General features: G+C 47.1%; 2 protein-coding genes across 3 annotated transcripts in view; one reads left to right on the top strand and one right to left on the bottom strand.

Annotated features, from left to right (window-relative positions):
• Positions 1–15,104: 15,104 nt before the first annotated feature.
• Positions 15,105–119,693, top strand: LOC135827456 (uncharacterized). 2 transcript variants are annotated; one of them, XM_065339948.1, is made up of 24 exons: positions 15,105–15,311; positions 18,430–18,503; positions 23,165–23,191; positions 24,540–24,554; positions 26,804–27,115; positions 29,032–29,325; positions 30,329–30,607; positions 40,574–40,876; positions 42,661–42,936; positions 44,594–44,911; positions 45,129–45,422; positions 46,252–46,485; positions 59,516–59,818; positions 62,794–63,090; positions 89,551–89,628; positions 93,044–93,328; positions 94,260–94,436; positions 107,413–107,487; positions 108,416–108,610; positions 108,937–109,167; positions 111,515–111,787; positions 112,865–113,149; positions 114,315–114,605; positions 119,317–119,693. In XM_065339948.1, exons 2-24 carry the CDS (start codon positions 18,443–18,445, stop codon positions 119,322–119,324), a joined length of 4,911 nt encoding a protein of 1,636 aa, XP_065196020.1. In that variant the 5' UTR covers positions 15,105–15,311; positions 18,430–18,442; the 3' UTR covers positions 119,325–119,693. The 2 variants fall into 2 exon arrangements, with proteins under 2 accessions (XP_065196020.1, XP_065196021.1); XM_065339949.1 differs by lacking the exons at positions 15,105–15,311; positions 18,430–18,503; positions 23,165–23,191; ... (2 more) ...; positions 29,032–29,325; positions 30,329–30,607 and adding an exon at positions 35,175–35,448.
• A 12,718-nt stretch (positions 119,694–132,411) lies between these two features.
• Positions 132,412–144,179, bottom strand: part of LOC135827460 (aldehyde dehydrogenase, mitochondrial-like) — a 14,694-nt gene continuing 2,926 nt past the window's right edge. The window contains exons 3-15 of the mRNA XM_065339953.1: positions 143,581–143,721; positions 142,421–142,497; positions 141,088–141,137; positions 140,781–140,842; positions 140,234–140,362; positions 139,621–139,734; positions 136,279–136,381; positions 135,727–135,911; positions 135,210–135,374; positions 134,534–134,691; positions 134,126–134,200; positions 133,700–133,739; positions 132,412–133,036 (exon numbers count right to left, since the gene is read on the bottom strand). Of these exons, the coding sequence (XP_065196025.1) occupies positions 133,004–133,036; positions 133,700–133,739; positions 134,126–134,200; positions 134,534–134,691; positions 135,210–135,374; positions 135,727–135,911; positions 136,279–136,381; positions 139,621–139,734; positions 140,234–140,362; positions 140,781–140,842; positions 141,088–141,137; positions 142,421–142,497; positions 143,581–143,721 (1,332 nt within the window). The 3' untranslated portion in view covers positions 132,412–133,003. The remainder of the gene's footprint in view (positions 133,037–133,699; positions 133,740–134,125; positions 134,201–134,533; positions 134,692–135,209; positions 135,375–135,726; positions 135,912–136,278; positions 136,382–139,620; positions 139,735–140,233; positions 140,363–140,780; positions 140,843–141,087; positions 141,138–142,420; positions 142,498–143,580; positions 143,722–144,179) is intronic.

A 144,179-nucleotide genomic window follows, 5' to 3' on the forward strand; every position in this document is an offset into this window, starting at 1 on the left:
CATGCCGTTGGTCGCAAATACCAGAGGGGTGAATGTGCCCCGATCGATCTGATTCACTCGCTCTGCGTAATGCCGCTTTTTTTCCCGCTCATTGCGCTCCAATTGGCTCATGGCTTTTTCACGAGACAGCAAGGTGGCCCTGGGATGCGTTACCCGGATATCGAAGAAGGCCTCCTGCTGCCGCGTCCAAAAGCCACGAGCCCTGACGTCAAGCCGCGCTTCCTGGGATCGGTTAGATGTTGACCATGCCAATGTCTCACCACCAAATGGGAGAAGGTTGGGCTCGATTGCCACATCGGGACTTACACTTCTGAGTAGCTCAGCGATGAGATCACGTATCTCATTATGCCTTGCGGTGGGATAGCCACCACAAGGGCACACCATGGCATGGTCAGTCGACAAGTTAGCTCCGCATACACAGTTCGTTGGAAGACCATCAAGCGGTAGACCGTACCGAAGCGCCACAGCATCTCGAAAATCTGATTTGTTAAGTGTTGTGCCATGGGCGGACCTTGGTTCAACAGTCAGCCAGGAGGACACGCCCTTCTCACCAGCTATCTCCACCAAGAATCGCTGGTCTGGCGTCAGGTGATCATGTACTGTGGCCAGGATCTCTGTGTCCCTAGCGTCTCTCTTCTTCTTGCCTTCTCTTAAACGCTGGCGAGTCTCCATCACAGCCTCGCTAACGCTAGCATCGCGTGACGGAATTTCCATTGAAGCTGACGGTGGCCGGTGCGGAAGCCATGATGAGGTGAGAGACTCATCAGCGGTTTCATTGTTGACTGTGTGACGCGGCGGACGCAGTGAGAGCCAAATCTCTGACGCATCACCTCCATCCACAGAACGAACATCACCGCGCTCCCGGTCAGCAGAGACAATATCCACCGACCCAGAATTCAGCGGCATAGCTTCCACGTTGTTGATGTTAGTTACTGAGTTCCGCTCCACTGCCTCTCCGGACGATTCCTCATCCGCCAATTCGACCTCGGCCAACTCCTCAGCTGCATCTGGCCGGCTCGCAGCCGTTCGCGTGCTATCGGCAGCAAGCTGTGGCACGGCTGCCTCAATTATTGGGCGCACGGCTTCGGTACACTGCGAATACTCACCCTCACATAATGGTGCAACTGGGGGGATGCCTAGCCCGCCACGGCGGCATGGAAGTCCCATAAGCTGACGAAGGGGATCGTCACTGCTTAGAGACACACCAGCAATGGCAGGCAGCAGGGAATTATTGATTGCATCATCCAATCTAGTAAATAGGTCGGGAGAGCAATTTACGGCCCGAAGGCAATAACGCCAGCGCGAAATAATGCTGCGCACAAGCACAGTATATGCAGCATGTGGCTGAGTAGTGGCGAGTTCGGAAAGGTGCTCGACTTGGCGAACCCACTTATCAACCTTGCCCGATACAAATGTGTGCAGGAATCTCTCAGACCCAAGGGCGCCACCAAGATAAATGCAACCATCCGTAACAATTCTCACCCCAGTCCCAGCGAATAATTCCTGCGCTGCGTGCTCGAGAGATGGCTTCACGAGAAGAACTGTCTTCTCAGGATTGGGGTGGTACCCATAGTCGGGTCCCAGCTGCAATAACTTAGACCAGTAATGGGATGCGGCTTGAAGGGTGCCAGCAGCGGAATCATCATCAGCGTACCACAGCTGGGTGGTGTTTGGACATTCGTGTGAAAGTTTGTTTATGAGAGGCATAACAGCAACAGCGTAAATGGCCATCGCAAGGGGGTCACCCTGGCACGTCCCCTCACGGGAAAGAAGTTCGCCCCCACCCGCTACGAAGAGGCGGCATGGCGCGCCATACGTGTTCTTGAACACCTGACCTAAAGCAGGACAGAGAGCGGGAACATTGTGCAGGGCAGCATTCCTATTTAGAGAATTGAATGCATTAGATGCATCTATTAGCAGCACGGCTTCGGTTTCAGGAAGACCAAAAACCCCTGCCATTGCCTGAACGGCAGCCTCGCAAGCAGCTGGCATGCCAACGCAAAGTTGGCGCGGGGCAGTCGCAGCTCTGACGTCGCTTTCGATCACCTTCATTATCGCTCGCCCTATAATCCTCCTAAACACCTCCCCAACAGCTATGGGTCTAACACCTGGGGATTTATCAAGGGGGATCAGGCGAGCGGCAGTGAATGCATCCATGAAACTCGGCTCGATATTCGCAGTACACAATACGCGTGCCGAATCCGCCAATGCAGTGCAAAGTCGGTTGGAAGCTGGGCCGAAGCACGTTAGCATCCTGGTCCAGGCCTCCGAGTCTAGTCCGGACGGACCAGCGGCGCCCTTCATGGACCTGCTCACAAACTTGATGAGGCTTGGCGTGATGCGCTCGAAGAGTATTGGGTTCACCCGCTGTGAGTCGGTCGGCGCCACCAATGAGCCAGGAACCGCCGGTGAGGGAGACGGGTGCTTGTCATGCAGCACCTCACGCACAGTCTTTTCACCACCGGCCGAGTCCTCCATCCCGAGCACTGAGCCAGGTGAGTCATCACCTACCATCCTCGCTGCAGAGTGAACCTTCCCTGCGAATACTCGTCGACTGAAGGTTGTATCGTTCACTGTATCAGGCAGTTTCTGGCGACGCTTCCCAGCGGGTAGGTGTCCTTGAATACACCTGGCTTCGTCCAGGATGTCCTCAAGCCTGCCACATGACCACGATTTCATACGTCGCGTGATGTGGGTTGCATTCTCAGCAGCCCGGGACTCCGGGTGAGGTCGCTGTAATAGTAGCTGGCACGCAACCGTTACCGCTGTCCAAGAGATGGGACGAAGTGGCGAGTCAGCGGCAAACGCTGATATTAAGCGGGCCAATTCTACTACTACTACTACTACTACTACTACTACTACTACTACTACTACTACTACTACTACTACTACTACTACTACTACTACTACTACTACTACTACTACTACTACTACTACTACTACTACTACTACTACTACTACTACTACTACTACTACTACTACTACTACTACTACTACTACTACTACTACTACTACTACTACTACTACTACTACTACTACTACTACTACTACTACTACTACTACTACTACTACTACTACTACTACTACTACTACTACTACTACTACTACTACTACTACTACTACTACTACTACTACTACTACTACTACTACTACTACTACTACTACTACTACTACTACTACTACTACTACTACTACTACTACTACTACTACTACTACTACTACTACTACTACTACTACTACTACTACTACTACTACTACTACTACTACTACTACTACTACTACTACTACTACTACTACTACTACTACTACTACTACTACTACTACTACTACTACTACTACTACTACTACTACTACTACTACTACTACTACTACTACTACTACTACTACTACTACTACTACTACTACTACTACTACTACTACTACTACTACTACTACTACTACTACTACTACTACTACTACTACTACTACTACTACTACTACTACTACTACTACTACTACTACTACTACTACTACTACTACTACTACTACTACTACTACTACTACTACTACTACTACTACTACTACTACTACTACTACTACTACTACTACTACTACTACTACTACTACTACTACTACTACTACTACTACTACTACTACTACTACTACTACTACTACTACTACTACTACTACTACTACTACTACTACTACTACTACTACTACTACTACTACTACTACTACTACTACTACTACTACTACTACTACTACTACTACTACTACTACTACTACTACTACTACTACTACTACTACTACTACTACTACTACTACTACTACTACTACTACTACTACTACTACTACTACTACTACTACTACTACTACTACTACTACTACTACTACTACTACTACTACTACTACTACTACTACTACTACTACTACTACTACTACTACTACTACTACTACTACTACTACTACTACTACTACTACTACTACTACTACTACTACTACTACTACTACTACTACTACTACTACTACTACTACTACTACTACTACTACTACTACTACTACTACTACTACTACTACTACTACTACTACTACTACTACTACTACTACTACTACTACTACTACTACTACTACTACTACTACTACTACTACTACTACTACTACTACTACTACTACTACTACTACTACTACTACTACTACTACTACTACTACTACTACTACTACTACTACTACTACTACTACTACTACTACTACTACTACTACTACTACTACTACTACTACTACTACTACTACTACTACTACTACTACTACTACTACTACTACTACTACTACTACTACTACTACTACTACTACTACTACTACTACTACTACTACTACTACTACTACTACTACTACTACTACTACTACTACTACTACTACTACTACTACTACTACTACTACTACTACTACTACTACTACTACTACTACTACTACTACTACTACTACTACTACTACTACTACTACTACTACTACTACTACTACTACTACTACTACTACTACTACTACTACTACTACTACTACTACTACTACTACTACTACTACTACTACTACTACTACTACTACTACTACTACTACTACTACTACTACTACTACTACTACTACTACTACTACTACTACTACTACTACTACTACTACTACTACTACTACTACTACTACTACTACTACTACTACTACTACTACTACTACTACTACTACTACTACTACTACTACTACTACTACTACTACTACTACTACTACTACTACTACTACTACTACTACTACTACTACTACTACTACTACTACTACTACTACTACTACTACTACTACTACTACTACTACTACTACTACTACTACTACTACTACTACTACTACTACTACTACTACTACTACTACTACTACTACTACTACTACTACTACTACTACTACTACTACTACTACTACTACTACTACTACTACTACTACTACTACTACTACTACTACTACTACTACTACTACTACTACTACTACTACTACTACTACTACTACTACTACTACTACTACTACTACTACTACTACTACTACTACTACTACTACTACTACTACTACTACTACTACTACTACTACTACTACTACTACTACTACTACTACTACTACTACTACTACTACTACTACTACTACTACTACTACTACTACTACTACTACTACTACTACTACTACTACTACTACTACTACTACTACTACTACTACTACTACTACTACTACTACTACTACTACTACTACTACTACTACTACTACTACTACTACTACTACTACTACTACTACTACTACTACTACTACTACTACTACTACTACTACTACTACTACTACTACTACTACTACTACTACTACTACTACTACTACTACTACTACTACTACTACTACTACTACTACTACTACTACTACTACTACTACTACTACTACTACTACTACTACTACTACTACTACTACTACTACTACTACTACTACTACTACTACTACTACTACTACTACTACTACTACTACTACTACTACTACTACTACTACTACTACTACTACTACTACTACTACTACTACTACTACTACTACTACTACTACTACTACTACTACTACTACTACTACTACTACTACTACTACTACTACTACTACTACTACTACTACTACTACTACTACTACTACTACTACTACTACTACTACTACTACTACTACTACTACTACTACTACTACTACTACTACTACTACTACTACTACTACTACTACTACTACTACTACTACTACTACTACTACTACTACTACTACTACTACTACTACTACTACTACTACTACTACTACTACTACTACTACTACTACTACTACTACTACTACTACTACTACTACTACTACTACTACTACTACTACTACTACTACTACTACTACTACTACTACTACTACTACTACTACTACTACTACTACTACTACTACTACTACTACTACTACTACTACTACTACTACTACTACTACTACTACTACTACTACTACTACTACTACTACTACTACTACTACTACTACTACTACTACTACTACTACTACTACTACTACTACTACTACTACTACTACTACTACTACTACTACTACTACTACTACTACTACTACTACTACTACTACTACTACTACTACTACTACTACTACTACTACTACTACTACTACTACTACTACTACTACTACTACTACTACTACTACTACTACTACTACTACTACTACTACTACTACTACTACTACTACTACTACTACTACTACTACTACTACTACTACTACTACTACTACTACTACTACTACTACTACTACTACTACTACTACTACTACTACTACTACTACTACTACTACTACTACTACTACTACTACTACTACTACTACTACTACTACTACTACTACTACTACTACTACTACTACTACTACTACTACTACTACTACTACTACTACTACTACTACTACTACTACTACTACTACTACTACTACTACTACTACTACTACTACTACTACTACTACTACTACTACTACTACTACTACTACTACTACTACTACTACTACTACTACTACTACTACTACTACTACTACTACTACTACTACTACTACTACTACTACTACTACTACTACTACTACTACTACTACTACTACTACTACTACTACTACTACTACTACTACTACTACTACTACTACTACTACTACTACTACTACTACTACTACTACTACTACTACTACTACTACTACTACTACTACTACTACTACTACTACTACTACTACTACTACTACTACTACTACTACTACTACTACTACTACTACTACTACTACTACTACTACTACTACTACTACTACTACTACTACTACTACTACTACTTGACACAATCTTTATTAGGAAACTTGAAATGGAGATGTGAAACACAAATACAGCCATGTAGATGGAGCAGCAATGCAATACAATGTCCAAAAACTCAAGAATTCATTATCATGGGGCAATGTTGGGCAAATGTCTGTCAGGTACTATCACGCTCAGGCTGCCCGCAACCTGCACATCGTCGTGAAATTCATCCTGTTGCGGCGGTATGACGATCTTGAACCACGCAAACAGGTGACTGCCCATCGCATAAGGCAGACTGACAGCTTACAACGGAGCTGACCCATGATAACCGATACGTGTAGGTCGACGTTCTTCTCAGCAATCAGGCATGCCAGTGTCTTCAGTGCCATTGAACATTCTCTGCCAATCATGCCCGAGGTAGAAAAAACTAGCGGTGTAAACGTACCTCTGTCAACTGCTGTCACCCGCTCTCCGTACTGGCGCTTCTTCATCCGTTCATGCGTTCGGAGCTGGCTGATGACTTCCTGACGCGACAGCAAGCTTGCCTTTGGGTGTGTAACCCGGATGTCGAAAAAGGCATCTTGCTGTCTCGTCCAGAAGCCACAAGCCCGGATGTCCAGGCGGGCACCTGCCGAGCGGTTGGCTGTCCTCCCTTGGAGCCGCTCACCATCATATGGTAGTAGAGGCGGTTCTACCTCCACATCCCGGACCGCCTCACGCATCACGTCAGCCAACAAGTCCCGGATCTCATTGTGGCGTGCCATGGGGTAGCCCCCTGCCGGACACATCATCGCATGGTCTATTGTGTTTGCAGCACCACATACACAAGTCAGGGGGAGTCCGTCAGGCTGCAGGCCGTAGCGGATGCAGAACGCATCTCGGAAATCCGATTTGTTCAGCACCATCTGCATTTGGGACGATGGTTCCGCCGTTACCCAAGATGATACGCCCTTTTCCGCGGCATTCTCCACCAACAGCGCCTGTGTTGCTGTCAAGTCCGGGCGCAATTCGCTAACGAGACCCGTGGCTTGGGCAGCTTTCTCTCTGCGAATACGCCCGGCCTCCTGCCGGCTGAGGGCTATTGCCTCGTTCAGCTGGTCTGTTTGAGTAGTTTCGTACTACTACTACTACTACTACTACTACTACTACTACTACTACTACTACTACTACTACTACTACTACTACTACTACTACTACTACTACTACTACTACTACTACTACTACTACTACTACTACTACTACTACTACTACTACTACTACTACTACTACTACTACTACTACTACTACTACTACTACTACTACTACTACTACTACTACTACTACTACTACTACTACTACTACTACTACTACTACTACTACTACTACTACTACTACTACTACTACTACTACTACTACTACTACTACTACTACTACTACTACTACTACTACTACTACTACTACTACTACTACTACTACTACTACTACTACTACTACTACTACTACTACTACTACTACTACTACTACTACTACTACTACTACTACTACTACTACTACTACTACTACTACTACTACTACTACTACTACTACTACTACTACTACTACTACTACTACTACTACTACTACTACTACTACTACTACTACTACTACTACTACTACTACTACTACTACTACTACTACTACTACTACTACTACTACTACTACTACTACTACTACTACTACTACTACTACTACTACTACTACTACTACTACTACTACTACTACTACTACTACTACTACTACTACTACTACTACTACTACTACTACTACTACTACTACTACTACTACTACTACTACTACTACTACTACTACTACTACTACTACTACTACTACTACTACTACTACTACTACTACTACTACTACTACTACTACTACTACTACTACTACTACTACTACTACTACTACTACTACTACTACTACTACTACTACTACTACTACTACTACTACTACTACTACTACTACTACTACTACTACTACTACTACTACTACTACTACTACTACTACTACTACTACTACTACTACTACTACTACTACTACTACTACTACTACTACTACTACTACTACTACTACTACTACTACTACTACTACTACTACTACTACTACTACTACTACTACTACTACTACTACTACTACTACTACTACTACTACTACTACTACTACTACTACTACTACTACTACTACTACTACTACTACTACTACTACTACTACTACTACTACTACTACTACTACTACTACTACTACTACTACTACTACTACTACTACTACTACTACTACTACTACTACTACTACTACTACTACTACTACTACTACTACTACTACTACTACTACTACTACTACTACTACTACTACTACTACTACTACTACTACTACTACTACTACTACTACTACTACTACTACTACTACTACTACTACTACTACTACTACTACTACTACTACTACTACTACTACTACTACTACTACTACTACTACTACTACTACTACTACTACTACTACTACTACTACTACTACTACTACTACTACTACTACTACTACTACTACTACTACTACTACTACTACTACTACTACTACTACTACTACTACTACTACTACTACTACTACTACTACTACTACTACTACTACTACTACTACTACTACTACTACTACTACTACTACTACTACTACTACTACTACTACTACTACTACTACTACTACTACTACTACTACTACTACTACTACTACTACTACTACTACTACTACTACTACTACTACTACTACTACTACTACTACTACTACTACTACTACTACTACTACTACTACTACTACTACTACTACTACTACTACTACTACTACTACTACTACTACTACTACTACTACTACTACTACTACTACTACTACTACTACTACTACTACTACTACTACTACTACTACTACTACTACTACTACTACTACTACTACTACTACTACTACTACTACTACTACTACTACTACTACTACTACTACTACTACTACTACTACTACTACTACTACTACTACTACTACTACTACTACTACTACTACTACTACTACTACTACTACTACTACTACTACTACTACTACTACTACTACTACTACTACTACTACTACTACTACTACTACTACTACTACTACTACTACTACTACTACTACTACTACTACTACTACTACTACTACTACTACTACTACTACTACTACTACTACTACTACTACTACTACTACTACTACTACTACTACTACTACTACTACTACTACTACTACTACTACTACTACTACTACTACTACTACTACTACTACTACTACTACTACTACTACTACTACTACTACTACTACTACTACTACTACTACTACTACTACTACTACTACTACTACTACTACTACTACTACTACTACTACTACTACTACTACTACTACTACTACTACTACTACTACTACTACTACTACTACTACTACTACTACTACTACTACTACTACTACTACTACTACTACTACTACTACTACTACTACTACTACTACTACTACTACTACTACTACTACTACTACTACTACTACTACTACTACTACTACTACTACTACTACTACTACTACTACTACTACTACTACTACTACTACTACTACTACTACTACTACTACTACTACTACTACTACTACTACTACTACTACTACTACTACTACTACTACTACTACTACTACTACTACTACTACTACTACTACTACTACTACTACTACTACTACTACTACTACTACTACTACTACTACTACTACTACTACTACTACTACTACTACTACTACTACTACTACTACTACTACTACTACTACTACTACTACTACTACTACTACTACTACTACTACTACTACTACTACTACTACTACTACTACTACTACTACTACTACTACTACTACTACTACTACTACTACTACTACTACTACTACTACTACTACTACTACTACTACTACTACTACTACTACTACTACTACTACTACTACTACTACTACTACTACTACTACTACTACTACTACTACTACTACTACTACTACTACTACTACTACTACTACTACTACTACTACTACTACTACTACTACTACTACTACTACTACTACTACTACTACTACTACTACTACTACTACTACTACTACTACTACTACTACTACTACTACTACTACTACTACTACTACTACTACTACTACTACTACTACTACTTCAGGCAAAGGGGCAATTGAGGTGTTGTTCAGTTGAAGGCTGACGTCAGGGGTCAAAGGTGTGAACTTCGACCTGAAGATTATGAACTGAGTCTTGTCAGGATTGAGGCAGAGACCTCGTGCAGCCAGGATATCACGAACAATGGTAATATCCTCAGCGAGATCGAGTGTGAGTTGGTTTAGGTCCTTGCCAGCTTTGTAGAGGGAAACATCATCTGCGTATTGCCGTGCCTTGCAGTGCTTTGTTGCCGAGGGAAGATTACGAACTGATAAATTGAACAAAGAGGGCCCAAGGACGGAGCCTTGCGGCACACCTCTGTTTCCTGCAAATGTGTCCCCCTGAGCTGTCTTCGTGACGGCACGCTGTTCCCGGTTCTGCAGCTGTACCTCCCACGCCAATGTCTGCCAATTCTTGTAGGAGCATGCCATGGTTTACCGAGTCAAATGCCTTGGACATGTCCAGGAATGCGGCAACAACAAAGTGTCCCTGATCAAGGGATGTGTGCCAGTCATTCACTACACACGCCAGTAGGTCTTCACAGGAGTGGTGCTTGCGGTACGCAAATTGCTCCGGGGGGAGTAGTGGTGTCGCATTCGGAGCAGTGTAGATGTGATCCATGAGTTGTTCATGTGCCAGTGTCTCCAGAAGCTTAGCCATCTGGGGCAACAGTGATATCGGCCTGTAGTTGCTAGCAATGGACTTGTCACCTCTCTTGTAGATGGGACGTGCATGTGCAAATTTGTAGCATTCGGGAAACTCACCGGTGGAGAGTGAGGACGAGAAGAGCCGTGCAAGTGGTGCTGATATTTGCTCTCCAAGTATCTTGTAGATGGTGGGAGGGATCAACTCAGGACCTGTGGCCTTGCGGTTGTCAAGACGTCGTAGGAGAGCCAGGACGTCATCGGCTGTCACAGCGGTAAACTCCGAGAAAGAGTGTTGAGTCAGTGGCCCATGTGAAATTGTGAGAGGGATTTGTGAGTTGGGTGAAAGATCTGTAATGACCTTGGCAAACGTAGTTGTGATATCGTGCAGACTTGCAGCAGGATTTTGCGAGATCTTCTTCCTTCCAAGTAAAGTGTTGAGAATGAACCACTGGGCACGTGGGTTGCGTCGATGGTCATGCACGTGGGTTGCGTCGATGGTCATGCAGTTGTTGCTGGAATAACGCAGAGCGCTTTTCTTAGTAAGCAATTTACATTGACGTCTAAGGCCTCTGAAGTTCTGGACAAGACGTGCACAGTCTGGGTGTTTGGTCATGGCACGGTGAGCACGTTTTCTTCGGGAAAGCAGTTGACGGAGTTCATCATCGACCCAGGGTTGCGGCATCTGTTTCCTGGTAGCACGTACTTGTACCAACGGGCAGTATTGGTCTAGTGAAGAAGTGATCTTGTCCTGCAAGCTCTGGAGATCATCGTTGTGAGTTTCAACTTTGTAGATTGACCATTTGTTGAGCTACACTTGTCTGGAATTCACAAATAGGTAACGTAGACCCGGGTGCTCGAATCAGAAACGATTTGACAGGTGTGAAATTTCTCATCTGTAAATCTCAACATTGTCAGAATATACTTTTGGAGAGGCGATGGAACAGGGAAGGGAGTCTGGCTTGACTCACCCAGCAGGAATTCAGAACCTCGGTGCGCTACAACACAAGCTACAGTACGCAGTAAAATGGTCGTATTTCCTTCGGATTTTTTATTTGAAAATTGGGTGCTCGAATCAGAAACAGCAAACTCGTCAGATCGTCTCCGATTCAAGCACACGGGTCTACCATCGTCTACGCTTGGTGTGGCAGTTGAGGGCAGGTAGTAGTAACTTACTACTTCGTTTTTGAGAGCAAGATGGTCAGTGGAGCCGCAGATTCAGCAGGTCTTTGGCAGCACCGTACAGGAGACCCACATCCTCGAATCAAGGACCCAGCAAAAAGTGGGTCGTGAGTATTTCAAAAACCGTTTACCGGGCAGCGCTGAAATTTGGCATACTAGTACCGTTAGCAGGCTGTATGTTGATGGTATTTGTGAAAACTAAACGAAATCGGAACAAGTTTAGGTACAATTTCAGGGTGTTTCTGTTTTGGTACCCTGTGTCTCATTCGAGCACCCGGGTCTACGAATGGGTGGTTTGCGAGTGTAGAAGTGATGTTTGGAGCGTACGATTGGTAGGAGGAGGTGCATAGTTGTACAGTTACAAGTTGGTGGTCGGACACGTCGCACGGTTCTACTGAGCAGGTATGGAGATAGAGGTCGGTGTGTGCTTGACTATTAGGTGAGATGTATTGCAGTGTATTCGGTACCAGGACAAAATAAAATTTAAAAAAAAGTCTAGAGTGGATTGGCTGGAAAGTCTCGTTGGTGTATTGACTATGTTACGGAGGCCTAGATCATGACAATATGTTTCCAGATGGTGGTTTGAATTCTTTATTCTCACGATGGCACCATCGCCAATAAGAGATAAATTGATGAGAAGGTGAGATTGTGGGTTAAACAGTTGGAAAGTGATTTACATCACTTTGAACTTTACAAGTATGGGAGAGGGTGAGTGCTGCAGGAGCAGATTGAGTTAATCAGCAGTGAGCAGATTTCGTGTTTGAAAGCAGGTCGGGAGGAGACGTCACGAATGCTAGCAGGGAGGGCATTGTAGTATTCTAGGGACTTGTACAGTGGGGAGTCTTTACAGGGATCGGTTCTGGAGGGTGGGAGGTGCCAAGTGCGTGCGTGTCGAAGGCTGTACTGGGCCGTAACTTGAGCGGGGGTGTTGAGCAAGCGTATGTGTTGTGGGGCATATTGGTATTTTATGGAGTGAGCAAGAAGGGTGAGCTTCACTTTGCGGCGAGAGAACATTGTCGGCCATTTGAGCCGATGGAGCAGTGTTGAATGATCCAGAGGAGTGTAAAGGGGGAGACGGAGGCAGATTCTGGCCGCCTTGCGCTGGATTCGCTCAAGACGGTCAAGGGCTGCGATTGAGAGCGGGGTGACAGCAATGCATGCATATTCAATTATAGGCAGGATATACGTTTTGTAAATGAGAGAGAGTGATTTAGTGTGTAGAGTTGATTTGAGCCTAAAGAGAATATTAAAAGATTTGTGGTGATGTGGATGTTGACTGTCTTGTACATTGATATTGAAATCACCAACGACAATGAGAGTAGACTTTGGTGGTGAAGACTGAAGTGTGTCATCTGTCATTTCGGTGAGCTTCTGCCAGAAATTGACTGTCTGTGCAGGAGCGCGATATGCACAGATGACTGTCAGTGGATGTTGTGGTAGGGAAATGTGGACAGACAGCGCTTCAGTGTCATGGGTAAGACTAATCATTCTGCTCTTGAATTCGTCACGAACATAAAATGCATACTCCTCCGCCTTTCTTGCATGATCGGTCTAAGCGATGGAGGTCATATCTTATGGATTACGCTTGCCGCAGAGGGGCTGAGGGCTAGACCCACAGCTACAGGACACTTCAGATCCTGCCTCACTAGACCTTGTCTTTTAAAAGATTGCATTCAGTTTTGGCGGGGACAATGCCGCCGACACACGACCAGCAAAATCCTTAACTGTCTTTGACGCCATCACAAATGCAATCGATCAAGCAATCTTCGAAAAGCGTTTTTGGAGAAGGTCGCTTCGTGAAAAGCATTCGTTCACACCAAAGGCCGTACGTGCCAGGCACATGGAAACATGTCATTGTTGGCAGATTCTTCAATTTCTTGTTTACGTTCCACAAAGATATAACAGGCCTACTTGTCCGGAATGTCAAGGCTGCACGTGATTTGCGGCCCATATTTAGGGCCACATCGCCGAGACTATCCGGAACTGGACTCCTTTAGCTGCACCCGGCTTTCTCAACACACAAAATATATTGGGCCCGCAAGTCCGCCAATCGTACCCCGTCAGAAATACGAAATCCTTATTGGCCCTGTGCACTAACTCGTAGTACAGCTAGCAGAGCTGGTTTTGTAATTCCAGAATGCAGGCCTGCCATGCTCGGCCAGACTGTCGACGCCGGTCGCCAAATCGGAACTTTCCTGTCCGCGAAGTCCGCCAGTGGTGCCGGCAGAGGCGCCTACTATACCACACCGCCAGCCTCCTCTTTGTCGACGATAACACCTCCTGCTTGGACCACAACACTAGTAGGCGGCAAGCATTCATTTTCCAACCTCTGTCGTGTTGCATTGATCAAGTTACCGTTACTGTCCCAGAATACGTAAATCGGAGGAGAGCTGTCGCAGAATACGTATATCGGGGGAGAGCTGTCGCAGAATACGTATCTGCCGAGCCATATCTGCAGGTGAGTGATACATAAGGATGTCCGTTCCTAGACCTATCTCCTGTGTAAGACTCCTGTAAGTGCACTCGTAAGATCTTAAACATTTATTTAAAGTTGCGAATATGTTCCTCGAGTAGTGCTTATGTTTTACTCTTTAAAAATGTGGGCGCTGGGGGTGGGGGCGCCGATAAGTTTGGCGCAGTATGACTCTTTGAGGTGTTGTTTTTTTGGAATGGCGTCGATACAGACAAGTATCAGCTCTTGTTACTCTATTTAAACTTATACATATATCTCCAGAACACCTCCAACATTTTCACCTTTCACTGTCTTCAAGTCCAAGAAGACCAAACAAACTTAACATCAATGATCACGGTGTGCGTTTTTCTTCCCTCTTTTCCAACAAAGCTGCAATGCTATGGAATTGCCCTCCGCCTTCTCTTACCTCTATAACCAGCCTCCCCGAATTCAAGCATTCTCTCTATCAGCATTTTCGCCGATATATCCATTACACTGACGGTATCCCAACTCCTTAATTACCAGATTTTGTATGCCTCGATCTATTTCCTTAGCCTATCCTCGATCAACTGCTCCCTCTACATAAAGTTGCCATTTCATTCTTCTTGCAGGAGATCCCCTCGACAGGCCCAAAGCCTTAGGGAAACCCTTAAATATAATAAATACAAAAAATACATGAAATTTCTGCCATTTTTCAGTAAGAAAGCTTCTTGTAGAAGTGTGTCTTCCCTCGATTTTGAATCTTATCTATGCAGTCGACTATGCAGTCGACAATTTTGTGCATTTTGCAGTTGCAGAAGTATAGCACAGATTTGTGTGTATTCTGCATCGTGGTTCAAAAATGGAATATGTAGTCCGTGAATAAATCTGGAAACACACACACATAATTGAAGAAGGGCTGAGGCTTCCTCCAGAATGCGATACATTGCCCAATAGTATAAACTAGGGGTTACCGCAGTGATCACGGACTGAAACATATAAAAAACTATCTCTGTGAAATTCGGGTGGGATTTTGTGAATTTGATCGTAACGTAGATAAACGCAATACATAATATGTCAACTAACAAACAAACCAGTGAATAAGAAAAGAAAAGAAAAAGGACCAAGGAGCAACAAGTTATGCTATAATGTCCACTAACACCACCAGTTCCTAAAAAATCAGCTCATGCGACGAACAAAAAACATACATGAGAGGTTGTCTGGAAATATCGACCTTCGGGGATCCCCGTGTTTTGCGAGAAGATCAAGAACAAAATCAAGATAAGAAAAGTATTGGAAGGAGATCGCAGTCACTTGCCCTCAGGTGTCGGGCTAGAAGTGAGTCAAGTCTTGATTGTGTTTGAACAAGATAACACCAACACATTGCAGTGTGGACCAATGATCGTCTTACAGGCAACGAAGGGGGACCAGCAACAGTGAAAGCGGCGAAGAGTAGTTCGTCAGGGTGCGCACAGCACGTTGTCGACCTTGGCACCCTAGGCTAACAAGAAGTAACCTATTGCCTTCCCTGACGGGACACGGGAGTGTAATAGCAGTTCAGACTTATAAAAACATCTGTTTTCATGTTTTGAGGTGGAGGTGAGAATATACAGTTTGAAGTTGGCGGACAAAGTATCTACCACTAAACGAGCGAGGCACCACAGTGGGCTTGGTGACGGCTTGGAATAATCGCACTGTAGAAAGATTATTATTGTGGATTCCATTTGTCGGGCATGTTTGCTCTCAGTTTTGTTTCGTGCGTAATACGACTACGACTTTCCTGGACTCGGTCGCATGGGGGAAAATAAATGTAGGACTCGGTAGCCCAGCGATCCTCTATCATGTGATCATTGCTCTATATATGGTCAAATTGTTCAGAGACCACTATGCATGGTCACTCTATATGTGGTCAGTTGCAATTTGTCTTGTCTATATATGGTCACAAACATATGGCATGCAGCATACACATAATTATACACGTACATATGACAGTGGAAGTTCCGTATCGGAAAGGACTGGGAAGAAGTGGAGAGTTTAGGTATAAAACGGAGCATATTCATTCCATAACGTTCCGGAGATGACCAAAAAGGATTCATTTCATGTGTAGCTTGTCCGTGAATCCATATTTAGCCACATTTCAAATGTGGATAAATATGGATTTTGGACGTAGCATTCATTTTGTCCTAAAGGTGCCTCTACACCTATCGATAACAATAAGCTCGAAATCTGTATCGCACAAATATGGCGCTTTCTCTTCAAGGGGTCCTTCGAGCCGAATCTAGGGTGTGCTTGATTATTTATGATTATTCATCCTTTGGATGAGCACATGTTCAAGCACTCGGCTGGTCAAGGGTAGCAGGCAGAAGACGGGTGCGATGCAGAGTATGGATGCTGGTTCGGTCACAGGAGCATCACACACAGTACCGTCACTACGGTATTGACCGTACCACCTTTTGCTCCAGATACCCCGTGTATCAATAAAATACGCCCGTCTCGAGTCTAAATTTCCAATATTTTCGGCTCAGCCACCACTCCCCCACGAGTAAATTGTACTTCTGATGGCTGACCATACCACACTAAAATACCTTCCGACGCCCTTGGGTCATCTCACCTGCAAAGAGAAGAGAAGTTGCGAATTCAAATAAATACAAACAACAACAGCTAGTACAAGTACGGGGAAGGAGAAGCTCTGGAAGCAATGGCAGCCTAGCATGGCGAAGGCCTAAGTTGCATGCACAGAAGGCAGCCTAGCCTGGCGAAGGCCTAAGTTGCATGCACAGAAGACTGTCGCTGGGATTTGTCCACCCCCATTTATAGTTTCTGTTCAATATACCAGAACTCTATCATAGCCTTTGTCTCTTGTATCTGCCTCTTCTATCTCCTTTCCTGCTGCTTTCGTGACATGGCATGAGTTTATCTACTTCTGAAGTAGCTGTTCTGCTGCATAGAGTATAATTAGATATACTGTGTTGCTCAATAAAATCTGGTTGCATTAGTCCAGTTTGCGCCTTGCACCATTTCACAGCCCGCTGTTGGCAGGTGCAGGGCTACGCAATGCCCCACTGCATACTGGGTGACTTGATCAGTTTTCATTGAGCACCACTGTACATGTATTGTATTGTGTGTTGCTGTTTGTGACTTGCAGATTATCAAGCAAGATGGCCCGGCAACTTGGGTTGAAGGTACCCATCATCCTGATGATCATGTCCTTTCGTTATGGTGAGTTCAGTTTGGCTGTGCTTTGCAAGCGTTGGTGGGTTCCTGGTACATTGAAATCACGGCAGAATGACGATTATCGGAACAACTATGTGAATAATCAATATTCCGAAATTCCAGTTTCCATTGAATTGATTGGACGAAAGTGATTTTTTGCTTATACCTCCCCCCTCCCCCTCCCCCTCCCCCTCCCCCATCGAAAATCCCATTCAAGCGGTGCGCTATATGTTTTCCAACTTGTTGGATCGATAGAGTCATATTTATGAGCTAGAGTGTGTCTAGTTTGTGTGGAACTACCGAGGCCATGAAGGAATAGAGGAACACGAGGAAATGGACATGCCTTGTGTGATTACTTCCTTATCCGAATATTCCCATAATCCGAACCTTTTGAGACAGCCCAGAGGAGGCGTCAGTTAAACACACTGTCACTTAGCTTGAGCAGGCTGACGTTTGAAGACAACATTCAGCAGGCTGTGCTGGCATGATGACCATAATCTTTTTTATTTATATTTTTTTATTGTTATTTTTACTAGAGCCACGTAAAACCGTCACGTGTGAGCCATGAATAAGGGGAGTGGTGGCGTGGTCTGGGATGCTCTGCCGACCTTGGGTCTCGGCTTCATCACAACCAGGCGCGCCAATAGCAGATCTAGCTATGAACATAAGCCACTACCACCCTAGACATAACTCTCAAAGTTTCGTCAGTTTTTTTCATTTTCAACTCCAACTAGACTAGTTTTTAAAACAATCAGGCTATTCTGCACTCAAAATCTGAATCCAATTCTCGGCAATCGGGTTGATCGGCAACATGATGATTTTCGCGCCAGAGGTGAAGGATCTTGTAGCAATGTGCTGTTGGTTTTCTGAGCTGCAGTGCGGTGAGAATTCCGTGTCAGTCTGCTCATTGCGTATGCTTTGTAAAAGAATAATAATTATAATTCGGATACTGAGCCAGTAATACATGTAAAAAAGAGAAGAAAACACATGAAAATGGGTATGTAGTTGCTGCATACGCCTCATCCCTCTGGCAATTTCAACTCTCCAGTGCTCAGGATACTACCTTTGAACGGCCTACAGGAAAGAGTGGCACGTGTGATCCTGCGGCAGTATGGCGTGTACTCTCCTCAAACGGAGCCGAAAGCCTCTCTTTTCGTGCACCTCCAGTGGCCCAGCCTCGCATGGCGAGGACACATTCAGTGTCTTGTTGAGCTCCACCACCTCATCAATAGCCAGATGACGACCCTGGAGGACCTAGGCTACACGGTTTCAAACAGTGCTAGGCGCCCCCAACATCTACTCCCGCCTCCTAGAGCCAGCACACACACCCGTGCCACATTTCTCTTTGTCACCACTGCCACATGGAACTCCCTCCCGGCTGCCATTCGTACTGTATCCAGCCCCAAATGTTTTACCGCTCTTGTCCGCACACACTTTGCTATCACCCGTCATGAGCCCTCTGGTTTCATTCCACGTAGAGTAGCGATGTCATAGAGCACTGTGTTATATTTCTACCACCCCGCATCATTCTATTTCCTATTTTTACTTTCTCCTCAGCTTCTTGTTCATAAGCTGTTGACGGAGACTCTCTCGATGTAGGCTAAGGCCTGTGGAGAATTCATAAATACAAATACAAAATACAAATACAAACTCGACGAGGAGACAATAATTTTAATATGGCAAAAAGTAGGACGAGCTGAAGCGACATGTGGACTACTTTATTAACAATGTAAGCGATGGAGACGATGCAAGAAACAACCTAAAGGGTAAGGAAAAATACATGTAAGAAGAAAAAGGGCAATGGAAAAAAAAAGATGATTCGAACAAGTTTTCGTACAACACTCTTCAGGAATCACCGTTGTACTAAAGAACAAAATGAGAACAAAGGAAATAATATAGCAATCAAGGTAGGGTGACACGATACAATGACAGCACTAGAATATCGAGGTGCGATTTCTCACAAAAGTGTGCATCGCTGATGCAACCTATTTGGATTCCAGCGACGTAATGCAACTTGTCAAGGAGGTGAACGAGAATGAAGTCTCTCGAGTTGATCGTGTGCGTGTACGACGTAGTACCAAGGCCGTTCAACTCCGTGCCGTTGCAACAAGAGTAACGCGGATTCGTGTGCGAGTTGGTACGATCGACATCGGCGACGATGGATTCATCTCCAAATTACCCGAGTCGACTGTTGACACGATGGCGGTGCAAAGGAGGTCGTCGACTGACAGTTCCATTGCTGACTGGGTGGAACCATTGGTGCACATCAGAGCGTCCGACAACTCCACCTCGTACTGCGTGTCACGGAAGAGATCATGGGTGAATCCATCCTCACACGTATTCGAAGAGTAAACTTTGTGGTCTCTCATCCAATACCAGCTTGATGAAATCAGGACAACAAGAACTGAATTGTACTACCTTTCTCCTCCACTCCATTGCGATATTCACTGTTCGTTCCATTATTCTTTGTAATGACATGTATCGTATCTATCAAGAACTGACCTTTCTGACGTGTGTGCGAGCAGGACCATTTTTGAAAAATTGCATGGGGAGGTGGGGTAGGTCACGGAAAAAACTTCATGATAAACACCATATTCAACATTCTACATTTTATACCCACTCCCATCCGGGGCAAGGTGGCCCAAAAAAGTGAGATTCAAACCCACATGTGCACAACACATATTTTCAATAATACCCCATTTTTTGGGGTCAGGGCACCCCTGGCACATATTTTTATCCGCAAAAAAACCGGGCCAAAAATAATTTTCACCGCAAAAATGGGGTACTATTAGTACCCCATTTTTCAATAATACCCCATTTTTTGGGACCCGGGCGCCCCCTGTCCCAGAACCCCCTGTCCCAGAACCCGCTGTCCCAGAACCCGCTCGTTGCCTACTACCTCGCTGTCCCGTCTATCTATGTTTGCCATGGAAGGGGCAGGAATCGATCAAAGTGTGTCACGCAGTCAAGTCTATCGTCCGTCGTACTTATTATGCAGTACATTTTGTGCCAGTCTTCACAACAATGCGTGCGTTCACGGTGCGGAAGGACGTCCTACCAACCCTCCACCTCAGTCATGTTATCTACAACTTCGAATGCCGACATTGTGCTAGTCGGTATGTTGGTAGGACTGTTCAGCACCTGAACGCACGTATCAAACAACACACTCCACTTCACATCCTTCCACCCAGTGCGCAATCTGAGAGGCCCAAACGCGGGAGGCCTAGGAAAAACCCATCACCTAGACGGCAGGATAGTTCCCTGCCGCTGTCTGCCGCTCCCCCTCTGACATCTGTGTTGGACGGGCTGGAGCTTGGCAGCTCTTTGGAGGTGCGTGCGGAACCGCCACTGGTGCAGCCCTCGGGTGTGCCTAAGTCTGTGCCTCTGGGTGCTTTGCATGGGGCTGTGCCTCGAGTGGTGACAGCACCTCTGCCTCCCCCTGACCCTCCTCCTTCGAGGTCTGTGTTGGTGGGGAGCACCCGCGGCGGTCGATTTGTCCCACCGGAACCAGAGCTGGATTCAACAGAAAGACCAACAACCATGGCTGCAACAACAACACCAGCTTCACATCCAACAACAACACCAGGTTCACATCCAACAACAACAACAACTAATCCACAAAACAAAGCAGCAAATGACAGACCACGGAGATCTACAGCAGATTACAACCGGACCTATGAATTCACGGTAAAAATACAAAGGAAACAATCAGAAAGGACGACGACTGACGTGAAGGCAACGGCATTCAGGGTTGGCGTGGGTGGTGAAGGTGAGACGCAGGACGATGCAAGTGAGGAGGAGAGTCAAACCGCGGTGGATGACGGGGCAGGTTCTGATTCGGACAGTGAGGGAGAAGGTGAGCTGAGTGAGGGTGAGAGGGAGTGTGAGGGTGTGCGCGTGAGTCGAGATTGTGTGCGTCCGTCTCGTAATAACAAGTCTTCAGTATACAATCATTTGGTTTCTAGTACTGACTGTTGTCGTACTTATTCTGATTCCTGTTTTTCTGTTTTGTGCCGTGCTCGTCATGGTTATCTTTTGCAGTTACAAGTTTTGGAAGCTGTTTGTCAGCGCATTCATAAGCCGAATTTGTGTGTCCAGAAAGATAGTGTTATTACCCTAAAATTGTTCAAATAATGTTCTGTTGTGTAGTGTGGCAACGTTGTTGCCACTTGTGCCTAAATGTGTTTTGTCACCTTCTTGTTTATTATTGTTATTATTATCATTCGTTCTCACTTTTTTGTTTTTTGTTGCTGATACACACTTGTCACGCTTAGTTCTTACTTGTATACCCTTGTTTTCTGCACACTTTTGTGAGAAATCGCACCTCGATATTCTAGTGCTGTCATTGTATCGTGTCACCCTACCTTGATTGCTATATTATTTCCTTTGTTCTCATTTTGTTCTTTAGTACAACGGTGATTCCTGAAGAGTGTTGTACGAAAACTTGTTCGAATCATCTTTTTTTTTTCCATTGCCCTTTTTCTTCTTACATGTATTTTTCCTTACCCTTTAGGTTGTTTCTTGCATCGTCTCCATCGCTTACATTGTTAATAAAGTAGTCCACATGTCGCTTCAGCTCGTCCTACTTATTGCCATAACAAATACAAACCTTATTATTTACTAAACGTGCATTGTGTGTGCATTGTGTGCTCTTCTGTGTTGTTCAGCATTTGCGGACAGGACAGTTACAAAACGTAAGTGAATATAGTCTTACATACACTCAAATGGTTCTGTTCACACCGCTTGTTCTTTTCCCATATTTGGCCTATTTAAGCGAACTGTTTCCTCGCACGTTGCATTTGAGTGAACTAATTTTCTGTAGCACAACCAGTGCATAGCCCTACTGGTGGAAAAATCGTATTTCAGGTTATTCCATACCTGATATTATTTTAATTTTATTTTCATTATTGTATTGGTTTGGTGAGACTCCCATGATAGGTATCCATTTACCTCTGGAGAATCCGTAAATAAACAAACTGAACTGAGCTGAACTGATATCAAACTAGCAGTAATGGCCAATATCATGATTCAATGGCCTGGAGACCAAGGAAAGTTTCGGGTCTTTTGAGTTCTCTACTGTAAGCAATGAGCACTCCTTTATTTTGCAATGCTGTTCAATGAAATCCGAGCGTGTGGATCCAGTTCGTGCTCTGCGCCATTTCACACCCCTGTGTTTGTAGATCTAGGTATGTGTAGCGGCCAGTGTGGCATTGACTTGCGTTATTGGATTTCATTGAACAGCACAATATGTTTGTCAAATGGAAGGTTGTACAGGCTTTTCACAATTTATTTTATATTTTATTTTTATCACATTGCACATACCTACGGAAGAAGGGGAGACAAAACGAGGACGAAACAAAAAAGATAACAATGGGTGTGTAGGCGCTACATGAGCTGCGCTGGTGAGATGCAGTGGACTCCCCCGACCAAGGGTCTCGGGATCGGCGTACACAGCAAGCACCATGGGAGAGGGGGGGGGGGCGAGAGGAATAGCGGAGAGAGAGAGAGAGAGAGAGAGAGAGAGAGAGAGAGAGAGAGAGAGAGAGAGAGAGAGAGAGAGAGTGAGAGAGAGTAGAGAGAGAGAGAGAAAGTGAGAGAGAGAGAGACAGAGAGAGACAGAGAGAGGGAGAGAGAGTGCACAAGAAAGAAGAGAGAGAGAGAGAGAGAGAGAGAGAAAGAGAAAGATGTTCGCTGATTTCTCAGTGGCAGCCATGATCCAGTCATGTGTCAAGCTAGGCATAAAGCATGAACTCAAACACGACTAGCTAACTTTGTCTAATTAGTCAATGTCTGTGACAACCAAAAATCAAGTGGCATGGCCTAGTTTCCAGTATCCCTCCAATGTGGAATGTTCTACAGGCATAACTGACAGAGTGGATGAAAGAGGTCCACCAAGGGATTGAAAAAGGGATTGGAAAGGCCAATGTTTGAGTGATATCGGAATTTGGCCGTGCCTATCCAATCATAATAGTTATGTATGGTTGTTATAGACAAGGTTCGATTCACTAAATTCTGTTTTTTTGTGGTCTTGTTTTGGTGCAGAGTCGCTTTTTGCATGTAAGTTACTGTATGTTTGTTCCCATCTTGTTTTTGATTCTTTCCTGGCCAATGTAATTAGGCTGTGAGAGGCTGTGCGCATGTGTGCATATAATGCTGGATCAGTACTATTGGGTCCGGCTTGCCAAGGAGAAAAACAAGCTTCCCCACAAGTAAATAACATACACATTGCGAAATCCACTCACATACCGACTCACCTGTTAACCTATCCTGAATACCGACCCGGAGCTAGCTCATGGAAGGCGGTACCACCCCAGACCTGCCACACTGCCGATCATTACCCTGAGCCGGAACACAAACAATATTACTTTATCATTTTGGTCATCTTTTGTATTTTCATGACATGATTGTATCGGTTTATTAATATTGCCCGTACAAGAGGCTGCGCAAGTCTGAAAAAAAATTATTACCCTATGTCCAATGCCAGTATATTGGGAGGATGGGCCTTTAGCTCTATATGCTACATCGGATCAGGTTACTTTGTTAGGTACATATATATAGACAGCACCATAGTCCTCACTGGACAGCAAGAACACTGAAGGAGGGAGATGGGGGGGGGGGGGGCTCTAGCAAAGGGGTGTACGAGGATAGCTATAAGCCCGACGTGCCTGTGGCACCGGCCCTGAAATACGTTCCACTGCAGACAGCTACCTTTTAATCGCTCTAAGGCCACACCAAGTTCATTCTATGTTTCGGGTCGGACATTTTCTGGAAAACGCACGCGGGCGAGCGGAAAAAACAAAAACAGAGGAAAACAAAACTCCATTCTATGTGTACTGAGCCATGTTGACATAGAATAGCACTACTAAACTGTCACTAATATCCAAAATGACAACAAGTCGCCACAGGACAGCTGGCAGACTGGGCTGGAGCGATACAATAACAAATTTCATGGATGGCTCCTACTGCACTTTGACATGAGACGAGTGGAATTCCGCTCCATCTATTATCAAGGTTTCGAAAAGGTACGCGCGCCGTAACGAGAAACATAGAAAATAACTTGGTGTGGCCTAATACTGTCATAAAATGATAGTTGGTCTTGCTCTCGTTTGCTCTTGCCTGTATGTCACCTGAAGAAATGGCAGGGGGTAAGGGGTGGCCTAAGGCCCTCTAGAGTGGTGTGAGTTGCCAGTATGATGCAAGCCAGATATTGATTGATCTTAGAAGGATAGATTTACCATCACTGTGGATAAGAGTCATACTGTAGCTCAGTTGGTCAGAGCATTGCTCACAAATAGCAAGGTCCCTGGTTCGAGTTCCGGGTGGTGTGAACAATAATTTTTCTTCCTTTCGTAACTGGCTGGAAAGTGTTGAGTTTCGGAGAGCAGAAAAAACTAAAGAGCAGTACGAGGCAAGTAGCCTCCAATTTCCTAAGAAAATAAAACCTGGTGTAAGCGACCTCTCTTAACGACCCTCTTTCCATACACACACACTGTGGGACCTGGTTTTAAAGACCACCTGGCTTTAATGACCGCTTTTGCTTGCACCGTGGGGTGGCCGCTTAATTACACCAGGTCCGTTTTTCTCCGAAAAAAATTCTTCCCAAATTCTTCCAAATTTGAAAGAGCATCGAAAGGTTTGGCGAATTGTTAAACTACTATGTTGTTTGGACAAGGAGGACAAATTCCATCTGCCAGTGGAGAGGGCTCAACACCATAATGTGGGGCACTATTACACACAAAAGGCAGTCGCCTGACGATTGTATTGAGCAAGCAACCCTGAGTTGTGACAAATATGTAAACCTCCGTTATGCCTTTTGTGTGTTGTCTGCACATGCACCTAGAGGTCGGGGTCGAAAATGAATTTTACTCACTTTACGTTTTAGAAAAGAAAAAGGATCAAGGAACTAAAAAGTAAACGTGGGGAGGCTTCCTGCAGTTTCATAAACAGCCCACACGCTCTGTTCCATAACCACTGCAAAGAAATGATTCAACTCATTTCACAATAATTATTACAACTTTTCGGCAAATTGCCTTCACCAGGTTCACAAGGAAGTAAAAGTTACACTCTAATTGCCACTGACACCACCAGTCACTTGACTGGCAGCCAGTTAGTTGTAGAACGTCAGTACCGTCGGGCAGTGTCGTGCAATGTTATCGCATGAGCTGATTGTCAAGGAACTGGTGCTGTTAGTGGCCATTATAGCATAACGTGTAGTTCCTTGGTCCTTTTTCTTTACTATAAATTAATCATTGGCTTTCCAGTCGAGTATATACTCACTTTACTAATCTTCTTTTCTGTTGGTACAGTCGATACATATTGTCAGTCGCCAACTTCTAATAGGTGGAACAAGGTGATGGTATTCAACCAACCTCGAGAGATGTTGCTTGGCCAGGCCATCATGCATTGTGCTAGAATCAACAAACGACTGACGGATTCCTATGATTGCAGGGATACTTGGCGGAATACCTACAACGCCAGGGCTTACTGGATGAGACCGAAATCAACTTCGAAGTTCTTTGATAGCAACAATATCGATTGGTATAAAATGCTGACTCCTAAACGAGCAGTTGTGTGCGAAGGCGATCTTGAAACGCCCGAGCCAGAGACTCTGAAATCAGGTTTGTTTCCTTGCCCATTGTCAGTTTCGATCAAATTTCCAGTTAAACAAACCCATGATAGAACATAGTATTCGCTAATTTGGCACACGTGGTCCGCGTCATCAATATTGTCGCTTTTTTTTCGACAATTTGAACTTAGGCTTTGGACAACAAAACGTGCACTTGAGGTGATACAACTTTGTACGATTGAAGTAAGGTATAGAATGACAGCTAGCCATGAGGAATGTATTGTCCAGGGAAGAGTTCATAATGTTTTTGGTCCTGCTCGACGCTACTCTCGGCGCTGGTGACACATAGTTTTGCCCGGGATTGAGTCTCTCGCTTTCGCAAGCTCATCTCTCTTCCTCTTCGCTGCCTAGCTATTTTCTAACGGGAAATGGATCGTAATGGTCGCCTACTCTATAAGACTTTCCGTAGGCAGCACGACTACCTGTGTGGTTCAAATCAGTCGCAAGAATTTAGTTTGAGCAATGATACGTGAAGTGCTTGTAGATCTCCACGATGCGCTGGATACTCAGAGCGTTGTGCTGTAGATGAAGGAGCTGCGATCTCAGCTTGGCGAGCGATCCCCGACGTAAACGATCTCGGCCTTTTTGCAAAATGAAACTGATTCAGAGTAGCCGATTATTTTCTTGTGGGTCGCGCTGTTCCTGCCTGTGGGCTGTGACAAGAAGTTCTATTTTTGATGCAGTGTGGTATCAATCAGAATCACCCACCCGTCGCTCTCGAAATCCCCTCGAAATCTAGCTAGGACCTTCAATCACTTTTAAGCTAGCTTACTAACCTTAAGTAGGATGAATTGGTCTGCCAAGTGAGCATTGTCGGTATAAAAACCAAGCTGAAAGGTAAGCGACAATATTGGTGACGTGGACCAAGTAGTCAACCTTCGAACAGGTAGCTGTTTGGATTTTATTAGATCTCGTCAGCAGAGCTCAGAACTACTGGATTAACCGATTGCAATATTGTCTAATGAATGATAAGGCACAAGCTCATAGCATCAACGTCAGAGAGCTCTGACTGCGATCAACACAGCGAACGGTTCGCATCTGGGGACAGGGATTGATGTTGGATAGAGTAGTGTGACATTAGCTGAAAACAGAATTGAACTAGTACGACTAAGAATAATGTGTCTGGGTGTGTGTGTGTAGCTGTATATGTGTTTTGTGTGTGTGTGTGTGTGTGTGTGTGTGTGTGTGTAGCTGTATATGTGTACATGTGTATGTGTTTGTGTGTGTGTGTGTGTGTGTGTGTGTGTGTGTGTGTGTGTTGATTAATGTACATGTATATCACGAAGAGTAGGGCTTCCTGAAATAAGACGACACCGTCTGTAGGGTTCCCTATTAAAATAATAAATACTATTACTTCGAGAAGTACTACTAGAGTGCAGGTGCAGTGGCGGAAGCGCATATTGAATAAGTGGATATTTTGCATGGTGCTCATTTTCCGTGTTAGTTGTACAATTGTCTTTGTTTTGCTTTTTCTCATTTTTCCCAAATAAATAATTGTTGTGTTTGGTGTAAAAACCCTAGAGTGTAGGTGCTCGGCGAGATCTTTGTGGTACTCCGCTGCTAATGAGATGCGCAGATGAAACACCCTGTTCAATCTTCCCCTCTTTATCTTCATGTTTTTTTAAGATAAGTTTTAATCCACCATTTCACCGAAGGGTTATCCATCAATCTGGTTAGCTGGGTAAAAACTTAAAAGTGTAGGATCGTGGATTGGCGTGAAGTCCACAGTATGACGACTTGAGGCTTGGAGCGAATGATTCCAGCACCCCCCCCCCCCCCCCTCGTCCGCAACCATCGGATTCTGCAAACACGGGAAACCAGAACTCCTGCACCTCCATAATCCCCACCTCTGGAACGCAGGGAATCCTGATTCCGAGCGCTTACTGCTGGCTTTTGCTGTGGTTGCAGAGGATTTCCAATGTCCATCAAGCAATACAAGACTTCGGTACTTTGACATCAAGTTGCCCTATTGGGAAGCCGTAGCCGTGTGTGCCAAGGTGAACGGAGATATACCTCTGAAGACGTCGTGCCCAATCAGGTTTATGGAAGACATTGGCCACAGAGTGGGTACGAAGCCCATAACATGGTTGCAACATGGTGGCGAATCCCTTGAGGTTGGAATTGGATCCAATGGTGCCAAACACAACATAGCTACTTTAACCCTGACGACCGAACTCAAGGTTGTGTGTGAATTGCCTAAACGTGAGTATTGGTATTATTATACGCATTTCCGCGGCAGCGTCAACCAAGCAATTATGCTTGATCCACACGTTCGCTTATAATGCTGTAGAAATCGCATAAAAAAGCTGCATTGAAAACGCCGCTAAGGGCCATAAAGTGAAGATACGGATACCAGCTGGAAGAGTGAACTCATTCAAATCCACTGTCAACTCTAAAGTGACAAAACAATTGGATTTACTTTTTTTTCATTGCAGCTCTTCAATTGCTTTTTTTTCAATTGCGAATAGTTCCGATGGACCTGACTGTTCTTCGGGTCCATCGGAACTATTCTGCTTAAAGTATGTACACTCGATCTGCGGACAACACTGCTCTGTCCTTCGTGGGCTCATCAGCGCAACGCGGAGAAAATGAGACCAAACCTCATGATAACAAAAGTACATAACCAAGAGTGTGCAACTCGACGATCCCCCAGCCCACGGGGAAGTTTTTTTTATGACATCAGTCTTTGGCGGCTGTTTGGCTCACTGATGCCATCATACGTAGCCAGAGATCAAAGTACACATAATTTGTACATTACAGCTACGCTAGTCGAAGCAGAACAACGGACGATAGATCGTAAGGATTATCGAAAGACTTTATATGTTATAGGCCTGTTGAGGGCATCAGTTTGGAAAGTAAAATGAGTTGGTACGCCATCAGTGTAGGCAGTTCATCGGCGATGCTGCTGGCACAGAGCTTGCTTGGCATCCCGGAAACATGTTGTGGATGTCACAGGCGTGGGGATCATAATTCAAACTATTTTGGAGTAGAACACACAAGCAAATGGGCAGAACTTAGCATTCTGTGTAATGTCTGAGATTTCACATTCATTGGCAGTCGTTTGACGAGCCAGGAAATGTTGAATAAATACAAATGCAAACACAAGAGCATTAGCGATGGTCTACCTTTGAGCCGTGTTGGGTAGAGTGTAAGTCATTAATTTCCATTTTCATTCTTTTCCTGTGTACGTTTTCATTTTTAACAGAACTGCAATGCCACTCTGAACCGACGACAATCATCCGGTACTTTCCCGTCAAAAAATCCATTTCTGGAGCGGTGCAGTTGTGTAGGTTGTTCAATGGAGAGATCCCAACAACGACCCAATGCGTGAGAGAGAACTTTCCAACCACTGGTGCATCCGTTGCTTGGTTGAGAGATTCTAAGGGAACTAGGGGACGCTATCATTTGGCAACTGACTCGCTTTTCTACGACATTTCATATCGACCCGAACACAAACACAGCGTTGTGTGTAGAATTTCACAAGGTAAGGATCACCATGTCTTCTTCCGTCAAAAGCCAAAAAAACACAAAACACCCGCCATGTGCATGTGGGTTTGTACCTGTGAGTCCATGTGTTCGCTTGCGTGAGTAACTGTGTGTGTGTGTGTGTGTGTGTGTGTGTGTGTGTGTGTGTATGTGTATGTTTACCAATTCAATCGGAAGCCATTCATGAGTGAAGAGGAGGCTGAGCGTGTGGCTACTGTATGTGCTGAGTACTGTGCTAGTCTTGAATCTCGTTTAGCCACGAATGACCGCGCCTCGTCTGTGGACTGTAAGTGGAGTACCGTGAAGTCGGCTGTTGTTGACGCGGCGGAGCAGGTGGTTGGTCGGGACAAGCGGCGGATGCCAGATTGGTTCCGTGACAATGCCCTTGTATTGGAGCCTCTACTGGAGTCTCGTAATACCCTGTATAGCCAATGGCTGAGAAGCGGCAGGGACTCTGATCACCGGGCGTTCAAAGAAGCGCGTGGCCGGGCTCGTACTGGTATCCGGAAGGCAAAAACAACTTGGTTGATGGACAAAGCGGCGGTGGTGCACCGTGGACATTTCAGTAGCAAAGCTGTCTGGTCTGCCATTCGCGACATGCAACGCTGCTTTGGGGGCTTGCAACCCCTGTCTGTCCAATCCATCCGCAATGCCGATGGAGTTCTTTGCGAATCTGTTCAGGAGCAGCAGGGCACATGGCATGGGCATTTCTCGGGTGTCTTGAATGTCTGCAGTGTGTACGATCCGCATGTCTTCCAACTTATCCCTCAGCGTGAGGTCGAGGACTCCCTCTCACTGCCACCATCGGAGGATGAGCTGACCCAGGCAATTAGACACCTACTGAATGGCAAAGCTGGTGGTATGTCACAGATTGTGCCGGAGCTGCTGAAGGTTGGTGTGCCTGTCCTCCATCCACTCCTCCTGGACCTACTCCAATCTGTCTGGTTGGGGGGTGCGTGCCCCAGGACTGGCGCGATGCACTGCTGGTACCGATTCCAAAGAAGGGCGACCTCTCTCGCTGCGATAATTGGCGAGGGATCGCATTGCTGGAGGTTGTCAGCAAGTTGGCTGCTCGGATCATGCAAAACTGATTGCAATGTATTGCTGAGGCGGAGCTGCCTGAATCCCAATGCGGGTTTCGGCGGCACCATGGTTGTGCGGACGCCATCTTCTCTGTCCGTCAACTTGGTGAGAAGTCGTACGAACATCGATCGAAGCTCTTCTGCGTATTTGTGGATCTCCGCAAAGCGTACGACTCTGTCCCTCGCGAAGCTCTTTGGCAGGCATTGCTGCGGCTGGGTGTGCCGCCCTCGACTGTGGCCATCATCAAATCATTCCATACAGACATGTCAGCTTGCGTTCGCGTTGCCGGTGGTTGCACGGATCCGATATCTGTCAAGAATGGGCTGCGCCAAGGGTGCGTGATGGCACCTGTACTATTTAACTTGTACTTCGGCTTAGTTATTGAGCGTTGGCGATCCCTTCTCGTGGAGCGTGGAATAGAGTCTGGTGTGGACTTCAGCTTCACAATTGATGGCCAGCTGTTCCCTCGTGTCACTAGGCGTCGTCCCCACTCCGAGTCCGGCCATGCTGATGACTTCAAGTTTGCGGATGATGCTGTACTGCTCGCTACAACTCGCAACGGAGCCGATCAATCTCTGTCTGCCTTTTGTGAGGTCGCATCCAGCTTGGGTCTCACAGTGAGCATGACCAAGACCAAGCTTCTCGTTGCAGGTTTCGGAGTTTGCCCTGCTGATTGCTCTGATTTGGTCATTGGCAGTGATAGGGTTGAAGCAGTCACCTCATTCCCCTATCTTGGTTCCACCATCACTCCAGACTCGCGGTCGCAAGCGGACATTCGGAGCCGTCTAGCAAAGGGTGCAGGGGCCTTTGGTAGTCTTCGGCGCATCCTACATGACCGGAGCCTGAACCTCCCTACTAGGCGCCACCTGTATGTCGTTTGCGAACTGTCAAAGGTTCTGTATGGTTCAGAGTGCTGGACGCCGTTGAAGGCAGATTTAGATAGAATGGACCGGTTTCATCATGCCAACATTCGCTCCATCCTTGGTGTATCGCGAGGCCGACAGTGGGAACAGCGCATCTCTTCACAGGAACTGCGAGCACAGTGGGGTGATCCCACACCATTGTCACGCATGGTGCAGCAGAGACGGTTGGAGTGGCTTGGGCACCTGGCTCGTCTTGATGACACCAGAGTACCGAAGCAGTTGCTGTTTGCCTGTCTCCCTCAGCCTCGGCCATTCTGTGGACCTCGTTGTCGTTGGAAGGACACCATTCACACGGACCTATCCGTGGCTGGAGTGCGTAACTGGTTGGAGTTGGCAAGCGATTGTGGAGAGTGGCGTGGAGTGGTGACAGCAGCAGGTGAGGACAAGGAACCTGCCCCGAAGAGCATCGAGTGCCCAAGCTGCAACCGTCTGTTCCGCCGTAGTTCCGACATGGCCCGGCACAAGTGTTCAGCAATCCGTCAGCTCCCGGTATCGGAGCAGCCTGGATCAGTACAGTGTCCAACATGCAACCGATGGCTACGTAGCAGAGGAGGCTTTGCGGTGCATAAGTGTCGGCTAGGCGATGTCGACCAGCCGCCGGCCCCTGCCCCTGCTCCTCTTGTTGTTCCGGGTGTAACTTGCACCAACTGTCAGCGTTCATTTAAATCGGCTGCGGGTCTCAAGCGTCACCATTGTGGAACCTGTCCAAAGCGCTCTACTGTGGCTGAACGCCAACAATTCAAGTTTCACTGCCAAGTTTGCCACAACCGACGGTTCCGGAGGCGGCAAGATCTGGAACACCACTTGGAGCATTGCCTTCCTCCCCCTTAACCTCTCTGACAGTACATACCATCTGGGAGCGGCGTGGCCAAATCCTGGCAGCTGTCAATAGTAGTAGTAGTAGTATGTGTATGTGTGTGTGTGTGTGTGTGTGCGTGCGTGCGTGCATGCGTGCGTGGGTGTGCGTGCGTGCGTGCGTGTGTGTGTATGTGTGTGTATGTGTGTATGTGTGTGTGTTTGTGTGTGTGTGTGTGTGTGTGTGTGTGTTTGTGTGTGTGCGTGCGTGCATGCGTGTGTGTGTGTGTGAATTTTATCTGTGGACAGATTGACACCCGCAAAAAATGGCAAAATTAAAGAACGAAGTAGCGGTGAGGCATCCTGCAGCTTCATAACTCGAAGAGAATTGGTGAGCACACATGCTCATTCCCTGGGCATTGCAAATTCACAACTCATTTCATTTCACAGAATCATTTTCAACGTTTCGGCAAATTGCCATCATCAGGATATTGTATCCTGATGATGGCAATTTGCCAAAACGTTGAAACGAAACGTTGAAAATGATTCTGTGAAATGAAATGAGTTGTGAATTTGCAGTGCCCAGGGAATGAGCATGTGTGCTCACCAATTCTCTTGAAATTAAAGAAGCCAAGAAAAAAACCCTGCGCGATTTGAATTGCGATGTCTACGACTTTTTTGGGATGGGATCTGCAGGGAAACTGACATCCTGGTTAGCGTGACAGTTACGTGTGCATGGCAGAGGAGTATAGGAACGCCATGCTGAGACAGAACCGTGTTTTCGATGCAATGCGAGAGAAGTTTTGGTTGTTCCGGTGTGGTGCTGGGAATCCTGAAGCTGGGAATCCCTTGTTCTACCAGCACGATGGTGCAAGTCCCCAAACCACCAAGGCAAACCAGCAGCATTGGGTACGATATGGTGCCACACCTACTCATGGACAGACACACTACACACACATTTGTTCTCCTTGATATTCGTACTTTGTACTTCTTGAGGCAACGAACTTAAATAGTGAAAACCAAACACTCACTCATTGACAGACGCACTACACACTCACTCATTGACAGACACACTACACACTCACCGAGTCATTGACAGACACACTACACACTCACTCATTGACAGACACACAATACTCTCACTCATTGACAGACATACTACACACTCACTCATTGACAGACACACAATACCCTCACTCATTGACAGACATACTACACACTCACTCATTGACAGACACACTACACACTCACTCATGGACAGACACACAATACTCTCACTCATTGACAGACATACTACACACTCACTCATTGACAGACACACTACACACTCACTCATGGACAGACACACTACAAACTCAGCCTTACCCATGACCACCTCCGTACAATACACTCAAGCTACATGTTATGTATGCTCTGATCCATTGTGCAGGGAGCAGCCACCTGTGCTTGAGGACAAGAACGAACATCTTTGTGTACGCCAATCTAGCTACGGTAACACAGGCCGAGGAGCAATGCCGAAGTCTAGGACTCTCTTTTGAGCTCTTCAAAGATACAACTCCTGGGAAGAAACGCTACGGTGGCTGGTATCGGCACCCATAACGATGCCACATGCGCCTCTCTACGAGCCGTCGGAGGCTCCAAAAGGGCTTCGGTTTTTCAAGGGGAAGCGTCTCGGCTGCTTGATCGAGAGAGGGATGGGAGGAAACGTTCAGTATTGTTTTGAGACGGAATAAGAATTAAATTTACGCTGTCGTGTTGGCCATAGATCAGAATTGAGAACAGTGCTGGAGAGAAATAGCCTCATTTAGTGTTGATGTTGGTGGTGAAAGTACACCTGTCCTGCAGCTAGTCGGACGAGGCAGTCCGAAAGATTTCCCCGTTGTCTGGTTACGCGGTGCAGCACGCGGCTCCCCCTCCCCTTCCCTGCTGTCAGGCCGGAGACTGAGTAGGAACATGGATGGTACCGGCGGTAGAATGCTGTTCCGTGCCCTGGTCGTGGCCGTGTTGTGCGTGTCGCTGGGAGAGTGCACCGCTTACCGTAAGTTTCTCTCGCGCGGGAGTATGGTGTGTGCTTGCGTGTGCGTGGCCCCTGGATCTGAACCACAAAGACTTTAAGTCACAGTTGAACACGTATTATTATGGCACCCATTTTGATATTCCAGGGGATGGCCCACGCCTGGTAAAGAGAATAAATAGAGAAAAGGATCCGACTGTGATGCGATCGTACGATGAAAATAAAGAACATTGACAAATTAAAAGAAAAAAAACTTTTTATAATTAATTATAGAGATGAATTATTGTTACAGTACCGTAGAGTGACGAATATCCGCAGCCCTCCGAGTGCACATCCGTGTCCCGCATGAGGTTGAGAGCGCTCACACATGAACATACAGGACTGTCTGTACTGTGCGCATCGCGTATACGGCGGACGGGTGCAGTAACTTAAGATGACTATACAGACTACAGGGGAACAATATTGAAGTTAGTTTTTTCCAATTGAAAACATGGACAACGGTTGGGAACATGTTAGGTATTCGACTCCACCAACTAGACCAGATCTGAACAGTCAGACTTACACGAGCCAGGATTCCATGGAGCCTTGGAACGAGTAGCTTGTGTGCGGCTCGATGGTGCCCGCCTTCCTCTCTTTGGAATTATCACTAAGTACATGACATCATCCGTGAACCTATCGAGCAGTGCTCAAGCTGACTTTCATGCCATGGAATGTGTCAGTACTCTTTGTCAGTTTTGTGCTAGATTGTGCACGTCTGACTGTTCAAAATCTAGTCTAGTTATCCAAACCTCTCTTCATTGCAATGCGACTAACAGTTACAGCCGTATTGTACAGAGTTGTGTGTGTACATGGTATGTGTGTGTACATGGTGTGTGTGTGTACATGGTGTGTGTGTGTGTGTGTGTGTGTGTGTGTGTGTGTGTGTGTGTGTGTGTGTGTGTGTGCGTGTGTGTGTGTGTATGTGTGTGTGTGTGTGTCACGTGTGTGTGTGTGCGTGTGTGTGTGTGTGTGTGTGTGTGTGTGTGCACGTGTGTGTGTGCGTGTGTGTGTGTGTGTGTGTGCAGGGGGGGGGGGCAGCAACTTTGGGTGTGGAGTCAGATGGATGCGAGCCATGTACTCAATCTAACCCGTCTCTACCCAATTCTGTAGACGGCTAGCTGTTTCGGCCATCTAGGCCTCAGCAGTACAGCTACGAGCTTTAAGTAAGCTGAAACACCGGCCATGGTGCAAAGGAGACATCACCGACATTAAGAGAGAGAGAGATTGATTTGTGTCTCGTGTCCGTACCATCTACGCCAACACCCGCTTTGAACCCGCTGGTTTCATTCCTTCCAGAGTTTCTGTAACATCGTAACGAATGTTATGGCTGATTTCTACAGTACGCATTTGTTATAACCCTTCCTCTTCTCAATCTATGTTATAATTTTGCAGATATATTCCCAGTAAGCCATGAAGGGAGACCCCCTCGACTTAGGCCTCGGCCTTTGGAGAATCCATAAATAAATAAATAAAGATAGCTGCATCTAGGCTTCATCAATACGGCTGCGAGCTTTAAGTAAGCTGAAACACCGGCCAAGGTGCAAAGGAGACATCACCGACATTAAGTTAGCTCCATCTAGGCCTCATCAATATGGCTACGAGCTTTAAGTAAGCTGAAACACCGGCCAAGGTGCAAAGGAGACATCGCCGACATTAAGATAGCTCGTCGCACTAGCTCCAGAGTGCCCCTACTGCAGAAAGTAGCGAGCGACTCTGTGCTGAGTTAAATCTAACGTACAGTAAAACCTGTCAAGGCGACCACCTGTCCTGGAAGACCACTCGAATAAGGCGACCACCTGTCCCGGAAGACCACTCGAAAAAGGCGACCACCTGTCCTGGAAGACCACTCGAATAAGGCGACCACCTGTCCTGGAAGACCACTCGAATAAGGCGACCACCTGTCCTGGAAGACCACTCGAATAAGGCGACCACCTGTCCTGGAAGACCACTCGAATAAGGCGACCACCTGTCCTGGAAGACCACTCGAATAAGGCGACCACCTGTCCCGGAAGACCACTCGAATAAGGCGACCACCTGTCCTGGAAGACCACTCGAATAAGGCGACCACCTGTCCTGGAAGACCACTCGAATAAGGCGACCACCTGTCCTGGAAGACCACTCGAATAAGGCGACCACCTGTCCTGGAAGACCACTCGAATAAGGCGACCACCTGTCCTGGAAGACCACTCGAATAAGGCGACCACCTGTCCTGGAAGACCACTCGAATAAGGCGACCACCTGTCCTGGAAGACCACTCGAATAAGGCGACCACCTGTCCCGGAAGACCACTCGAATAAGGCGACCACCTGTCCTGGAAGACCACTCGAATAAGGCGACCACCTGTCCCGGAAGACCACTCGAATAAGGCGACCACCTGTCCTGGAAGACCACTCGAATAAGGCGACCACCTGTCCTGGAAGACCACTCGAATAAGGCGACCACCTGTCCTGGAAGACCACTCGAATAAGGCGACCACCTGTCCTGGAAGACCACTCGAATAAGGCGACCACCTGTCCTGGAAGACCACTCGAATAAGGCGACCACCTGTCCTGGAAGACCACTCGAATAAGGCGACCACCTGTCCTGGAAGACCACTCGAATAAGGTGACCACCTGTCCTGGAAGACCACTCGAATAAGGCGACCACCTGTCCTGGTAGACCACTCGAATAAGGTGACCACCTGTCCTGGAAGACCACTCGAATAAGGCGACCACCTGTCCTGGAAGACCACTCGAATGAGGCGACCACCTGTCCTGGAAGACCACTGGAACCAGGACCAAGGGGTGCTATTTTCAGTCAAAGGACCCTGGATCAGGAGACCACCTGGTAACAGAGGCCACATTCTAAAGGTCCCTTGAGCGGTCGTCTTAGACAGGTATTACTGTACTTTAACCCAGACCAATGTGACCAGAAAGTAGATGGTGGCCCAGCAAGTCCTCCCTAGTGTCTTCGTGATGCAGTTGTGGACATCTGCGCTGGTTTGATCGTGCGTGATCCTCCGGTGGACAAACCAGAGCTATTCGGGTGCGGACTACAGGAAAGATCTGTTGTTCGTGAAGGCGAGAAAATCAGCCGCCATCCATGAATGTTAGATGTTTTAGAGAGTTTCAGTTGAGTGTTTACCCCGGCCATTGATGTCAGGGTTCTAGCCAGGTCAAAAATGGTAGGGAGGGGAGTGGGGGCAGGGGAAACAGTTGCCCTGTAAGGGCCATAACCCATTTTCTCCATTTTGCAAAATTGTCTTGCCATGCAAACATGCAACGTTCGGGGTAATGTGCATGAAAAGCACAAAAATCGACAAATGAGTACGGCGGGGGAGGACGCCACTTTTTCACAGGAGTGCGCTCAACCAGAGTAGGGAGGGTAGGAGGGGGGGGGCTGCACCCTCCCCCCCCCCCCCCCTCTGGCTAGAGCCATGGATGTTATAAGAGTACCTACTGTGTGTATAAATCCAAATATGGCCTGCAATGGGATTTAGACGTGTTGCCTCGGTGCGTATACCGTCTTCCCCCCTTCATGTGTATAGAACTAACGGTTACAAGTGAACTCAGATGGTGAGACAATTTTTTTATGGTAAAAACAGGAGAAGGACAAAATGTTACGAGTTATGACTACCTGTCCACAAAGTGAAAGTGAATGTGACAAGTGAGTAGTGGTTTTGGCAAGCCGCTGGAAAGTGCCCAATGCAAAGAGCACAGCGTTTGGGCATGAGACAGAAAATGAGAGTATCCCCCCCCCCCCGGCATGAATCTTTGATAGGAAGTAGTTTTAAAGAGCAGACCCGCTTTTCTCAGCGAATGGGAAAGAGCGGACCTGCTCGTAACTACATGCTATGAATGAAGCTGCAGGAAGCCTCTCGGCTGCTACGATGAAACTTTGAGTTACGACAATGCAGTTTTAATTGGACCTGTCTCATCTATAATAATAATAATAATAATAATTAGGGCTGAAACGATCGTGGATTTTCACCTATCGATTACTCCTGAGCTTAACGATCGATTTATCGATTATAATCGTTAACAAATAGTGTCAGAATTTTGTGCAAACATTGCTCTGTTTCCGAAATCTAAGCCGTTATAATACCACAAATTTGCATTAGTGACAGGGTAGCTCAGAAACATGGCAGTTTTGAAGTCAATTTAACCTCAGAATATGCACTATGTCCCAGGTAACTACATACTCACAGTGTAAACTGATTCAAACTTCGCAAAACGCGAGTTGTCAGTACTTTTTGGACTCAAAACCCCTAACGAGTAATCTATAACGTAACGATTACTTGATTGATAAGGAATTATCGATCGATTACCGAGTAATTGGTATAATCGTTTCAGCCCTAATAATAATAATAATAATTTTCCCGTTTGTCTCTTTCCCTCAAACCAGTTAAAATAATAATAATAATATTATGTACAGCAATACGTGCACTGTACAGAGCACTAGCACTCTTTGCTCTACGGTGTGAGAAGCACTTTCGTACGATAGCGGTGACAGCGCAAGGGGTCAGTGCGTGGAGGCCAGCAGATCTTGCAAAAGCGGGGTGGGCGTTTGCAGTGGACTTTACCGTACTGTCTAAAGCAAGGGGGGGGGGGATGGCAGGTGTGGTTCAGTCAAGTGTCAATTCATCGGCGGAATAGCGCGAGCTCCAGTGTGGGAGAAAACCTATTCCAAAATAGGTACTGTAAGTGTGCAAATTTTTCGGCCCATTCACATTTCGGCCTCCCGGGGCTAAAACCCAATTTCGGCCGCATCAACTGTTCGGTCTGTACTGCCGCCGCCAGTATACCATGGTATACACTGTCACACTGAACCTTGCAAAACAACAATTTTGGGCGAAACAAATTTTGGGCGAAACATGACCAGGCCGAAAATCGCCGAAAATCGATAAAATTATGTGCCGAATATTTAGGAAATCCGCAGAGGCCACATGCCACGTACTGCTCTTTTCTCTCTGAAACTCAACACTTGCAAGCCAGAAAAGAGCAGTACGTGGCATGTGGCCTCTGATTTCCTAATACTTTGAAATTCTCCGTGAAGTCCAAATTTGAATATTTGTTGACTTTAATACAGTATAATTATTCCTGTTCTGTTGTTATCGTGTTGTTTACTACAGACGACTACTTGTGCAGATCTGCGCTTCACGTAAGGCTGCGGTACTTTCCAGCTGACATGCCGTTTGCCCGTGCGGAGCAGACTTGCAAGGAAAACAATGGATTTATTGCGCCGCACGACAGCTGTACGAAGGGGTTCATCTCGGAGCTCACTCCGACCGGCGGTGCATCGAAACCGGTCGTCTGGCTGGCGAAGAATAGCAGCGCGCCCGGCGTGAGCTCTGCGTCGGACGGCTCTCAGCATAAGCAGTCTGGAAGCGAGGCTGGACAGGCAATGCACAAGGTTGTCTGCCGGATTGCCCTTGGTGAGTTGTAGCATTCGATCAGCAGCCGCACTGTGTATAGAATGGCCTCATGTCCGTCACATGACCACACCTGGCAGCCATGTTTGACTCCAACACTCCACTCAAACCCTGCATCTACGGGTCACATGACGTCGGCCATGTTGGTTCCAACAAGAATAAGAGAATGACCAAGTGTTGTTGGAACTATAGTAGCTCTGCCGTTCGGTATTGAGCGCTCAGTTGAACAGCCTGGAAACGATCTGCTTTACTTGCACAATATCCTGTTGAGGTTGTGCCTCCCCTTAATGCCCTGTGTTCGGTCTCTTCAGTTTCTCGGTCCGGCGCAGTCGTTTTCACTCTCACCCCTCTACGCGCGTCACCCATGCTACTGTAGCTTCAACAACACTTTGCCATCCTCTTATTCTTGTTGGCTTTTATTGTGTATGTACGTTGTGTTGCGCTGTGCTGACACACAAAGTCGCACACATAACACATTCGTGTGCACAGATACAGAATTAGTGGACGGCATCATCGTCCATTCTCGATGGCCTCAAACGTACCGTGGCGCACTATTTCGCCGGACGAGGGAGTTAACAAAGGCGCAGCCTCAACAAAATACTGTGCTGCAGGAATGTTGATGTGTGTCTCTGATTTGTATTTGTATTTTATTATATTATTTTAAGGATTTCCCAAAGGCTTTGGGCCTGTCGAGGGGATCTCCTGCAAGAAGAATGAAACGACAGCTTTATGTAGAGGGAGCAGTTAATCGAGGATAGGCTAAGGAAATAGATTGAGGCATACAAAATCTGGTAATTAAGGAGTTGGGATACCGTCAGTGTAATGAATATATTGGCGAAAATGCTGATAGAGAGAATGCTTAACTTCGGGGAGGCTGGTTATCGAGGTAAGAGAAGGCGGTAGGCAATTCCATAGCATTGCAGCTTTGTTGGAAAAGAGGGAAGAAAAACGCACACCGTGATAATTGATGTTAAGTTTGTTTGGTCTTCTTGGACTTGAAGACAGTAAAAGGTGAAATATTGGAGGTGTTCTGGAGATATATGGATAAGTTTAAATAGAGTAACAAGAGCTGATACTTGTCTGCGAAAATGCAAGGACTCTAAGTCACAAAGGGCATTTAACTGGCATTTCGTTTCGCATCTATCTACATTGACTTTTTTACGTAGCAAATACTTCCTAGCTACTCTGGCTTGTAAAATATTGAAACGCTCCAGCTCAGCTTTGGTGATGGCATAGATGACTGATGATCGCTTAGTGCGTGACGCTCAGAGTTTAAAGCACTTTTTCCGTCCTCTTATTGTTTGAACAAGAGATGAGGTGGGTAACAAGAGATGGGTCGTCAACATCAAAGAAGACCTCAGACCTCTGAATGTGCCGATTCAGAAATGCCTCAACCTCACCACCCACACTGAGCAACTCTGGTTAACGATCATTGACAGACGCATGACCCCGTATGATTTGTTTATGCGGGCAATGTGCGACCTGTTCGTATTATTATTATTGTTGTTGTTTGAACTGGCTCTGCCTTTCGGCATTGAGCACTCTCTTGGACAGCCTGGAACCTCTCTGTTATACTGTCACACATGCACAGTAAAACCTGTCAAGGCGACCACTCGAATACGGCGACCACCTGTCCTAGAAGACCACTGAAACCAGGACCAATGCATGATATGTCCTGTCAAATGACCCTGGATAAGGAGACCACCTGGCAACCGAGACTGCGTTTAAAAGGTCCCTTGAACGCTCGTCTTAGACATGTTTCACTGTATGTTGGCTGTGATGTGCAGAGCACCATACGTGTGGAGCGGACGCGGCATCCAAGACCAGACTGCTGCTGCTCGGCGCCGACATGCCGTTCATGCAGGCGCGCGCCTACTGCGCCAGTCTCGACATGCGCCTCACCTGGTCTAAGACCTGCGCCAAACAGCTCGTACAGTCCCTGGGCAAGACGGGGAAGGCCTGGGTCGAAGGGAAGGTCAATGGCTGGTATCGCCACGACACCAACGGCCATATACGCCATCCGAACGAGCATCTCCGCGTTGTCTGCGAAGCCAAGTTTGACGGTAAGCAATTTGAGATTTTGTACTTTTTGCTGTTTTTAAGGATTCCCCAGAGGCTTTTGCCTGTCGAGGGGGTTTCCAAACTTTCCGTCATACCAAAGCTGTGCAGTGAAGTGGTGAGCAATAGGTGAGCAAAGACAGGGATAAAGAAGTGTGAGTAGTGTAGCTGTGGTGCTCCGCATCGTCAGGCAGCTTGGGTCTCAGTGCTGTGGATTTCTGGCTGCATTATGCTTCATTTCTTTATCCACATACCAAACATGCAAGAATTACACCAGGAAAGTACCAAATTGTCTGCCAATTTTTCCGCTGGCATTATACGCCGAGGGCTACCACTGCTGCCCCCCCCCCCCCCCAAATTAGAATGTGACCAGAGTGGTTTTCACAGGTACAGTTTGATATGATTGTTAAAAAAATCACGGTTCGCGTGAGACTCGGCCAAAGGCCCAGTTTTCCGCATCCGCAGGAACGCCACCACCCTCTTGGATCAAGGCGCAGATGCAGATGCAGATATCTACAAAAAGACTAAAGATATTTGAAAATATGAACAAATCTGAAGAGAAGGAAAACGCAACTGAAGAGGCAAAGCACATGAAGCACGGAAATCTCTCCCTCAAGCCAAGCAAGCATGCCGTTATGGTGCGAGGTTATACAGCTGTGGCACAAATCTAGTACGGGAGTAGATAAACTACAGACAACATATGGCATGGGGAATCCATATACATCACAGGTCTACCTTCATTAATACAACATCGGTTACATCACCCTCTCCCATACATGTAAAATTGTTTTTTTTTTAATTTTTTTACGGATTCTCCAGAGATAAAATGGATACCTATCATGGGAGTCTCACCAAACCAATAAAAATAATGAAAATAAAATTATGTATGGAGTGCAAAAAAACTCAAAATCTGAGATTTTCAAAGTGATGTAAATCACTTTCCAACGGCATAACCCACAGCCCCACCCACAGCATCTCACCTTCTCATAAACTTATCTCTTATTGGGGATGGTGCCATTGTGAGAATAAAGAATTCAAATTTCAAAAACTACAAAAACAAACCTCATTGCTAGGCAATGAGCCAAAATCCCCTGACACCCGAAACGCGTGCATTCAAGCACGAATAGTAGATAATACTCCTGGTAAGACGAAGAATTTGACCCCCCCCTCCCCCCGGGTTGTCTGCTAACGAGACCAGACCTACATATTCCAGCACCATCAGCACCTGTCAATGCTTGCTTACTCATGGATGCTATCTTTAGGTTGAATACGATGTGACAGAACACATCACTTCTCCTTTGTAGCTTTTTTTCGTGGAAATGGGGAGATCGTATGCCGTATCTCTTGGCCCTCCTACATCACACCGTGTGTGTTATTTAGTGTTCTGGCAAGTCACAGCTAGGTGAAAAAGCAGAGGCGGACCCAGGGGTGCCGCAAAAACGCTCGCGCACCCTCAGGTTTCAAAAAAGAAAGAAGGAAGAGGAAAGAAACGGTGGCGAAGCTATCTTACCCCGGGTAGTGTCCTGTCCCCGGCCTCATGTATACGCTCTCTCTTTCTCTCTCTCTCTCTCTCCCTCTCTCTCTCTCTCTCTCTCTCTCTCTCTGTCTCTCTCTCTCTCTCTCTCTCTCTCTCTCTTACTCTCTCTTTCCTTTGTGCCGCAGATCACACTGAAGACTTGTGCTTGGCATCTGATTCGCCCACACGGATGAAGATCTATCGGGGATGGATAGGTACACATCAGGAGGCGCAGTATATTTGTCGTTTCCGTGGTGGAACTCTGGTCTCCTCGCCAGCTTGCGGAGCAGCATTAACAAGACTTGTTGAAGGCCATCAACATGTGGCCTGGACTTCCACTTTTAAAGGCGATCTTGCTCTGGATAGTCGTGGCATTTATAGGCCGAGGCGGGAACGAGCCAATGTGGTTTGTGAATTTACCAAGAAAAAGAACGCGGCGCAAGACCCCACCTCTCTGCCAGCAGGTTGGTGTACATTGGCCGTTGTTGTTGTTGCTACTGTTGCGTCTGCTGCTGATGCTGCTGTTGCTGTTGACACTCACCACCATGACGACCACCTCCACCACTGCCGCCGCCACCAGCACCACCGCCACCAGCACCACCTAGTCGCTGCACCTTTTTGTTGCTCCAACATTTTTGAAACTTGTGTCTGGTTTTGCTTTTTCCCCAATTATTACTGCAGAGGACTATAAATGCCCAAACCTTCCCAACACACATTACAGGTTCTTCAATGTGGAATTGGCCTACTTCGACGCTGTAGAGTTCTGCTCCAAGATACATGGCAGCATTGTGTATGACGGTGCATGCTCCCAATCGCTTCACACCTCTCTGCTGAGGAAGGCAGCGCGTGTGCCGAAGCCAGGGTTCTGGTTGGAGAATCAGCAAGGCAGTCACTTCCAGCGCCTGTCGTCAGACGGTGCTCTCAGTCAGGTGCTCTCCGATGCCAAGAAGAAGGTGGTCTGTGAAATTCCACATTGTAAGTGCTGTAGTGTGTAGTATTTGTCGCCGTATTGTCTCTCTCCGTATTGTCTCTCTCTCTCTCTCTCTCTCTCTCTCTCTCTCTCTCTCTCTGTATTGTCTCTCCGTACTGTCTCTCTTCGTATTGTCTCTCTCCGTATTGTCTCTCTCCTTATTGTCTCTCTCCGTACTGTCTCTCTCCGTATAGTCTCTCTCCATACTGTCTTTCTCCGTACAGTCCCTCTCCATACTGTCTCTCTCCGTATTGTTTCTCTTCGTATTGTCTCTCTCCGCACTGTCTCTCTCCGTACTGTCTCTCTCCGTACTGTCTCTCTCCGTACTGTCTCTCTCCGTATTGTCTCTCTCCGTATTGTCTCTCTTCGTACTGTTCCTCTCTCTCTCATCATGGTGGCTGGAGAAATATTGGGCCCCACGTTAGGCCTTGGCGGATAATGCCGGCAGAAAAATTGGCAGAATTCGGTACTTTTTCTGGTAAGTTTCATGCATGTTTGGTATGTGGATAAAGAAATGGAGCAGAATTTGAGGAACTGCACGCCATAAGGTTTGTATGGTTCTGCCAATTTCACTGCTTTTCGAGCAGAATCTGCCACCTTTTCGAGCATTATCCGCCAGGGCCTACCCCACGTGGCAACGTGGTGTATGTGTGTGTGTGTTTATGTTTGTGTTTACGTGTGTGTGTGTGCGTGTGTGCGTGTGTGTGTGCACGCATGTACGTGTGTGCTCGCATGTGGGTGCGCACATGTGTGCACGTGCATAACGTTATATGTGTGTACGTGCACGTGTGTATATGCGTGTGCCCAAATGCGTTCGTTCTTGTCAATGCACAGCAACCTTCAACTGCCCGCATCGGCCCGCAGTAACACTCAAGTACTTTCCAGTCATGATGGACTATCCCAAAGCAAAGGAACACTGTGCCAAATTTGGCGCACAACTACCCAGAAATTCAACCAAACGGTGTATGACCGACTTTTTAAGGACGACCGGAAGACACAACCCAAGTGCTTGGCTGGCGCACCGTTCGGCCGGCGAAAAGAAACTTGTCGTCTGCGAGTTTGTTCCGGGTGAGTAGTCACAGACCTTCACTATGTGCAGGCTGGGGGCTGTGCAGGCTGGGGGCTGTGCAGGCTGGGGGCTGTGCATGCTGTGGGCTGTGCAGGCTGGGGCTATGGACGAAAAGGAACAAGTTTCTAGTTGTGTCTGCGAGTTTCCAGAAACGAGAAGAGCGTGTGCGAGTAAGAGAGAGGGGGAGAGAGAGAGAGAGAGAGAGAGAGAGAGAGAGAGAGAGAGAGAGGAAGAGAGTGTGTGTGTGTGTGTGTGTGTGTGTGTGTGTGTGTGTGTGTGTGTGTGTGTGTGTGTGTGTGTGTGTGTGTGTGTGTGTGTGTGTGTGTGTGTGTGTGTGTGTGTGTGTGAGAGTGTGTGTGTGTGAGGGAGAGAGTGAGAGTATGTGTGTGTGTGTGTGTGTGTGTGTGTGTGTGTGTGTGTGTGTGTGTGTGTGTGCGTCAGAGAGTGAGAGAGTGAGTGAGTGAGTGAGAGAGAGAGAGAGAGAGAGAGAGAGAGAGAGAGAGAGAGAGAGAGAGAGAGAGAGAGAGAGAGAGAGAGAGAGAGAGAGAGAGAGAGAGAGAGAGAGAGAGAGAGAGAGAGAGAGAGAGAGAGAGATAGTCCTAGAGAGAGTGAGTGAGTGAAAGATCTTCATTGTCTCTATGCGTACGACTGAGTCACACAGTTTATCGTGGTTGTGGTTTTACTAACTGAAGAAATGACAACCAGCGGGGCGGCATATGAGCATGCACGCAACAACAGTGTTGTAGACATAACAATGACGTAAGCGTTCCATGGCGCATGCACAGAAGACTGCACATGCAACCAAAACAGTGCAACAAAGCCAGTAAGAAGAACTAGAAAACAAAACCAGAGAACCACATGCGCACTCAATGGAAAGAAGCCTTGAAGAGTCTTCCGCAATAACTAGCCCGTTGCGCAAGAACGTCTGATATAGTCTATGAGGAGATAGCAGTGTAATACCAGCTATAAGCACCGCATTCCCCCGAATATAAGGCACACTCGATTATAAGGCACACTCGATTATAAGGTACACTCGATTATAAGGCACACTCGATTACGAGGGGCACTCGATTATAAGGCGCACTCGATTATAAGGCACACTCGATCATAAGGCACACTCGATTATAAGGTGCACTCGATTATAAGGCACACTTGATTATAAGGCGCACTCGATTATAAGGCACACTCGATTATAAGGCGCACTCGATTATAAGGCGCACTCGATAATAAGGCGCACTCGATTATAAGGCGCACTCGATTATAAGGCACACTCGATTATAAGGCACACTCGATCATAAGGCGCACTCGATCATAAGGCGCACTCGATCATAAGGCACACTCGATTATAAGGTGCACTCGATTATAAGGCGCACTCGATTATAAGGCGCACTCGATTATAAGGCGCACTCGATTATAAGGCGCACTCGATTATAAGGCGCACTCGATTATAAGGCGCACTCGATTATAAGGCGCACTCGAATATAAGGCGCACTCGATTATAAGGCGCACTCGATTATAAGGCACACTCGATTATAAGGCGCACTCGACCATAAGGCGCACTCGATCATAAGGCGCACTCGATCATAAGGCACACTCGAATATAAGGCGCACTCGATCATAAGGCGCAGGCACATTTGATCATAAGGCGCACTCGATTATAAGGCACACTCGATTATAAGGCGCACTCGATTATATGGCGCACTCGATTATAAGGCGCACTCCATTATAAGGCGCACTCGATTATAAGGCACACTCGATTTTAAGGCACACTCGATCATAAGGCGCACTCGATCATAAGGCGCACTCCATTATAAGGCACACTCGATTATAAGGCGCACTCGATTATATGGCACACTCGATTATAAGGCACACTCGATCATAAGGCCTACTCGATTATAAGGCGCACTCGATTATAAGGTGCACTCGATTATAAGGCATACTCGATTATAAGGCGCACTCGATTATAAGGCGCACTCGATTATCAGGCGCACTCGATTATAAGGCGCACTCGATCATAAGGCGCACTCGATGATAAGGCGCACTCGATTATAAGGCGCACTCGATTATAAGGCGCACTCGATTATAAGGCGCACTCGATTATAAGGCGCACTCGATTATAAGGCGCACTCGATCATAAGGCGCACTCGATCATAAGGCACACTCGATTATAAGGCACACTCGATTATAAGGTACACTCGATTATAAGGGGCACTCGACCATAAGGCGCACTCGATCATAAGGCGCACTCGATCATAAGGCACACTCGAATATAAGGCGCACTCGATCATAAGGCACAGGCACATTTGATCATAAGGCGCACTCGATTATAAGGCACACTCGATTATAAGGCGCACTCGATTATATGGCGCACTCGATTATAAGGCGCACTCCATTATAAGGCGCACTCGATTATAAGGCACACTCGATTTTAAGGCACACTCGATCATAAGGCGCACTCGATCATAAGGCACACTCCATTATAAGGCACACTCGATTATAAGGCGCACTCGATTATATGGCACACTCGATTATAAGGCACACTCGATCATAAGGCCTACTCGATTATAAGGCGCACTCGATTATAAGGCGCACTCGATTATAAGGCACACTCGATTATAAGGCGCACTCGATTATAAGGCGCACTCGATTATCAGGCGCACTCGATTATAAGGCGCACTCGATCATAAGGCGCACTCGATGATAAGGCGCACTCGATTATAAGGCGCACTCGATTATAAGGCGCACTCGATTATAAGGCGCACTCCATTATAAGGCGCACTCGATTATAAGGCGCACTCGATCATAAGGCGCACTCGATCATAAGGCACACTCGATTATAAGGCACACTCGATTATAAGGTACACTCGATTATAAGGGGCACTCGATTATAAGGCGCACTCGATTATAAGGCACGCTCGATCATAAGGCGCACTCGATGCTAAGGTGCACTCGATTATAAGGCGCACTCGATTATAAGGCGCACTCGATTATAAGGCGCACTCGATTATAAGGCGCACTCGATTATAAGGCGCACTCGATTATAAGGCGCACCCGATCATAAGGCGCACTCGATTATAAGGTGCGCTCGATCATAAGGCACACTCGATTATAAGGCGCACTCGATTATAAGGCGCACTCGATTATAAGGCGCACTCGATTATAAGGCGCACTCGATTATAAGGCGCACTCGATTACAAGGCACACTCGATTACAAGGCACACTCGATTACAAGGCGCACTCGATTATAAGGCGCACTCGATTTTAAGGCACACTCGATTATATGGCGCACTCGATTATAAGGCACACTCGATTATAAGGCGCACTCGATCATAAGGCGCACTCGATCATAAGGCGCACTCGATTATAAGGCACACTCGATTATAAGGCGCACTCGATCATAAGGCGCAGGCACATTTGATCATAAGGCGCACTCGATTATAAGGCACACTCGATTATAAGGCGCACTCGATTATAAGGCACACTCGATCATAAGGCACACTCGATTATAAGGTGCACTCGATTATAAGGCACACTTGATTATAAGGCGCACTCGATTATAAGGCACACTCGATTATAAGGCGCACTCGATTATAAGGCGCACTCGATAATAAGGCGCACTCGATTATAAGGCGCACTCGATTATAAGGCACACTCGATTATAAGGCACACTCGATCATAAGGCGCACTCGATCATAAGGCGCACTCGATCATAAGGCACACTCGATTATAAGGTGCACTCGATTATAAGGCGCACTCGATTATAAGGCGCACTCGATTATAAGGCGCACTCGATTATAAGGCGCACTCGATTATAAGGCGCACTCGATTATAAGGCGCACTCGATTATAAGGCGCACTCGAATATAAGGCGCACTCGATTATAAGGCGCACTCGATTATAAGGCACACTCGATTATAAGGCGCACTCGACCATAAGGCGCACTCGATCATAAGGCGCACTCGATCATAAGGCACACTCGAATATAAGGCGCACTCGATCATAAGGCGCAGGCACATTTGATCATAAGGCGCACTCGATTATAAGGCACACTCGATTATAAGGCGCACTCGATTATATGGCGCACTCGATTATAAGGCGCACTCCATTATAAGGCGCACTCGATTATAAGGCACACTCGATTTTAAGGCACACTCGATCATAAGGCGCACTCGATCATAAGGCGCACTCCATTATAAGGCACACTCGATTATAAGGCGCACTCGATTATATGGCACACTCGATTATAAGGCACACTCGATCATAAGGCCTACTCGATTATAAGGCGCACTCGATTATAAGGTGCACTCGATTATAAGGCATACTCGATTATAAGGCGCACTCGATTATAAGGCGCACTCGATTATCAGGCGCACTCGATTATAAGGCGCACTCGATCATAAGGCGCACTCGATGATAAGGCGCACTCGATTATAAGGCGCACTCGATTATAAGGCGCACTCGATTATAAGGCGCACTCGATTATAAGGCGCACTCGATTATAAGGCGCACTCGATCATAAGGCGCACTCGATCATAAGGCACACTCGATTATAAGGCACACTCGATTATAAGGTACACTCGATTATAAGGGGCACTCGACCATAAGGCGCACTCGATCATAAGGCGCACTCGATCATAAGGCACACTCGAATATAAGGCGCACTCGATCATAAGGCACAGGCACATTTGATCATAAGGCGCACTCGATTATAAGGCACACTCGATTATAAGGCGCACTCGATTATATGGCGCACTCGATTATAAGGCGCACTCCATTATAAGGCGCACTCGATTATAAGGCACACTCGATTTTAAGGCACACTCGATCATAAGGCGCACTCGATCATAAGGCACACTCCATTATAAGGCACACTCGATTATAAGGCGCACTCGATTATATGGCACACTCGATTATAAGGCACACTCGATCATAAGGCCTACTCGATTATAAGGCGCACTCGATTATAAGGCGCACTCGATTATAAGGCACACTCGATTATAAGGCGCACTCGATTATAAGGCGCACTCGATTATCAGGCGCACTCGATTATAAGGCGCACTCGATCATAAGGCGCACTCGATGATAAGGCGCACTCGATTATAAGGCGCACTCGATTATAAGGCGCACTCGATTATAAGGCGCACTCCATTATAAGGCGCACTCGATTATAAGGCGCACTCGATCATAAGGCGCACTCGATCATAAGGCACACTCGATTATAAGGCACACTCGATTATAAGGTACACTCGATTATAAGGGGCACTCGATTATAAGGCGCACTCGATTATAAGGCACGCTCGATCATAAGGCGCACTCGATGCTAAGGTGCACTCGATTATAAGGCGCACTCGATTATAAGGCGCACTCGATTATAAGGCGCACTCGATTATAAGGCGCACTCGATTATAAGGCGCACTCGATTATAAGGCGCACCCGATCATAAGGCGCACTCGATTATAAGGTGCGCTCGATCATAAGGCACACTCGATTATAAGGCGCACTCGATTATAAGGCGCACTCGATTATAAGGCGCACTCGATTATAAGGCGCACTCGATTATAAGGCGCACTCGATTACAAGGCACACTCGATTACAAGGCACACTCGATTACAAGGCGCACTCGATTATAAGGCGCACTCGATTTTAAGGCACACTCGATTATATGGCGCACTCGATTATAAGGCACACTCGATTATAAGGCGCACTCGATCATAAGGCGCACTCGATCATAAGGCGCACTCGATTATAAGGCACACTCGATTATAAGGCGCACTCGATCATAAGGCGCAGGCACATTTGATCATAAGGCGCACTCGATTATAAGGCACACTCGATTATAAGGCGCACTCGATTATAAGGCGCACTCGATTATAAGGCGCACTCGATTATAAGGCACACTCGATTATAAGGCACACTCGATTATAAGGCACACTCGATTATAAGGCACACTCGATCATAAGGCGCACTCGATCATAAGGCGCACTCCATCATAAGGCACACTCGATTATAAGGCACACTCAATTATAAGGCGTACTCGATTATATGGCACACTCGATCATAAGGCCTACTCGATTATAAGGCGCACTCGATTATAAGGCGCACTCGATTATAAGGCGCACTCGATTATAAGGCACACTCGATCATAAGGCGCACTCGATTATCAGGCGCACTCGATTATAAGGCGCACTCGATGATAAGGCGCACTCGATGATAAGGCGCACTCGATTATAAGGCGCACTCGATTATAAGGCGCACTCGATTATAAGGCGCACTCGATTATAAGGCACTCTCGATTATAAGGCACTCTCAATTATAAGGCGCACTCGATTATAAGGTGCACTCGATTATAAGGCACACTCGATTATCAGGCACACTCGATCATAAGGCGCACTCGATTATAATGCGCACTCGATTATAAGGTGCACTCGATTATAAGGCACACTCGATCATAAGGCGCACTCGATTATCAGGCGCACTCGATTATAAGGCGCACTCGATGATAAGGCGCACTCGATGATAAGGCGCACTCGATTATAAGGCCCACTCGATTATAAGGCGCACTCGATTATAAGGCGCACTTGATTATAAGGCGCACTCGATCATAAGGCACACTCGATTATAAGGCACTCTCGATTATAAGGCACTCTCGATTATAAGGCACTCTCGATTATAAGGCGCACTCCATTATAAGGTGCACTCGATTATAAGGCACACTCGATTATCAGGCTCACTCGATCATAAGGCGCACTCGATTATAAGGCGCACTCGATTATCAGGCGCACTCGATTATAAGGCGCACTCGATGATAAGGCGCACTCGATGATAAGGCGCACTCGATTATAAGGCCCACTCGATTATAAGGCGCACTCGATTATAAGGCGCACTCGATTATAAGGCGCACTCGATCATAAGGCACACTCGATTATAAGGCACTCTCGATTATAAGGCTCTCTCAATTATAAGGCGCACTCGATTATAAGGTGCACTCGATTATAAGGCACACTCGATTATCAGGCACACTCGATCATAAGGCGCACTCGATTATAATGCGCACTCGATTATAAGGTGCACTCGATTATAAGGCACACTCGATCATAAGGCGCACTCGATTATCAGGCGCACTCGATTATAAGGCGCATTCGATGATAAGGCGCACTCGATGATAAGGCGCACTCGATTATAAGGCGCACTCGATTATAAGGCGCACTCGATTATAAGGCGCACTCGATCATAAGGCACACTCGATTATAAGGCACTCTCGATTATAAGGCACTCTCGATTATAAGGTGCACTCGATTATAAGGCACACTCGATTATCAGGCACACTCGATCATAAGGCGCACTCGATTATAAGAATTTTTTGAATCTCAGGGGGTGGTTGACATTTTTGGTGCTCCTCGGAACAGCTTTCCGGGAGCCCCCCGCAGCAGTTTTACCCTTCTACCTTTGTCCTTGCTGAAACTAAGAATGTCCCTGGACCAGAACCTTGATCTTGCCCTGATCGGGTACCAGGAACTAATCGCCATCGCTGAACGCAAGTCCCTGGACTCCCCTTCGAGCCTCGCCCGGCCAGAGCTGGTGCAGGCACTGCGGAAGCAAGGCGTTGGAGGGAAGCCCGTCACTGACACCGGTACGTCGTGGATTAATGACTCTAAGCTAGATAGCCTTGCTAACACTATCCAGGCCTTGGCGGGGGAGATTGCCTCCATGAGGGAGGACAGGGATAGCATAATTTTGTCCTTGAAGCTGGAAATTTCGGAGCTGAAGGGGGAAGTGCAACAGCTTCACCAGCAGCAGTACAATGGTTCATCCAAGCCCATACACTGCGACACTCCAGACATGCAATCCCGTTGTACTCGTACAGTGAGTACGAATAGCACACAGCCAGAAGAGGATGCACGCACTCTACACAGCAGGTCAACTAGCACTAGCAGGGCCACCGTACCTAACACCAACCACATGGAACGCAGGAACATACCCGTACACACTGGTAGAAATGCAACAACTGGGGGCGCACTTACAACAGCAGGCGCCGGTGGTGCACCAGTACAGCCCACATGTACTCAGGGTGCTGCTGGGAGCACAGAAGGCGATCCCCATCAGAACAACTGGCAAGAACAGCGGCGAAGGAGCAATAAATCAGCGGCCCACAGCGATCCCATTGCCCGGGCAACAAAATCCAAAGTTGTGTCTGTCTACAGAAAAATGGCCACAGAAAACCCCAACCCCAACACACTCACTGGCACACATCTTCCCAAGCGATGTGCCTTCTTTGTCGGGAATGTTAGCCCTGGAAGTAAGGCACAGTCCATTGTCACCTGGTGCGCTGATAGGGGCGTTGATGTATATGCATGCACAATTGCCGAAACCCAATACTTTGGTACCTGCTATGCACGCGTTTCTGTCGCGGAAGAGTTTGAGCAAACGCTGCTTGACAAGGAATTCTGGCCCGACACCATTGCGCACACCGTCCGCAAATGGCGCTATGCCGACTCCGCTAGCAAGTGATGGGTCCTCGGTCACCTAGCCAACAGCTAAATCCTCTTGCCCAACCCTTTGTGCCCCACGCAAGTTCATCACACCCTTCCCCTCATTGCGTTACATATTCTTCTATATCTAGTGGTCATATTCCACTTGCACCACCATTCCTTCCTGATTCTGGGCGACAAACTACTAAAACTCCTAATCAACAGCAGCTCCACGACGCCCCCTACCACAAACTAATGTCGGTCTTCACCCCGTTGAGCGCTCATGCTTTCCCGTTTCTCCCGGACCACGCACATTCTATTAACATTGTAACTATCAACTGTCGCTCTGTAACAAACAAACTTCCGGAATTGTACGCAATATGTCAGGCCAACAAGCCCACCATAATATGTTTAACAGAAACCTGGCTAAGCCCGTCACTTTCATTCAGTGTTCCAGGCTACACATGCTTCCGTAAAGACAGATCTACACATAAGAACCTGAGATCAAACCTACGTGGATATGGTGGCGTGGCCATTCTCATACGTGATGGGACATTTCCACATTGCACCCGTCGCCATGACCTTGATTCTCCCCAAAGCGAGGCCTTATGGCTTGAGCTTGGTGCACCGGCAGGTCTCCGGGCCAATCCGCTACTCATTTGCTGTCATTACCGCCCCCCTTCACAATCCCTTCTTGATATCACCTCCTTTTGCGACATACTTACCGACACGCTGTGTTCCTTGGACCTCTCTTTATTTGATGTTTTTCTTACCGGTGACTACAATGCCCACAATTCTGACTGGTGGAGTGGTGACACCACATCGCGTGCTGGTACGGAGCTATCACACGTGTTCTCTAGCTTTGGCCTCCAGCAGCTTGTCAATTTCCCCACCCGTGTCGCTCGGAATGGAAGACTGTCCTGTCTGGACTTGCTTGCTACGAACCGCCCCCTCTCTGTACGCTCTGTTGACGATGCTGCCCCGCTTGCTGCATCGGATCATTTGCAAGTCATTACAACGCTAGCCTACAACATTGCCACTGCTAACACCTCTTACAACTGCTCTCAGACTCCTACCCCTCCGCGACATGCCTTCCGCAAGGTTACACCCTCCACTTGGTCAATCATCAACTCTGCACTTTTTGCCTGTGACTGGCATCTTTTATTCACCTCCACTACTGTTGATGAAGCTGTGGAGAAGTTCACCACAGCTCTTGATGACGTGCTCTCCTTCTATGTGCCACAATACGGAGCAAGACCCGCTACACCCAAACATGGCAGCCACCACCCTCGTCAGTCCAGCCGTAACCCCAAGATCCCTTGGCTCGACAAAGATCTCCAAGGTGCAATTAAACTCAAATACGACTACTATAGCTTAAGTAAGAAGTACTCCACCTATGCTAATATTTCTTTATACAAAAAACAGCGCAATCTGGTGAAGTCATTGTCACGTTCTAAGTATCGAGCATATTTACGTTCGCTCACTACCACCCTATCTCACCCCTCTTCCAGGCCTAACCTGTATACCTTTGTTCGCACTCAAAGGCCAACTAGTACACGTCAAGACATACCACCGTTATTAGCTTCCAATGGTTCGATGGTGACTGACCCCAAGTCTATAGCTAATACTCTCAATACGCAATTCACATCAGCTGGTATTCCAGACGACCATTCCTCTCCAATACCACCTCTGCAACGTTCTGCGACTGTGTCTTCTGATCTGCGCTCTATACACACCACCACATCATCTGTTTGCAGCTACCTAAAAAGACTAAAAAGCAACAAAAGCCCTGGTCCTGATGCCCTACCAAATGAAGTTCTCAAAGTTCTGGCTCCATCTCTGGCGTACCCACTGTGCCTTATATTCAACCTTTCCTACTCCTCCGGCGTATTTCCTGATCGTTGGAAGATCGCTAAGGTCACGCCCATCTACAAGTGTAAAGGCTCCCGATCACAAGCCTCAAACTATCGTCCAATATCTCTTCTCTGCTCCCTTTCAAAAGTATGTGAAAAGGTATTTTACGACCAGTTGTATTGCCACATTTCACCATGCCTTAGCCCTTCCCAATCTGGCTTTCGGCGCAACGACTCAACCTCTGACCAACTAGCTCGTCTAGTACAAGACATTGCCACCCTTCGTGATGCTCGACACCATATTGCTCTCTGTTTCTTTGACTTGGCAAAGGCCTTTGATACTGTATGGCATCGTGGCCTCCTTGCCAAGCTACATATTGTCTTTGGTGTGTCTGGCCCTGCTCTGTCCTGGCTGGAGTCCTATCTGAGTAGCCGATCACAGTTTGTTTCTGCCCTCTCCATCAACTCTGATCCTCTACCAGTGTCTTCTGGAGTTCCCCAAGGCTCCATACTTGGACCTCTTTTGTTCGTAGCATACGTAAATGATTTACCCTCTATAGACCCAGGTGTCTCGTTATTTGCTGATGATACAACCCTACTGTCAGCATCCTCGTCCTCAGCGGCTCTTGTACCTCGAGTGTCGGCTCAGATATGCAGTGTCCTACGCTGGATGCAAACATGGCGACTTAGACCCAATCTGACTAAAACCGAAATAATGTTCCTTCCCCCAATCTCATCCATGTCACTTTTACACCATCCTGATTTCCCAGAACCCATAAAGGTTGTTTCCAACCATAAACACCTGGGAATAATGCTTGATGATCGTCTCTCTTGGTCTTTCCATATTGATGCTCTTTGCAGCCGTTCAAGCTCTGCCCTAGGTGTTATACGTCCCCATTGTTTCCATCTTCCTTTCAAATGTAAAATTTTGTTTTACAAACTGTACATCCTGCCTCTTTTCATGTACGCTGCTGTTAGCTGGTGTGGCTTGTCCTCGGTTCTCGCTGAGCATCTCGAAATCCACCATAGAAAACTTCTTCGTATCCTGTTTAGTCTACCCCCTCTCTACCCTTCTGCTTCCCTGTATATCCTTGCAAATGCTTGCCCACTGTCGACCCACCGTCAAAAATTAATTTGCACTTTTGCTCACAAATTTAAACTAGCTCTACATCCTCCTCATCTTAACGTGTATAACTGGTTCCGAATCACAGATGGCTCCCAGACAAGATGCTCTGTTGCCCTCCCCTTGGCTAAAACGTCCTCCCTTGTACGCTCTCCACTCTTTGTTGCTTACTCTGCTTGGCTTGCGCTGCCCGCTACTACGCGCAATGCCAGTACCCTGGACGCATTTAAATCTGCTCACTAGATTCACCATCACCTGTCCCTCCCATGCTTCTCCGTCTTGACCATTACTTTTCTTCTTTTATTCACCATGGTTGGTTAACACCCACATCTCCCGTACTGGCTGATTTTCTTCTCATGCCATGAGGTGTTGTCTATAATAATAATAATAATAAGGCGCACTCGATCATAAGGCGCACTCGATCATAAGGCCCACTCGATTATAAGGCGCACTCGATTATAAGGCGCACTCGATTATAAGGCGCACTCGATCATAAGGCACACTCGATTATAAGGCACTCTCGATTATAAGGCACTCTCAATTATAAGGCGCACTCGATTATAAAGTGCACTCGATTATAAGGCACACTCGATTATCAGGCACACTCGATCATAAGGCGCACTCGATTATAAGGCGCACTCGATTATAAGGCACACTCGATCATAAGGCGCACTCGATCATAAGGCGCACTCGATCATAAGGCACACTCGATTATAAGTCGCACTCCCACTTTCAGGTTTGAGCCATATTTGCTTTAAACACTGACATCAGTAGGGAGTCACACTCGATTGTAAGTCGCACCCCTCAGTCTCAGTATTCACCCCCTCAGTCTCAGTATTCGCCCCCTCAGTCTCAGTATTCGCCCCTGAAGCTCAGTGTAAAAAGGTGCGACTTATATTCCGGGAAATACGGTGATATGGCTTGCGCTGTCATTACACGTGCACACGCATCAAGTATTGAAACTGAGCAACGCACCTCAGCAAACGTAGTTTCGCCATACTTTTGGAAAAGATGACCTTCAGTTCAACCCAGTGTTTTTGTTGGCGTCGAAGCTAGATGATGTGGCTTCGTTGCAAATCGTCTTGCCGTACGAGTTACAAATAATTTCTGTTTTCGTTATCGATTTACGGAAAAGCTAAGTGCTTCAGAGCTCTCTGAAGAGAACCTGTGTGTGTGTGTGTAGAAAAAAAGAAAAAATGGAAAAATGAAAAATAGGGATTCACTGGCCAGAAAAAGTCACTTCAAACAGCTGTGTGGTGGATACCAGGCTAGAAATAGTGGCGGTCAATTCATCAGCCTTGCAAGCTGTTGAATGGTGTAATCCCAGCACAAGTTGCTATGTCTAACATAGCTGTTCGCTATCATCGCTTCCGCGATGGGCATGTCTGAGGTCTGAGGTGTGTGTGTGTGTGTGTGTGTGTGTGTGTGTGCATGTGTGTGTGTGTGTGTGAATGTGTGTGCATGTGTGTGTGTGTGTGTGTGTGTGTGTGTGTGTGTTTGTGTGTGCATTTGTGCATTTGTGCTTGTGCGCTCACATGCTGCATGCGTGTACGTGCACGTGTGTTTTACCAAACCCACTCACACAGTGATGGAATATCTGTGCACTGAGGCAACGCTCGGCATCTACGCAAACACGGCCACGTACGACGAGGCCCGCGAACAGTGCAGTCGCCTGGGAGGCAGACTGCCCGCCGGGCCACATGACGAACAGTGTCTCGCGAACGCCAGGAAACATGCTTCCGCCAGCTCCCCGGCCAAGCAAGCCAAACCCTGGCTAGTGTACGACCAGGAAGGCGTGCGACCGAGCGGCAACTCCTATGTTGTACACGACCTGACGAAAAGCGGCATGTCCGACGCAGTCGGCACCGTGGGATGCATGTTCAACTTTAGTAAGTCATCCGGAGTAGTCTTGCGTGTGTTTTCATTCTTTTAATTTTTTTTACGAAGAAAAGGGGGTTTGAACTCGGATACTAGACACCCTTAGCAAAAAACGTTATGTTGTAATGGTATTATCGTAAGGGGGAAAATACCGTGATTTGGGTTCGACCTTTAGCAAGATGCATGCTATTTTTAGTACGCTGTTGCCACGAGAATAGCTTTTACTTCGCGCGGTACAACCATTTTTGTCACCATATACGCGATACAAGGTGAAATGCATACGGACTATGCAATATTTGGCCAAAACACGTACCGTTGGTCACAACGATAAATCAGCGCCCATAACGTTTATACGCTGCAGCTTCAACGCTATTTGGGCGATCAAGGTACGAGTACCGTAAAAATAGCGTTACCGTTGTTTGCTAAGGGTGTCTAATGAGCCAGTTTACCTGTAGAATAGAAGAAGAAATCACATGGGAATGAGTTATGCAGCAACTATCCGCGACTGTAACAAGATAATAAGCAGTCAGAACGTGCAATAACGGTGCACTGACTAGTTGCTTCACAACTCGTTCCCATGTGATCTCTAAAAGCGGGTTTGTAAACACTTTTTAGAATGTGTTACTGGCAACCACTCTATCCAGTTGCTATTCACAACCTGCGCATGCGCTGCATTACGATTTCTTTTATTGTGATGTTGAACAATTATTGACGTTTCGGGCCAGTCAAACATCGTCACGACAAGTCACAAGGGCGAACCTGGCCTTTTTTATTTTATAGCCAAAGCAATAATGCAGTTGCGTGTTGTCCACGACTTTCTTTGTAATTTTTTTTAAATATTTTAAATACTGAATTGCACAGTCCAGCAGAAAATGTAATGGGAAGACAGAACCAAGGGGAAGACATGACAAGACATGACAATGAAGACATGACGGGGAAGACATGACAATGAAGACATGACGGGGAAGACATGACAATGACATGACGGGGAAGACATGACGGGGAGCTGAAACAGAGTGCTGATGAATTGGGGCCTGCCTCCCACGACCGTGGGTCTCGGGTTCAAGCGGCAGGACCAAGAACCTTGCTTGTGGTTCGTTCAATCTTTGACCACTCGGTGTTGGTGGGTCTGATCTACTCACCTCCCACCGCTTTGTAATTTGTAAATTTTTTATTGTTCAAGGATTCCCAAAGGCTTTTGCCTATCGAGGAGGTTTCCAAACTTTCCGTAATATCAAATCTGTAAAAGAAGTGATGAGCAATAGGTGAGCAAAGAAAGAGAAAACGACATTGTCTAGGGCAGAGCTTTGCGCTTGAGCATATGATCGTGAGCATCCAGAACTGGGACAGTACTTAATGATAGCCTGCATACCGTCCTACCCAAGAAATCGAGCTGCAACCGTGCTTTTGGTTGAGAAATTTTTTGAAACAATTGTTGAGATGAGGTCTTTGTCAGGCAAAGTAATGGCGCAAAATGCAAGGCTATGTCCAGTGCATTGCGTATGCGCAATTTTATCGATTGTCAAAGGAGTTGCATCTGCGCTTTTGATCCTATGAGGGTGGTGACATTCCTACGGATGCGCATAGCCCGGTCTAACTCAGTATAACACGGACCGTGAATTTTTTCCCATTGCACCCGAAGCTGGCGGAAAGCAACCTGCTACCGTATGTCAGCGCCTTTAAAGTTTAAAGCCAGGGTCTTGTTTTCGAAACACCGCTGCTTTCCTAGCTCTTTTAGATGCAAAGTGACTCAGCCACTACTCAGCCACTACTCAGCCACTACTCAGCCACTACTCAGTCACTACTCAGCCACTGCACCATGCCATAAAAGTCAACGTCCACACAGGCATTTCAATGTAAATCCAGTTGTTCACCCTTTTTTCCCTTCAGTGTCATGCCCACCCACACACGGCAGCACCACCAGTGGCTGTGGCATCACTGTTGTCAACCAGGAGCATAGCTGCCCTCCCCCCCCCCCCCCTTGTAGGAGGGTACAGAGCCACATACCCCCCCCCCCCCTTGTAGGAGGGTACAGGGCCACACACATCTATGTGTAGGATGACGGCTGGCGCATGTCATTCATGGTCAGTATGTGCATACTGAATCTGGGTCGAAATTGGGGGGGGGGGGGTGCATGTGCCCCCCCCCCCCCCCGCCGCACCTTCCCCTGTGCCCGCACCCCATGCGGGCTATGTACCTGGTTGCTTATCTCTCTTTTGTGTTGTGGTTTTTGCATTGACTACGATCCTTCTCCCTGTTAGGAGAGTTCTTCTCTGATGACGGCGGTTTCTTGCCAAGCTCGCGGTGTTTAATCTTACATTTCAAATGAGTATTATATTTACAGTAAAACCTGTAGGCGACCACTTGGATAAGGCGATCACCTGTCCTAGAAGACCACTGAAACCAGGACCAAGGGATGCTATTTCCAGTCAAATGACCCTGTATAAGGAGACCACCTGGTCACAGAGACCACGTTTTGAAGGTCCCTTGAGCGGTCGTCTTAGACAGGTTCCACTGTATGTCCGAATTTGGGTTGTCTTTTTGCTTTGGTTCTGACTTGCTGGTTTCACGCTATTGGCATTGTGAAAACACCCACACTATTGGCGTTGTGAATACACCCACACTATTGGCGTTGTGAATACACCCACGCTATTGGCATTGTGAATACACCCATGCTATTGGCATTGTGAATGCACCCGTTCTCAGCAACACATCACTCATGACCATGGCACCAATGTTTCTCATTTTATTTATTTTTATACGAAAGTCCACTATATTCCCGAATATGTGCGAGAGAAGTGGTGGCAGGGCCAGGCTGCTCTGCCGACCTTAAAGGTCTCGGCGTCTACGCAGACAAAGCGCGCCGTAATGCAGTAAAACCATGGGGAGGGGGGGGGGGGAGGAGGGGAAATAAAAATGTTGCTGATCTCTCTGTGAGTGCGTTGTTTGTCTTCGCATTGCCCATCTTTCTTCTCCTCCTTATTAGGAGAGTTCTTCTGTGCTACTGACCATTCGGCGCGGCATTACCCTCACAACACTCGTGCTACAACTTTGGTCTTCATTCCGAGACCGGCGGCGGACCTGTACGATCGGGTAGACCTGTACCACTTCGTCGCGCTGCCGCCCAACAAGTGTGAACGTTACGGCGGTCATAAACCACGTTTGTACTACGAATTTTACTGCGGCCAACGCCTAATGGAGGTGATTAAGTACGAGACCGGCTTCGCGCAGTTTTATAGTCAACAACCTTCCTATAAGAAATTTACCTGCGTCTTTGATCTCAGTAAGTCAATTCTCATCTTGTGGTGGTGGTTGTTGTTGTTGTTTCAAATCTTTATTCTCACGATTGTTGTTGTTGTTTCAAATCTTTATTCTCACGATAGCCAGTGGCCAATAAGAGATAATAGTGTAAGAAAGGAGAAAGAGTGAGGAAGAATTGGGTGGGCAGGGCCTAGGGGTTAATGACTACTTAAGTGTACGGGCAGGGGTGGTCGCTACACGAGCATACAGAGTTGTGCAACAGCAGGGATATCTGGGATTTGAAGGGAGTACGAGAAGGGATTTCGGGAAGCTGGGCGGGCAAGCAATTAAAGTAATGAAGGGCCTTGTACAGGGGAGAATGGAGACAGCGGTCAGTCCGCGGAGTTGGCAAGTGCCAAGTACGAGAGCGACGTAAATTATACGAAGGTTGCACGTTGCTAGCAGTATGCGGCGAGAGTATATGTGGTGGGGCATAATTATGGCGCAGAGAATGCGCGAAGAGTATATGTAAGTGTGTGTAAAGGGGAAGGTGGAGACATATTCTGGCGGCTTTCCGCTGGAGTCGTTCTAGCCTGTCAAGGGAAGTGTGCGACAACGGTGTGAGAGCATTGCTCGCATATGAGAATATAGGTAGTATGTATGTCTGATAGATGTGAGATAAAGAATCACTGGTGAGTGTAGACCTTAGTCTAAAAAGAATATTGAAAGACTTGAGTGATTTTTTAACTATGTATTCAACATGCTCCGTCCAACGGAGGTCATGCTGAAAGGTTATTCCGAGGTGTTTGTGTTTTTGTGCTACGGTAAGCGGACTATTCCTGAGGGTGATCTGGGGTAGCTGTTCAGGGGGGCGGTTATTGTGGTAGAACGGGAGGATGACTGTTTTCTTTGTGTTAACCAGCAGGTGCCATCTTTGAAGCCAGTCTCCAGCTGCTGTGACACTCTGTTGTAGGTTTCGGGTGCAGTCTTGAAGAGTTCTCGCTATGGAAATCAGAGCGGTGTCGTCTGCAAATTGGCTACAGGTGCTGGCGTACGAGTGTGAACCCTTGGGCTCTGTGCGCGTGCGTGCTGAGCTAGTGGATTGATTTGAGCTCTCGGGCTCCGCGCTGGGGTCCGTGTTTGTACAGCTACTACCTGAACTAGCACTCACAACAGCCTCACTACCTCCTGCATCGGGCGCACTTGTACCCGAGCTCAGTTGTGATCCAGGGAGTGCAGCCGAATTGGTGCTCTGTGTATTTGTGGGTGGTTTGTTCGTGGGCCGCTTGCTCGGACACGATCGAGCAAAGTGCTCCCCCATGCAGATCCTGCAGGTGGCCCTCTGGTTCTCGTGACGGACTGGTGCTGGTGCTGGTCGGCTGTGCGGACAAATGACGGAACTTGCCGACATCCCTCCTTCAGCTCGATGGTGGCGAATCGCATACCTGTCCCTACAGTAATCCCCGACGGGGTTTGAATTTGACCATGGCGGATGTCTCCCTGGATCTGGCCAAATGCAGCCAAAGCACTGCAGATAACGGTATTCTCGATCCAGATCGGGACATCAAAGATATGGAGTTGTAGTTGTTTGGTGAATGCAGGGCGTACAGAGAAATGGCTGTCGCCGATAAAAACCCCGTGCCCCAGCAGTGCGTCAGTCTGCGTAGCAGATAATAACGTTACCTTTGTGAGGTTGGAATTGGTGATCTGGATGGAGGCGACGTCCGTGTACCCTTGGGTAACAAGGGCCTCGGCTACATCCACTGTCTTGATACCGGCGTGACTGGTGAAAACTACGGTGTTGGCCTTCATGTCTTCTCGGGTAAGTGATTTCCATCGTGGCTCACCATTTCGGGCAGCAGTACTAATGTTGCGCTCCATGGTTGGGGTCTGGTACCCCGGGTAAGCCTCAATCCGCAGAAATCTAGGGAAAAACTGGGAGCGCCAAAATCTGCTTCCTACTCCTACTCAACAAGTTGCTGTTGTACTAATGTTGTACTAATGTTGCGCTCCATGGTTGGGGTCTGGTAAGCCTCAATCCGCAGAAATCTAGGGAAAAACTGGGAGCGCCAAAATCTGCTTCCTACTCCTACTCAACAAGTTGCTGTTGTACTAATGTTGTACTAATGTTGCGCTCCATGGTTGGGGTCTGGTAAGCCTCAATCCGCAGAAATCTAGGGAAAAACTGGGAGCGCCAAAATCTGCTTCCTACTCCTACTCAACAAGTTGTTGTTGTTGTTGTTGTTGTTGTTGTTGTTGTTGTTGTTGTTGTTGTTGTTGTTGTTGTTTGAATTCTTTTATTCTCACGATGGCCTGTGGCCAATAAGAGAAAAATAATTACAGGCACGGGGATCAGATACAGAGAGATCAAGGTTTAGCTGCTTGCTGAGGCAGTAGCGATGGCAATACTAATTGGGAGTTAATCACGTAGGCTGGGCGCAATAGAGCTATAAATGTGCTGAGCAATGTGAGCAAGTACATACGGAAGAGATGACAAGTGGTAGGATGTTTGCTTTGAAATCTCGTCTGGGGTTGATTTGCCGGATGCTGGGTGGGATGCTATTAAAGAGATCAAGAGAAGCATAGATGGGGGAGTCTCTTAGCCGGTAGTAGGAATGGACGAGCGGGTTCTGGGCCAGGGGGCGCCCGGGTCCCAAAAAATGGGGTATTATTGAAAAATGGGGTACTAATAGTACCCCATTTTTGCGGTGAAAATTATTTTTGGCCCGGTTTTTTTGCGGATAAAAATATGTGCCAGGGGGTGCCCCTACCTCAAAAAAATGGGGTATTATTGAAAATATGTGTTGTGCACATGTGGGTTTGAATCTTACTTTTTTGGGCCACCTTGCCCCGGATGGGAGTGGGTATAAAAAGTAGAATGTTGAATATGGTGTTTATCATGAAGTTTTTTCCGTGACCTACCCCACCTCCCCATGCAATTTTTCAAAAATGGTCCTGCTCGCACACACGTCAGAAAGGTCAGTTCTTGATAGATACGATACATGTCATTACAAAGAATAATGGAACGAACAGTGAATATCGCAATGGAGTGGAGGAGAAAGGTAGTACAATTCAGTTCTTGTTGTCCTGATTTCATCAAGCTGGTATTGGATGAGAGACCACAAAGTTTACTCTTCGAATACGTGTGAGGATGGATTCACCCATGATCTCTTCCGTGACACGCAGTACGAGGTGGAGTTGTCGGACGCTCTGATGTGCACCAATGGTTCCACCCAGTCAGCAATGGAACTGTCAGTCGACGACCTCCTTTGCACCGCCATCGTGTCAACAGTCGACTCGGGTAATTTGGAGATGAATCCATCGTCGTCGATGTCGATCGTACCAACTCGCACACGAATCCGCGTTACTCTTGTTGCAACGGCACGGAGTTGAACGGCCTTGGTACTACGTCGTACACGCACACGATCAACTCGAGAGACTTCATTTTTCGTTCACCTCCTTGACAAGTTGCATTACGTCGCTGGAATCCAAATAGGTTGCATCAGCGAAGAGGTCGATGATGTGTTGAGAGCACGGTTCGTCACGCATGTCACTAAGCTTGTAGAATGAGTGTCTACCATCAGTCCACCTTCGCAGTATGTCACCATCATCAGTCTCACTAATAGTTCCGTAGTCCTCCACACCACCGATGACGATTTTAGGAAGGTGCTGTTTCCTATTCTTCACATTCAAGATCAGACTGGTGACCCTGCAGATAATATACTCAGCAGCAGTGAGTGGTGACATATCGAATCTTCTGGGATGTGCTATCATCGGGTCAAGATCCCTGGTTGTCTTGCTAGCACTGAGGCGACGGATTGAGAACTCTTCATTATCGCATGAAAATAAATACCATTTCTCTGCTCTGCACGTCTCAGAAAATGTCCACGCCATTTTAGCTTCTTCACACTGCAAGAAGGAGTCGATAATGAAACTGCAGGTTGAGACTACTTCACCTCGAGGTCAAAGTTCACGCCGCGATGACCTTTGTAAACAAGGCTACGTCTAGACGTCTCAAACAAGACCAAGGGGTCACGCCACGGGGAGGTGACGACCTTGGAGAACACGATGTGTTTCGAAAGCGGAAAGACGCCCCCGTCATGGTGAGTCTTTTTTGTTCGGGTTTGGAATCTTTCGACTATGATATCAGATTGAGATGTGAATGCCTTTCTTCTATTGAAATGTCGATGAGACGGAGGATTTTTCTAGCTTTCTGCTCATATAATTCTTACTCTCATAGTACTTGATTTTCATATATTTTCAGGGGTGGAAATACGTAAGGCACACGGACCATGGATGCGCACATCATGGAGTGTGCATTGACGTCACAGTGGATTGTAGGATGCATCATGTACCACACAAACACACACACACACATGCACATAATATACATACACTGTGCAATGACATCACAGCGAACTGCACGATCGGTGGATGCTATACATATACGGAATTCCGTGGTCTCTTCTCATACAGAGATGGTAGAGAGGAATTCAAAAGGAATCTTGGAAAGAGGACTCAACTGTCAATAGAGCGATATTCCCCGCTCGGAGCACGAATATTCCCCGGGTCTTGCGACAGAGTAAATAAGGGAGATGTTAGTGCTGATCACGCTCTATTTGGGATAGTACATGGGATAAATGGATTATACCATTCGTACTCTGTGCATACCGTACCCATTATATTTTCAATCGTGCTGACGCACTCATGAAAATATCTAGCGGTGTACCCCTCGTACCAAGAGTACATGTACTCTTGCTCGTACTCGTGGGATAATCGATACATGTCTTAGTGCTGATCGCGCTCTATTTGGAATAGTACATGGGATAACTGGATTATACCATTCGTACTCTGTACATACCGTATCCCTTATATTTTTCGTCGTGCTAACGCACTCGTGAAAGTGTCCAGCAGTATACCCCTCATACTCATGCGATAATTCTCATGAACGCCATCAGCTTGTACATAGCACTCAATCATTTATTTTTTATTTTTCAATATGAATGACATTGTGAATCATGACCGAAGACTGTTCACATCCTTCTTTGTGAGCCAGGTATTGAATTTATTATCTGTGTAGCCTTTCCATTGCACAAGACGTTGATCCTTGTTGTATTTTAACACCTTGTCGAATCTCAAACCGGTCTCTCTGGCGTGTTGCAGTTCTGCTTCGTAAAACGATCCGATGATGTGTTCTCCCATCAGATCACGAATCCTGTAGGTGTGTGGTGATGTTGATAGGATTTCATCCACCTCGAATACTTCCTCCGTCCAGTTCGCAGTGTAGCCCTTCTCGAAATGACGCTTAGATACGGTTAGGCGCACCTCGTCACCCACTTTGAACTTGGGTTTTGACTGCAGGGGGTCTTGTTGATCTGCATCTTTTGGTATTCTACCGTTCGATGCTTCGTGAGGTGTCATCCCAATGCTTCTATGCTTTGACTGGTTGTAGCGGTCTAGTAGATGAGGTAGGACATTGAGGTACGTGTTCGTGGATTTCTCTGTAAAGTGACGCCACATTCTTGCCTTCAACGTTCTATTGAAGCGCTCGACCACCACCGCTTTACCCTCGTTATGGGTGCTGTACATGATGACGTTGTGTTGTGATAACCATCGTTTCATGGGGGCATTGTAGAATTCCTTGCCTTCGTCTACCCAGAGTTTTAGCGGTGTCCTTCCGGATGTACTGACAATCTTATCGAACGCATCTCTCACGGCGGTACCCGTCTTCGATTTCAAAGGCATTGCCCAGGCATAGCGGCTGTATAAGTCGATGACTGTTAGCAGGAATTTGATGTTCTTATTGCTTCGGGCAAACCGTTGCATATCCACGAGATCTGCACTCCATATATGGTCAATTGCTCTGCTCTTCACCTTGCGTCTTTTGAAATGCACTCGTCTGGGCTTGTGCAATTCGTTAGCCAGTTTCGTATGGAACTGTGAGGGTTCTGTCTTCTTCTTCCGTCTTCCATCCTGAATTGCCTTTTGCACTTTGTTGTCCCAAAAGGCTCCAGCACCTTCCAGGGCACCTGAACTGAGAACCAGTTGATCGTTTTCCAGCTTTTCGTCATCATCAAAGACTCTTCGGAAAATTCGAAGTGCTTCATCCAGACCATATTTGGAAAATAGCTTTCCCATCAATATGGCATACCATCCACATACTGCTGTGCTTCTGTCTTGAACGGCTTGGGTGTTGGTGATGATCTTACAGTCTGCGTAGGCTTCTTTAAAGAAATCGCACAGTGCAGGTTCAGTGTAATCTTGCTCCATAGTGTATAGACTGCGTCCGAAACTGTCAAAAACCAGGATCACGTTTTGCTCACGACACACGGTCAACCAATGATGTCCGCCTTCCGTTGCATCGTACACCGGTAGAACGTTGTCGGTGTTGACGATACAAAAGTCTCCATTGTTCAAGGGTGGCAAGAGGTCGTAACTCGTGCAGCCCACGAACCCTCCGACACCATTCAATCTTCCTTTGATATCGGCACTGCTGAGAGGATAGTCCATTCTTGATCATAGCCTGAAAATATTTGGCACGTGATCACATGGAGCGTCCGCTCAGGATATCCTTGATGATACGAGTGATCCTGCTTTTGTCCTTCAGCACCTGTTGAATGAATGATGCATCGTCCACCATCACCTTTTGTGCTCTGATCATGAAATGCTCGGGATGGATCAATTTTGCTTCTGTTGTTCTACCATAGGTGGAAGTCATATCGTTGAGATCTTGAAACTTGAGCTGTGATCCCGGTATAGCTATCACAAGGGTGGTTAGTTCCTGAATCTTTCGTTCTGATCGAAGGAACCCATCGACGTGTTTGTTGATTCCCATGGCACCTGCTATGGCTGCAAACGGGTACCTGGACATGTAGATGCGATTCGTCTCGTTGACCAGAGTAGTGTAGTCGTTCATCGTCTGCGTCTTCAGGGCATCCGCAGCCGCTTCCACCCGACTCCTGAACCTCAGTCGATCTTCATCGTAGAGTTGCAGCAGTTGTGATCGGCTTGTGAAATAGTTGCTCTTCAAAAAGGTTACCGGTATATTTGTATGCCGGAGGAAACTGTCCAGGATTTGCAGGATCCATCGATCAAATTCATGATCTTGTAGTAGATTGAAAGGCACCGATGTTAAAGGTGCCTTTCTCTTCTTCCTGACATCTGAAACGGAATCGCGAACTTGATCGGTAGTGGAATCATAGTTGAGTATGTTGGATGCAATCACATTTCTCACAGACGGGTAACTGATGTGATCGGGATTGTTTTTGAAGTGGGTGTCATATAGACGCTTTACTCGCGGATCGGCTTGCAGTTCCAACAGGGTGGAGGTGCTCAAACTGTGATCTGGTACTTGGGAAAGAACTTTCTTAACGCTTTTCAAGTATGCATTGTAGTTATTACCTCCTTTTTGCCGCATGAGTGGTGGTATACCGAGAACTTCCCACGAATTTGCTCTCTTCTTAATGATGTGTTGAGGATGTTTCGTCATAAACTGCAAGGTTTGCAACCTTTTACGCTTGGGTATCGAGAAGGATCCCTTTCTGAGTCCCACTCTTTGTATACTACTCGGTAGCCCATTTGAGAATTTCACCGTAAGATGCTCCATTCTTATTCATGATTGGAATTTTTTTCAATGTTGCGGCTAACTTTTCGGCTAACTTTTCGGCTAACTTTTCGGCTAACTTTTCGGCTAACTTTTCGGCTAACTTTTCGGCTAACTTTTCGGCTAACTTTTCGGTTAACTCTTCGACTAATATCGTACACACACACACACACACACACACACATCAACGAGGTTTTTATTCAAAAGTCACCTTTAATGCAGTGTCTTCGCAATACGTGTAGTACTGATTAGAAGAGCAATCAATGGTTAGGATAGGTCTGCGACACACCGCCAATAACTTCTCATACAATCTAAAGATAATGGATGACTTCGTGCACAGACCACCAAACAGAGTATTGAGATAACGCTTGATATTGCTTTTATCAGTGAAGCGAAATAGATACATAAAGTTTGCATTGATCTTCATGTCCTTAATGTTATCAAAGCTCTGAGAGAGAAAGAACACGTTCAACTTATGATGATGACTGTACATGGTGAAGAACTTGTAGAGACACTCTCTTTGACTGCCGTGCTTCAAACCCATCACTCTGATGTCATCAATGATCACATAGGTGTTAGGCTGGAGATCCATGTCTTCGATACACTCGGGCATGGTGCTGTAATGCTTGAAGGATTTGAGGCTTGGGAGACGATACTGATCGGCCGGCGTGTTGGAGATGACAACTATACGCTCAGGTTGCACACGTTTCAGGAGCTTGATGAGAAAGTAGGATTTACCCATGTTGCTCTGTCCCAGAAACAATACGTTTTGACCCCAGGATTTCAGAGCAGGAATGATTTCCGTGAACCAATCCTTAGACTCGAACTGAAGACCAGGAATGTGCAGCCCGTGTCGAGCAGTGGCCGTGGTCGGAACATCGTCGTTCCTTACGGGACTAGTCTTTTTCTTCCTCCCGATTTCCTGTCCAAGGAGCGAGATAAAGTCCATGATCAGATGTTGTAGGATGGACCGATGTGAGCGGAACTCATAGAAGACGGTCCTGCACTGTTAATGTTCTGTCGAATTTTTTGAGCAAATGGAGTTTCAGGACGGGTTAGGGATCTACGAGGTGCAGACAGGAACGATGAAGCTTCGTCGAGGGCACGATGTCCTAGTTTTTTGAACAAGGCCCTTCCTTGTTTCTTTATTCCTCGTGCCCTGCGGCCTTTGGAGCGAACTTGACGAGCTGGTTTCTTGGTTTTTCGAGATGCTCGTTGACGAATCTTCTTCGGTGCATGCCGACGACGACGACTTTTAGTGCGCTTCATGGCACCTGCTGAGCTTCCCTTCCTTACTCCTCTGCCGAATATTTTATCCATTACGTTGTCACCCAGTGATGCCATGGTACCCATGGCCAAGGGAGCAGCCAGATTCGTCAGGAGTGGTATGGCCTTGGCGGCTAATCCTGGTGGAATGGCTAGACCTCCTCGGTGCATGGCAGGGTTGTAAGCTGTTTTCATTTGCGTTTCCACAATGTCTCCGGACTCTCCTCTCCCCAAAAGCATGGGAAGAAGTGTCATTCCTGCCATGGCAGCCAGGGGTCCAAGTCCACCGCGTTGCATTGCATCTTGTTTTGTCGTGGGTTCCGCCATCTGCTTTTCCATCTCATCCGGTCCAGCACCGATTAGGTTTTTCCAGAAGCTCTTTTTCCAGAAGAATCCACCGTGTTGTCGACTCGATGTTTTCAAATCACCACCGTAGACACGATGTCTGGTCTCCAGGTCCCCACCTTCCATGATGCCCTTTTACTACTAGGTCGGAATTAATTCATACAACTTCGGCTTTGATACCTTCATCTTTGCTCATGGTGTACAAGTACTTGTCCATGCAGAGAAGGTTGACTTTGATCGAGGCGCCATTTTCGCTAGGTCTCCTCACGGGGGCGTTTGTCACGTCGCTAAATTGATAGTCGATGGACAGATTTCCTCTCGATCTTGGATTGTCTGTGGTCCGATCCAGATTCAAGTTGATAGGCACCATAAAGTAGTGATTGCAGTAATCTGCAGCGGTGATGGGGATTTGCGTTCCATACGTCTTGCCGAAAAAGTCTTGAACCAGATTGTAGCCACGCAGGTAGGAGGATTTGTTGTAATCGTAGAAGTATTGCCCTTCAGTATTACGACTCACATCCCACTGGAACTTGAGCGGGTTGTCAAAGAGCGTCTGGTCGTTGACAGTGACACGAAGTTGACTGAGATTTGCATGAATCATGGCCAGTCTGTTCGAAGAATGCGATGCTTGACCTCCAGCCAATGCTGGCTGTGTACCATGAGTCAAATCTGTGAAGAACAGGATCATCCTGCGTGGAATGTCCGCATTGTGAAGCAGTTCCAGTGTACCAGCATCATCTGAAATGCTCTTTTGTATGAGACGAGGGCACCACGTGTGGAAATAGAGTTGTTTGGGAAGGCGTACACGATCGGTGAGATTGGGTTCCATGCGATAGGTAGTGTACACAAAGTCCAATTGGAGTAGATCGATCTCAATATCACCGACGCTCAGAGCACTGTTGGCACCACCGCCTTGATCGCTAAGCATGATGTATCTGGAAAGCTCGGATTGTGGCAGATCAAAGCGAAGCTTCACCTGTGTACCCGGGGGTAACCAAGCATCGTCCTGATTGAAAAACGGTAGGAAGGGTCTCAGCTTGTACTGAAACCGTCCAACAGCTGCACGAAGTGCATTTTCCTGAACCGTGTTGGAGAAGCCTTCGTTGGTGACAAGCTCGACGGTGGGTGCACGCCTGAGTGTGAAATCATCGACGAAATCCGGTGCTTGTGCTGCATTAGCGTTTGCAGCGTTTGTTTCGAAGGCATAGCCATGCTTACGCTTCACACCAAGTTGATAGGGCGATAAATCCACACCTCTCAATGCTCTTTGCGGATCCAGTTTCTGTAGACCGTAGAGATCCGAGTCCACGTACTGAAGGCGTTCGCTGCTGCTTTCCATTAGACTGAGGATATGCTGAACCATTTGCATGTCGGCAACTTTACTCGATTGCGTGACCTCTGTTCCGTTGATCTCCACTCGAATGTTCTTGAACCATGAAAAGGCTGGTGACGTGGTGCACACCCATCGCGTGTAGTCTCCAGGCTGGTTATTGAGATTGTTTTTGACACTATAGCGCATTTTCACGATGAAATAGCTCTCCCCCAGAGCAATGAAATTCGGCGACGAGATGTCTAGTTCATTGTTCAGGGATGGTGGTGATCGATCTGCTGTGGAAAAGAGTCGTACTCCGCGTCTACCCTCAAGCAACGAGAGTTTCTTCTCCGTCCTGTCGAGGATGTTCTTCTGAACGATCTTCGTGTTGGTCAGGAGTCCCGTGAAGGACTCCGGAGCTTGTGGTGAGTATATCTCCTGTGCCATTCTTGCGAGTCACATTATAATAGGGGTGAATTTTTTTCAAAGATCCAATATCCAGTGTCTTGCGAAAGTCGTTCATCATCGATATCAATCGTTGATGCTCCTCGTTAGTGAGCTTCCCATCTTCAAGAGTAATGCCCAATTCCAACATGAACGAGTCTTCAGCTCTCTCCATCTGCTGCAGTTGTTCAATACACTTGACAAGCTGACGTTTGGTGTCGAGAACGTGTTTACCAATGCATGCCATGATCACACCGATAATCGTGCTACTGATGGCGATGATTCGAATGCGATATTCTCCAGATACAACACCACTCCCTTGAAGGATATTGAGAATGGTTTGAATGAGTATGAGAAAGGACAAGATTGCAGTGTTGTAAATTACGTACTTCTCCCGGCAACGCACCTTTTCGCTCTCCAATTTCTTTCGTTTTGCTATATCCTCCACCATGTCACGCACGTGACGGACACGAACATCTGGAAGATCCATCTAAGTAGTTGTGTTGGTGATCCGAAGATCAAGGTAGATGGGATATCCGGAAGTAATGTGTTCACCGGTGTTGAATTTCAACCAGAACGAAATGCTAGTCACGTTTTCGTGTGGAAGCAGCAGTCGTTTGTCTTCTTTCCCGAACACGTAGTTATTCAAACCGTTGAGGGTTTGAATAAGAAAAGTCTTCAGCACCCTCGAATCAGTATTGTCTTCGTACTCCACAGCAGGTCCAATGAGGTCGGTGTAGAGCAGGACAAGTCTTCTGCCTTTTGTCAGATCCACAGCGAACGGGAACGTGTGAGATCCCTCGATCGTGTATGGCTTGAGAATAGTGCCCACACCCAGCACCAATGCGGGTGAGTCCTTCTTCAACAAGCACCGTTTATTCCTGGGTACCGAGACACTTATGCGGCTGGTGTGACGAGAGTAGGAAAACACAATGTCTCCGTGTCCTGCTCGTTTCAGAGTGGCATTGATAATAGACGCCAAATCGTCTACATCGCTGTATGTTCCCGTCTTGATGGAAAGTCTATCCTCTTCTTCTTCTTCTTCTTCTACACCATGTACCACATAGAGTTTGTTCGTTGCCTCGTCTATGTTCTCAAAGTGTACTTCAAACTGAGCCGATTCAACATGCAGGACTTTATCACGCGTATCGAGCTCCTTCACATTTAGAGTAAAGTTCGGTTTGTGCAATCCCCTGCTCACGCCCGACGTGTTGTTCGCCACTGTCAATATCACAGACATTCTGGTGTTGTGATGACACTCACTATAGATAGGTTTTATTTTTCATTTTCATCTCAAGAATGTAGTGTAGCATGTGTGCTATATATTATGTACAATCAAAGTAGCACTTTCATATATCATAGTGTGCCATGAGTTCTGTGTGGATGCGCTGGATTGTGTGAGAAGATAAACTCTCTGCAAAGTGCAAATGACAGAACAACTTTGATGAAGTGCCGTTGAAGAATTGAGTACCACCAATGCTATAATTGCAATCTTCGATTCCATTGGTCCTGGAAAATGGGACAGTGTCTAAGTTGGAATGTATCAAAATGGAGTTTACGTATAGAGTGAATAGGCCTTCTGAATTCCGAGCGTAACTTATGACACACTTTGTACCCAAGAGATCCGTCATACTCGACACAGGTTTATCCAAAGCCGCCGATAATTGGCTGACTACAGACGAAACGGGTATGTTGAATGATGAATGGCCGGGACGCGTGAAGTAGTTGCCACTTATGTGGGTGGCAGTGAACAACACGTACAAACTATCCAAGCTGAAATTTCCGACAGTATCGATATCGAATGCCTTCAATGACATGTTTCTAGGCTCAGGTGCGTCCACTTGAATTACTTGGAACATTGCAAAAGACATGTTGTCGTGAAACAGATTGACGAATCGTTCTCTAATGGAAACTTGGCTGGGTTGTGTAATGTTGAGGTAGAAGTGATCGTCTCGGAACATGTCGATGCTGTTCACGTTGATTCTCTTGTCCTTCATGTCAACGAGATTTATCCCTCTGTATCTGTTTCTGCTCACCCTGGTGACGGATTCAAATCTGCTAGGATGAGAGTATATGTAGAGGTAGGCGTTTCTCCGAATGAGAGGTAGTAGATGAAACGGATCGGATAGGTTCTGATTTGATTGCGGACCCATGGGGCCTCTGGTTCCTTGAGGACCTATGGGGCCGATGATTCCTTGGAGACCCACGGGACCTCTGTTTCCTGGAGGACCGGTTGGACCGATGGTTCCTTGGGGACCCATGGGACCTGTGGTTCCTTGAGCACCTTGCACACCACGTTCACCTTGTGGGCCGTCTTGCCCATCTTCTCCTCTAGGTCCAATCTCACCTTCAGGCCCGACCAATCCACGTTCTCCACGTGGTCCAACTTCACCTCTGGGACCTTCTGGACCAGGTATTCCTTGATCACCTTTTTGACCGCGTTCACCACCTTGCCCATCAGCTCCTCTAGGTCCAGTCTCACCTTCAGGACCGATCAATCCACGTTCTCCACGTGGACCAGCTTCACCTCTTGATCCATGAAGCCGACCAAACGCCTTCCATTTCGAGCTGAATTTCTTGTACACGATGAGCGTGGTTGCATCGAGATAGAAGTCACCATTTCTCCCTACAGAGTTCAGTGGCATGACACCTCCGCTAAGCCATCCCAATCCCCGATCACCACGAGGTCCTTTCATCTTGCGCACAGTGTCCATACCAGTTTGCAATCTCGATGATGCTTGTTGGATTTCATTCTTGACCCAACCGGCAGGGACAGCACATGTCAAAGAACTATCATCGTACGCCAAATTACAGATGGAATGCTCGTTCATGTTGAGGTTAGCATCCATGGACACGGATCCATCTGTTTTCACGTGCAGCTCATCAGCTGCTATGGCTTGATCTGTGTAGCGCGTAGATCTGTTTTCCACATCTTCCACTTTGCTCTCATCGGCTTTCACCTCTTTCAGTTTCTCCACATCATGAACCAAGGTGTTTTCGGTGTCATCGTTCCCCACAACTGATTGTATTTCGGTAATATCATTCCGCATGCTTTGCATGTGCTTGAGGGAAGTCTCCTCCCCATCACTCCTATGGAAATGCGTAGCCCAGTACGCCATCTTCACACACACACACACACACACACACACACACACACACTGTTCTAATTATGATAGGAAATATTTTCTTTCTCAAATAAATTTTTATGATGCTCATAAGAACAGGTAAACAACAGGTAATGCACAACAAACAAGAGCCACAGTCATCGTGTTGATGAGTCGACCGTTCATCCTCCTCCTCGATTGTTCATGAATGTGTTTCATGAGGAAATCTCGTGCTAACAACACCTTCGCACGATCGCCTTTCCGTGCCAGCATGTCCAACAGAGTGACTGAATATGCCAAGGTCATCTCCAGGGCAATGACGTCGTTTGACGCATGACTCCATAAACCTTCCATGATGCCGCATATGCAACTTTCAAGTCGTTCAGCTTGTTCACGATCACCATCACCAACAGTAAAGCTCGCAGCATACCTGAGAATGTCAGGTCTCTTCATAGCGACATGTTTAGCAGATGTCCACACGTGAAACAATGTCGAATCACGAACGAACAAATGGTCAATGGCAAAGGCATGACGAGTCTCCGAGCATTCACCTTCATCCTTTGCGTATGTTGCAAGAACATGGTCAGCAACTCGTACTAGCAGATGACACACCTGACATTCGTGAGTCTTGTGATCAGCCGATCCGTTAAGACTCTTTGCAACGTGAAACCATCTCTCGTAAAGGGAATTCATTTCCTAGAATGTGAAGACACGAGGCAACTGATCAATACTGTATCGGGTGAAGGAATGACTCGACTGCATGTCAAGCATGCATATTTATACAAGTCAGAATGGGGTGGGTTGAAAATGCAAAGTTGACAACCAATCACCATCAAGCCCGCCAAAAACAGATGATGTAACCTTGACATGATTGATCTTGTCATGAATGACGCATTCATTGATGGTGTTCACATGAGATCACCCTGGCTCATCTTTCCCAATTCCATTCTTTTCACATCCTGCAACCCATTCTCCACTAGTAGTAGCAGTGGGGATACTAGAGTCCGAAGAGGCAAGGCAGCACTCTTCCGTGGACGGACTACTCGACACAACACCACCCATACTTGTTCTTTAGAAGTTTTTTTTTTTTTTAATGAGTATCAGGAGGTATTGACGTAGAAAGTAGTATAGGATAGTATAGGATAGAATAAGAATGAATGATCAGCTGTGTGATAAAGAAGGCAGTTCATTAAAGACTTATTGGAAGGTCTCTACCAGCTGATCGTCTTGTTGGACGACGACACTGCATAATGATGTGAAGCTCTCAGTCAGCTGTTTCAGCTCCGTGATAGAAAGTGCCATGTGTGCGTCCAGAGCACGATGAAAACATCTGGGTTCCACGTTGATGCAGATGATTGGAGCAACAGCAAGACGTACCTTCATCACTTGCTCGTCAGTGTCTAGGGAGACTGCCCCGGGGTAGATGAATACATCTTGTTCCACATCCAGTTCAAACGAGCTGGTCGGGACTAGCTTGTTTTCACCGTTGATGTACACCCGACATTGACCGTCGGACAAACGTGATGTATAGAAGTTGGTTATGATCTTCTCCACACGTCCACTTCGGAGAGTGTCACGGAGCGATGGACAAGTCTTGATCAAGTTCGTAATGATGAACTCAGTGGACTCGTTCAGTTCGATGTAAACTTGTCCTTGAGCATCTTTGCGAGCTGTTGCCGTACTACCACAGGCTGGCAGAGCTCCCGAAGGGAAGTACATCTTATATCCAGGCTTGTAGAAGGATTTACCAGATAACTTGTAGGGCAGCTGCATGTCCTCCTGAAACCCATCCACCACAATCTCTTTGTGGAGCTTGGTAGGAGCAGGTGATGCATAGTGACGCTTAGCCGGTACTGGCTTCGAAGAGAGCACAACTCGAGGAGGGTCAGCAGGAAGAGCGGAATTCTTCTTCATCCTTCGCTCGTATAGGGAAGCCATCTTCTAGGAAGTGAAGTCAGGACAACTCGTCAGCACTGTATTCGATGAACGAATGACTCAACTGCAGACAATCATTCGTATTTATACGAGCCAGAGAGGTATGTGGATTGAAATGAGAAGATATGTGTCAACCAATCAAGCCCGCCAAAAACATTTCACCAATCAGCATCAAGCCCGCCAAAAACATTTGATCAATCAGCATCGTGCCCGCCAAAATCATATCTCATTATAAAGATTCCTTACATGATACCGCCACCTTGGTGAATTGATACAGTATGGAAAGAAGATCACAGTCAAACGTGTGCATGTTCTGGATCACGTGATCAAGTGAATAGATTTCCCAGCAATAAGCATCAATCAATGATGTCATAAGAGATATATCAGATTGAGATAAAAGCAGCAAATTCGAACGCAACGTGGACAATTGCAATGAAGACACCATCCTAGTCGACTCCATGAGATGCAGTACGTATAGGAGTGGAAAATGCTGAGGAAGAGGTTTCATGATTCGACTGAACCTCAACCAGGCTACATTGCTATGAGGTAAGTAGGAATACAGTTTACGTAATGCATCCACATTCGTATCGTATACTATACAGGATAATGCTATAGCATAATTTATACTCTTGTACAAACAGGACTTCTTCATCGCACGTATCTGCTCTCGAAGAGGGTGTACACGAAGCTGATCGGATAAGAGTTCAGTTTTCGAAAGAAAATGCAAAAGATGACGATCCACACCACATAACCGCTCATGCGCAGCGTAAGGCTTCTTCATCAAACTACATCTCTGATGCACATCAACTTCAGGTAAGTAAACCACATCCATGACAAGTCCACAAGAAGAACATACGTATCTTCCTTCATGAACAACATGATCAAGATGATGACACTGCTTTTCCTTCCCTTCTTGCTCTTCTTCTTCTTCTCCTCCTTCTTGTTCTTCTTCTTCTTCTTGTTCTTCTTCTTCTTCACGAAGTCTCTTTTCACGTACATAGGCACGTAAGATCTCTAATTCAGAATCCATCTTCACCCCACACCATCATCTTCATAGTGAAACATTATCCATCAATATATCTACTTTTATACCCACTCCTATCCGGGGATAATAGCAAAATACTCCTGAAAAAATAAATAAAAAATGAACAGAATAAAGATTAACAATGACGATAAGTGTGCCTTATTCAACCCAAAGGTCAAAGGTCAAACCCTGGGGGGGGGGGGGGGGGGAGTCCCGGGGTCAGACTAAGCACGACCGACACAGTGTGCCTTATTTGGCCCAAAGGTCAAAGCAATAGAAGAAAGGCATTCACATCTCAATCTGATATCATAGTCGAAAGATTCCAAACCCGAACAAAAAAGACTCACCATGACGGGGGCGTCTTTCCGCTTTCGAAACACATCGTGTTCTCCAAGGTCGTCACCTCCCCGTGGCGTGACCCCTTGGTCTTGTTTGAGACGTCTAGACGTAGCCTTGTTTACAAAGGTCATCGCGGCGTGAACTTTGACCTCGAGGTGAAGTAGTCTCAACCTGCAGTTTCATTATCGACTCCTTCTTGCAGTGTGAAGAAGCTAAAATGGCGTGGACATTTTCTGAGACGTGCAGAGCAGAGAAATGGTATTTATTTTCATGCGATAATGAAGAGTTCTCAATCCGTCGCCTCAGTGCTAGCAAGACAACCAGGGATCTTGACCCGATGATAGCACATCCCAGAAGATTCGATATGTCACCACTCACTGCTGCTGAGTATATTATCTGCAGGGTCACCAGTCTGATCTTGAATGTGAAGAATAGGAAACAGCACCTTCCTAAAATCGTCATCGGTGGTGTGGAGGACTACGGAACTATTAGTGAGACTGATGATGGTGACATACTGCGAAGGTGGACTGATGGTAGACACTCATTCTACAAGCTTAGTGACATGCGTGACGAACCGTGCTCTCAACACATCATCGACCTCTTCGCTGATGCAACCTATTTGGATTCCAGCGACGTAATGCAACTTGTCAAGGAGGTGAACGAAAAATGAAGTCTCTCGAGTTGATCGTGTGCGTGTACGACGTAGTACCAAGGCCGTTCAACTCCGTGCCGTTGCAACAAGAGTAACGCGGATTCGTGTGCGAGTTGGTACGATCGACATCGACGACGATGGATTCATCTCCAAATTACCCGAGTCGACTGTTGACACGATGGCGGTGCAAAGGAGGTCGTCGACTGACAGTTCCATTGCTGACTGGGTGGAACCATTGGTGCACATCAGAGCGTCCGACAACTCCACCTCGTACTGCGTGTCACGGAAGAGATCATGGGTGAATCCATCCTCACACGTATTCGAAGAGTAAACTTTGTGGTCTCTCATCCAATACCAGCTTGATGAAATCAGGACAACAAGAACTGAATTGTACTACCTTTCTCCTCCACTCCATTGCGATATTCACTGTTCGTTCCATTATTCTTTGTAATGACATGTATCGTATCTATCAAGAACTGACCTTTCTGACGTGTGTGCGAGCAGGACCATTTTTGAAAAATTGCATGGGGAGGTGGGGTAGGTCACGGAAAAAACTTCATGATAAACACCATATTCAACATTCTACTTTTTATACCCACTCCCATCCGGGGCAAGGTGGCCCAAAAAAGTAAGATTCAAACCCACATGTGCACAACACATATTTTCAATAATACCCCATTTTTTTGAGGTAGGGGCACCCCCTGGCACATATTTTTATCCGCAAAAAAACCGGGCCAAAAATAATTTTCACCGCAAAAATGGGGTACTATTAGTACCCCATTTTTCAATAATACCCCATTTTTTGGGACCCGGGCGCCCCCTGGCCCAGAACCCGCTCGTCCATTCCTACTGCCGGTTTGTACGTGTTGTGGGTAGCTCAAAGGTTCGGGGGAACCTGAGCGTGCGAATGGGTTGTATTCGGGGTAGGTGAATTGCAAGAAGGTGTGGTGGTGCATATCTATGATGCAGGCTGTGTGCAAGAAGGATATGGGAGAGGGTACGGCGGCTGCTGAGTGATGGCCATTTGAGTCGGTGCAGCAGCACGGAGTGGGTTCTGTGTTCAAAGAGGGGGAGATGCAAACAGAGGCGAGCAGCGCGCCGTTGGATGCGCTCAAGCCGGTCGTTCAGGGTTGCGGGGAGGGGTGAGAGGACAGTGCAAGCATACTCAAGAATAGGGCGGATGTAGGTTAGATAGATGGAGGAGAGAGCAGAAGTGTTTAAGGAATTGCGTAGTCGCAGGAGAAGGAACATCTTCCTGGTCGCTTTAGTGATGATTTTGTTGTTGTTGTTGTTGTTGTTGTTGTTGTTGTTGTTGTTGTTGTTGTTGTTTGAATTCTTTATTCTCACGATGGCACCATCGCCAATAAGAGATAAATTGATGAGAAGGTGAGATTGTGGGTTAAACAGTTGGAAAGTGATTTACATCACTTTGAAATTTACAAGTATGGGAGAGGGTGAGCGCTGCAGGAGCAGATTGAGTTAATCAGCAGTGAGCAGATTTCTTGTTTGAAAGCAGGTCGGGAGGAGATGTCACGAGTGCTAGCAGGGAGGGCATTGTAGTATTCTAGGGACTTGTACAGTGGGGAGTCTTTACAGCGATCGGTTCTGGAGGGTGGGAGGTGCCAAGTGCGTGCGTGTCGAAGGCTGTACTGGGCCGTAACTTGAGCGGGGGTGTTGAGCAAGCGTATGTGTTGTGGGGCATATTGGTATTTTATGGAGTGAGCAAGAAGGGTGAGCTTCACTTTGCGGCGAGAGAACATTGTCGGCCATTTGAGCCGATGGAGCAGTGTTGAATGATCCAGAGGAGTGTAAAGGGGGAGACGGAGGCAGATTCTGGCCGCCTTGCGCTGGATTCGCTCAAGACGGTCAAGAGCTGCGATTGAGAGCGGGGTGACAGCAATGCATGCATATTCAATTATAGGCAGGATATACGTTTTGTAAATGAGAGAGAGTGATTTAGTGTGTAGAGTTGATTTGAGTCTAAAGAGAATATTAAAAGATTTTACGGCTTTCTTCAGCACAAAGTCAAGGTGGGCTGACCATCTTAGGTCGTGCTGAAAGATGATGCCGAGGTGACGATGTTGTGTTACTGTTTCTAATAGGGTTTGGCCAAGTTTTATTTCGGGTAGTCGTGGTGGGGGTCGGTTAGCATGGTAGAACGGGAGGATGACGGTTTTCGTTTTATTGACTAGCAGGTGCCAGTGCTCTAGCCATTCTGCTGCGGCATCGATGCTTCTTTGTAGCGCAGCCTCACACTCAATGTAGCTGCCTGCAATGGCAATCAGTGCGGTGTCGTCCGCGAACTGGCTACACGAGGTTGTAGCATTTTCACAGGCAGTGGGCAGGTCAATGGTGTACGCCAGGAACAGAAGTGGGCCCAGGACTGAGCCCTGGGGCACTCCTGCTGGTATTGGTATGAAGGCGGATGTTGTGCCTTCAACCTGCACCCGCTGTCTGCGTCCTGTCAAGTAGGCTTCGAGCCAATTGTGAGCCTTGCCGTCGACACCATAGTGGCTCAGCTTTTTCAGCAAGCCTTGATGCCATACACGATCAAAGGCTTTACTGAGATCGAAGAAACACGTTACAACATGCTTCCCCGCATCCCTAGCTGTGGATATCTGGTGGACGATCCGTGCGAGTTGCAGTTCGGTCCCGTCTTGTTTCCTGAAGCCGGATTGGTTGGAGGGTAAGTGCGGTGCTATGTGATTGTACAGACGAGAGTGGACTATTTTTTCTTGTGTTTTTGATATTATACTGAGCAGGGAGATGGGTCGGTAGTTGGTAGGATGGGAGGGGTTGCCCGACTTGGGGATGGGTGTAATAGTTGCGTCTTTCCAATCCTGTGGTATTTCTCCGGTTCTGAAGGACAGATTGTAGAGACTAGTGAGAGATGGGGAGATTTCCTTTGCAGTTTCTTTCAGGAGCCGAGTTGGGATGTTGTCAAAGCCTGGGCTCTTGCCAGTGTCTAGACTGCATAGAAGCTTCTCGACCTCTTCCACTGTTGCTGCGATTGTATTTAGAGTATGACTGATGTCAGGGGTAGTGTTGATGTCTGGTGTAGTACAGGTGGTCTTGTCGATGGACTGTTGGCTTTGGGAGATAAAGAACTTGTTGAGAGCTGTTGCTTTCTCCATAGCCGTGGCTGCAGTGGAGTTGGCTGTCGATAGTGTGGGAATTGTTTGCTTAGGCGGTTTTTTCAGGTGCTTCAGTAGACGGTGGAGGTTTGTACCCGTTGACGTTGTTTGCTGGACAAAGTCGGACTTAGCCTGTCGCAAAAGAGCGGTTACTCGGTTACGCTGGGCTGTGTACAGTTTCCAATCTGAGTCTAGTTGGGTCGCCTTGTAGGTGCGGAACTGTTTGTGCTTTGTTTTGATCTGGCTGAGGAGATCCTTCGTCACCCAGGGACGAGTGGGCGTAGAATTTTTGCGGGACTTGCTTCTGGTCACTTGGCAGTGGTGCACGGCTAGTTTCAGTATCTGGTCTCTCTAGAAGTTCCAGAATGAGGTTACTGGCTGAGGGTCAGTGGGATGTGGATCGTACTGCAGATTGCAGGTAGCAAAAGCTTCACGCAGGGACGCAATGCGTTCCTCGCTCCACAACGTTGTTGTTGTTGTTGTTGTTGTTGTTTTTGTTGTTTCAAATCTTTATTCTCACGATAGCCAGTGGCCAATAAGAGATAATAGTGTAAGAAAGGAGAAAAAGTGAGGAAGAATTGGGTGGGCAGGGCCTAGGGGTTAATGACTACTTAAGTGTACGGGCAGGGGTGGTCGCCACACGAGCATACAGAGTTGCGTACTTAAGTGTACGGGCAGGGGTGGTCGCTACACGAGCATACAGAGTTGTGCGACAGCAGGGATATCTGGGATTTGAAGGGAGTACGAGAAGGGATTTCGCGAAGCTGGGTGGGCAGGCAATTAAAGTAATGAAGGGCTTTGTACAGGGGAGAATGGAGACAGCGGTCAGTCCGCGGAGTTGGCAAGTGCCAAGTACGAGAGCGACGTAAATTATACGAAGGTTGCACGTTGCTAGCCGTATGCAGCGAGAGTATATTATTATGTGGCGGGGCATAATTGTGGCGCAGAGAATGCGCGAAGAGTATATGTTTAACTTTAAAGCGTTGTTGTTGTTGTTGTTGTTGTTTGAATTCTTTATTCTCACGATGGCACCATCGCCAATAAGAGATAAATTGATGAGAATGTGAGATTGTGGGTTAAACAGTTGGAAAGTGATTTACATCACTTTGAACTTTACAAGTATGGGAGAGGGTGAGCGCTGCAGGAGCAGATTGAGTTAATCAGCAGTGAGCAGATTTCGTGTTTGAAAGCAGGTCGGGAGGAGACGTCACGAATGCTAGCAGGGAGGGCATTGTAGTATTCTAGGGACTTGTACAGTGGGGAGTCTTTACAGCGATCGGTTCTGGAGGGTGGGAGGTGCCAAGTGCGTGCGTGTCGAAGGCTGTACTGGGCCGTAACTTGAGCGGGGGTGTTGAGCAAGCGTATGTGTTGTGGGGCATATTGGTATTTTATGGAGTGAGCAAGAAGGGTGAGCTTCACTTTGCGGCGAGAGAACATTGTCGGCCATTTGAGCCGATGGAGCAGTGTTGAATGATCCAGAGGAGTGTAAAGGGGGAGACGGAGGCAGATTCTGGCCGCCTTGCGCTGGATTCGCTCAAGACGGTCAAGGGCTGCGATTGAGAGCGGGGTGACAGCAATGCATGCATATTCAATTATAGGCAGGATATACGTTTTGTAAATGAGAGAGAGTGATTTAGTATGTAGAGTTGATTTGAGCCTAAAGAGAATATTAAAAGATTTTACGGCTTTCTTCAGCACAAAGTCAAGGTGGGCTGACCATCTTAGGTCGTGCTGAAAGATCATGCCGAGGTGACGATGTTGTGTTACTGTTTCTAACAGGGTTTGGCCAAGTTTTATTTCGGGTAGTCATGGTGGGGGTCGGTTAGCATGGTAGAACGGGAGGATGACGGTTTTCGTTTTATTGACTAGCAGGTGCCAGCGCTCTAGCCATTCTGCTGCAGCATCGACGCTTCTTTGTAGCGCAGCCTCACACTCAATGTAGCTGCCTGCAATGGCAATTAGTGCGGTGTCGTCCGCGAACTGGCTACACGAGGTTGTAGCATTTTCACAGGCAGTGGGCAGGTCAATGGTGTACGCCAGGAACAGAAGTGGGCCCAGGACCGAGCCCTGGGGCACTCCTGCTGGTATTGGTATGAAGGCGGATGTTGTGCCTTCAACCTGCACCCGCTGTCTGCGTCCTGTCAAGTAGACTTCGAGCCAATTGTGAGCCTTGCCGTCGACACCATAGTGGCTCAGCTTTTTCAGCAAGCCTTGATGCCATACACGATCAAAGGCTTTACTGAGCTCGAAGAAACACGTTACAACATGCTTCCCCGCATCCCTAGCTGTGGATATCTGGTGGACGATCCGTGCGAGTTGCAGTTCGGTCCCGTCTTGTTTCCTGAAGCCGGATTGGTTGGAGGGTAAGTGCGGTGCTATGTGATTGTACAGACGAGAGTGGACTATTTTTTCTTGTGTTTTTGATATTATACTGAGCAGGGAGATGGGTCGGTAGTTGGTAGGATGGGAGGGGTTGCCCGACTTGGGGATGGGTGTAATAGTTGCGTCTTTCAAATCCTGTGGTATTTCTCCGGTTCTGAAGGACAGATTGTAGAGACTAGTGAGAGATGGGGAGATTTCCTTTGCAGTTTCTTTCAGGAGCCGAGTTGGGATGTTGTCAAAGCCTGGGCTCTTGCCAGTGTCTAGACTGCATAGAAGCTTCTCGACCTCTTCCACTGTTGCTGCGATTGTATTTAGAGTATGACTGATGTCAGGGGTAGTGTTGATGTCTGGTGTAGTACAGGTGGTCTTGTCGATGGACTGTTGGCTTTGGGAGATAAAGAACTTGTTGAGAGCTGTTGCTTTCTCCATAGCCGTGGCTGCAGTGGAGTTGGCTGTCGATAGTGTGGGAATTGTTTGCTTAGGCGGTTTTTTCAGGTGCTTCAGTAGACGGTGGAGGTTTGTACCCGTTGACGTTGTTTGCTGGACAAAGTCGGACTTAGCCTGTCGCAAAAGAGCGGTTACTCGGTTACGCTGGGCTGTGTACAGTTTCCAATCTGAGTCTAGTTGGGTCGCCTTGTAGGTGCGGAACTGTTTGTGCTTTGTTTTGATCTGGCTGAGGAGATCCTTCGTCATCCAGGGACGAGTGGGCGTAGAATTTTTGCGGGACTTGCTTTTGGTCACTTGGCAGTGGTGCACGGCTAGTTTCAGTATCTGGTCTCTCTGTTGTTGTTGTTGTTGTTGTTGTTGTTGTTGTTGTTGTTGTTGTTGTTGTTGTTGTTGTTGTTGTTGTTGTTGTTGTTGTTGTTGTTGTTGTTGTTGTTGTTGTTGTTGTTGTTTCAAATCTTTATTCTCACGATAGCCAGTGGCCAATAAGAGATAATAGTGTAAGAAAGGAGAAAGAGTGAGGAAGAATTGGGTGGGCAGGGCCTAGGGGTTAATGACTACTTAAGTGTGCGGGCAGGGGTGGTCGCCACACGAGCATACAGAGTTGCGTACTTAAGTGTACGGGCAGGGGTGGTCGCTACACGAGCATACAGAGTTGTGCAACAGCAGGGATATCTCGGATTTGAAGGGAGTACGAGAAGGGATTTCGCGAAGCTGAGTGGGCAGGCAATTAAAGTAATGAAGGGCCTTGTACAGGGGAGAATGGAGACAGCGGTCAGTCCGCGGAGTTGGCAAGTGCCAAGTACGAGAGCGACGTAAATTATACGAAGGTTGCACGTTGCTAGCAGTATGCAGTGAGAGTATATGTGGTGGGGCATAATTGTGGCGCAGAGAATGCGCGAAGAGTATATGTTTAACTTTAAAGCGTGAAAATAATGTTGGCCATTTGATGCGATGCAAAAGGTGGGAGTGTTCTAAGTGTGTGTAAAGGGGAAGGTGGAGACATATTCTGGCGGCTTTCCGCTGGAGTCGTTCTAGCCTGTCAAGGGAAGTGTGGGACAACGGTGTGAGAGCATTGCTGTGTTGTTGTTGTTGTTGTTGTTGTTTCTGACTTTATTTTATGTGGACTTTTTTGTGGAGTTCCAAAACAGGCTTAGCAGGTACGTTTAACCTTTTGAGCCCGGCCGACTGAAAACCTCTGCCACGCAGTCAACAATTTAAATTCACTCTATGTGAGCAAACTTGATTTCAAACGATTCTTTCATGTATCCTGAGCACAGAACTGTTTTTGTTTTGGAAATACAACAAAGATTACAAAAGTTATGACCGTTTTCAGAAAGGTAGTTTACGCGAAATTGGTATTTTGAAATGTATGCACACGCATGTATTAAACTCCAGTTCAAACTTACGGAGCGACTCGCATTTTTTTTACAGTACGCGTACATCCTAGGAGTCCTCTGTGCGGCGGTACAGCTCGACGCCACGCCACGGAAGAAACGCGGGATCGATGTAGTTCCACACTGACTCGTGACGTTCTAGAACGTCACGCGTGTCACAGTGGCAGTGGTCATGACGTGTCAGAACGTCACGCATGCTCAAAAGGTTAAGGTAGTTGGGGACACTTTTGGTCCAAAATCACTTCTTGTCAGATATTGACCAAAATTTAGTAGTGGGTGCTTTGGACTACCGTATTTTTCCGGTTGTAAGTCGACCTTTTATGGCTTAAAATAGAAGGAGAATGGGTGGGGGTCGACTTACAGCCGGGATTCGACTTATAACCGGGAACTATCAGTATCTTACAAAAAATGACCTGCACTGCATGCCCGAGTGCACCATGTGTACACATTTTTGCCAGTTTATTGGCCTTTTTCAAGGATTGGGACGTTATACCCTCCGATAAGGAATGTTTACATGATTTGTTGATGTGTTAGTAGCAGGAGGTGGTTAGTAGTGCTTCTTTGGGTGAAAACTTTAACGCAGAATCGAGACCTGCGGATACGGGGGTCGACCTACAACCGATAAAATACGGTATTGACTACGCAGTGCTAACTTCAAAGTTCCAATCTTGAACCTCGGATGTGGTTTTTCGGCTCATTTCCTCAACCCCCTTTTCACATTGTTTAACATGCGGACAAGATTAGCATAATAACTAGGCCAATAATTGAGCAAGAGATCCGAAATTTGCTAGCCAAAGGCACTAACGTTATAGAATATAGGTAAATTAGCTTTTTGGACTCTGGTAATGTGTGTGTGTGTGTGGGAGGGGGGGGGGGGTAGGCAACTTCGAAACAGTGAATATTTGATGTGTGTATTTTCGATACAAACCTTTTTTCCAAAGAGAACCTATTGTCAGATTTCTACAGAATTCGCACATTAGATGGGCAATGCACTGTTCGTGACGAAGGTGCCAGTGAACTAACTTTTTTTTAAAGTCACTGATTCTCTGTTAGCAAGGTGAGCCACACATTACTTACATGTGTGACTGACCGAATTGATCTTTGATCCGGTGTGACTTTCAGAAGCACGCATCCCTGAGGAAGAGAGACGCAGACATCGGGCGAAGGGAAGGTCTCCGAAACAGCCTGCCCGGAATCTAGGTAACTTGTCTCTTTACGAAATGTATACAAACCTTTTTAAAAATGTTTGCTTGTGTTTCCATGTGGTGTTGTGACTCATGTCTGATGAGCTGTTGTCGCAAACGTTTTCCTGTCATCCCTGAAACGAATATCGTTCATTTTGTACTCGGACCCCCCCCCCCCCCCCCCCCCGCCGAAAGGAACGCATCTTGCTGTGCTGGACGACGCAAATGGCATGCATGTGCATCTACAGGGATGAATTTATCCTGTATCGCATCGCAGTGTGCGATACAAAATCGATCTACTGCTACTTAAAAGTCACCGTGACGCGCAGAAAACTGCGATACATAAAGGCTATCCATGCCTAGCCTGGTTCGCCAAGTAACATGCATACAGTGCAGTATATGTGGTGCAGGTACTCTCAATCTGCATGCACATGTATGCTTCAGTTGGTTTTTTTGCAAATGGGCTTTCAGGTATCACTCTCAAGAAGGACAATGTGGTAAACACCCAACCTTCAAAGAAAAATGCTAATCAAAATCAAAGACTGCTACACAATTGTGATTATCGTATAGCAGAAACTGCTATGCAAAATATGACAGTAAATTCAGCCCTGATGTACACCGTAAAGTCACGGATAAAAGCCGGGTTTGCATACAAGCACATCGCGGATAGAAGCCTGAAAATCAAACGGGTCAAATGCATATAAGCCTGTCTCGCGTAGAAGCCTGGCTTCTATGCAAGCGCGGATCGGGTAGGTCAAGAGTGCATGCGCTATGTACGGTGCATAGTAAAACTGCCGCCATACTGGTAGTCAGTGGTAGATCTACGCGCGTCGCGCGTAGAAGCCTGGCTTCTATGCAGAAAAGGCATAAAAATACTAGTAGCCAAGGTGGCGGTACAATAGAAGGTCAGCCGATGTGCATACAAGCCTGGCAAAAATATCAGTGGTGCATATAAGCATGGTTTGCATACAAGCCTGGTTTGCATTAAAGCCTGATGCAGAAAGCGGCTTATATGCTTACAAGCCCGGCTTTTATCAGCGACTTTACGGTATGTGCAGCATCGGTCGACTTGTGATTTTGGCTTGCACCCCTCCCCCCCCCCCCCCCAAATGAGTGATGTTCGTTACAGGGCGACAACAACTTTAGTGACAACCCTTATCCGGTTTCCCGGCTGGCAGACGGTTGCTTGGTGGCAGAATCTGTAAGTGAGAAATCTCATCTACTTCTCAGTTTGGGGTAGCCATTAAAAACAAAGCAAAGCATGTTTGGAGTGAGACTCAGCTGAAGGCTGAGGTTTGCGCATCCGTACCCATTACCACATGTTAACCCTGTAGAGCCTAAATGACCCGCGCTCTGCGAAAACCAACCTTAGGTGCTTCGTAATTTTTTCGAGAAAAAGAACAAAACGTCACGATCTGTCGATTTTTGAAGATTACAAGGTGAGAGTCATGGCGGAACGAAGCAGAAGACGGACGCTAGCTCAAATTGCTGTGGGCTTCTCCCCAGAGGTTTTAGCCGAACTCCTTCACGATGAATAGTCCTTTTTTGGCCTGGTCCAATCGCAGTTCTGATGACAGCAGCGCCGAGGAGAGTCGGATGTGGAATCGTAGGATGTCAGGAAGTCTTTGTGTGTGTCTCCACGGCTCCAGTCCAGGATCAAGCCCTGGGTGCTGAAATCTACAGGCTGCTGTCAGTGCAAGTGAGATCAGCCCAACACAGAACTCTGGAATGCACTGCCTGTGGAAGATGTTGTGGAGCTGAAGCATTTTATAGAGCATTATGCTATGCTAGTATTATGCTATATATAGTTCATGGCCTCCCTTAACCTGCGGCTCCACATGGGCACAACAAGCCAGTACCAACCTACACGCATTTGCCCAGTATCACTACGAAGAAGCTTGTTCACCAGGCGTTCACAAAGCCTTGTGGAAAAGCTGCATACAGTACGTTTGGCAAGATTTGGAAAAGAGACATCATATCACCGATTACGAAACAATGTGTGCGGCAGATGTAGACATAACTAGATGTTCTAACTACCAGTACCAGATAAAACTATCAATATCCTTTAACCCGGCATTGATCCTAGCTTCTTCACTACTTTGCACCTGCCTCTACGCATCACTCCGGCTGGCATATCCTCAAACAGAGCCAAATACCTCTTCCACCAGATTCGTGAGCAACACCATCCACAGAACAGAGATAGAATGTCACGGTGTCTATCTCCACAACAGGAAGATCCAATGCCATCATAAACCTTTCCTTTTGAGGATTATGACATACAGATTTATTCTGCAAAGTTTGGTTGCAATCATGCTGCTTGAATCCTCACACCATTGTTTCCAAAATGTAGCATAAAATCCAGGATTTTTGCAATTTTTCCTCCAAAAATTGCAGGAAAAGTGCAAAGAAATTGTCATTGTATCTAACTGAATATGTATGCAATCCACCTAAAACTTCACCAGAAGTTGAAGAAAGGGTCATGGGTCAACAATCCAGCACAAACTCAATTTCGCCAAAATAGCACCTAAGGTCGGTTTTCGCAGAGCACTGGTCAAATTATTTCAGCAGACGCATGAAATTCACGAACTCACATTTAACTTAATACAGTTATGTACTGTGTTTTGTTTCAAATCCATATTCTCACGCTGTTTCTGTTGCTGTTGCTGTCTTTGTTTTGTCGTCATCGTCGTTGGCTCTGTTGCTGGTGCTGACCGCACTGCTGCTGCTGCTGCTGCTGCTGCTGTTGTTTCAAATCTTTATTCTCACGATAGCCAGTGGCCAATAAGAGATAATAGTGTAAGAAAGGAGAAAAAGTGAGGAAGAAGTGGGTGGGCAGGGCCTAGGGGTTAATGACTACTTAAGTGTACGGGCAGGGGTGGTCGCCACACGAGCATACAGAGTTGCGTACTTAAGTGTACGGGCAGGGGTGGCCGCTACACGAGCATACAGAGTTGTGCAACAGCAGGGATATCTCGGATTTGAAGGGAGTACGAGAAGGGATTTCGCGAAGCTGAGTGGGCAGGCAATTAAAGTAATGAAGGGCCTTGTACAGGGGAGAATGGAGACAGCGGTCAGTCCGCGGAGTTGGCAAGTGCCAAGTACGAGAGCGACGTAAATTATACGAAGGTTGCACGTTGCTAGCAGTATGCAGCGAGAGTATATGTGGTGGGGCATAATTATGGCGCAGAGAATGCGCGAAGAGTATATGTTTAACTTTAAAGCGTGAAATGTTGTTGTTGTTGTTGTTGTTGTTGTTGTTGTTGTTGTTGTTGTTGTTGTTGCTGCTGCTGCTGCTGCTGGTGCTGCTGCTGATACCGGTGCTGCTACTGGTGCTGCTGCTGGTGCTGCTGCTGGTGGTGCTGGTGCTGCTGCTGCTGGTGCTGCTACTGCTGCTGGTGGCGGTTGTGATGGTGATGTTGGTGTAAACACAGGAGAGCATATCGTAGCCGAGCACGTCTGCGGAAATTGGCGGGTTCAAATCCTGAAGGACACGTTCAGAAAAGCCACCTACCGCCAAGCCCAGCAAGATTGCCAGCGGGATATTGGATTCTTTCTTCCCAGCGAGAACTTTTGGAAAAACCTCCTGGTAGTTATGAAGGCTGACGTCTCCAACCCAGCATGCCTAGAAGTTGCTTCCACCTTTCAGGATGTCCCAATCTGGTATAACATCCATGGAGTAGCGAGATTCAATGCAAGGTTCTCGTATGTCTGTGTTGGTAAGTGGTGTGTATGGATTATGTGTGTGTACATGTGTGTGTGTGTGTGTGTGTGTGTGTGTGTGTGTGCGCGCTCGCGCGTGTGTGCATGCATGTGCATATGCATGTATGTGTGCGCTGCCTTAGGAATGTTTCTCACCTCTCCCAGGGAGACCCAACCGATACGTTTCTGGCAGAGAGCAAGTGCATGTTTGGGTACATGTGTGTGTATGTGTGTGTGTATATGTGTGTGTGTGTTTATGTATGTGTATGTGTGTGTGTGTGTGTGTTTGTTTGAATTCATTGTAAATGGGGTTTGTACCTTAATTTTATAGTAAAGAAAAAGGACCAAGAAACTACAAATTTCGCTATAATGTCCACTACCACCACCAGTAGTATCTTACTTGGCCAACATTTTGACGTGGTTATGGTCAGATTTTGAATGGGAAAAATTTCAAGAAGTTGACTTTTGATTACGCTGAGCTCAAAACCATATTTTTGCCAATTTTGGCGCTTGTCGTGTTTTCCATCTAAACTCTTCAACTGTTTCGTTACTCATTTTTTCTTTTTAATACATCCCATACCTACCCGTACCTGCCCCATACCTGCCCTCTGCCTGCTCCGTACCTGCCCCTTACCTGCCCCGTGCCTGCCCCGTACCTGTCCCGTACTTGCCCCGTACCTGCCCCGTACTAGCCCCGTACCTGCCCCTGCCTGCCCCGTACCTGTCCCATACCTGTCCCGTGCCTACCCCGTACCTGCTCCGTACCTGCCCCCTGCCTGCCCCGTACCTGCCCCATACCTGTCCTGTACTTGCCCCGTACCTGCCCCGTGCCTGCCCCATACCTGTCCCGTACTTGCCCCGTACCTGCCCTGTGCCTGCCCCGTACCTGCCCCGTACCTGTCCCGTACCTGTCCCTTGCCTGACCTGTATGTCTTGTGCGTATTTCAGGAGCCGTCATACAGAACGCAACGCTGCCCTTCGGCCTGATCTGGAGGTATCCGGGCGTGGCCTCGATTGACGAGAGCGGTCATGTCACCTGCAAGCTTGGCTTCAAGAAATCGCTACAAGAGGACATTCCGGGATACGCCCACATTGGATTCTGGCAGCAGACTGCTGGTTGCTACGGTGAGTTCGACGTTACCATGGCAATTGTTCACCGTAGGAATGGTTTGCCATAGCAATGCGATTCCATGGCAACACTGCCTTGCAGGCCGTGGAGCTCTACAGACCCAGAAATTTAAAATTTTCACCGGACTTCCCCTTTTACATTTGTATGTATGCAGGCGCGTACGCAGGGGGGGTTTTCCGTTGCCCGGAAACCCCCCAAATGTTCCAAACGAGCAACATTTTTGGGCATTTTTTGGTAGGGCGCGCGATTGATCTGACAAGAATGAAAACTTCAACAGGTCATAACTCAGTCAAATCTCGCTCAATTCCAACGATCCAAATATCCAGATCGAATAGAAAACTCTCAGCTGTCGGTAGAAACAATTCGCGAAGCGCTGCGAGCAATGTTTCTTGAGATATATCATTCGTAAGTTGAGCCGCGATCTCGGCAATTTCCAAAGCGCGCAGTGCGACTTGAGTATCGAGAATTTGAGACTGTTTGTCACATCGACTTGCTTAAGTTTGCAGGGGCTTCACTTGTGATATTCTCAAGAGTATACAGCAAAACAATCGAAACTCTGCGATCGAGAAAAACGAAATCGCTGGAGCAGGACGCGTTTGGGCCTTTGTTTGGGGCATTTTTCGCACCGTTGCTGCACTCTACCGCTGGTACAGTGCAGGAGCGTAGCAGCAGGTCCGGCCAGTCCGGCTGTGGCCTGACCAATGCCAAAAGTGCCCAGAATGCAGGATTTTGCTCCCTAATTTCCAATTTTTCCCGGGGGGGGGACACCCCCCCCCCCCCGACCCCCATGGCCATGCACCCGGACCACCTCCAACGGCGGTGCTACGCGCCTGCAGTGTCCTGGCTATCATGGTCGACCTCATTCTCTTCTCTCGTGGACGTGGATACCATTCCACTTCCAGGAAGATTGAGCGGGTAGAACTGATGAATATGATGAATATGAATATGAATATGATCCAAGGAACGCGAACAATGCATTGTTTATGATTCGGTTGGAAACCCCCCTAGAGGTGACCCTGCGTACGCGCCTGGTATGTATGTATGTATAACTCATAATCACAAGGTGATCGTAGAGGCATTAATCAGCGAGAGAATTGTGAATGATGTCTCTGAATCCAACTCTATCGTGTGCTGCATGAGAGAGAGCATGCAAGGGAAGACCCGTCCAACTTTTAATGTTAGAAATCCATGATGTCATGGGCCTTCCTCTCGGTCGAGATCCAGGAGTTGATCCTTGCAGGAAGGGCTTGGAGAAAACGTCATGTCTCGTAACATGGCCAAACCACATCAACTTAAATTTCTTGACTTCGTCCGCTAGCCGCATCCTTGCTTCGATGATGTCATTGATTTCTTCCAGGATAGATTGGTTGGTACGCCGGTCGTGGTATGTTACTCCTAAGAGTCGGCGGAAGCATTTCATCTCGAAGGATGAAATTCTTCTCATTGATGAGGCAGATAATGTCCAAGATTGGCATCCGTATAAAACAGTCGCTAGCACAATAGACCTAACAAAACGAAATTTTGTAGGCAAAGAAAGTGATGGCGATTTCCAAATGAATTGAAGCTCAATGATCTTTTGCTTCCTAGTGCTAAGCGTCTTCTTATCTCCACATCGGACTTGCCATCCGACGTGATTACGGCACCTAAGTATTTAAACTGGGATACCTCTTCTATTCGCTCATTGCCTACTTGAATGCACCCCAGATCACCACCGCCCTCCGGCGCTGCCATTGACTTGGTCTTGGAAGCATTGATCTGCATGCCTAGTCTTGTTGCACTTGTTGTGTTCACTACTAACACCTCAAAAGTTTCAGGATCGCACAGACGCCACAAGACAAGAGGTCACGTAATTCTTTACGGACTATAATGAATGAACAGTAGAATACATTGAGAAGAAGAGACTGGAAAAATACGAACTACATCGGAAAGAGAACTCTAGAACACTAAAGAAAAACAAACCACAGCATCAAGGAAAAGAACAACGCATGAGGGGTAAAGCGCTGGCCAGCCACAACGTGCGTCCAACTTTGGCATGAGCGTACAGAAGAGCGTACAGCGCTCGGAAAGCGGAAGCTAAATTTGGCGGCAAAGCGACAGCAATAGTACGGCGCGCGGCACATAAGCAGTACGAGGCGAGGCACGTATACGCGTGTGCGGCAAACATTACACACCATGTACCATATATGCATGAACAGCGCGGGGCGCATACTAACTCATTCAACATCAGTGCGCGGCGCAGGCATCTAGCTAGCTGGCGCAAGCATGATCATAATTGCATGCCATCACGCAATCAGCGCACATAAATCGCGCATCAAATAAATAAGTAATCAAACACAAATCAACACATCAACTAAATAAATCAACGAGCTAGCAAGAACACAATTCAAAAATGCACGAAGAAATAATTACTATTCTAGTCGGTTATTCGCATGGGACCAAGCGCAATGTCCAAGCTGATGAACTGTGATTGCACAAGGTAAGCCCAAGCTCCTGAGCTAACCGTTCTGGTGAGCAGTCTTCTTCGTGCTGCAAACACACACTACACAATGTGTCGTATCTCGTAACAAGTATTGTACCAAATCAAAACGAACACTAACAATACGCAATAGTAAACAATAATCAAAAACACTACGCAAAAAGCAAAGCAAGCAGCACCTAGCCAGGGAGACAAGCAGGAGTCACGGTCGCAACGAGATCTCGACGACACCCCAGAAGACCTTTCTCCGACACGATACACAACATTCTCCCCACCAAAGGGCTTCAACCACACTGATCACAAATCAAGACGAGATGGTGGTCGAACGGTACGACGAGATCGACGCGTAACTTGCGGTTCAACGTGCTCCTTCGCTACTTCCAACGGAACCAAGCGTTGAATGGGCCGTAGCATGGACGATTGGCCAACTTGGACTTTGGCCACCCTGCACTTGCCATCTCTTCCAGGATACAGCTCTGCGACCCTACCCAAGCGCCATGATTGCCGCTTCCGGTTGTCGTCGGCAATAAACACAACGTCGTTCACGACAAGCGGAGTTGACTTCGACCGATGATACTCACTGAGACGAATGAGATACTCAGACGACCAACGCTGGTTGAGGTGCTCGTAGACGGCGTGGACATACTTGACTCGAGCGGACAACTGCCGTGGATCGAGTGGTCTGTCAGACGAGGCAATACCGGTTGCAAAGATGTCTCCCAACATCATGGCTGGAGTCAGCGGCGACTCGTCAGCTACATCCGTAGAAACCGGAGTGAGGGGTCGAGAGTTGACGACTCTCTCGATCTCCGTCAAGACAGTGAACAGCTCGTCTCGACTCAACGACGCTCGACCGAGAACCTTCTTCAAGGGAGCTTTCACACATGCCACCAGACGCTCATAGAACCCTCCATGCCACGGGGCAGATGGCGGATTGAAGAACCACGGGATTGCCACCTTGTCTGCGGCGGACTTGACCGTCGTAGCATTATCTGAACGTATACGCAGCGGCTTCCCACGACGGGCGATGAAACGACGCAATGCTAGCAGGAACACCTCTGTCGACAGGCTATCCACGAGCTCTAGGTGCACTGCGCGAGTAGTACCGCACACGAAGAGTGCGACCCACACTTTCTGAACATTTGATGAACTGCGCACGTACAGCGGACCTGCATAATCAATACCTGTGAGACCGAATGGCTGGTGGTGCTTCACCCTGTCTGAGGGTAACGGCGGCATCTCCTCAGCAGCAGTCTGTGCGCGAAATCTGCGGCAAACAATGCACTTCTCCGACACGCTACGAAGAAACCGACGAGCTCCGAGAATCCAGAACTGCTGTTGTAGAAACGCAAGCACGCTCTCTACACCCTGGTGCATTCGCTGAAGGTGAGCATCACGCAGAAACAACTCACTTAGATGACATCTGCCCAGGATGATCGGATGCTGAACCTCGTAGGACAGATCGCTCTCCTGCAGACGACCACGAACTCTGAGCAAACCAGCTTCATCCAGAAACGGAGACAACTTGAACAGCTTCGAACCCTTCTTCAGTGGCTCCTTGCTCCGCAACTGGGACAACTCCTTGGGGAAGCATTGCTCTTGGATGGCGCGAAACATCACAGACTCAGCAGATGGAATCAATTCTGCACGCGAAACACCCTTGTGTCGCCATGACAGCATACTTGCGACCAAACTGCGAGCTCGTTGCCACTTGGAGAACTTCTCCCACGGCCAAACAACTGGAGTGTCAACCTCCACAGCCGACACGCGTGCTTCGGTGACGGACTCATTGGTGCTCTGAAACGAGATGACTGGTGGCCACTGAGACTCATCGCTCAACCATGACGGACCATGCAGCCACATCTCCTTCTGCAAGTCACACACTGGGATACCACGCGAGACAAGATCTGCAGGGTTGCTAACTCCTGGACAGTGACGCCATTCTACTTGCAGCTTCTGCGAAACTTCTTGCACTGCAGCAACTCGATTAGCAACATACGTCTTCCAGTGATACGACGGCTTTGAGATCCAGTGCCATGTGGTTAGGCTGTCTGTCCACCCCACAATCCTTTCAATTGGCACTCTCAATTCATTGACGACAAAGGACAACATCTTCACGCCAAGACACACAGCCGACAATTCCAGACGCGCAAGAGTGGGACGTACAACAGGTGCAACCTTCGCCTTCGCACACAACAAAGAAGACGTCAAACCGGACACAACATAGAAACAACAGCCATAGCCCTTCTCGGATGCATCTGAGAATACATGCAACGTGACTGGAGCATCTGGAGTACACCCGATCCATCTGGGGATTTTAACGGAAGAAAGCGCTGCGAGCTCTCCCCACCATGAAGCACATCGGACAGCCAAATCAATAGGGAATGGGTCATCCCAACCACCGCCGAGCTTCCAACTCTCTTGCAACATCATCTTGCCTGGCACAACTGCGGGTGACGCCCAACCTAGCGGATCGAACACAGCGGCAACACAACGCAACAACGCACGACGAGACCAACCAGACACTTCCTTGGGACACTCAACATCACCGAGCGCAGCCACCGAAATACAATCTGACTCGGTGTTCCACACAATACCCAGTGCCTTGGAACCAGCCTCGGGGTCTGAGGTCATCGTGTTCCCTCGCCACTTCCGCAACTCCATGCCTGCTCCCTGCAAAACATTAACGCTATACTCCTGCAGCTTTTCAGCATCCGCACAGCATGGCAAGCTAGAAACGCAATCATCAACATAAAAACTACGCAGCAGCAGCTCTATGATATCACGCTCAGCAGCAGAAGCAGACTCGAATGCACTATCGAGATGAAAGCGCAGCACAGCACTAAGTATGAAAGGAGAACAATTCACTCCAAAAGGCAGCTTCTTTAAACGCCAGATACACATTTCTTCGCTACCTATCTCAGGCCAAACAAAACGCAGATATGGCCTATCTTCTTCACGCATTCCGATCATAAAAAAAGCCTTGCGAATATCGGCTTGTACAGCACATTCATACTCACGGAACCTGAGGAGGATACCAGTGAGATCCGGTAGGAGTGATGGCCCGGGATCGACCATGTCGTTTAGGGATGGTGCTCCGGTGCAGGCGGCGGATGCATTGAAGACGACCCGTGTCTTCGTCGTTGAGGCGTCGCTACGGAATACGGCATGATGCGGCATGTAATAGCCGGCTTCCTCCGGATGCGGTTCCTTTTCAATGGCATCCAGCTTCAAGTACTCAGTGATGAGGACGTCATCATACGCTGGACGTCGACCTCGTCTCTGTAGCTGCTTCAGCAGTGAGTGTGCCGCTGCCATCGCTTGGTTGAGGTTGGCTGGCGGACGCTTCTCAGATCGCCATAGCAATCCCACTTGGTAATGAGGGCCTTGCCGCTCTATCGGGAAGTCCGGTAACGTCTCAGCTATTTCCGGCACCTCTTCCATCTTCCACAGTCGGTCAAGTTCAATACAACTCACACTGACGGTCGCTGACTTGGTTTCACTATTAGCCGGTCCTGACAGCACCCAGCCTATTTCAGTGTGCCAGGCCGTCTCTCCATTGATTTGCTCCTTGCGGAGAAGGAACTCATTGCAGTAGTCAGCTCCAATCAGCATGTGCACTTCGCTTGATCCGGCCTTTGTCGAGTCATCAGACAGCTGCAATCCCTGTGACTGCCAACGTGCAATTGTGCTGTCTGCTAGCGGATCGAATCGGAGACCTAGCGACTTCTTTTGCCAGGCATTGACGGAAATGGACTTCGTTGCACCCTTGATGGTGACACGGTACCTGTCCATCTTTTCAAACTTCGGCTCCACGTCAAACGCCTTCAGCCTGACAGTTTGCGATCCAAGGTGTGCCGGTTGCAGCGAGTTCACCAGTGGCGCGGTGATGAACGATGCCTGCGCACCTGGGTCGATGAATATGCGTACACTGGCCTTTCGGCTAGGTCCTTGTACCTCAGCCACGCCGGTCATCAAGTGCACGCTGTTTGCACTACATTCATACGTACCGACTTTCGATTCGGCTATCGGTTCGGATGTTACCTGTTTGTCCTCTCTGTGCAGTAGACTGTGGTGTCGCTTGTTGCAGTGCTTGCAACGACCCTTGTTCTGACAATTCATCACTCGATGTCCTGGTCTCAGGCAGTTGAAACACAGTCCCTCTGCCTTGACGTACGCGTTTCGGTGCTCAGACGCCATAGCTGACAATTTCTTGTTAGCCTCATCAACGCTGACCGTCAAACACTCTGCCGACGCAAACGGTATACGTTTGTCGCTGGTGCTAGACTTGGCAGGCTTCAGCTTGCTACGTCCGTGGGCTGTTTGGTAAGCCATACCATCCTCCGCAAACGCCTTCAAGTCCTTCGTGTAACATCTCTTCTCGATCAAGAAGGCCTTAGTTTCTGCCGACACAGCTTCTAGCAGGACTTGACGTACGACACATTTGAACAATTCAGTGTCGTCCAGCTCACCGATTTGTCCGCGGCTAGAGGTACGGCTAGGCCTGGCGAGTTTTGCCCACTTCTCCGTCTCGCGCGTCACTCGTACCACAAACTGGTAGAAACTCTCATCACTTTTCTGCTGTATGGCCATCAGGGCTTGCCACGCTTTGTCGGCGGTCTTCCCATGCGCCATCAGCAGCTCGCGCTTCGCTTCGGCAAAGGTGTTGCAGCCATAACATGCACCTTCCAACTTGCTGCCAGCAACAGCCACGCGCAAGCGGATCAGGTACTCGTCGTCGCTGAACTCATTTTGCTTTGCCACATCCTCGAACAGTTCGAGATAGGTCTCAACAGTCTGCTTACCGTCGAACTTCGGCATCTTGATGGCAGCCCTCTTGCTCGCTAAACTGCCATTCGTCGTATTCAACAAAGTGCTCTCATCACTCTGAGTCTCTCGTGTGTGCTGGACTTGCAACTCCAAATCTGCAATCCTCGCAAGCAGCTGCTCGTCATCTTTCCTTTCCAATCTACTTCCTGCTCGTTCGTCGCGCTCTCTCTCTGCACGCACTTTCTCCTCGTGCTTCTCGATACGCTCCTCTACGTAAGTACGCAATGCCTCTCCAGTGTAGCCATAAGCTTGACCATTTGCGATCAGCTTCGCTTCTACCTCATCCATGTTCACGCGTCTCTATCCTGGCGTGGTCGCCAAAATGTTGTGTTCACTACTAACACCTCAAAAGTTTCAGGATCGCACAGACGCCACAAGACAAGAGGTCACGTAATTCTTTACGGACTATAATGAATGAACAGTAGAATACATTGAGAAGAAGAGACTGGAAAAATACGAACTACATCGGAAAGAGAACTCTAGAACACTAAAGAAAAACAAACCACAGCATCAAGGAAAAGAACAACGCATGAGGGGTAAAGCGCTGGCCAGCCACAACGTGCGTCCAACTTTGGCATGAGCGTACAGAAGAGCGTACAGCGCTCGGAAAGCGGAAGCTAAATTTGGCGGCAAAGCGACAGCAATAGTACGGCGCGCGGCACATAAGCAGTACGAGGCGAGGCACGTATACGCGTGTGCGGCAAACATTACACACCATGTACCATATATGCATGAACAGCGCGGGGCGCATACTAACTCATTCAACATCAGTGCGCGGCGCAGGCATCTAGCTAGCTGGCGCAAGCATGATCATAATTGCATGCCATCACGCAATCAGCGCACATAAATCGCGCATCAAATAAATAAGTAATCAAACACAAATCAACACATCAACTAAATAAATCAACGAGCTAGCAAGAACACAATTCAAAAATGCACGAAGAAATAATTACTATTCTAGTCGGTTATTCGCATGGGACCAAGCGCAATGTCCAAGCTGATGAACTGTGATTGCACAAGGTAAGCCCAAGCTCCTGAGCTAACCGTTCTGGTGAGCAGTCTTCTTCGTGCTGCAAACACACACTACACAATGTGTCGTATCTCGTAACAAGTATTGTACCAAATCAAAACGAACACTAACAATACGCAATAGTAAACAATAATCAAAAACACTACGCAAAAAGCAAAGCAAGCAGCACCTAGCCAGGGAGACAAGCAGGAGTCACGGTCGCAACGAGATCTCGACGACACCCCAGAAGACCTTTCTCCGACACGATACACAACAGCACTCGTATCCACGCGCTCGGTCAGGTCCATCAGCTCTTCCACAGACGATGGGATTCGATCTATATCATCCGCAAAACGTAGGTTGGTCACGCACATGCCGCCGATACATACTGACCCATCAAACTCCTCCAAAGCGTCAGACATGATGTACTGCAGGAATACGTTGAACAGACAAGGCGAGAGTAAACAACCCTGCCTGACACCCACTGATGTGGTGAACCAGTCGGTGATAGTGGATCCAACAACGATGCAGCTTCAGTAGTAGCGTAAAGCGCTTCAATCAGCTCCACAATTCTTGCTTCGATGCCATGCGCTCTCATAATCTTGAATAGTGCTTTGTGCCAAACCCTATCAAAGGCCTTACGGAAATCGATGAAGCAATGATACACAGCCTGCTGATGGTCACGGTACTTTTCAATTAACATTCTGAGGTTGAAGATTTGCTCCACTGTGCTTCTTCCCTTCCGGAACCCTGCTTGCTCGTCCGCCAGCAAACCCTCCACTTGCGGCTGCAGGCGCTTCAGCAAAATCCTCAGTAGCACTTTGCTCGGATGACTGATGAGGCTCACTGTCCTGTAGTTTTTGCACTGCCGAAGGTCTCCAGATTTAGGGATGGGAACAAGAATGGACCTTGTCCATGATGTTGGCTATCTACCAGTCGTCCATGCGAGGTCACAAACCCTGTGCATAACAGCCACCAACGTATCTCCACCATGTCGCAAAAGCTCGCCAGGAATGTTATCGAACCCCCTCTGATTTGTTGTTCTTGAGGGAGTTGATAGCGTATTCGACTTCGGTCCTCAGAATGGGATTGTTGTTGGCATTATCTGACATGGCTGGAGTAACGATTGCGTCAAGGACTTTATCATCTACGTTCAGGTCCACGTTGTACAAAGATGCACCGTACTCACACCACCGCTTTGGTCCAACCGACTACAAGCTCACACAAACCAGTGGGGTGATATTTTACATTGCAAGAAATATGAATATAGGTGAAACAAGAGAGAAAGAAAGACTATCCGTTCATCACGGAAGGAACAACAACAACCAGAAAAGGAAAACATCGAATAACCAAGCAGCGCAAGCGAAAGCCCAAACGCTCTCCTCAGCAGAACGTGCACGTACAAGTGCACCTACAGCGCACCCGCAGCAGTGCAAACAAAGCCACCGTACTGCACTAATCTACATGCATCAAAATAAGGACACCACATGCACTCAAAAAGTAGACCGATCTGCATAAGGGTACGCGACTAGTAGCGTCCGCGTAGCCGTGCCAAATAAATGCAAATAAATCGAACCGAAAATAAATCAACTAGAAACACCGAGTGCCTGCCTGCCCAAGTTCTCAAGTCCTTTTATTACTATAATTATGGCACTCCGGTTGCACAACAACCGCTGAGCTACTTCTTCCTTTTTCGTTTAAGTGGATCCGTCTGCTGCTTTGATCACCTGCATTGCTGATCCTGATTTCTTGCTGCATAGACTCTTCAGAGTTAGGTATGCTCCGTGGGGGTTGCGGTTGGCGATGTCATCTTCAATTGACTTGCATTTATTGTGTAGCCAATTCTCTTTGTCTCATCGGATTAACCGCTTGGTCTCCCGATTCGCCACACGATACTCGTCCTGTGCCGCAGCAGAACCAAAGCGGCTCCCTCTCAATTGTCGGCGCGTATCACACTGCCCTAGGCATTCATCTGAGATCCATGGCTTTCTGGGCTTCTGGGTGGTTCCTAGGATGGAAGTTGCCGCCTCCGTCAAGATGTTGTTAAACTTATTGACAATATCATCTGCATTCTCCATCTCCAGCAATGGACGGAAACGACCACCAATCTCTGTCTGGAATGTCGATCGTATTTCTTGATTATTAAGTTTATTGATGTTGAATCTCTTCCTGAAGGACGGGGGTTTGAAGCATCGCTTTAGCTTTAACTTGATGCCCATCAGCACAAGGTCATGATCACTCCCCACACATTTACATTTAGCTGTGCGGAAAAAAAGCTCGTTTGTTGTGGCTTCCTAATCAGCCCATTGCGCATTGCCATATATGGGTTGTATGAGTAATGCATGTGAGTACACTGGGATCAGCAATGCACTGTTCAAGACCCCAGACGACCATGCCCAGGTGGCTGTGTGGGGTGTTATGTGAGTACGCTGGGATCAGCAATGCACTGTTCAACACCCCAGACGACCATGCCCAGGTGGCTGTGTGGGGTGTTATGTGAGTACACTGGGATCAGCAATGCACTGTTCAACACCCCAGACAACCATGCCCAGGTGGCTGTGTGGGGTGTTATGTGAGTACGCTGGGATCAGCAATGCACTGTTCAACACCCCAGACGACCATGCCCAGGTGGCTGTGTGGGGTGTTATGTGAGTACGCTGGGATCAGCAATGCACTGTTCAACACCCCAGACGACCATGCCCAGGTGGCTGTGTGGGGTGTTATGTGAGTACACTGGGATCAGCAATGCACTGTTCAACACCCCAGATGACCATGCCCAGGTGGCTGTGTGGGGTGTTATGTGAGTATGCTGTGATTAGGAATGCACTGTTCAACACCCCAGACGACCATGCCCAGGTGGCTGTGTGGGGTGTTGGTAGTACAAATTACTTCATTGCGCAATGGGCTTACGTGTGGATGAAGCACAAGACAGCAATGGAACTACTAGTAGGCTGCTGGATGGTGATGGCAAGTGAAATCCGACCCCAGCTCGGTGCGCTCACGCTGCAAAAATCCAGCACACGCCTGCACCTTACCGAGTGGAGACCGCTAGAAGCGGTGCTGAACTCGAGCACGAAAACCAGGGGTCGCATTTCATGTGCCACCACTCCACTAGTTTTTACCACTGCCCTCATAGGGTTTACCGGGTGTTAGCGGCCGTCGTGAGTTCCCTTTGGGAACGGACACGATAATATTTTTCATTTTATTTTTTTATTTTTTTACTGCCCTCGCGGTACGGAGGACTTGTTGCGAGGGTGTTAACAATATAGCCCGAGTGGACGGAATGATGTCATCGATGCGGTTTGCTGCAGCGCACACTCTTTAGGGTGATGCTCCTGCTGATCATGTGGTTCAATGTGGTTCTAGTCTTTATCACGTCAGTTGGTGCCGCTTTAGGAGCTGCGTCTGCGCCATGATCCTTGAAGGGTGATGGCGTTCCGACGGATGCGCAAAACTCAGCCTCCGGCCAAGTCTCACGCGAGCTGTGAATTTTTTGATGTTGCGTTGTACAGTAAAACTTTCGCTTAAAAGAAAAACTACTATTGGATAAATAATAATAATAATAATAATAACTTTATACCTATCGCAGTACGTCTGGACCAAAAAGGATGAAGGGAAGGCATGCAGCATTCAATGGGCGGTACACCGCAGAGCAGCGGCCTACAGCAACAAAAGCAAAAGGTGCAACCTGTGCCTGGCGGAAAAATTGGCAATCGCGCAAGCACCCAAGCACCTCTCTCTAAACAAAAGGAGTGAGCTTGTGTCGAAGTGTCGCCATGAGAATAGGTACTACCTTCGGAACTTTAAACCAGCTACAGCCATCACCTAATTAAGTAAGAGACAACAAGCTCCAGTGGTTGTCACCTTTCACCACTTGCTGTCATTCACGCTTTGCACTGCCGCTATTTACACTTTGCTTTGTGAGGATATAAACCAAAACTGATCCAGATTTCCAATTACTGTTTTCTGATGATCGCTTAGTGCGTGAAACTCTGAGTAAAAACACTTCCTCTGTCCTCCTATTGTTTTAATAACTTTATACCCGTAGCTATGCAGAAGACGTTACTTCAGTAACGTCTGGCGCTAGCCAGGGTCCACACAGCTTTACTTTGGTATTTGTACCTGTCCCGTACCGTACCATCCAAGACGGCTGGCCACAATGCATATTCAAATAGGGCTTTCAAATGCAAGATCATAACGTGAAGCAACTTGGAAGAATTAGTATGTATGCGAAGTGTATCAGGGGATGCATGCAGGGCGATAGTGCGGGTTCGAATCCCAGGTTATGTCTTAAAAAAAGGAGAAATTGATAAGAATTTATAACATCCCTATGCTTTTTTTGTCTAGGTCATCAAGGCAAAAAAGCATAGCGTAGTAGGGCCCTGAGCTTCCAAGCTCTCTCGTTAGGATGACCCAAAGGCTGACCGCCTATCGTGGGGTCGGTCACATTGAAGAATCACTGTGTATTCATGGGTATAAAATAGGGATATGACGAACTCTCGTCACGGCGAACAAGTACCATCGGACCCTTGATGTTCGTAATAAAAAAAAGGTTTGACTGTATTTAATTAAAATATCACATTAGTTGGAGTTGTAAGATTGTTCCTTTGCTGTGCCTGTTTTTTTTTTTTTTTGTTCCGTGTTGACTATTATGCAGAGTACGTTAATTTCCAGGAACATGGACACCGACTGCACATAACGTCTAGCAACGGTCAGCAGCTGGCACCGAAGGGTAATATAGTGTGTGTGTGTTTATTTATTTTTATTTTTTACTAAAAGCCACATGGTGCACGCAATGGGAACATGCAGCAGCCATGATGGTGTGTGTGCATGTGTGTGTGTGTGTACGTGTGTGTGTGTGTACGTGTGTGTACGTGTGTGTGTTCGTGTGTGTGTGTGTGTGTGTGTGTGTGTGACGCATTCATGTGTGTGCATGCATGTGCGTGAGTGTGCGATGCACGCATGTGTGTGCATGCGTGTGTGCATGTGTGCACGCGTGCGTGTGTGTGTGTGTGTGTGCGTGTGTGTGCAATGCTTTGATTTTGAATAATCACTTGATGTTGAGCTTAGAAGTATAGTGACTTTGTGCTATATTAGAAAATGCAGTTGGTTGTTCCAACGTGGAACACGCAGTCATGTGTCAAGTAGTTCAGGAGACAGCACGTGTTCCAGGGGCGTAACTGGTCTCTCCCCCCCCCCCCCCTTTAGAGTGGTGCATGGCCGCATATGTGCAGGATGTAGGATGGCTGCTGAGTGTCATTCACGGTCATTATGGGCATGCTGAACCTAGGTCGAAGTATTTAGCGGGTGGTGCGCGCGTACCCCATGCGGGCTACATAGCTGTGTTTCATGTGGACACTACCAGCTGCATTTAATGGAGGTTGAGCACGGCAAAGCACCATGCCCGAAATGAATGCGTCTGCAGAGCAACAGCAATTCCTGTTTCAGGCGCGTGCACCCCCTTAAAATGTCGACCTAGGTTCAGCATGCACATAATGACCATGAATGACATGCACCAGCAATACTACACATATGCGGCCCTGAACCCCCCCCCCCCCTCAAAAGGGGGGGGGGCAGCTACACTCCTGGGCCACTGTTTCATAACTCTCGTCTGTTTGGTGTTTTCCTTTGCGGCTTGCACTGTGCTCTCGTGCTTTCAGTGTGCGCACCGCGTACCGCAACGCACGGATGGCAGGCGACGTACAGGGACGGTACGATCCGCTGCCCGGTGGGACAGCTGTGGGTGTGCTCGCAGTACAAAGGCACGCGCTGTCCAACATTCGAGGACCGGATGAAGCAGCTCCCGGTCTGTCAACATGGTCAGCGTGTCAACTACGCAGAGTGCATTTCTCAGAGTAAGATGTTTATTTATTTAGAGCATTCTTATTTATTTATTTAGAGCATTCTTATTTTATTTAGAGCATTGCTGGCCTCAAGCGAAGAGAAAGAGAGAGAAAGAGAGAGAGAGAAAGAGAGAGAGAGAGAGAGAAAGACACAGAGAGAGAGAGACAGAGAGAGAGAGAGAGAGACAGAGAGACAGAGAGACAGAGAGACAGAGAGACAGAGAGACAGAGAGAAAGAGAGAAAGAGAGAGAGAGACAGAGAGAAAGAGAGAGAGAGAGAGAGAGAATACTCCAACCATCGTGTTGCTACCTCTGCTTTCCTCCTTTCTGTCTGACAGCAAACCGCGCTACAGGTGTCACCATCCCTATCGCTCATCTGGATAGCATACCAAGACACCACTTGGACAAGAGGACGGGTTCGTTCAAGTGCTATTGGCCGATGTTTGAAAGCTGCGGCGACCCGCCATGTGCCGGCGGACGTAATCGCAATCCAGCTCTATTCGCCAGCAAGCGGCAGGGAAGTAGCCGGATTAACTGGTACAAGAATCTTCCAGCTTGCCTGTATCTGGGTAAGTTGTGCACACTTTTTCCTCCATGCTTATGCTTCCCTCCCAATTTGGTGCGCCGTGCCGTTCAAAGGTGCCGAGACCTCTGGCCGGTTGATCATGGCAGACCTCACCAGCACCATCTCACCCATGCTAGCCACATGTGCGTGCCGGGGAGTTTGTGTACCTTGTAAAAAAAAAAGAGAAAGTAAAAAGTCCTATCTCAATCTCCGCCTCTCTCCATGATCGTTTCTCGAAGGTGCTTTCCTATTGGGTGCACATATTCCTTTGTCCCTCGTGCCGGCGCACATGAGTAACGATGAATCCCGGACCCTTGGTGCGAGGAGTTACCTCTGCCCCACCCCACGTCTATCCAATAACATGCCACCTCCCCGCTGTGCAGCATCTGATGGCTCTGTGATACTGTATAGCAGGAAATTTTCGGACGGAAATAATTTCGGACAAAGCCGAATTTCGACCTTTCATACTGGTTGGATTTTCGTACAGTGCTGCATGCTAAATGCACGTGTTTGCAAGCAGTACGCATATAGTGTACATAATTTCACATGAACAAATTTTAGTACGGAATTAATTTTGGCACAAAAGAGACCGTGTACAAAATCGTGTGAGAATAAATTCTGTCCGAAAATTCCCTGCTATACAGTATTGAGTTTAAAAAAAAACACGTCATCATAAAACGGGAGTTGTCACCCGGCATAAAAAAAAAAAAAAAAAGTAAATTATCGTATCCGTTCCCGAAGGGAACTCACGACGGCCGCTAACACCCGATAAACCCTAGCGGCACAGGTGATGTGTTATTCAGGTCCTGAGCTGTTGCGCTGCAAAGGGGATTTCATTGATCAGACGGCACGGAGAAAAAGAAAAAAAGAAAAAAATGTCACGGTTTGCGTGAAACTTGGCCAAAGGCCCAGTTTTCCGCATCCGCAGGAACGCCACCACCCTCTTGGATCAAGGCGCAGATGCAGCTGCTAAGCGGTGGGAGGTGAGTAGATCGGACCCACCACAAAGTGGTCAAAGACCGAAAATCCCATTCACTGCATCCATGTTTCCCTCGTGCCAGGCCACGAGTTCCCAATTAACTGTGGGTCGCGGCACAGCTGGAAAAAATCCTTCCGCTTCCAAGCAGGACTTGAACCTGGTATCCTCTGTTTCTCAATCATGGTCTATGCCTGCCTCGGAGAAAGCAATTTAAAATCATTGCAATCTATTCACACGACTTGAAAATGAACGAAAACACGTTTGTATAAAAGTGGACAGGCTCCCCATCGAATTCACACGGACAACAGACCTGTGCAAATCTCGCATGCGTCTGCGTGCTCGTGTAACTTGAGTACCATGCTCAAGTACTCTCGCTGTTTTTACACGCACGCAAAGCACAAACTAGAACCCCCGATCAAGTTTGTCAAGATTTTGCATGCGCTACAGTCCATTTCAAAACTATAGACGAGTACCTAGGCAAAAACCGTTATGCCAGCATCTATACCACATAAAATCTGTGATCACTTTGTGCATACATTTTTCCAAATTGGGCGTCTGTTATCCAATCGTTTAGAAACTACATGTATATGAGAATAATTGTGGAGCGGACCTGAGCAATATTCCGAAAACGTTTCTCAAAATGTTCAAGCCAAATTTGAAATATTTCAAAAACACTGCGCGTCTATAGTTTTGAAATGGACTGTAGCGTCACACGAGTAAAAACAGTACCACACACGTGAGTTTTCGCGTCGTGTGAATCCCCCTATAATGGGCCATTCACACTACGCCCAAAACGTGGCGTACGTGTGACGTTTTCGTCCGGATAGCCATCACAACATGGAACGTGGCGGGAAAATCGTACTCCTGATACGAAAACGTAGACGACGTATCCAGACCCTGTACCGAGTTTCGTTCTGTCATTCCAAGAAGTTTGTGTCCAAAAGAAGCTCGTACACACAGCTGTACGAGTAGCGTATGCGTGCCTGTGTGAATGCACCTGCATGAAAACGACGTCTGCCAGTACGTCGTATTCCAAAACGTCACGCGTATTGTAACGTAGTACGAATAGCCTATAGGATGGCCGTCACCTTGTTGCAGGGCAAGTCACCCCATACTTGGCAGGTGCAATCCATTCTAGTACATTTATGAGTATGACCTCACAAAGTTCATGACCTTTTACGCAGAGTTGGTATCAAGGTGTGTACAGTAGTAGTGGACTTGCCCCGCAAAACCTAATGACGGGAAATGGATTCATACGTCCCATCCCCCCTGGTTCCAACTCCTAAAACCTGGGGTGCTTTGTTCCAGGGGAAGCTCTTGGCGATCACGCACGGTGTTGTGTTCTCTTCTTGCATGTCGTCACCCCCTGCAGAATCGCTGCAGATCGGCCATGTTCACTGGTATCGCAGCAGCCAACCAACCACATACGATCGGGCAAGCATGGCGTGCGAGAACATGGGCACAAGACTGATGACGTTGGACGAAATGCTTGCCGCTAAGGATCTGATCGTCACGAAAGCGACAAGCGTTGCCAACCAGTTCATCTGGGTCACCGACACTGCCTCCGGTCGCCCTGTCACGATCAAGCTGACGACCGGTCAACACGGGAAGCATACGACTGCACGCTTTATGTGCCTAGCATCACGTGAGTAGCATTGGGGGTGGGGTGGGGAGGGGATGTTTGTGTGTGTGTGGGGGGGGGGGGGAGAGGATGTTTGTGTGTGTGGGGGGGGGGGATGTGTGTTTGTGTGCGGGGGGGGGGGGGGTGTGAGTGAGAGAGAGAGAGAATGAATGAAAGAGAGAGAGAGAGAGAAAGAAAGAGAGAGAAAGAGAAATAGAGAGAAAGAGAGAGAGAGAGAGAGAGAGAGAGAGAGAGAGAGAGAGAGAGAGAGAGAGAGAGAGAGAGAGAGAGAGAGAGAGAGAGAGAGAGAGAGAGGAAGAAAGAAAGAAAGAGAGTGAGAGAGAGAGAGACAGATAGTGGGTGCGTGTGTGAGAGAGAAAGAGAGTGGGTGCGTGTGTGAAAGAGGGGGTGTACTTGTGCATAGCCCCCTCACCTTCACGGGCGTACTGACTGGCGTACATAGTATTTAAAGAAACCGAGTGTATTGGCAGCGGATAGCTGCACCAACTATGCAATACAATTCTGAGCACTTACATAATCAAGTATTTTGCAATGCAGTTCTGAGCCCCTCTATAACAACTACCTGTACAAAATACTATATCAGCGTTGGACGAGATTGGTACTCTATGTATGTAAATCCATCTTTTATACAAACGTCCATTCAAACACGATCATGAGCTTAAGAGTTGTCGTTGTCGTTGTCGTCGTCATCGCTTCCTTTGCTGGTGTTGCCAATGCGGATGCTGCTGCTATTGCTGTTGTTTCAAATCTTTATTCTCACGATAGCCAGTGGCCAAGAAGAGATAGTAGTGTAAGAAAGGAGAAAGAGTGAGGAAGAATTGGGTGGGCAGGGCCTAGGGATTAATGGTGTTGTTGTTGTTGGTGGTGGTGGTTTGCCGCTGCTGCTAAGCTTGAGCTATGTTGTGATATCACCCCCTCCCCCCTCTACCCATACCCCCAATCCCCACGCCCACCCCCGATCCCCCTCCTCCCAATCCCACCTTTCGGGTCCCCTGCACGCCATAACTCTCCCGTTGCTTTGCGACCGTCTTGTTTTTGGCACACTGTTGCCGCGTCTGCTTGTCTATCGTCGTCTCTCAGCCAATGCACAGGTGAAAGCGCAGCGCTGCTGGTCAGGCGACTCGCTATATTTGGCGTACAACCAGGGCAGCCATTACAAGCCTGCGATCGAGCACTGCGCCCACCGTCGCAAGTCCAAGATCCCGCCGTCGTTCCTGCACTACTGTCTGGACGCGCTCATTCGCTGGCAGCCGTACTACGAGTCCTACTGGTTCCTCGGCCACCGTACCAACAAGCACCACGCCTGGGGCAATGACCTGCTGCGGCACAATGTGAAGACGAGCCTGCCGGTGATGTGCTGGAGAGGTAAGTTTGAAATGTCCATTCATCCAATGACCCCCCCCCCCCCCCCCCCTGAAATGTCCATTCATCCAATGACCCCCCCCCCCCCCCCTGAAATGTCCATTCATCCAATGACCCCCCCCCCTGAAATGTCCATTCATCCAATGACCCCCCTCCCCCCTGAAATGTCCATTCGTCCAATGACCCTCCCCCCCCCCCCCCTCTGAAATGTCCATTCATCCAATGACCCCCCCCCCCCCCCCTGAAAAGTCCATTCATCCTTAATTAATGAACAAGGTCTTTTGGCGCTTCTGCGATATCTCTATCAAGGCGATTTCCTTATCAAGGGCTTGTCTTTCACTCACCTTGTCCATTTCTATCATTTACGAGTTGTGAATGAGAAATTTAGTAAAAAGAAAAGAAATCAAAACTACTCTGATACTGAGCCAGTATTACATGTAAAATGGAAGAAGAAAACACATTTTGAACAAGTTATGCAGCAACTATTCACGACTGTAACAAGATGATGAACAGTCAGAAAGTGCGATAATAGGTCCTACGTAACCATGAACCTTCCAAGTTGGACGGCTGTTGGTTTGCGCGCCGGATGTGTGTTAGAGCTAGGTCTCAGGTCGCAAAACCACATCCTACACACTGATGCGGAAACGCGTTTTAAAAGTTACATCTGTTGCAAGGAGTGCAAGCTTCAATGTCTGAAGAAGAATGCCGAACATTGACTGGTGGGATGACAGCTACACCATAGCTTAATGGTTCCAGCATTGCTGGCCTCAAGTGAAGGTTCCTGGTTTGAGTCCTGGTGGTGATTGATAAAATAGTTCTGTACAATACTAGTGTTTGTCGCCGAAGTTGCACCAACCTCTTCTTCACAATTCATCCTATTAAATTCTTAAAACTTTCTTAATGGAACTGCCAATGGCCACGAAAAACATGTTCATTTAAAATAGGATAGGGATTTGCACAAAATTCTCCAAAAGGGCAGAATGTGCAAGTTAGGCTCTAACAATGTTTGCTCAACACACACGCACACACGTGCATGTGTGTGTGTGTGTGTGTGTGTGCGTGTGTGTGCGCGTGCGTGTTCGTTTGTGCACGCATGTGTATGTGTGTGTGTGTGTGTGTGTCTGTGCACGCGCACATGTTTGTCTCTCCGTCGACACTACCGGCACAGAGCGCGCTGAGGATGACCCACTGATGGTGGAACATGAGTGCAGTACGTTCAAACTCTACCATATGATCCAGGAGCAGCGCTCTTACCTCGACGCTTGGATAATGTGCGGCAAGAGAAACATGGTCATCCCACCGTCCCATATCAATTCCTGCATTCATTTGTTCGTCACGAAAATGCACGAGCGACCGGCGTGGGTTAACACGCCTCGACGTGCGGTCGGCACCGTTTCTGGCTGGGGAACTCCGCATGTTGCGAACGCACGCACGCCTCACACGGTGATATGTGCCAAGGGTAAGAGCAATACAATGTGGACGAGCATTCCCCATTCCAACCAACCAATGGGGTCATACCTCTCATGACCAGGGCATACCTCTCATGACCGAGGTCATACCTCTCATGACCGGGATACCTCTCATGACCAGGGTCATACCTCTCATGACCGGGGTCATACCTCTCATGACCGGGGCCATACCTCTCATGACCGGGGCCATACCTCTCATGACCGAGGTCATACCTCTCATGACCGGGGTCATACCTCTCATGACCGGGGCCATACCTCTCATGACCGGGGCCATACCTCTCATGACCGAGGCCATACCTCTCATGACCGGGGTCATACTGTAAGACCAGTAGTGTTAACGAAAATTTAATTCTAACGATTTAACGAATTTCAACAATTCGCTAACATTTGATGTCGTTACGTAGAAAAACGACATGTACCTGTAAAGTCATTTGCCGGTTTTGACACGGAATTCGTTAGAATTTCACGCCGCTAACCCACAGAAATTCGGAGATTGTTAACTTTAATTGATGTTAAAATATCTGGTCTTACAGTGATACCCTTAAGGGCCATCCGTGAATACCGATATTTATTTAGAAACGAAAACTAGTTATTTCTCTTCAACCCTCTCCCCCTTCCTCAGAAACGAACACATACAGACGGTACATAGTATCGATATGTATTCTTTTTTTCTGGACGTGCCCACACATACAAGCTGTACATCAATATTTTTGGAGAAACGACAGGCGCTCAACCCCCTCCCCCCCCCCCCCTAAACGACTAGTTTTCGTTTCTAAATAAATATCTATATTTACGGATGGCCCCCTAATGCACTTCAAAGTAGAATACTTATCCGTAGGAGAGACCAAATACGGTATATAGTGCTAAGTATTCTCTTTCCGATTTATTTATTTATTTATTTATTTATTTATTCAACATCTCCTGGCCCGTCCGAAGACTGCCAATAAACATGAGAGGTCAGGTGATAGCCAACCACGGCAAGCTAAAAGGGAAAAAAAGAAAGATGCTGTCAGAGAGGGAAAGGAGATAGGGAGAGAAAAAGAAAGGGAGGCACATTAATAATACATGGGATCACTTCGGATGAGACAGTGTGGAAAGCTGGACTGTGAATTTCCTGATATCCTGGCATGTCTTAATGCTAGTAGGCAGGTTAGACCAAAGGGAGTATGCTGAGAAGAAAGGGGATTTCAAAAACAGAGAGGAACTAGCTCGGGGCAGTGATAAGGCATTGCGTGTTGGTCTAGTGGTAACAAACCAGTTGTACTTGGCAATATGTTTCGGGACTTGGGCTAGGAAGATTTTTTGCACAAGGATACAAAGATGCTGCTGATGTCGGGCAAGAAGAGGGTGCGTGGAAGCAAGTTTATAAAGACAAAGGGAGGCAAATGTTTGGTCTTTTCGAAACAGAATTTTCAGAAGCAAGCGTTGATGTACCTCCAGTCTGTGGAGTAAAGTCTGAGACAACCCGCACCAAGCTATATCGCAATAGTCAAATATAGGCAAAATGTACGACTTAAAGAACAATTCTCTGCAGTTATCATTCAAGTGTTGGCAGTGGGGTTGTAGCATACCTAAGGACGCACTCGCACGCTTGCACACAGACTGGACTTGTGGAGACCAGGAGAGTTGGCGGTCGAGAATAACGCCCAGGTGCTTGTGCTCGTTAACAACTTTAATAGGTGTACTATTTAGACCAGGAAAATACAGAAGTTGAGTGGGGGGCGAGGGAGAGAAGAACATGGCCTCGGTTTTGGCGAGGTTAGGCTTCAGTTTCCAGGTTTCCATCCATGTTACTGTAGCGTTGACCCCGGACTGCATGGAGGCCGTGAGGTTGTCTGCCGAGCTGTCGGAGCACATCAGAGCAGTGTCGTCAGCAAAAAGACTTACATTTGGTACAAGGGCTGGCAAGTCATTAACGTACAGTAGAAATAGGAGCGGCCCAAGTATGGACCCCTGGGGTACCCCAGACACGACTAGTAATGGGTCTGATAGGGAGGTAGATACTCTGACAGTCTGGTGGCGGCAGGAAAGATAGGATGAGAGCCATTGCAGGGCTGGACCGTGTACCAAGAAGACGGACTCTAGCTTTGCAAGCAGACCACGATGCCAGACGGTGTCGAAAGCTTTCGCTAGGTCAAAGAACACGATGCCAACATGCCGCCTGAGGTTCCGCTGGGTGTAGATGTCTTGTACTAGACGTGTTAGTTGGAAAGTTGTGGAGTCTCCACGGCAGAAACCGGATTGAGATGGTGAAAGCGCTGGGGTGACGTGGCAGTACAGAGACTCAAAGAAAATACGTTCACAGACCTTGGACACAGCGGGAAGGAGAGAGATTGGTCTGTAGTTGCCAGCCTGAGAGCGTTGGCCTTTCTTATAGATCGGGACGATAACAGCAGATTTCCAGACGGACGGAAATACTCCTGTACGATATGACATGTTAAAGAGCAGGCACAAGGGATAGGACAGAGATGGCGCAAGCCATTTGAGAACCTCATTGGGTATGCCATCTTCGCCAGGGGACTTACAATTCTTCAGGAGTTTGAGGTGCTTACAGACGGTAGCAGTCGTGGTAACGACGCGTGTGAGTGGTGCGCTAAGTTCAGGGGCTGGGGACAGCGATGGAATGACCCAATTCGGATCTTCCGGAATGCCGGATGAAACAAACTGCTTGTTCAGTGTGTCTGCAATCGCCTTCACATCGTGCTGGCGGTTGCCATTGGAGACCGTCAGGTACTGGATTGGCGCGCGGGAGGTCCCGCGGCACTGGTTGCGAATGAATTGGTGGAGTGATGGGCGATCGGGGGAGGAGAGTGTTGCAGAAAGAGAGTTTAGAAAGGAGCGGTGTGAGGTACGAGAAAGGTGCTTGACGAAGTTGCGTTGAACTCGGTAAGCCTCCCGGTTAACCGGCGTTGGGAATTTCTTGTAGATGCTGAAAAGATCACGCTTGCGCTTCACTTCAGATACGAGGGACCGTGTCACCCATGGGGGACTAGATGTCGAGGATGTTGGGTTGGAATGTTTCCGGTTGTTGTAGCCGATAGCAAAGTTAGAGAGGTGCTGTTGGAACCCTCGTTCAAGGACGGCTGCAAAGTGATCTACCGCGGCGTCAACAGTTGGAGAGCCTTCTGGTTGCAGAAACGACCAGTCGTGGCAGGAGAAATCAGCGTTCATAGAGTCCCAGCACTGAGAGGGAACTCGACGGAAGCGATATGGGAACGGTTTGCGAGAAGGAAGTGGCAGGTCTGGATCCGAGGGCAATGAGACGGCGAACTGGCATGAAACCATGAGATGGTCCGAGGAGCCAAGAGCGCAAGCTGTGTGAACGTCCGTCGCCAGCAGGGGTTGGTTCGTGAAGACAAGGTCTAGACATGACTGCGATGATACCTCATTCGATACCAACCTCAGAACTTCGCATTTTTCGAAATATTGGACCAGGCTGCCACCTTAAACAGGGTCAAAACTCCCCTAGATAGGGGTCATAACTACCTTAGCCTCCTTCAACCTGGCCATACTCCCCTGGAGCGAAGTCAGAACCGCCTTTAGCCGGACAGCCTTTCAGTTCCACGGCATTGGCATAACAAGGTTTCGCGGGGTTCGACGGCTGTGAGGTAACCACGAAAAACGCTACGAAAATCGGTTGATTCAGAGGTTACGCAAAGGTGGTAGCCTCGATATTTCGGAGTACGGGAAACCGGCCTCCGCAGCCAGACATGCACGCTCTACAGTCCATTCATTGGAAACTGGCACCCTAACTTTTTGGTGTCTCTCTCACATAGTTTTAGATATCGTGAAAACAACAGTACAACCTGCATTGTGTGACCCGTGCAAGTACTCCTTGCCACATTTGAGGCAAGAAAAGTCCAAGAACAGGGAAATAGAAATTCAGCAAGGTTTTACAAAATTAGGACAGGTATGCCATGGCAAAATGTATGGAGAAGCAGATCCAAACCCAGATTTTTGAGATTTAATGTGGGTTTTTGATCCTCAATTCGGCCCAAATCCGACTTTCAAAAGCCAGCGGGCCAGTTTCCGATGAATGGACTGTAAGTGTAACACAATACGCAGGTGTCATACATTCCTGCGTGGCAGTACGGTGACTTCAACGAGAGTACTTTTTTCGTGACTCAGCTCCTTTTCAGTCGAAAGTTGATGCGCTTACAGTCCATTTCAAAACTATAGACGCGTAGGGTTTTTGAAATATTTCAAATTTGGCTGGTGCTTTTTGAGAATAGTTTTCGGTATATTGCTCAGGACCGCTCCACAATTACTCTCACATAGCTTCTGAACGATTGGATAACAGACGCCCAATTTGGAAAAATTTATGCACAAAGTGATCACAGATTTTATGTGGTATAGATGCTGGCATAACGGTTCTTGCCTAGGTACGCGTCTATAGTTTTGAAATGGACTGTAGAGGCCGTTATGGCCATAATAATTATTACGATTTTTTTTGTTGCGCGCAATCTCCCTTATGTTCTTATCCATATTTTTTAATCCTCAAATGTTGACCTTACGTACTACTCAGTTCTGACTGACAGTCTGCCAACGTAACGAGATCTCATGCATGCAGCCAGATAGTGCGACAACAATGCACTGTATCATGTACGGACACTATACTGACTGAAATATCTCATTACCTTGGCGGACTGTTAGTCATAACTCATAACTTACCGGTCCATATGATTCTGTTTCTGATTTCAGCCAAGTAGCTGGGCTTCTTCAACAGCCGGGTGATGTAGGCGAGACGCTGGCCAGTGACTGCTCTGCTCGCTGCAACGACTCATCGTCGACGGCGTGAGAGCAGGACCGGTGTCCTCTTCTCCCGACCGAAGTCACCGCATCCCTCTCGCGCTCGTCGGGAAACGTCGCCGCAGCTCGCCGCCCCAGACCGCTGCAGCGGATCAACTCAAGCATCCCTTGTTTGTTTGTTTGTTTGTATTCTCTGTGTTTTTCTACTTTTATTGCTTTGCTTTGCGAAGAAATAATACAACCGCGTGCGCGCTCGCGTGTGTGAGGAATGTGTAGTGCAATTCAACACGTATCAATGGCGGCTGACATTTGCAGATGGTCGCGGTCATGCGGAGTCCATTGATAAAAAAAACCCTTGGCATCTTAGTCTGAGTGAATGTGGACCAAGCCTGGTTATGTCATAGCAAAGACTGTTCAGGGGTGGGTTTTTCTTGGGAGGGTGGTGGGGGTGGGGGGCGGCTGCTTGTCCTTGTCACTCTGACGTTTTGAAAAGTTTAGTTTTCCTGAAGAAGTTGCTTATTGGCATCTTCATTAGACGAAGGTCTCCTCGAAACTCCACAGCCTCATTCAATGGGCCATGGGAGAGGTGGATAAGTTAAGAATCGCTTGAAGTATGTCCACGAAAAATAGGGAGGTTCTGCTATACGTGAAACGTAGAGAAATCACGTAGAGAGCAGGTGTCTGGGTTAGAGTCTACGGCTTCGCGTGTTTTGGCTCCAGATTTCTACGCGGAGATGGGGTTCTCTACGTTGTGGCACACGCAGAGAAAATGCGTACGGATTTGCTGGGTATCGATCAACTGCATGCAGAAAACTGCCAAATATGGAAGGGGAAATTCCCAGTACACATTCCACGTGACTTCTCTAGGTGACACCAAGAGTACATAACTCCCGGGGGTTATGTACTCTTGGTGACACGTAGAGCAGAACAGCATTTCTTTACGTTACGGGAACGCGAAGAAAGTTCGCGTGATTCTTTGCGTCGCGTTCCCAAAACGTAGAGCAGAACCTCCCTATTGCCGTGCTTTCTGTAGTGTGCGCTGCATTGGAGGCGGGGCCGGAGCATCAAGTGCGCGCGAGCGTTCACACGCCGCCGAGTACCAGTTCAGTTAGCTGAGCAAAAATGATTCACGATGACGACAAGAATAGCCAAAGGTTCAGAGCTAGCTCTTTTGCCTTATTTCATGCATGCAGTTTGCAGTCCAGATACCGTATTTGTGGAAAGAAGTAGTGTCTTTTTGCATGTGTGCGTATACGTATTTGTGTACATGTTTGGTTGTGGTTTATGTACATATTATTATTGTTTATACACAGCTGCACGTATAAGCCCCACACACAGATGTTTGTTCAGGAAAGTTCACATTCGACGTAACGCTAGCGCGCTGGCGGTATATCCAGGTATTATGGGATGAAAGAAAAGCTGAAAAAAGCTGAAAACTGAAATACTCGCGATACCTTGTGTATGCATTTCCGACCGAAAATACCATTGCTCTGACGAATGCATTAATAATGGCGAGTCTGCCCGCAGCCACTGAACCCGCTCCATTTTTTCTTTTATTTTTATTTCTCTCCTCAACTTCTCCTTCCTCATAAGCTGTTGACGGAGACTCCCTCGATTTAGGCTATTACCTATATAAAGACCTGTGGAGAATCCATAAATACAAAATACAAGTGGACTCGGATGGAGAGCCAAGGATGAATGTATAGTAAAAAAAGGACCAAGGAACTACAAGTTACGCTATAATGTCCACTAACACCACCAGTTACATGTACTAAACAATCAGCTCATGCGAAAACACCTCCAAGATGTCACGGCTTGAGCTGTTACCCAGTTAGATGTAGAACGTCAGTATCGTCGTCGGTCAGTGTCGTGCGATGTTATCGCATGAGCTGATTGGTTAGCAACTGGTGGTGTTAGTGGACAATAGCGTAACTTGTAGTTCCTTGGTGCGCTTTCCAACGGCCAAAGAGAGTTGGAAAGCTTGTGTCTTTGTGGGTAACTAATACTTGAACATTTGGGGCTCATGTAAAATCGCACTGATTTTGGGATTTCCCTGCAACTTTTTGCTTCAGCAAAAATGTTGTGCTTGACCGCATTCCTGTCACTTCGCAGTGGCTTTTCGTTGGTGCAGTTTGTATCCCACCCTCCCACCCCTGACTTCTGGGTGTGTGTTTATCGATAGTCTTTTTGCTGACGACACTGCTCTGATGTGCTCCGACAGCTCGGCAGACAACCTCACGGCCTCCATGCAGTCCGGGGTCAACGCTACAGTAACATGGATGGAAACCTGGAAACTGAAGCCTAACCTCGCCAAAACCGAGGCCATGTTCTTCTCTCCCTCGCCCCCCACTCAGCTGCTGTATTTTCCTGGTCTAAATAGTACACCTATTAAAGTTGTTAACGAGCACAAGCACCTGGGCGTTATTCTCGACCGCCAACTCTCCTGGTCTCCACAAGTCCAGTCTGTGTGCAAGCGTGCGAGTGCGTCCTTAGGTATGCTACAACCCCACTGCCAACACTTGAATGATAACTGCAGAAAATTGTTCTTTAAGTCGTACATTTTGCCTATATTTGACTATTGCGATATAGCTTGGTGCGGGTTGTCTCAGACTTTACTCCACAGACTGGAAGTACATCAACGCTTGCTTCTGAAAATTCTGTTTCGAAAAGACCAAACATTTGCCTCCCTTTGTCTTTATAAACTTGCTTCCACGCACCCTCTTCTTGCCCGACATCAGCAGCATCTTTGTATCCTTGTGCAAAAAATCTTCCTAGCCCAAGTCCCGAAACATATTGCCAAGTACAACTGGTTTGTTACCACTAGACCAACACGCAATGCCTTATCACTGCCCCGAGCTAGTTCCTCTCTGTTTTTGAAATCCCCTTTCTTCTCAGCATACTCCCTTTGGTCTAACCTGCCTACTAGCATTAAGACATGCCAGGATATCAGGAAATTCAAAGTCCAGCTTTCCACACTGTCTCATCCGAAGTGATCCCATGTATTACTAATGTGCCTCCCTTTCTTTTTCTCTCCCTATCTCCTTTCCCTCTCTGACAGCATCTTTCTTTTTCTCCCTTTTAGCTTGCCGTGGTTGGCTATCACCTGACCTCTCATGTTTATTGGCAGTCTTCGGACGGGCCAGGAGATGTTGAATAAATAAATAAATAAATAAATAAATATTATCTTATTGGCCATGTGGCTGTGGCAGTTACGACTGCTTTTCTTTTTTAGTTAAAAAAAACATACAACCTAGGGGTGGTGTGTGCGTCTCGGGCCTTTGTATGGTTACGTACAGCTTCAGATTGTATGGCTAGTGCCAGGGGAGTTCAATTGAATCCGCATGGGAAGAATACTACTGTATTGTGATTGAACTGAAGCTGGATGATGACCGTGTGGTGAGTGTGTGGGGTTTTTCAAGATACCGTCCTGGGGCAGGGATGTAGGCCCTTTAGCTTGGACGGGTGTTGTTACATTCATTGTGACATCTTGTCGTTTTCTGTGTGCTTAGCTGTGCGACTAGCAGCAGTATCTTGTGCTTATTTTTCTTATCTCTATGCATCCAATTAATTAAAAAAAATCAGGAAGAGGATATAATATCAATAAATAAAGCCATTGCCGAGCCACCGTGCTCACAGCAGAGACTTCTGTGTGTGTTATTGTCGTGAAAGTGGACCACAAAGACGGTCCCTTTTCTTTCTTATAAATTGATCCTTGGCTCTCCATCCGAATAATAATTCAAGTGGTTGTTTGGAGGCGGTGAGAAAACAGTTTCGCAATCGGTACCTTCGTACGCAGCAATGCAAATCCACACAATTCAGTAGACACTTCCTTCTATCAAACGTTTTCTTTCCCTTCTCTTCAGGATAGTGCAGGAAATGTTGGAAATTCAACACTTCAACATAGGCGATAAAAGTGTTAAAAGCTCAAAAACATTATTTTTATCGCCTTTGTTGAAGTTGAAGTGTTGATTTTTTCTTTCTTTTTCTATTACATAAATAATCGACGCAGAGACAACAATTTTATAATAGCTATAAAGAGAACAAATTCTGCTGTCATCGCCACACTACAACTTGCTGGGTTTTTTTCATCTAAATGTCCCGCTATTATCTGCAGAGGTGATTTCTTCCCTCGTCGATTTCTTTCCTGCTTTTATACCTCGATATTTAGGTACTTGTTTCCCTTCTTCCCATGCTTCATCTTCCACTCTCCTCTCCCCCATTTCCCCATTTTTCTTGCGATATTTATGTGGGAGACTTCCGTGATAAGCATCCATTTGCTTTTGGAGAATCCTTTTAAATAAATACAATACAATACAATACAATACAACAAAGTCATGAAGGTTTACCAAAATCGATTTTCTTGTCACAATCATCAGTGGAAAGCCGTGACTGAAGAATAACCATGCTAAATCAATAATTTATATACATTCAATAATGTGTTACGAGAACAAAACAAAGTGCTGAAATAGAATGAGGGAAGGTGAGACAATAGAAGTAAAGTGAGAGCTAAGTGCAACAGGGTGAGGAACTAATTGCAACGCTAGAACTGTGTATTGAGACAAACAATCATGTTGTGCACCTACGAAAACAATCTTAACGCAACTACATGATCTTTGTAAGCAGAAGTTATAGTATAGTTATAGTTATGTGTTTTTCCAAATTTCCAACATTCCCTTAAGAGAAGGGAAAGAAAACGTTTGATAGAAGGAAGTGTCTACTGAATTGTGTGGATTTGCGTTGTTGCATGCGAAGGTACCGATTGCGAAATAATAATAAGGAATTTAATTAAGACTCGGATGGAGACCCAAGGAATAATTTATACAAAAGAAAAGGACCAAGAAACTACAAGTTACGCTATAATGTCCACTAACACCACCAGGTACTAAACAATCAGCTCATGCGACCGACGACACTGACCGACAGTACTGACGTTCTACAACTAACTGGCTAATAACAGCTCTAGCACATCTTGGATGCGCACTCCAACAGCCTTCCAACTTACTTGGAAGGTTCTAAGTTATAGAAATATCAAGTTGTGTGGAATGTTGCTTTGCGTCCTTGAATCGTGGTTTGACCGCATTGTCCAATAGTCTTGCCAGTATCGTCGTCGACATGCATGAACATCCGCCAACGCCCTTCACAGTTGAGACTTTCAGCTCATGCTTGTCTTGGTTGCGCTCACCTTCCCCTCCTTATGTTATTTCTATAACTTAGAACCTTCCAAGTTGGAAGGCTGTTGGAGTGCGCATCCAAGATGTGCTAGAGTTGTTAGCCAGTTAGTTGTAGAACGTCAGTACCGTCGGTCAGTGTCGCGCAATGTTATCGCATGAGCTGATTGTTTAGTAACTGGTGGTGTTAGTGGACAGTATAGCGTAACTTGTAGTTCCTTGGTCCTTTTCTTTTGTATAAATTCAATTAATAGTAATAATACACCGGAGAATGTACCCAGCGTGCTCACAGTGGAAGCAGAGCGTAATACCAACCTGCCTGATGATTGCGAGAGCATGAAACTTGAAGTAGCAGCAAACAAGCCTTGCTTGTCCTTAATTGTTGTTCTGTACTGTAATAATAATAAACACAGCTCGCATCTTCCCTGAACCTGTTAGTGTTAGACAGGAGCAGAGTCGACGTATCTGTCAACAGTGTCAAGCCAAGTTAGTCTATCTCCTGCAGCTTGGAGAGCGCTCTCCACGGAGAGATCCGCTGCCTTCAGGTTGTGCCAAATCGTATCTATCCACCGCGATGGTGGGGTTAATTATTATTAAATTTTAAGTACCAACAATTTTACTGATATTGAGCTTTGCTGATGGTGTGCAGTACTGTGGCAACGTGTGGAGTTCAGCTGGAGAGGGCAGTTACCACTGTATGTTGGGGTAAAGTAAGTAAATTATCGTGTCCATTCCCGAAGGGAACTCATGACGGCCGCTAACATCCGGCAAAACCCTGGCGGCACATGCAGCGCCTAAGTAAATAGTTACCCTAACGGTGCATTTAGCTGCATTTGTGCCTGGTGACAAGTTCCCAGTTGACAGTGGGTAGCAGCACGGCTGGAAAAACCGCGCCCAGGCCCAGGCAGGACTTGAACCAGGGGGTTCCTCTCGTATCTCAATCACGGTCTTTGACCGACCCACCGTGCCTGCATGGTATGGTGTGGTGGTTGATCAAAAATCTGAACCTGCTGTTACTCAATCATTTTACAAGTAATTTATATAAAATTATTACATGCATGCTGTTTCGTTCTTTCAATCTTTGTGAACTCATCAGAGCAGCACAGAGGAAATGAGGCCGAACCTGATAATCCTGAAATGAAGATTATTATTATGATAGCAATGAAAATAAAATTTTCCAATCAGGCCTGAACGTACCTTGCCAGAGTGCTCAAACTGACAAGTCAGTGAGCTCTGCGTAATCAACAGTAATGCAAACAGCAAAGGCATTACCCCACATGAGAGTGCTCAACTACTACAATAATTAAAAAAGTCTGAGCTGATACCGAGCGGCGAGTGGGAGTAAATGGTTGCGTTTTTGTAGTGCACTGATGCTGCTGAAGCGAGTGAGGTTGAACACCGTGCGCAAGGCAAGTCTACTCAAGCGAACCAGGCGCTCATATTGACCCTCACGAAGGCAGTGAGCAAACGCATTCGACCCATACTCGAGCCTTTTCATGACGGACATAGGTAGCAGCAAGTGAGTTGGAACGGTTCGAAGACGCATGGGGGTTGAATACCCGTACATCAATGTAGGTGCGTTCGAACCGTCCTCCCCAAATGCCACTAGCCACGACGTCTAGGCGTGCCTGGTCGTCAGCAATAGCAGTGCGATAACGGAGTTGCTCTCCGGAGAGTGGCTGGAGGTGTGGCTCAACTGCCACCTGATGGGCCACCCGCCTGAGCAGACGAGCAGTGAGGTCCCTCACCTCGTTGTGACGAATGGACGGAAATCCACCCGTCGGACACGAGAGGGAGTGAGACACAGTGAACTGCTGCCCACACGCACACAGTGATGGTGCCGATTGCAGCGCCGAGGTATCTTGCACCATCGGGTTGAATGGTGACACCTGTGCCGTCGAAAATACGGACAGCCTCATCGAGGAACTGAGGTTTCACAACCAGGGTATTTTACGTCGTAAAATAGGTATTTTACGTCGCAAATAGGTATTTTACGTCGCAAAATAGGTATTTTACGTCGCAAAATAGCGACGTAAAATACCTATTTTGCGACGTAAAATACCTATTTTGCGACGTAAACTACCTATTTTACGACGTATTAAAATACCTATTTTACGACTCCCTGGTAGCTACCACTAGTATCAGGTTTGACCTCATTTCCTCTGTGCTGCGCTGATGAGTCCACAAAGGACGAAACAGTTCTGTCCGCAGATTGAGTAAATAAATACATAAATACTCAAATCGAAACTCGGGTATTGAGCCAATAATAAAATGTAAAAAAGAAAAAGGACATTATTTAATATTATTATTATTAGGCCAAAACAAATAATGACCTTGTTTCCGGTCGCCCGACCGGGCCACTTTTTCCCAAATTCTGAAACTTTTTTTTGGTCCCAAATATATACAAACGGTGGCAATGCCATGTGTGCAAGTGCACTCAACGAGTCATAACTCAGTCAAATCTCAACCGAATTCCACAATCGAAACACCTACAAGGTAGCAGAGATTCTCAGCTGTCGGCTCGAAAACCTCCGGGGTCGGTACGAGCTAGAATAAAGGAGCTGGAAGGACTCGAACTGTTTGCTTGATTTCTCAGGATGTACGAAAACAGGAATACACCACATGCTGTACAAGAACAGTGAGTCAGTCAACTTTGACATTGATCCTTGCCATGATATATGTACAATGTACATGTGTAGGTGCTCTTGTCCATCAATACCACAACGATTGAGGAACCAAAAAAAGTATCCAAAAAAAGTATCCTTCCGGCCGACCGAGTCTCCTTTTTGAGGGGTTGCCGACCGGAAACAAGCCTATTTTTTGTTTTGGCCTTATTATTAATTATTAAATTTTTAATAGGGCATTCCCACAGGCCTAAGGCCTTCTTACATATGGAAACGAGTTAAAGAGTAACTCTCCACCACTGTAACTAGATACTATATACAGTCAGAAAGTGTAATAACTACTTGTAGGCACAAAACTGACAGAGTACTGAGACATTCGACGTCCTGACACCTAGCTTCAACACATCTCCGTAGCGCTAACCGACAGCCTTCCAACTCGGAAGGTTCAAGGTTATGGAGAGACCAAAGAGGGTGCTAACTTACTACCAACACCCAGCATGTGAGTCAGTGAAAACTTGTGATCTTTCACTAGTTTTAGACATGTCATATTTCTAGCCGCTGACTGAGGTGCAGTCATAGAAATATTATCAACACCTAAGAACACCAAATTAGTGTATATAACTGCTCCTTGGCAGACTTCCACTTCATATTGCATCCTGATGATGGCAATTTGCCGAAACGTTGAAAATGATTCTGTAAAATGAAATGAGTTGTGAATTTGCAGTGCCCAGGGAATGAGCATGTGTGCTCACCAATTCTCTTCGAGTTATGAAGCTGCAGGATACCTCACCGCTACTTCGTTCAAAGAGGGGAAGGTAAGCGCAACGAAAATGAGCACAAGCTACAGTCCCAACGGAACAAAGAATGTCGATTGTTACTGGGCGATGACGAGACCAGTAGGATACTTGACAAAGCGGTCTAACTACAATTCGAAGCAGCAAAGCACACCACCCAACTTGGGTGGCTCAGAAATATCAAAGATAAGTGCAGAAGGGGGAAGCTTTGCGAAAACGAATTGAACAAGCCGAACGCCAAACTCCTACAGTACTCAACAACAAGGTACAACACTGACAAGGATATTGAGACATTCGACGACCTGACACCCAGTTCCGACACATTTTGTGAAGCGCAAACCAACAACCTTCCAACTTGGAGTAGGGCCCAACCTGGAAGGCTCAGGTGCGGAAAGTTCCGCTGAGGGGAAGGGATGCGCCACGAAGATGTGTACGAGCTATGTCCCTCGGCAAAAAAGAATGTCCAACGTTACAGGATGATGATAACGATCAACGAGACCTGTAAGACCATTGGACAAACCGGTCTAACTACAACTCGAAAACGCAAGTCAACAGACCACCTAAAACTTGGGAGGCTCAAAGGTATGTAACATTAAATTTTTAATTTTTTACATACCTTTGAGTATTTAATACTAGATAAAGAGGGGCTTGAGGAGGGGCTTGTCGTCGCACTATCTGACTGTGTGATTACAAAGGTCAAAAAGAATGGTTTCACCAATTATAGAAACATACGTTGTAACGCTGCGTTTCATGCACGTAGCTAAATGCTAAGGCAATCATCAGACAACTAATGCTTTTGTCGCGGGATAGCTTGTTCTTATTGTGGGGGATACGCATGGGCATGTAGAGGAGGTGTGAGCTATCAATGCAGGGCATGCATGGAAAGAGCGAGTGATAATAATAATAATTTTAATTACATCACTGGATGGGCATGCGCAGTAGGCGCGAACTATGCATGAAGCGTGCAGAGGCGGAGAAACCACCAGGCAGGACAAGGGTAAGCCATGGGGGCACTGGGCAGAGGGTGTGATGTGTGGCGGTTAGTTGTCTGATGATTGCCTTAGCATTTAGCTACGTGCATGAAACGCAGCGTTACAACGTATGTTTCTATAATTGGTGAAACCATTCTTTTTGACCTTTGTGGTTACGCTCCGCCCCTGTGGTGTTGAGCACTGTTGAAACCTGGGTATACCCACTTATGTGACTGTGTGATTATCTCGTTACGTTGGTGGAGCGTTAACCATAACTAGCAACTTATAACTTATAGGTCCTTTTCTCTTTACATAATCACTGTTGCGGTGCGACTTGGTCCCGCAACTAACCATCGTCAGGCAGACCACAAAAACCCAGAAACTCCTTTAATCGACATTGCCACTCGTTTCCAACAAGAACACCAAAGAACACACCGAACAACGATCGCCAAATCGCTGTCCTGGGCAAAACGTGCAGCGTGCGTGCATTTGGCTTGCGCTGCATGCATGCACACAACGACGTGGCATAGAGAGAAAATGCAGCGTACAGAAAATGCATGATCATCGTAGCCATAGAGATACTAAATATGGCGACTGCCAAAGTCCGCGTGCGCGTGCAGCGCGGACGAGTACGAGTACGAGTGCATGCAACGAAAAGAAAAGCAATAATTTGAAATGCAGAACAAGCAGAAACTAAATAATGACTTGCAATGTGCTGGAGTGAAAGAATAAAGAATTGTTGGTTACGGAGGTGAAAACAGTGTCTGTCAAGGGGTGCTTGCACCCAGCGACAGGGTGACAGCACACCCTGTCAGCGAGAGTAAGTTTCGCCAAGTAGATCGTAGCGGAGTTGCCGCGGATGGCGATAATGCAACGGATCAAGTACTAGTAAGTACATGTACATTGCAACCAATTAGTGTGTCAACAATTCTACTTATATAATACATTAGAACAATTCACAAGATATTCCGCTCGTGAACATGGCGTGGTACGAACACGCATAGCAATTACTGTATCGTAAAATGTGTCTCGACGTAGACGTAACAGACATGCACTCGTGATGTAATTCTAACAGACTAACAAATAAATATTACACTCGCGAAATACATAGCAGTAATACGCAACGCACCAATATTGCAAGCGACCTAGCATGTCTTGACAATACTGCCCTTGCAGCATGTGACAGTTCTGTACACAATTCGTAACTACAATACACTAATAGTATCAACGTGCAACATGTGACAACATGAAAGGATAATGTTCAAGAGTGCAGTCTCCTGTCCAATCACTATTGGCTCAACATCCGAGTTTTACAATACACATTGTGCGCTAATAACACTGCTAGCCCTGAAACTAACACAGCCCCCCCCCCCCCCCCACACACACACACGAATGCACACGGTTTTTTTCACACTGTTTACTATTATAGTAGTAGTACTCGGTCATCCCAACACTCAAAGCATAGGCACCTGTGACCACACCATAAAACCCACGAACATTCCTCCTGGCATAAATGCTGGCATGATGCCCCCAGATACCCCGTGAATCAACAAAATACACTGATCTGGGGTCTAAAATTCCAAAATTTTCGGCTCAGCCACAACTCCCCCCCCCCCCCCACGAGTAAATTATACTTCAGATGGCTGATCGTACCACACTAAATTACCTTCCGACGCCCCTGATGATAATTATACTTGCTGTTCTCAGGAGGAGGCATTGCCAAGCAAAAGAAAGGACCGTCTCTGGTTTGTACCTCGAATGTTGAGCCAACAACACGGTAAATGACTAAAATTTAATGTAGAAGGGAATGGGACATATGGATACAACTTAACTGTCCTCCACTGTAGCTAGATACTACTGAAGTATACCGGTGTACAGTCAGAAAGTGCAACTAGGCACACTAGAAACCGACAGAGTACTGAGACATTCGACGACCTGACACCTACACGTAGCTCCAGCACATCTACGAAGCGCTGACCAACAGCCTTCCAACTCGGAAGGTTCTTCGTTCTGCTTAACTTCCCGTATTTGATCTACCTTTTATAAAACCATGGAAGCAGTTAGGCTAGAACCTTCCGAGTTGGAAGGCTGCTGGGTAGCGCTTCGGAGATTGTGTTGGAGCTAGATGTCAGATCGTCGAATGTCTCAGTATTCTGTCGGTTTTGTTGCACTTTCTGACTGTTTCTATAATAATAATTATTATTATCACTCCCTTAGTATTGACTCCCATGGATTTTTGCCATACCTAAGCAGTCGAAATATTCCTGCGTATTTCACTCCTTAGGGCTATATTGACCGCTTATATTTGACTCCTTTTTAGCGATTGAACACAGGCTTTGGCTAGTCGTGATAAAACTAATATTGACTTCGTACTTGGTCAAAAAAGACCTCGTAAAAGACCTCGGCTTCGCCTCGGTCTTTTACTCGGCTTTTATTTCCTATATTGACCTCCTACTCAGTCAACATTAGATACTTATAGTATCGGGTAACACGCTCTTCGGCATTCGTCTTGTTACATGTTGAGCACTCTCGATAAGCTGCTGCTGCTGCTGCATTTCACATTGCCAGCTACTTTTCGTGGTTTAAGGGATATGCAGTAATAAAAATACCCTCTGACTTTGTGCGAAGAATATTAAAATTTTGAAGTTTCCAGCAGGGAAACTACCTTCACGGACCGCCGTGAGACTCGGCTAGGGGCCGACTTTTCCACATCCGTAGGAACGCCACCACCCTCTAGGATCAAGCCTCAGTTGCAGCTCCTAAAGCGAAGGGAGGTGAGTAGATCAGACCCACCACAGAGTGGTCAAAGACTGAAAATCCCATTCGCTGCATCCATGCTTCCCTCGTGCCAGGCCACGAGTTCCCAACTTTAAAAACTTCTGAACCTGCATCTCGGTACAGGTACCCTCTGCTTCCTTCGGGGAGCATGTATCAACTTTTACTCTATCCGAGCTAGGCAGGAATGTGAACTTGTTTTAAAGTCGCATGATAGCAACCGTGCTTTGGTCGAAACTTTCCGGCGGCGGTACTGGACTAAGCACCGCGCAATACAAAGCCTGTCTCATGTAGAGCCTGCAAAATCCAACCCCCCCCCCCCCCCCAAAAAGAAGTCACAATGGGCCGCGGCTTAGTTTTATACACGACTTTACGGTACATGCATGCCCACTGGTTCTCCACACGGGCTCACTTTGCTGCAGGGGAGTAGTAAAAATACAGGGATTTTACTACTCCCTGCTGTGCTGCTCCTACCGCAAAGTATCGCCAGAGCGCCCCACCATCTCGTCCTTTCGTGGCCGCCTTGTGGAGGTGGATTTCTGTCCGTAGGTCATACGACACGGACCTTGTACAGACATTGCACATCATGCAGTCAATCCGTACCCAGTTTACCTTCGAGCTCCACATAGAAGCAAACCAAGTGTAACCTTAGTACATAAAGGTTCGTTCGTTCCTGCCAGCCCCATTCCAAAACTCCAACATAGACCGCGAGAACTAGTGTGTTTCTCTGAGAGGAAAGTAGTCAAGCTTCGGATAAAAACCACAGCGGCGCTTGTGTAGTGCTCAAAGCAACCGAGAAAAAGGGAAGCAGGAGAAGAGTAAAATGGGGGGGGGGGGGGGGGGTAAAAATAACTAAAAAGATCGCGCGTTTTCCACGCATCTCGGATGGCATTTCGAGAAAGAAGCGCGAGAGAGAGAGAGAGAGTAAAACACGAGAGATTGCAGCGTCGGTCGCCCTCAGGTTATTCGCGGGACAAGACCAAGCAGGGGGGAATAATCGGCAAAGTAAGAGAAACTTCCAGACACCAGACGTAATACATCAGGCACGTACACAAACAAACACACGCACACACACACACACGCATACACACATTCACTAATACACACACACAAACACACGCGCACACACATGCATGTGCACACTCGCAGGCATACATGCGGTGGCGCTAAGACAAACGACGACAGTGCAGCAAGGTGGTGATGTACAGGACGTCGTCGTCACCAGGGATCCTGAGCAGACCACACTGCCCGGAATACTGTAGCAGACATGCACCACAGGGTCACTGCCGTGAGCGGTCTTGTTCCAGTTAAGAGTTCTTCTTAGTGACCTTGATGGCAACCTGCATGCAAGATTCACAGTACACACACACACACACACACACACACACACACACACACACACACACACACACACACACACACACACACACACACACAAAGACAGAGCACGTTATAAGAGGAATACACGGCATGACTCGGGCAGCCAGATGCTCCAGTGCAATACCTAGCTTACACATTATCAGAGTACAGTCTGACCTCGCTTATCCGGTCCTCTTTTATCCGGATCCCTCGCCATCCGGTCCTCTTTTATCCGGATCCCTCGCCATCCGGAAGAAAAATCGTCGGTTACCGATTTACAGCATATGCCATGCATACATACAGTATGTGTGTTCGATTATCCGGTTCCCTCGCCTATCCGGATATTGTTTTTCGTGGAAAACAGATGTGTGCAGTTAAAAGCGAGGTCTGACTGAACACATGCTTGTAGTGGTGCAGTTCAACGTTAACACAGTGCACCAAGTGTAGATCAAAACCCGTGCTGCAGAGATACCGGCATACAGTCGGGACAGGGTAATGCTGCGAATGATCCTGCTGGGATATAGCTGGGACGGCAAAATAATAATTATGAGAGTAAAAAAAGGAGGACAAAATGTTACGAGTTATGACTAAACGTCACCATCCGAGTTAAATTATGCGATAGATCGGCATCCTACCAGACTTACCGTCTTGATCTCCGAGTACTGTTGTAGGCCATATTCACCACTGTAGTGGAATAGGCAAACAAACACACACACGAGTGAATGCGAGTGCACGAACAGACATGTACACACACACACACACACACACACACACACACACACACACACACACACACACATGCGTGTGCAATGCACATACACACGTACCATAATACTGTTAAATTTCTTCTGCAAGGTGTGCGTAAGGCTGTCTGTCCATCTATGAACACAGACCCAGGCACCGAGTCTGTCCGGTTGAAAATTTAGTCCGAGGACCAGATAAGAGTGTATTGAAAATCTGGACAAATCAATATGTCCGGAATTTAATTGAGTCGAAAAATGTCATAGACCAAAATGACCAAATTAAATTCCAAAGGAATATTTCTGCTTATACAGAACCAGCGAACTTACAGCTCACGACCAACACCGGACATCTTGAAGCCACCAAACGGAGCATTGCAGCGGAACACATCGTACGTGTTCACCCTGGGATGTCGTACATCGCATACACACACGCACACAGCAGAAACCAAGCAGTTGCAGGCATTAGACATCCTTCTGAGAGAGAGAGAGAGAGAGAGAGAGAGACCCGAGGAACGATACCTGATTTCAGGGACATGTTGAAAAGTTGGGTGAGGCTTGGTGCGATCACCTGAATGACGATGACGATAACGACGGAATACATAGTGAATACTAAGAAAAGAGAGAAGGAGTCCGAGTGCGAAACACTCCACACGGCAAAGCCTACCATAGCAACCACACAGATCAAACACACAGTCACTGAAGCAAGAGAAAGCCCCTAAAGCCGCTACGACGCACCACATGCTGCCTGCGCGAACGGCATGAGCTACGCGCAGAGCCTTGTCGATGTCCTTGGTGAAGACGGAGGCAGCCAATCCATACACAGTCTTGTTGGCCCTGTCGATCACCTCCTCAATGGTCTTGAACTTCATAATCTGCATCACTGGACCGAAGATCTACAGCGCGAGCACACAAAACGCACGTATGAACGAGTACGAACGCACACGCAAACGCCCGTTCGCACACACAACAAAAGGATAAGATGGATGTGTGAGCTGGGGACGGACAAACCCACGTACAAACACAGATATGCAAACACACACACGAGCACGCACACAAGCGCACACAATCGCACACACTGCTCTTTCTCAAAATGAACTTTCCGACTAGTTGTGCAGTCAGTGCGCAACAACAACTCCGCAGTAGCTTGCAAGGCCACTGGCGGAGGTCACCACAGCCCTGCCCTGGTCTACACCACACGGACAGGGCTGTGTTACGCGACACAAACGACTTGAGGTCACAGAGAGAGAGAGAGAAAGAGAGAGAGAGACACACACACACACACACACACACACACACACTCAGACATGCCCATTGCGGAAGCGATGATAGCGAACAGCTATGTTGGACATAGCAACTTGTGACACACACACACACACACACACACACACGGATTACAGAACACTCCCCTAACCTCTTCTTTGGCAATTCTCATATCATCTTCGACACCGGAGAAGACAGTTGGTTGAATGAAGAAACCCTTGTCTCCATGACGTTTACCGCCACACTCCAACTTAGCACCCTCCTTCTTGCCAGAGTCGATCAGATCCAAAATCTTCGTGAATTGAACTTGGTCCACCTGCAGCAAGAGAAACATTTTATATCAAGAAAATGGACAACAATAACAACAACAACAACACCAGCAGCAGCAGCACCACCACCACCATCACCATCATCACCACCACCAGCAGCAGCACCAGCAGCAGCACCACCACCCGGAGAAGAAGTGCAATGAGTTTATATGCAGTGTACATGTACATCAAGACACTCTGCAAAACGCACCTGTGTACGACTCAAAAGCATTAGTTTAACGTACGTGCATTACGCACACACACACACACACACACACACACACACACACACGCACCCACACACATACGTGGACACACACGTGGAAACACCCACACCCACACCCACACGCACATATTTACCTGAGGTCCTTGCTCGCTTTCGTCAGCCAGTGGATCTCCGACCTTTCTCTTGCGGGCACGCTCCACTGAGCGTCGCACAAACTCGTCGTAAATGCTTTCTTCAACAAACGTACGTGATCCAGCACAGCAACACTGTCCTTGGTTGAAGAAGAGAGCAAAGTGAGCGGTCTCAACGGCATGATCCACTGCACAAGTAGACACATACACACACACACACACACACACACACACACATACACACATACACACGAGCACACACACACACACACACACACACACACACACACACACACACACACGAGCACACACGAGCACACACGAGCACACACACACACACAAACGCAGAGAGAAAAGTACAGCAATTTCAGACCTAACACAACCAGCAAGCAGGCGGAGCAACGATAGATTTCGATAGAAGCGAGCTGACCTGACTACCTCTGCGTCGGGAAAAGTCTCTCTCTCTCTCTCTCTCTCTCTCTCTCTCTCTCTCTCTCTCTCTCTCTCTCTCTCTCTCTCCCCTCACTCACACCCAAGGAGCACCCAAGTCCTTACAGTCGGCATCAGCAAAGATGATGTTAGGACTCTTTCCGCCCAGCTCCAAGGTGACGTTCTTGAGATTGGTCTTACCAGCTGCTTGCATAATTATATGACCGACCTGTACCAATGCAAGAAAAAAAGAGACAAAATTCATGGTACGTGTGAGGGTGCGTTTGGTTGGTACGATCTAGAACAGGATCGAACAGCTGGTGCACGTGGAGCAGCCTCATGCCAACCAAACGGTACTCCAGAAACAGAGCATATTTTGTCAAAAATATGCCAAACTTGGTGCATTCTTCAAAATGTGTATGGGTCACCATGGTGACTGTGTACGGTACGACGAGTCTAACCCAAAAGCGTATGCACGTGATCATTTGGGACCAAAATCGATGTTCCCGCCAGGTTTCACTGTGAAAAAATGAAACTGCTCGGTCTGCTCCGGCCTCGAGGCCGGAGCAAGCAGAACATGTTCTGGCCGACCCAGAACAGGTGCAGTCCCAACCAAACGCGCTGTTCTGGTGAATCCTGTTCTAGTTCGTACCAACCACACGCGCCCTTAGACTAGGCTGGAGGCCGAGGAGTTCTCCGCCACCACCCTCTGTAGCTCAAGGCGCCAAAGCTCCTGAAGCGGTGGGAGGATTGCGAGAAAAATCGACAACAAGAACAAGACATCCCAAGGCACGGCAATAAGCCACACAACAAAGATGTGAAATCAATATCTGTATTCACAATGGTGATCGACGTTCATCAAAACCAATGTAGAGTAAAACCTGGGTTTGCTGGACACTGTAACCAGCGGAATCCTGTATTGACCGGACAAGTTAATTTCCATGCACCAAAGTGCCGTGGATCGAACGTGCATACCTGTACCAAGCGGAGTCCGTCATATCAAGAGAGTTCCCGATGCACAAAGGCCGTGCAGTCGGGGCAGATCGTATTGCTAACCATACAAAATCCCATGCACCGAAGTGCTGTGGATGGAGCGTGCATGCATGGATCAAGCGGAATCCTGTGATATCAGGACAGTTTCCGCTGTACCAAGGGTGTCCGGTTAGCGCGGGTCTACTGGATAGACTACGGTATTTTCCGGAGCATAAGCCGCACTTTGAGCACTCAAAATTCACCCAAAAAACGGGGGTGCGGCTTTTACTCCGATTATCAAATTAACAGTGGTAAATAGGGTAGGATGTCTGTATTTCTTGACAAAAAAATGGACCCATGGTGCATTGCCAAATATGGAATGTACGAGTAATGCTTGCGAGTACGCTGGGATCAGCAATGCACTGTTCAACACCCCAGACGACCATGCCCAGGTGGCTGTGTGGGGTATTATGTGAGTACGCTGGGATCAGCAATGCACTGTTCAACACCCCAGACGACCATGCCCAGGTGGCTGTGTGGGGTGTTATGTGAGTACACTGGGATCAGCAATGCACTGTTCAACACCCCAGACGACCACGCCCAGGTGGCTGTGTGGGGTGTTATGTGAGTACACTGGGATCAGCAATGCACTGTTCAACACCCCAGACGACCATGCCCAGGTGGCTGTGTGGGGTGTTATGTGAGTACACTGGGATCAGCAATGCACTGTTCAACACCGCAGACGACCATGCCCAGGTGGCTGTGTGGGGTGTTATGTGAGTACACTGGGATCAGCAATGCACTGTTCAACACCCCAGACGACCATGCCCAGGTGTCTGCGTGGGGTGTTATGTGAGTACACTGGGATCAGCAATGCACTGTTAAACACCCCAGACGACCATGCCCAGCGCTGGCAACTGAAATCCGACCCCTGAGCGGTGCGCTCACATTCTAGCGGTCTCTGTTTCGTAGTGTTGCAATCCCGTGTTGGGACTTTGCGATGTGAGCGCACCGCTCAGGGGTCGGATTTCAGTTGCCAGCACTATACGAGTAATGCATGTGAGTACGCTGGGATCAGCAATGCACTGTTAAACACCCCAGACGACCATGCCCAGGTGTCTGCGTGGGGTGTTATGTGAGTACGCTGGGATCAGCAATGCACTGTTCAACACCCCAGACGACCATGCCCAGGTGTCTGCGTGGGGTGTTATGTGAGTACGCCGGGATCAGCAATGCACTGTTCAACACCCCAGACGACCATGCCCAGGTGTCTGCGTGGGGTGTTATGTGAGTACGCTGGGATCAGCAATGCACTGTTCCACACCCCAGACGACCATGCCCAGGTGGCTGTGTGGGGTGTTATGTGAGTACACTGGGATCAGCAATGCACTGTTCAACACCCCAGACGACCATGCCCAGGTGGCTGTGTGGGGTGTTATGTGAGTACACTGGGATCAGCAATGCACTGTTCAACACCGCAGACGACCATGCCCAGGTGGCTGTGTGGGGTGTTATGTGAGTACACTGGGATCAGCAATGCACTGTTCAACACCCCAGACGACCATGCCCAGGTGTCTGCGTGGGGTGTTATGTGAGTACACTGGGATCAGCAATGCACTGTTAAACACCCCAGACGACCATGCCCAGCGCTGGCAACTGAAATCCGACCCCTGAGCGGTGCGCTCACATTCTAGCGGTCTCTGTTTCGTAGTGTTGCAATCCCGTGTTGGGACTTTGCGATGTGAGCGCACCGCTCAGGGGTCGGATTTCAGTTGCCAGCACTATACGAGTAATGCATGTGAGTACGCTGGGATCAGCAATGCACTGTTAAACACCCCAGACGACCATGCCCAGGTGTCTGCGTGGGGTGTTATGTGAGTACGCTGGGATCAGCAATGCACTGTTCAACACCCCAGACGACCATGCCCAGGTGTCTGTGTGGGGTGTTATGTGAGTACGCTGGGATCAGCAATGCACTGTTCAACACCCCAGACGACCATGCCCAGGTGGCTGCGTGGGGTGTTATGTGAGTACGCTGGGATCAGCAATGCACTGTTCCACACCCCAGACGACCATGCCCAGGTGGCTGCGTGGGGTGTTATGTGAGTACACTGGGATCAGCAATGCACTGTTCAACACCCCAGACGACCATGCCCAGGTGGCTGTGTGGGGTGTTATGTGAGTACACTGGGATCAGCAATGCACTGTTCAACACCCCAGACGACCATGCCCAGGTGGCTGCGTGGGGTGTTATGTGAGTACACTGGGATCAGCAATGCACTGTTCAACACCCCAGACGACCATGCTCAGGTGGCTGTGTGGGGTGTTATGTGAGTACACTGGGATCAGCAATGCACTGTTCAACACCCCAGAAGACCATGCCCAGGTGGCTGTGTGGGGTGTTTATGGTACAAATTACGTCATTGCGCACTGGGTCCGTTGGGTGCGGCTTATACTCCGGAAAATACGCAACTAGCATACCAGCAATGCACATACCTCTGTGGATCCGGTGAAAGCCACTTTGTCCACATCGTAATGTTCAGAGATAGCAGCACCGGCTGTTGGACCGTAGCCTGGCACGATGTTCACCACTCCGGTCGGGAATCCAGCCTGACACATGTACGCACACACACGCACACGCACATATGCACACACACACACACACGCACACACACACGCGCACACACACATGCACACACACACACACGCGCACACACACATGCACACACACACACACACACACACACACACACACATACTCGACTCATCATCCACCGAACTAGACAGATGTGCACGCATCAACCTGGGAAAAGTACGGACCACTTGCTGGCTGTGCGTATCAGCCAATAAGATCACCGATAGGTCTCTATGACCACAACAGGATGAAGAGAACTTGCTTAGACTACCGTAGTGTCTTGTGTAAAAGCCTCTATCACATAGCAGCCTGATTTTCAAGGTACATTGCCACCACATACGCCTTATGCGATTACAGGGTGCAGCGTAGGCGAGCATGGGGTGCAGAGTATCTTCGGCCGGGTGATGCATTCGTCTTGGACAGGTTCCCTGTATCGTTGTTAATAATCTAGCTCTGGGTCTCAGGCTTACTTACCTCCGCACACAGTGAGCCAATGTAGAGAGCGGACAGCGGGGTCTGCTCGGCCGGCTTCATCACAATCGTGTTGCCGCAGCAGAGTGCCGGGGCGAGCTTCCAGGCTTGCATCAGCAACGGGAAGTTCCACTGGTCAGACAGAGGGAGACAGACGGACAGACAGACAGACGGACAGACAAACAGTTCAGCAAAAGCTTGATATCCATACGATAACAAACCAGCACAGGTCCGGCCAAACGATTCACAAAATGAACTGGCAGATAGGCACACCACACAGCAGGAGCATAACTAGACTGATTGACACTGATTGTGTTAAGGGTTCGACGATTGCCTTTTTCAGAATGATAATGACAGACAGACAGACAGACAGATAGACGGGCGGGCGGACAGACAGCCAAAGATTGACAACAGACGCATAAACAAGTACGTAAGTACACAGGACATCCAACATAGGACACACACACACACACACACACACACGTACACACACGACAGGCATATTCGTTCCAATGTGTCTCATGTGCCGGCAAGCCACTCCTAAACTCACGGGAATGATTTGACCGACAACGCCGATCGGCTCATGGCGAGTGTAGCAGAAAAAGTCTCCGTCTGTTCACGTGCAACACAAACAGGCAGAACAACAGGTATGCACCGACACACACACACACACACACGCACACACACACACACCATTACCGTCAGGAAAGGAAACGCAACAACAGCAAGCGCTACAAAACCATCAGCGGCAACAGTGACAGTGACAACAACATGCGTGCGTGAGTGTGTTCAAGGTGTTCAATGTGCTGAGTGCTGGCAAGGACGTACTGTAGCTTAGAAAGTAGAACACAACATACCGATAGGAATGGTCTTGCCCTGGATCTTATCACACCAACCAGCGTAGTATCTGAACAAACATGTACAGTCGTACACACACGTACACACACACATGCACACACGCACGCATGCACACACACACGCATGCACACACACACACGTATACACACGTACACACACACACACGTACACACACACACACACGACAAATCCAATCAAATTCGATTACCGTCAAACTTCAGTATAGGTCGGTTGGAGACGACGCCTTCTTTTCTCTTAGCATCAAATATAATGTATGCAAAACATATCCTTTCCAGTCATAGGACCTTGGATCACGAGCAACCCTTCAAACTTAGAATCCTGAAGGACGCTTCACGCAACTTCTAAACTAGTAGGAAAGAGTCGTGAGCAACGCTGGCTCGCACGCTCAATCACAGAAATTCACAGATCCATCTCAGGAAAATATTTCAACGTGTTTCGGTCATGAAACAACCATCATCGGGAGTGAATTGGGCACGAGTGGGATGTGATGGTTATTAAGTGTGAGCCAGTGTTGCTCACAATCCTTTAAAAATTAAAACCCATTATTAAACGGTTAAAATCACTCTCCCCTGGCCTGGGAATTGGTGTGAGCAGTTTAAGTGACGTGTGCAGCAAAGAGACCATGTTTCAGTTGAGGTAATCTAACGTGTAAACAGCTGCAGTGGAGGATGTGAGTGCTTGGAAAATGTTTTTTTAATCTCATTCAAAAAGAAAGAAAGAAAGAAAGAAAGAAAGAGAGCTTGCTGTGCGCTGTGCGCTGAGCAACGTGGAGCTGTATCGTGAGCAAGGGCGTAGCTGCACCTTCGGCAAAGTTCAGGCACACATACAGTGTTTGCTCCAGCGCTGGGTGAGCCGGGTAATCCACCCGGTTGCGCGGCGCTTGGACCCGGTTGAAAATATAGTACCGGGTCACCTGTGACCCGGTTGGTACTTCACACTTTCGAACTTTGAAAGGACTGACTACATGGCTTGTATCAAGGGTACATAACCCGCCGGGGGGTTATGTACTCGTGCTTGTATGTGTCAGATACTTCTTCTTCTTTCGTAATTTTCTAATTTCTGTCCTCTCTTTTCTAAATGCGGCTTATCCATTCGCCTTTATATCATTGGGCCTAGTTCCCGTTAAAAGCATGTTACTCGGCTGGTGAGACAGCGCCAGGTACATGTGTACCCGGCTCCGACCCGGTTGAAATGGTTGCGCCAGGTACACGTGTACCCGGCTGTCCTACAATCCTAGAGCAGACATTGACATAGTGTTGCCTAGCGTGAAAGTTCGCACAAAAAGCACATCACCGTACAGCTGGGCAGTACCTGTAGCATTTGACGGAGAGACCGACGTCACCCCTGGCATCCTTGACTGGCTTGCCATTGTCCAGTGTTTCCAGGTGCTAAGCAGGTGTGTGTGTGTGTGTGTGTGTGTGTGTGTGTGCATGCGTGCGCGCGTGTGCGTGTGCATGCGTACGCGTGTGTGTATGTCAGAGAAATAGAGAGAGAGAAAAAGAGAGAGAAGCAGAGAGCAGAACAGCCACAAAAAACACGTTGTTAAGTACCAAAGCAAGCACAATTACCGCTAATAACAACCTGAGGAAAAGTGCCACACAAGCCATCGTGTATCAACACTGGTGTCCTGGGACCATCTGAGGTAGTCCCAAACAAACAGATTTTCCAGCATTAGCAGTCAGCAGAGAAGTGCTTTTAAATTTTGTTTACATGAAACGGACAAGGCGCACTTGAGCGAGTGAGAGTTTGCGATAAAATTTGGTCCCGGACAGCGCAATGCACAACGAACGCTAACAGGCCCAAGCCTGAATACTCCCGACATGCACGTAGGCTAGAGTATGCATGCTCTCGCGGGTTGTCGGGGTTTTCAGAGGACCATGAGAGTCGCTCAAATTCGTCATTACAGTCAGACCCCGCTTAACAAAAAAATATCCGGATAGGCGAGGGAACCGGATAATCGAACACACATACTGTGTGTATGCATGACATATGCTGTGAATCGGCAACCAACGATTTTCTTCCGGATGGCGAAGGATCCGGATAAAAGAGGACGGATAAGCGATGTCTGACTGTGTCACTACGTAAACACCAGCAGGGGAAGGGGTAAAATCATAGGGCTCTATCACACAGATCAATGAGGACCCAAAAATTATTTTCCCCTAGAAAAAACCGGGCACAGGGTAAAAACCGCACAAAAAGGTACAAATAATACCCCATTTAGGGCAGGATCATGTACCTACACCGGAACCAGTCTTGATAGATATAACCAAGTATTATGTTGAACGGTCTCTGCTGGGATGACATCTACCCCGTAGCTCAGTGGTTAGAGCATCGCTGGTCTCGAGCGAGGGTCCCTGGTTCGAGTCCTGGTGGTGGCAGTCAATTTTTCCTTCAGACTTTTCCCGTTCGCATCTTTCCCTCAAACCATTGAATGCCAAGTATTTATAGGAGTTCTGGTGGTTAATACTTACAGCAATATATTCAGCATCACGCTCAATCAGATCAGCGAGCTTGGAGATAAGCAGACCACGATCGGAAGCGTCCATGCTCCGCCATGGGCTGTCGAGCTTGAACGCTTCGCGTGCAGCCTTCACAGCAATGTCGACATCAGCCTAAAGCATACAAGAGAGGGAGAGAGAGAGAGAGAGTGCGTGTGTGTACACGTGTGCGCGTACGTACATCGTGTATGTGTGGGTGCGTGTGGGTGTGCACATGCCAACGTTAGTTCCAAACAAGAGAGTGACAGCAGCTGTAATAGCTGGAGCCGAAAAAGAATCACCAACAAAGACAACAATGGAAAAGAAATTAACAAAGACCTCAGCTACAAACTGTGAGCGAACGCACACCCGAACCCACCTATATGCCCCCCCCCACACACACACACATGCACGCACGCACACACTGGCAATAGCAGCTGGCACAAGCATGCGGTGCCCACAAGTACACACACGACATTCACACACACACACACACACACACACACACACACACACACACACACACACACACACACGCACACGCACACGCACATACACACAAACACGCACACCCACACCCACCCACACACACA

The sequence above is a fragment of the Sycon ciliatum genome, chromosome 11, assembly GCF_964019385.1.
Source record: "Sycon ciliatum chromosome 11, ocSycCili1.1, whole genome shotgun sequence".
Taxonomy (NCBI): Eukaryota; Metazoa; Porifera; class Calcarea; order Leucosolenida; family Sycettidae; genus Sycon; species Sycon ciliatum.

Excerpts from the sequence above, each read along its gene's own strand:
- LOC135827456 (XM_065339948.1), top strand. The coding sequence starts at position 18,443 with ATGGCCCGGCAACTTGGGTTGAAGGTACCCATCATCCTGATGATCATG. Across the intron at positions 29,326-30,328 it reads TGTGTGTGAATTGCCTAAAC|AACTGCAATGCCACTCTGAA; the intron begins GTGAGTATTGGT and ends CATTTTTAACAG. Across the intron at positions 107,488-108,415 it reads TCAGCAGCTGGCACCGAAGG|TGTGCGCACCGCGTACCGCA; the intron begins GTAATATAGTGT and ends TCGTGCTTTCAG.